Source organism: Centropristis striata, chromosome 14 (assembly GCF_030273125.1).
Source record: "Centropristis striata isolate RG_2023a ecotype Rhode Island chromosome 14, C.striata_1.0, whole genome shotgun sequence".
In the NCBI taxonomy this organism is placed as follows: Eukaryota; Metazoa; Chordata; class Actinopteri; order Perciformes; family Serranidae; genus Centropristis; species Centropristis striata.
Genome location: NC_081530.1, coordinates 36591712 through 36734900, shown reverse-complemented (window position 1 = coordinate 36734900; position 143189 = coordinate 36591712). Strand labels below are relative to the sequence as shown.

General features: G+C 40.8%; 9 protein-coding genes and 2 gene segments (V, D, J or C); 6 read left to right on the top strand and 5 right to left on the bottom strand.

Annotated features, from left to right (window-relative positions):
• The window catches only part of glmp (glycosylated lysosomal membrane protein), a 6011-nt gene extending 4446 nt beyond the window's left edge, over nt 1-1565 (top strand). Inside the window, exons 5-6 of the mRNA XM_059349270.1 lie at nt 91-359; nt 1164-1565. Of these exons, the coding sequence (XP_059205253.1) occupies nt 91-359; nt 1164-1344 (450 nt within the window). The 3' untranslated portion in view covers nt 1345-1565. The remainder of the gene's footprint in view (nt 1-90; nt 360-1163) is intronic.
• An 8094-nt stretch (nt 1566-9659) lies between these two features.
• On the bottom strand, nt 9660-11447 carry jtb (jumping translocation breakpoint). Its single transcript, XM_059349269.1, has 5 exons — nt 11415-11447; nt 10704-11229; nt 10276-10409; nt 10117-10196; nt 9660-10003 (listed from the first exon to the last, which is right to left on the bottom strand). Exons 1-5 carry the CDS (start codon nt 11445-11447, stop codon nt 9847-9849), a joined length of 930 nt encoding a protein of 309 aa, XP_059205252.1. The 3' UTR covers nt 9660-9846.
• Nucleotides 11448-25207: 13760 nt separating this feature from the next.
• Nucleotides 25208-33851, top strand: LOC131984454 (gastrula zinc finger protein xFG20-1-like). The gene is made up of 3 exons (XM_059349268.1): nt 25208-25214; nt 25322-26977; nt 31018-33851. Exons 1-3 carry the CDS (start codon nt 25208-25210, stop codon nt 32418-32420), a joined length of 3066 nt encoding a protein of 1021 aa, XP_059205251.1. The 3' UTR covers nt 32421-33851.
• A 1026-nt stretch (nt 33852-34877) lies between these two features.
• Nucleotides 34878-39911, top strand: LOC131985487 (gastrula zinc finger protein XlCGF57.1-like). Its single transcript, XM_059350622.1, has 2 exons — nt 34878-35125; nt 38062-39911. Exons 1-2 carry the CDS (start codon nt 35056-35058, stop codon nt 39777-39779), a joined length of 1788 nt encoding a protein of 595 aa, XP_059206605.1. The 5' UTR covers nt 34878-35055; the 3' UTR covers nt 39780-39911.
• A 1862-nt stretch (nt 39912-41773) lies between these two features.
• Nucleotides 41774-50993, bottom strand: LOC131985483 (zinc finger protein Xfin-like). Its single transcript, XM_059350616.1, has 2 exons — nt 50528-50993; nt 41774-45707 (listed from the first exon to the last, which is right to left on the bottom strand). Exons 1-2 carry the CDS (start codon nt 50607-50609, stop codon nt 42142-42144), a joined length of 3648 nt encoding a protein of 1215 aa, XP_059206599.1. The 5' UTR covers nt 50610-50993; the 3' UTR covers nt 41774-42141.
• A 2058-nt stretch (nt 50994-53051) lies between these two features.
• On the top strand, nt 53052-63904 carry LOC131984452 (zinc finger protein 420-like). The gene is made up of 5 exons (XM_059349267.1): nt 53052-53233; nt 59307-59642; nt 60442-61491; nt 61985-62580; nt 63062-63904. Exons 1-5 carry the CDS (start codon nt 53209-53211, stop codon nt 63533-63535), a joined length of 2481 nt encoding a protein of 826 aa, XP_059205250.1. The 5' UTR covers nt 53052-53208; the 3' UTR covers nt 63536-63904.
• Nucleotides 63905-67286: 3382 nt separating this feature from the next.
• On the top strand, nt 67287-69629 carry LOC131985496 (zinc finger protein 501-like). The gene has a single exon (XM_059350635.1). It carries the CDS (start codon nt 67759-67761, stop codon nt 68989-68991), a length of 1233 nt encoding a protein of 410 aa, XP_059206618.1. The 5' UTR covers nt 67287-67758; the 3' UTR covers nt 68992-69629.
• A 6860-nt stretch (nt 69630-76489) lies between these two features.
• Nucleotides 76490-94305, bottom strand: LOC131984451 (zinc finger protein 236-like). The gene is made up of 7 exons (XM_059349266.1): nt 93626-94305; nt 90402-90482; nt 87926-89227; nt 83933-83971; nt 80997-82415; nt 78368-79768; nt 76490-77901 (listed from the first exon to the last, which is right to left on the bottom strand). Exons 1-7 carry the CDS (start codon nt 93633-93635, stop codon nt 77315-77317), a joined length of 4839 nt encoding a protein of 1612 aa, XP_059205249.1. The 5' UTR covers nt 93636-94305; the 3' UTR covers nt 76490-77314.
• Nucleotides 94306-101001: 6696 nt separating this feature from the next.
• LOC131984450 (Ig kappa chain V region 3368-like) lies at nt 101002-104581 on the top strand. The segment is given in 4 exon segments: nt 101002-101209; nt 101289-101588; nt 103755-103790; nt 104439-104581. Coding segments are annotated over 4 exon segments (531 nt in total).
• Nucleotides 104582-107630: 3049 nt separating this feature from the next.
• Nucleotides 107631-111108, bottom strand: LOC131985502 (Ig kappa chain V region Mem5-like). The segment is given in 4 exon segments: nt 107631-108658; nt 109690-109727; nt 110527-110821; nt 110901-111108. Coding segments are annotated over 4 exon segments (714 nt in total).
• Nucleotides 111109-114774: 3666 nt separating this feature from the next.
• On the bottom strand, nt 114775-118903 carry LOC131985490 (oocyte zinc finger protein XlCOF22-like). 2 transcript variants are annotated; one of them, XM_059350625.1, is made up of 3 exons: nt 118403-118903; nt 117080-117583; nt 114775-116675 (listed from the first exon to the last, which is right to left on the bottom strand). In XM_059350625.1, the coding sequence occupies exons 1-3, from the start codon at nt 118572-118574 to the stop codon at nt 115762-115764; spliced, it is 1590 nt and encodes a 529-aa protein (XP_059206608.1). In that variant the 5' UTR covers nt 118575-118903; the 3' UTR covers nt 114775-115761. The 2 variants fall into 2 exon arrangements, with proteins under 2 accessions (XP_059206608.1, XP_059206609.1); XM_059350626.1 differs by having other exon boundaries at nt 114775-116672.
• Nucleotides 118904-143189: the final 24286 nt, after the last annotated feature.

The following is a 143189-nucleotide window of genomic DNA, read 5'->3' as shown; positions in this document are numbered from 1 at the left end:
AATCAGTCAGTCTGTCCACCTTAAATCAGCCGGTCCACCTTAAGTCGGCCCCCAGGTGTGTGGTGCTGACCTGTGACCTCTGACCCCCAGGTGTCCCGCTGGCTGTCGGTGGAGAACGGGTCCTCTGAGGTTCTGGGGTTCCTGCAGTGGAAGCCGGTGGCGTACCGGCGTGCGGCGCCGGCGCTGGAGGACGCCACGCCGTGCCGCCACTCGGAGCCGCAGCCTCGGAGCGGCGCGGCGGCGGCGGAGGCGTCCGGTCTGGTGCTGGCGTTCTACGAGGCGCCGCGGGCCTTCGGGCTCAACGTGAGCTTCGGACTCGCCGGAGAACCGTTCTACAACAGCACCAAGTTCTTCAGCTGGTCGGTACCCATGACGACGCTCGTTAGCTACAGTCACTAACGAGTTAATCAATCAATTAATGAATTAAGTCATTAACCCTTCTAATGCACAACATGACCCTCGTTCATTCCCATGTTAGCTAATGCTGCTGTGTGATTGATTGGATATTCCAAGTATCCTTTAAATATCTAACAGATCATTATTTCCATTTAGCCTCTCATACTTCATGAAGAAAAAAGGTTTTGTGTTATTATATAGCTAACTACTTAGCCAAGAAGTTAGCTAAGTAGTTAGCTTAGCAAGCTACTTAGCTAAATACTTAGCCAAAAAGTTAGCTAAGTAGTTAGATTAGCAAGCTACTTAGCTAAGTACTAAGCCAAGAAGTTAGCTAAGTAGTTAGCTTAGCAAGATACTTAGCTAAATACTTAGCCAAAAAGTTAGCTAAGTAGTTAGCTTAGCAAGCTACTTAGCTAAATACTAAGCCAAGAAGTTAGCTAAGTAGTTAGCTTAGCAAGCTACTTAGCTAAATACTAAGCCAAGAAGTTAGCTAACTACTTAAGAGTTAAGTGTTTAGCTACATGTTGTGCATTAGAAGAGTAGTGACACAAAAAGGGATTTTATTAAAAATGAATGAAAGAAAACATAAAATTATGATGTATGATGATCAAAAACAAACTAATTGAGGGAAACCTGGAATACTGAATGATGAAAATAATTTATTGCAAAGATATAGAACATAAAAACTCTGTCGGGTCACTTTAGACCATGTTGAGCATCAAAGGGTTAACGAGTTAATGAATGAAGTTCTTCTTCTGGTGTTTCAGGACGGTGCTGCTCGGCACCGGCGACCCGCCCGTGGACTCCTTCTCGCCGCTGGTGCTCGCCATGATGGCGGTGGGCCTGGGCACGCCGCTGCTGCTGCTGCTGGTGGGCGGAGTCTGCGTCTGCGTCCTGAAGAGGGCGGCGGCCTCGGCCTCAGCGGCGGCCTACGAGCCAATCAACTGACGGAATCCAGATTTGTTTTTAAAGACTCTGAGATGATGACATCACAGTCCGACCGGCCAATCAGGTCCCAGGACTCGTTTTTAAACTTTTTTTATTTTCTTTTTATGTTTTTAATGGAAACAAAATAAGACTTTAAATTATTTTAATGATTTTTATGGTGATTAAATGTCAACATCAAGTTTGCATCTGATGTTTTATCAACAATAAACAACAACACCTTATATGGACTTCCTGCTTCAGTTGGTTTGGGAATATTTTCAGTTTTCTGATGTTTACAAAGTTTCACTTATTATTATTATTATTATAATTATTATTAGGGCCACGGGGCAATCGCACCGAGCACTACTGTTATACTGTGGATTTCTTCTTCTTCCTCTTCCGGACGCAATTTCTTCCCGCTACTAGTCCTACAACTTGAAGAGTTGAATGACAAATTATACATCAAAACGTGCGGTTTGATCGGGATCGGTGTGCTATTACTTTTCTCTACAGAATACGAATTTTTCGCGACGGAAGTCGCGAAAAACTGCCCAAAATTTTGCATTGAAGTGAATGGGACAGCCGAAAAAATATGAGCGAAAAAGAACAGTAAGCTGTCAGAGTTATAGTTTGGGCGTAAGACGCAGAGATGATCCACCAACACCACCAACAGCCTCATTGGCTCCCATATTAAAAGCGCAGGAAGATTTCTGAAAAAGAGAGATGTAACAGTTTTTTTAGATCGCTCTAACAAAGCTATTTTTTCATTTTTCTCAAAAAAATCATATGTAGACGTTCAGGAAGAACTCAGGACGCTCAAAGTGAAGTCGGATCAATGATAGGTATTATGGTTTTACCAAAAATGCTTTCTGTTCGAGGACAGAAATTCCAGTCTGTCCACCTCTGGCTGCTGTCACTGTGCCGTAACAGGTGTCAGTTAATTCTGTTGATTGTTTTGATCTTTGATGTGATTACAGTTACAGATACACACACACACATGCACGTAAGCGCGCACACTCACACACATGCTTCAAACACGCGCACACACTCACACACACACACACACAGGTAACTTTATTCGATCTTCGATACACACACACACACACATTTTGAGGTTAAAGGGCATAGTTATAAATCTCTGAAGAATCTCATCATAGTGTACACACACCGGCAGTAGCCCCCGTGGCCCTTTCAGAATTTCCCCAGAGGAAATTTTCTAGTTATTAATTTAGGGTTCGACTGTAAATATGTTTGGTTTGGTTTTTCTCTGTTTCTGACAAAATAAACTGATGAGAAACAGTTTGTTGAAAAGTTTCTGAAGCAAGAAGAAAACATGAAAATGAATCAGGATATGAAGCCTCAGGGTCTTATTATTCATATGTATTCATATTATAATTTATATTATAGATATATAATGTTATATCCTTTATCACAGCATCATTTCTACGTACAAACGTACTCGTGTCTCTCTTTTATGAGACAGTTTATCAGTTTCCTCAAATTTTAAAATGCCTAAAAATGCTTCAAATAAGTCAATTATAGTCTGTTGATACATATTAGAGCATAATATGGCCAGAAATGACAGAAAACACCAAATTGTGGGATGTCCAAAAAATGACCCAATCAAAAAAAACTCGTACTATAAAATGTTGATTTTTGTCAAAAATGGCAAAATTTTAAAACGCTGAAAATGGGCCAATTATAATCTGTTGAAACATTTCAGTTAAATGTTAAATAGAGTCAGTTGCAATACAGATTTAAAAATATATCTATATTTGTATGTTTATTACATCACTGTCAACATCTGTAGAGTCTCTGGTGTTTGTAGTGAGTCACAAAGAGCTGAGAGGAAATAATACAGACAGAAAACATGGAAAATAAATCATTTGTTGCTGACATTCTCAAGATATTAAAGGCCTGTTAGAGGGTTTAATGTAAAATAATGTTCCTCCAGACTGAGACTCTTCTGTAGAAATCTTTGTAAAGAAACATATTTCATGTGTTTTATTTTTACTGTCCAGACTTCCTAAAAAAGGATTTGGGCCTAAAATGGTCTGGAACCAAACTTTTCTTTCCTCTATTAATTAATTTTAACACTATAGCATCGTCTAATTTATTGTTAAAAACAGAAAACTGTAATTAAACTCTGGCAGTTTAAATGTGAACACATGATATTTTTATGTTTTGTTTCCTATAGTTTCTATATGTTCTATGTTCATATCAACTCTTGCACAATAAATAAAGTGAAGAGTAAATCTGAGCATTGCTCTGCAGGTTCATGCTGATTTTAAACAGCAGAGGGCGTGTTGAGACATTTTCAAACCACTAAATGATGATTTTTAGGTGTTAGGTGTTTTAGGTTTTAGGAGGTGGAGGAGTCAAACGTTGAGGTGGAGGAGTCAAACGTTGAGGTGGGTGTAGTCAAACGTTGAGGTGGGTGTAGTCAAACGTTGAGGTGGGTGGAGTCAAACGTTGAGGTGGGTGGAGTCAAACGTTGAGGTGGGTGGAGTCAAACGTTGAGGTGGAGGAGTCAAACGTTGAGGTGGGTGTAGTCAAACGTTGAGGTGGAGGAGTCAAACGTTGAGGTGGGTGGAGTCAAACGTTGAGGTGGAGGAGTCAAACATTGAGGTGGAGGAGTCAAACGTTGAGGTGGAGGAGTCAAACGTTGAGGTGGGTGGAGTCAAACGTTGAGGTGGAGGAGTCAAACGTTGAGGTGGAGGAGTCAAACGTTGAGGTGGTTGGAGTCAAACGTTGAGGTGGGTGGAGTCAAACGTTGAGGTGGAGGAGTCAAACGTTGAGGTGGAGGAGTCAAACATTGAGGTGGAGGAGTCAAACGTTGAGGTGGAGGAGTCAAACGTTGAGGTGGGTGGAGTCAAACGTTGAGGTGGAGGAGTCAAACGTTGAGGTGGAGGAGTCAAACGTTGAGGTGGTTGGAGTCAAACGTTGAGGTGGGTGGAGTCAAACGTTGAGGTGGAGGAGTCAAACGTTGAGGTGGAGGAGTCAAACGTTGAGGTGGGTGGAGTCAAACGTTGAGGTGGAGGAGTCAAACGTTGAGGTGGAGGAGTCAAACGTTGAGGTGGAGGAGTCAAACGTTGAGGTGGGTGGAGTCAAACGTTGAGGTGGAGGAGTCAAACGTTGAGGTGGTTGGAGTCAAACGTTGAGGTGGGTGGAGTCAAACGTTGAGGTGGGTGGAGTCTAACGTTGAGGTGGAGGAGTCAAACGTTGAGGTGGAGGAGTCAAACGTTGAGGTGGAGGAGTCAAACGTTGAGGTGGGTGGAGTCTAACGTTGAGGTGGAGGAGTCAAACGTTGAGGTGGAGGAGTCAAACGTTGAGGTGGAGGAGTCAAACGTTGAGGTGGGTGGAGTCAAACGTTGAGGTGGGTGGAGTCAAACGTTGAGGTGGAGGAGTCAAACGTTGAGGTGGAGTAGTCAAACGTTGAGGTGGGTGGAGTCTAACGTTGAGGTGGGTGGAGTCAAACGTTGAAACTGCTTTATATATATTTATGACTTAGCGCTCCTCAGCTGGTGTCGTCCTCACACTGACGCTGTGTATTTCTGTGTGTTTGATGCATATTTAAACTGCTTTATGTCTGATAATTTAATACATCTTCAAATTAATACACAACAATGTTTATAAAATATAGTTTTGTCAGTGTGACGCAGCTGCTGAGTTCTTCATCACCAAACTTTATTAACCCGAAGTTTTCTTTCTTTGAGAAACCAGCAAAAATACAACAAATATCAGAAAGAAACCGTAAAAAGAGACATTATCGTTAGAGTTTGAACTTTCTGACGGTCCTTGAACTGATCATCAGTTACGAAGGTTTCTCTTATAAAAAGTGACCAAAACTTGTAATTAAATGTGTCTTGTTAGTCATTTTACATAGTTTTTGGTCGTTTTGTGTCTTTTTGTAGTATTTTTTCACCTTTTTGGTCATTTTACATTGTTTTTCGGTCATATTAAGTTGTTTTTTGGTCATTTTTATAGTAAATTAAAAAAAATGTCAATGTCTTTTTATAGTCATTTGTCATTATGTGTCTTTTTTTAGTCAACTTACATTGTTTTTAGGTATTTTTCCTTTTTCTTTTTTGGTCATTTGTGTTGTTGTTTTTTAAACATTTGTGACACTTGTGGGCACTTGGAAATATAAATATAAACACTTCTCTATTTTATTCACTTTTTTAAAGAAAAATTCATGTGACTACAGCTGTGTCCCTCCTCTTTCTGCTGATATATAACATGTTTTCTGCTTTCTTCCTCCTCAGCATCAGAGACCAACAACACAGGTAAGAACACGTTCAAACAGGAATGAGGAGATACTTTAAAATGTTAAGATTTGGAGGAAAAAACAGAAAATGTATTTGATGTAAAGACTGCACATTTATTTGATGTATTCATAAGGTTTGATAGAAAAACGCTGAAATGAAAGAAGCTAAAGTTAACCTGAGAAATGTTTTCTTCAATTACATTTTTACTCAAAATTCAGAGAGACAGAACATTTTATTCTCATTTTCCAGCTTTAAAGGACCCAATCTGTGCTTTTATTGATTTAGTACTTTGGCTTCAATCATCTTTCAGTTTTTAGATTTTTCAAATTATTTCCTAATTCTGTTCTTAAATGTATCACTTTAAAATATATTTACAACTGATAAATATTAAAAGAAACCTTAGTTAGGGCCACGGGGCAATCGCACCTGGGTCTCCTCCTGAAGGAGGTGTTTCTGCTAATGGGATGTACTCTTATTTAACCACCGTACATTACTATCAAATGGGATGTACTCTTATTTAACCACCGTACATTACTATCAAATGGGATGTACTCTTATTTAACCACCGTACATTACTATAAAATGGGATGTACTCTTATTTAACCATCGTACATTACTATAAAATGGGATGTACTCTTATTTAACCACCGTACATTACTATAAAATGGGATGTACTCTTATTTAACCACCGTACATTACTATCAAATGGGATGTACCCTTATTTAACCACCGTACATTACTATAAAATGGGACGTACTCTTATTTAACCACCGTACATTACTATAAATGGGATGTACTCTTATTTAACCACCGTACATTACTATCACATGGGATGTACTCTTATTTAACCACCGTACATTACTATCAAATGGGATGTACTCTTATTTAACCACAGTACATTACTACAAAATGGGATGTACTCTAATTTAACCACCGTACATTACCATAAAATGGGATGTACTCTTATTTAACCACAGTATATTACTATAAAATGGGATGTACTCTTATTTAACCACCGTACATTACTATAAAATGGGATGTACTCTTATTTAATCACTGTATATTACTATCAAATGGGATGTACTCTTATTTAACCACCATACATTACTATAAAATGGGATGTACTCTTATTTAACCACCGTACATTACTATAAAATGGGATGTACTCTTATTTAACCACCGTACATTACTATGAAATGGGATGTACTCTTATTTAACCACCGTACGTTACTATAAAATGGGATGTACTCTTATTTAACCACCGTACGTTACTATAAAATGGGATGTACTCTTATTTAACCACCGTACATTACTATCAAATGGGATGTACCCTTATTTAACCACCGTACATTACTATAAAATGGGACGTACTCTTATTTAACCACCGTACATTACTATAAATGGGATGTACTCTTATTTAACCACCGTACATTACTATCACATGGGATGTACTCTTATTTAACCACCGTACATTACTATCAAATGGGATGTACTCTTATTTAACCACCGTACATTACTATAAAATGGGATGTACTATTATTTAACCACCGTACATTACTATAAAATGGGATGTACTCTTATTTAACCACAGTACATTACTATCAAATGGGATGTACTCTTATTTAACCACAGTACATTACTACAAAATGGGATGTACTCTAATTTAACCACCGTACATTACCATAAAATGGGATGTACTCTTATTTAACCACAGTATATTACTATAAAATGGGATGTACTCTTATTTAACCACCGTACATTACTATAAAATGGGATGTACTCTTATTTAATCACTGTATATTACTATCAAATGGGATGTACTCTTATTTAACCACCATACATTACTATAAAATGGGATGTACTCTTATTTAACCACCGTACATTACTATCAAATGGGATGTACTCTTATTTAACCACCGTATATAACTATAAAATGGGATGTACTCTTATTTAACCACCGTACATTACTATAAAATGGGATGTACTCTTATTTAACCACCGTACATTACTATAAAATGGGATGTACTCTTATTTAACCACCGTACATTACCATCAAATGTCACCTGCTTGTATTTGATGTAACCACAGTATATCACTATTAAACCCTGGTGTCTTCATGTGTTTGCATGCTTGTAGTGACTAGTTGAACTATGTTGATGACCTGTTCCAGGTGGAAGGCTTTGATTCATTTCTATTGTAGCTGAATGTACTGACAGTAGATCAGAGTCAGAGGGGAGCTGCTTCCAGTCCACCTCCTGCTGTTAACACACTGATGTCTGTCTGAAGGTGAATCAATACTAATAAACTCTGTGAAATCACTTCACTGGATCATCAGCATCTTTTTCTCTCTGTTCAAGTTTCTTCTCTGAACGTCTGTTTCTCTCTGTTGGTTTATTGTGAGCAGCAAGAAGAGAAACACTCATCTTTCATTAAAGTGGTCGCTGTACAACTGGAAAGTATATCAGTGATGAATCTGCTCACATTTATCACCAAATGTATAAAAATCATCATTTAGTGGTTTGAAAATGTCTCAACACGCCCTCTGCTGTTTAAAATCAGCATGAACCTGCAGAGCAATGCTCAGATTTACTCTTCACTTTATTTATTGTGCAAGAGTTGATATGAACATAGAACATATAGAAACTATAGGAAACAAAACCATAAAAATATCATGTGTTCACATTTAAACTGCCAGAGTTTAATTACAGTTTTCTGTTTTTAACAATAAATTAGACGATGCTATAGTGTTAAAATTAATTAATAGAGGAAAGAAAAGTTTGGTTCCAGACCATTTTAGGCCCAAATCCTTTTTTAGGAAGTCTGGACAGTAAAAATAAAACACATGAAATATGTTTCTTTACAAAGATTTCTACAGAAGAGTCTCAGTCTGGAGGAACATTATTTTACATTAAACCCTCTAACAGGCCTTTAATATCTTGAGAATGTCAGCAACAAATGATTTATTTTCCATGTTTTCTGTCTGTATTATTTCCTCTCAGCTCTTTGTGACTCACTACAAACACCAGAGACTCTACAGATGTTGACAGTGATGTAATAAACATACAAATATAGATATATTTTTAAATCTGTATTACAACTGACTATTTAACTGAAATATTTCAACAGATTATAATTGGTCCATTTTCAGCGTTTTGAAATTTGACCATTTTTGACAAAAATCAACATTTCATAGTATGAGTTTTTTTTGATTGGGTCATTTTTTGGACATCCCATAATTTGGTGTTTTCTGTCATTTCTGGCCATATTATGCTCTAATATGTATCAACAGACTATAATTGACTTATTTGAAGCACTTTTAGGCATTTTAAAATTTGAGGAAACTGATAAACTGACTCATAAAAGAGAGACACGAGTACGTTTGTACGTAGAAATGATGCTGTGATAAAGGATATAACATTATATATCTATAATATAAATTATAATATGAATACATATGAACAATAAGACCCTGAGGCTTCATATCCTGATTCATTTTCATGTTTTCTTCTTGCTTCAGAAACTTTTCAACAAACTGTTTCTCATCAGTTTATTTTGTCAGAAACAGAGAAAAACCAAACCAAACATATTTACAGTCGAACCCTAAATTAATAATAAAACACTGGAGCTGCGTTCAAAGACACTCGGACGTTTGAGCGCCAGCTGCTGAAGCAACGTAACAAACTAAAGAAAATAATTAATTCTAAGACATTGTGTAATCGAGTTAGTTCGGATCTTCTGCCGACCAATCAGAGAAGGTTCAGATGATGACATCAGCAATGATTTCAAACCAACCAATCAGAGCCCAGCGACTGGTGAGCTCAACCAATCAGTTGGAGGATAAATTCAAAACAAAGTTTTTCATTTTTTTAACTTAAAGTTTTAAAGGGTTCAATTAAAAACAAAAGTGAAATTCTCATAAGTCTAAGGACTTATTAATTACTATTATCATCAAAATTAAACTGTCAGCGTGTTTAAAAACTAAATAAATTCAGATTGAAGATATTATTATCATAATTATTATTGTAGACAATTTAAGATTTCTTAATTCTGTTTAAATAAAGTTCATAAAGAAACAGAGTTCAGGTTTTTCTTTAGTCCTGATCCCTAAAGGATCTCAGAGTCCAGCTGTTAAAAACTGCTGCAGGATAAAATCCACTCGGTCCTGGTCCAGCAGCGGTCCTGGTCCTGGTCCAGCAGCAGTCCTGGTCCTGGTCCAGCAGCAGTCCTGGTCCTGGTCCAGGCCTCGTGTCTCCTCCTAGATGGACTCGATCTGGCGGCGGACCTTCTCGGAGGCGAGGCGGTCGAGCCATCGCTGACGGACGACGACCAGAACGCCGAAGACCGCCGTCAGAGCCAACATGGCCGCCTCGAACTTCCAGAAGAGATGTTCCTCCATCACGGACGAGCGACAGCTGTGGACAACAAGCAGTAAACAAACAGTAAACAAACACAGTAACCAAACAGCAAACAAAAACAGCAAACAAACAGTAAACAAACACAGTAACCAACAGGAAGTGACTCTGACCTCTTGTACTCGTCCTTGTTGGTCCGGGTGCAGTTGACTCGCTCCACGTATCCCGTGGCGCCGCAGGACGACCACGACCTCTGAAACACAACAACAACAACGTCAGCGCCATGACAACCACCGCTGCTGCTGCCGTTGTCATGGTAACGGGCGTCTCACCGTCTGGAAGGCGTTACACTGCGAACACTCGGCCGTCACCACGAAGTCCTCCAGCAGCCAGCAGGGCGCCGCCGCCGGCTTCACCGCCACCGAGGATTTCTCCTCACTCAGCAGAGCGGCGCCAAACACCCTGAAACACAAACACATTTATTGTTTTACAATAAATACCTTTTTCATTTAAATGCTGTCTATTTAATGTTGTACGCTGTGAACGAGATGTCAACCTCTTCTATGAAAAGAACTCCAAATTCCTTCAACCACTACTAAATATTAATATGGTAATTTAATTATAATTAGATTCATAATTATTATATCCTTATGGGAGGGATAGCATTTAAGATAACGCCCTTTTATTTACGTATTTGACGCCCTGCCAAGGCATCCTGAATTCCCAACACTTCTGACCTCTGACCCTTGACTGACCTGAGGGGACACGAGGCCCCAGAAGAGAGCGTGGAGGACGAGGACTCGGGGTCGACAGCAGGCCACGGGGATCCGACAGTCGCTCTCCATCAGCCTGCTCCTCCACCAGGACGCCACCGCAGCCACCCTGACCCGGGACTGGCTCCGCCCCCTGGTGACCCTGACCCGGGACTGGCTCCGCCCCAGTGACCCTGACCCGGGACTGGCTCCGCCCCCTGGTGACCCTGACCCGGGACTGGCTCCGCCCCCTGGTGACCCTGACCCGGGACTGGCTCCGCCCCCTGGTGACCCTGACCCGGGACTGGCTCCGCCCCCAGTGACCCTGACCCGGGACTGGCTCCGCCCCAGTGACCCTGACCCGGGACTGGCTCCGCCCCCTGGTGACCCTGACCCGGGACTGGCTCCGCCCCCTGGTGACCCTGACCCGGGACTGGCTCCGCCCCCTGGTGACCCTGACCCGGGGACTGGCTCCGCCCCCTGGTGACCCTGGTCTGGTCTGTGGGCGACTGGAAGGTTTCCTGCTGCTGAATCCTGAAAGATAAAAGTTTAGTGTGAGGAGTTTGGAACATGTTTTATTCCTTAAAATGTTACATTGAAGATCAGAGTGGAACATGAGAGCAGATCTGCCGTCAGACACGTTCAGGTTTAATAACACGGCAGGAATATATAATCTAATAAATGTAATTAATGACTATTTCCATCGTTACAACCTTTACAATCTCTTGGAGGTAAAAGGAAAGAACGTACATGTTACATAACATGAAGTGTTTAAACTGAAAAAAGTCAGCTCTTAAAAACAAGAAAAAAACATACAAAAATGAGGTGTATTTTGCTTAAAAATATCAAAATTATCTGCCAATGGAAGAAGAAAATGTGTCTTGTCAAGACTTTCAAAAACCAGTAAAAATATCTAATCTCAATGAACCACAAATACCTTAGAATTAGTGTATTCTGACTGATAACAAGTGACTTTTTATTGATTCTAATGAAATACACGTGACCTATTTTCTCAATATGTGTAAAACTATTCTTGAATTAATAATCAGTAAATGCTAGAGCCATCATCTGGACATAATAATATGATAGGCATTATATTTATAGAAACCAGAAAAGTCACACTAAAAACTAGTCAACTTTTCTTCAGACAGATACAAAGATTTTTATCTGGATGTAGAATATTTTTCTTAAAATTCTTGAAATAAGGAAAAAGCCGTGGAATCTTTATATCAAACAAGTGAAACAGTGTAAAATAAAAAGTGCTGACTAAGAAGAACTATCTGATCAGAGAATAAATAAGCAGATATCTCTGATGTGAGATATAAATTAACTCTGAGTTAGCGTTCAGGTGTTGCAGTGTTGTCAGTAACTGTGACCTAATGAAGCATCTCAGCGGCTCAGCGTGGCTACAGACACACATGTTGCCTGTTGATGAGGAGGACGAAGGTCCCAGCAGCTAAAGCTCAGTGTTACACCCTGAAGGACACTTTGTCTTCCAGCTGTTCATATCAAAGGTTCTCCAGGTTCCTGTCTATGAGGTTCTGTTCTGAAACCCGCTTAGAAAAAAATTAAAATTCTCAGACATACGTCGATTTAAAAAAGGTTTTTAAAAGTAACGTCCCCAACAATGAGTTTAATAAACTATGTCCTTATAATCTTCACAGACATAACTTAGACTGGACTAGACTCTCTCTCTCTCATATATATATATATATATACACATATATATATATATATATATATATGTATATATGTATATATACATATATATATATATATATATATGTGTATATATATATATATATGTATATACATATATATATGTATATATACATATATATATATATCTATATATATATATATCCACAGGCTGCTGGACTTTATGTCCTGACGTCATGAACTGTATCTTGATAACATGATTTCTGCTTAAATAATAAAAGGTAAATATATAAATAAACAGGTAAATATATAAATAAACAGGTAAATGTATAAATAAACAGGTAAATGTATAAATAAACAGTTAAAGGTATAAATAAACAGGTACATATATAAATAAACAGGTACATATATAAATAAACAGTTAAATATATAAATAAACAGGTAAATATATAAATAAACAGGTAAATATATAAATAAACAGTTAAATATATAAATAAACAGGTAAATATATAAATAAACAGGTACATATATAAATAAACAGTTAAATGTATAAATAAACAGGTAAATGTATAAATAAACAGGTAAATATATAAATAAACAGGTAAATATATAAATAAACAGGTAAATGTATAAATAAACAGGTAAATGTATAAATAAACAGGTAAATGTATAAATAAACAGGTAAATATATAAATAAACAGGTAAATATATAAATAAACAGGTAAATATATAGACAGTTAATTTGATGACTGAAAACAAACAAAGAGGAGTTAGCACCGCAGCTAGCAGGCTAACGGAGCTAGTCACGTGACTCGATGCGACACACCGAAGCTTTGACGTCAGCAGCGATTAAACGATCAATATTATCGATTAATGACCGAAAGTTGAGATGTTTAGAGACAAACGGACCGTCCGCTAAGTGCTAATAGTTAGCCTGCTAGCTCCGTGTTTACCTACGGGACATGCTAGCCTAGCCTAGCCTAGCCTAGCCTAGCCTAGCCTAGCCTAGCCTCGCTCCTCTGTGAACACTCACCGGGACTCTCGGGACCAGGATCCGTTAATATCCGTTAATATCCGTTAGTATCCGTTAAGAACCGACTCGGGACCCGTTAGTAACCGACTCCACCCGTCCGGTAAACCATCTGTCCCGTTAACGGAGCTTCTGTTACCGACTGGGACCGGATCTGTCCGAACACCCCGACCGGAAACAACCGACAAACACTTCCGCTACACCCTTTCACAATAAAACGCCACGCACACGTGATGACGTAACGGCAGAAATATATTTATGTTTATGTAATTTATAGATTAAATAAATAAGGTTTATTTATGTTCATTTATGTTTATTTATGTTTATTTAATTAAGAGATTAAATAAATAAGGTTTATTTATGTTTATAGATTAAATAAGGTTTATTTATGTTTATAGATTAAATAAATAAGGTTGATTTATGTTTATTTATATTTATTTATGTTCATATATTAAATAATAATGTTTATTTATATTTATTTAAGTTATAGATTAAATAAATAAGGTTTATTTATGTTCATTTATATTTATTTATGTTTATTTAATTAAGAGATTAAATAAATAAGGTTTATTTATGTTTATAGATTAAATGTTTATTTATGTTTATAGATTAAATAAATAAGGTTGATTTATGTTTATTTATATTTATTTATGTTCATATATTAAATAATAATGTTTATTTATATTTATTTAAGTTATAGATTAAATAAATAAGGTTTATTTATGTTCATTTATATTTATTTATGTTTATTTAATTAAGAGATTAAATAAATAAGGTTTATTTATGTTTATAGATTAAATAAGGTTTATTTATGTTTATAGATTAAATAAATAAGGTTGATTTATGTTTATTTATATTTATTTATGTTCATATATTAAATAATAATGTTTATTTATATTTATTTAAGTTATAGATTAAATAAATAAGGTTTATTTATGTTTATTCAGATTCTGAGACATTAACAAAAGAGATATTTATTGTTATATCAGCAGTAAAAAGTTGGAAGAATTAAATTCTTGATTTAAAATAAAAAATAAAAATAGTAATATTTATAACAACAGTAGTCATAGTAAAGATGTTTTATTGCATTAAAATTCAAATCAATAAGAAAACAATAGTTATAGAATAATCCTTTCACACATTAACATTTAAAACGACAAAATGATTTCACTATTTAATAAAAAAAATAATAGTACTATTAATAATAATACAAAAAAACTACTACTACTACTACTACTACTACTAATAATAATAATAAATAACCTTTACTGGGTGTCAGTGACAGAAATAATAACAACAGTTTATAATAAATATTAAATTAATCACAACAACATTACTGCGAATCATCTGTTCACTTTGTAAATAAATCTTTATTACAACTCTGCTGAATACACTTTATTGTGAAGGGTAATACGCGGCACTTCCTGCTTCCTGTGTGGTGTTGTCAAGGAGAACGTGGGACAGTCAGAGTGACGTCATCACAGCGTCTCTGCAGCTGCGCAGGTTCTTAAATAAATAAATAAATAAACACCATATGTAAATATAAACTCTATTTACTGCATTTATAATAGAGATCATATGTCTATTTCTATAAATATAAAAATATATAAATCATATTTGTAATATTTCACCTTTAAAGATGAAGAAACTTCAGAGACTGTGGACGAAAAAACGTGAACACCTGGAGCCTCGAGGACAGAGACACACCTGGACAGGTGACTTCTGACTCCGCCCCCTCCAACAGAACTTCTCCCTGTTACACTGAGAGACAGACAGGTAGAGAGAGACAGACAGGTAGAGAGACAGACAGGTAGAGAGACAGACAGACAGACAGGTAGAGAGACAGACAGGTAGAGAGAGACAGACAGGTAGAGAGACAGACAGGTAGAGAGAGACAGGCAGGTAGAGAGAGACAGACAGGTAGAGAGACAGACAGGTAAAGAGAGAGACAGGCAGGTAGAGAGACAGACAGGTAGAGAGAGAGAGACAGACAGGTAGAGAGACAGACAGGTAGAGAGAGAGACAGACAGGTAGAGAGACAGACAGGTAGAGAGAGACAGACAGGTAGAGAGAGACAGACAGACAGGTAGATAGAGACAGACAGGTAGAGAGAGACAGACAGGTAGAGAGACAGACAGGTAGAGAGAGAGACAGACAGGTAGAGAGGCAGACAGGTAGAGAGAGACAGACAGGTAGAGAGAGACAGACAGGTAGAGAGACAGACAGGTAGAGAGAGACAGACAGGTAGAGAGACAGACAGGTAGAGAGAGACAGACAGGTAGAGAGACAGACAGGTAGAGAGAGACAGACAGGTAGAGAGACAGACAGGTAGAGAGAGACAGACAGGTAGAGAGAGACAGACAGGTAGAGACAGACAGACAGGTAGAGAGACAGACAGGTAGAGAGACAGACAGGTAGAGAGACAGACAGGTAGAGAGAGACAGACAGGTAGAGAGAGACAGACAGGTAGAGACCTTATCAAACATCAGTTTATTTTTTTTGTCTCGTCGTGTTTTAAATTAGAGAGTTTTCAGATTCTCTGTTCAGTTTGAAGAGACAGAAATTAGTTCTTGTGTTATTATTGTTATTGTTGTTATTGTTGTTGTTGTGATGATGATGATGCTGTTACCATGACGGTGACACGGCGTCTCTTCAGGCGGCGGCAGAGTCCAGGAAGTCGACTCATTTCGTTCTTCTTCTGCAGAAACGAGACTTTGGAGTCTGAAGCTTCCAGCTGAAGGAGAAAATAAACAAACATCAGGAGAAAATAAACAAACATCAGGAGATAATAAACAAACATCAGGGGAAAATAAACAAACATCAGGGGAAAATAAACAAACATCAGGGGAAAATAAACAAACATCAGGAGAAAATTAACAAACATCAGGAGAAAATAAACAAACATCAGGAGAAAATAAACAAACATCAGGGGAAAATAAACAAACATCAGGGGAAAATAAACAAACATCAGGAGAAAATTAACAAACATCAGGAGAAAATAAACACCAGCAGCGTTCTGTGTTTAATCAATAATAATATTAACTAGAAAATGTCTAAATAAATGTTGAGTGTGCTTGACTCTGGCCCGTGACTCTCAGCCATTATTACATTATAATTATATAATTTTAACTGTTTTCAAAATGGAAAAGAGGAGGAAGTCATGTAAGATAAAAAAGCAGGTGTTGGTGTCTGTGTTTGTCCATCTGTCTGAAAGTAGTGTGAAACTCGTCAGTTTGTGTCTAAAACTCGTCAGTTAGTGTTTAAAACTCGTCAGTTTGAGTCTAAAACTCGTCAGTTTGAGTCTAAAACTCGTCAGTGTCTAAAACTCGTCATTTAGCGTCTAAAACTCATCATTTAGTCTAAAACTCGTCAGTTAGTGTCTAAAACTCATCAGTTAGTGTCTAAAACTAGTCAGTTAGTGTCTAAAACTAGTCAGTTAGTGTCTAAAACTCGTCAGTTAGTGTCTAAAACTCGTCAGTTAGTGTCTAAAACTCATCAGTTAGTGTCTAAAACTCGTCAGTTAGTGTCTAAAACTCGTCAGTTAGTGTCTAAAACTAGTCAGTTAGTGTCTAAAACTCATCAGTTAGTGTCTAAAACTAGTCAGTTAGTGTCTAAAACTAGTCAGTTAGTGTCTAAAACTCGTCAGTTAGTGTCTAAAACTCATCAGTTAGTGTCTAAAACTCGTCAGTTAGTGTCTAAAACTCATCAGTTAGCGTCTAAAACTCATCAGTTAGTGTCTAAAACTCGTCAGTTAGTGTCTAAAACTCGTCAGTTAGTGTCTAAAACTCATCAGTTAGTGTCTAAAACTCGTCAGTTAGTGTCTAAAACTTGTCAGTTAGTGTCTAAAACTCATCAGTTAGTGTCTAAAACTCGTCAGTTAGTGTCTAAAACTCGTCAGTTAGTGTCTAAAACTAGTCAGTTAGTGTCTAAAACTCGTCAGTTTGTGTAAACTGACAGTTTTCAGTTAGTGTGTGTGTGTTGGGGGGGGGGCTTTAGTAGCTAAGCAACCAGGGCCAGGTGGCGTCCACCAATCAGAGCAGAGCAATCAACTGAAATCAACTGCTCCTGTGACACTGACAGAGACAGAAAAACAGCTGAAACTTCCCCTGGAACAGAAAGTGTTTTAGTCCAACCCGTAGCTCCTATCATTGATCTGACTTCACTCTGAGCATCCTCAGTTCTTCCTCAACGTCTACATATGTGTTTTGTGAAGAAAAATTAAGAAATTGTCTTTTTAGAGTGATCAGAAGAAACTGGTAGCTCTGCTTTCCTCCAGAAATGTTCCCTCCTTTTTCCCATGGAGGTCAATGAGGCTGTTGGTGGTGTTGGTGGATCATCTGTGCGTCCTACGCCCAAACTAGAACTCTGACAGCTTTACCAGAGGATTGTGAGGGAGAAGACACATTTTCCTACGTTTCTATGGATAAATTATTTCTGTAGAGTGGAATTTGCGGCCTGGAGCGCAGTTTCCAAATTTATTTTTTGACACATTTTTCTCTCCCTCTGCACTCTAGTGATGATGTCATCACTCTAGCCTCTCCATAAGGTAACATTGGGGGGATTTTTTGCCGTGTTTTTGCCGAATAATTTGAAAACCGTTTCTCGAAACCCTTAGAAAAGTCACAGCACACTTGTCATGGGCGAGCTGGTTGATTTTTACCTCTGGGAGGAGTAGTCGACCAGAAGCAACACGGAAGAAACAGAAGAATAAAATCTAGTTTTAAGCCCCGTGGAGAGAATATATTGGCTATTTCAAACTATAACATTTAACAGAGAATATTGTTTATCATCATATTTATTATTATTTAATTTAAGGAAAATAATCTGGTATGAAACATAATTTATTATTGTCATTTATTTGATTATTATTATTGTAACAAGCAGTTTGTGTTATTGATCAGCTGCTCCCAGCATGCACCTGGCCTACCTGTGGCGGTGGCGGGACGTCCGGCAGGCGGCCGGCGGCGCTCTGCAGACACACGAAGACGCTCAGCAGCACGCACACACCCCTCACATCCATCTGTCAATCAAACTCTGTCTGTCAGTCAAACTCTGTCTGTCAATCAAACTCTGTCTGTCAGTCAAACTCTGTCTGTCAGTCAAACATGGACCCTCTTCTTCTTCTTCTTCTTCTTCTTCTGACTCAATAACAGCAGCGGCTCCACAGGAAGCAGTAATCCTCTTTTCTGCTTTAGGAGTCACTTGACCGGACGATGACATCACACGGATCTCGTCCAATCAGCAGACAGAGTTTAATCTGGATGATCAGCTGATCCAGCAGAGCTCTGAAGCAACTCAGTACTTTTAAAGTCGACTTTTATTTTGAAAGAAACGTTCTAAACGGTCCAAAGTGTATAAAATAAAACAAATCACGTCAAATTCTCTTTTTATATCATTACTTTATTCTGAAACAGGAAACAGGTCTGAAGAGTTTCCTGTCTGAGCGTCTTCTCCAGCAGCTTCTTACTCGGTGTCTCCCTGTTTCCTTCTTCTCTTCCTCTTCAAACTGTTCTCACGTTCTAACGTTCTAATGTTCTAATGTTCTAATGGTGACGGAGGAACACCTCTCCGGTGGTCCGGGTGCCAAAGTATAATTCCTTTTTCTGTCAAAACGAAAATACGAAAAAACGAAAACAGTGCCCCCTTTTCCTTTTTTAGTTTTAAACTAAAAACGAAAAAACAGATTTTGCTATCAGTACCAAAAAACCAAAATGAAATTCTAAATTAAAAAGACAGTTTGCAGAATCAAACCATTAAATTATAGCCATTTGAAATAACGGCCGTTATTTGGTTTTTGCAAATTCCTTTTTTCATTTCTCATTTATTGATATGACGTCAGACACACCGGAAGCGGGAAAATAAAAGTCCCGTCAAAATAAAAGTCACGTATTAATAAGTACTTATTATCAAGCATAAAAAAGAAAAAAAGTATCATCATACACTAGTATAGGCTACTGTTGTCTGAGCCATGCATGGTTCACATTTATTAACATAATTATTATTGATTATTAATTATAATCATAACTAATGCCGGCGGGTGAGCCTGATGTTTGGGAGACTATCTGACCACATGTTATACAGCCCGGTCGCCGGTGCTGCTGATCGCTTCTGAAGTACTTTTATGTTGTTTATCTCATCACCATGGCAACGCAGCAGCTGCATCATAATAAATCCCTGGAATATGGGGGAAGCTTGCTCGCGATCGCAGCTCCTTTGATGAGAACGCGCACAGAGCACAAAGCTCAGAGCCGGACAATAACCGGAAAACAACACCAGTTAACTCTAACCGGGGCTAAAGGTTTTGTTGAGCCGGAACATGAACACAGAGGCTGGTTGAGCCTCTTCAGATCTACTCTTCATGTGATAACTGCGCCACCCTGTGGCTAAACATCAGCACTGAAGCCATAACTTCACAAATTCTCATTTTCAATAATTGTTGTTTATAATGTATGTGAGGTTGTTGCTGCAGCTGCTGCCTGTTCGTCACTATGCTGACAAGTTGCTGGTGACAACGCGTTGCCATGGTGATAAGATAAACAACATAAAAGTACTTCAGAAGCGATCAGCAGCACCGGCAACCCGTTGCTCTGTATAACATGTGGTCAGATATTCTCCCAAACGTCAGGCTCACCCGCCGCCTATGGCTGTAATTAAATGATATGACAATGTTCTGAGTGTGCTTTAGCCTCTAATCAAAGGGAATCTTTTAATGTCCTACTTCATTTATATTGAAAAAAAACCCAAACTCTTTCATAGCGATAACTTTCATTTATGACGTTAGGCCTGGCATTAGTTATGATTATAATTAATGATCAATAATAATTATGTTGATAAATGTGAACCATGCATGGTTTTTATGCTTGATAATAAGTACTTATTAATACGTGACTTTTATTTTGCCGGGACTTTTATTTTCCCGCTTCTGGTGTGTCCGACGTCATATCAATAAATGAGAAACGAAAAAATGAAAAAATGAATTTGCAAAAAAACAAATAACGGCCGTTATTTCATTTGGGTTTTTGGTTATTTCGTTTTTTGATGCTGATAGCAAAATCCGTTTTTTCGTTTTTGGTTTAAAACGAAAAAAAGGAAAAGGGGGCACTGTTTTCATTTTTTCCTATTTTCGTTTGGACAGAAAAAGGAATTATACTTTGGCACCCGGACCGGAAACCGTATTAAAGTAAATATCTCTGATATACTGACATATGGAAGCGCATTGCATTCACTGGATAAAAAAAAAAATAGACACCTTTTCTCATAATTACGAGATCTTTTCTCGTAATTATGAGATCCTTATCTCGTAATTATGAGATCAGGATCTCGTAATTATGAGATCAGGATCTCGTAATTATGAGATCCTGAGAACCTGAGAAGGTAGTAGTAGCAGATTACCTGCGATAGCGCCATCATTGCCACTGAGAGAGGATTTACAGACGTTTCCTTTTTCTTTATCTTACCAGGATCTCGTGATTATGAGATCAGGATCTCGTAGTTACGAGAAAAGGTCTCTATTTTTTTTTATCCAGTGAATGCAATGCGCTTCCGTACTGACAAGAGCATTTGTATCAAAAATATTTATTTATTTATGTTCTTCTTCTTTTTAAATTTAGCTCCCATTCTATTCCACTCTGTACTGCTTTTATTATTGTTTTGTTTTTCCTGGTCCTGTCTTCTGCATGTTTGTTTATTAAAAAAATAAATAAAAATAAATTAACAAACAAATAAAAAAATATCATCAATCACAAACTTTAAATGATCAACTTATTTATCAGGTCATTTATTTGTCTGTGATTTGTTTTGAAAGACTTCCGGTGAGCGGAAGTGTGTCCGGTCCGCCCCGTCTCCCTTCCCCCCGGAACTACTAGTGGTAGTGTCCGTGTTTGTGGGCCGGAGCAGTAAAAGGCGCCAGTGTTTAGTGAGGAAAGAAAGAGAAGATCACAAACTGCTGGATGAGCTTTGAAAAGCTGAAACTAAACCACAAACAGCAGGTTGGTTCCCTTTCTGCCGCCGGAAACGCGTTTCCTGAAGCTAATGTTGCTAAGCTAGCGTTAGCCGCTAGCAGCTAGCTAATGCTAACAGGTTCTTTCTCCTCCTGCTGGTTATTGTCTAAGTCCCGCCCACCGGGGATGATTGACACATAGTGTTTATCGTCTTAGTCCCGCCCACCGGGGATGATTGACACATAGTGTTTATCGTCTTAGTCCCGCCCACTGGGATGATTGACATATCGTGTTTATCGTCTTAGTCCCGCCCACTGGGATGATTGACATATCGTGTTTATCGTCTTAGTCCCGCCCACTGGGATGATTGACATATCGTGTTTATCGTCTTAGTCCCGCCCACTGGGATGATTGACACACAGATATAAACACTAGATGTGTACGTGGAGCATCTAAAGAACCAGATTGGTTCTAAAGATCAGTTTTAGTTTTCTTCCTACATACTCAAGAATCATTTTAATCATAAACTTTATGAATAAACATTAAGCTATAGCTGTAGGCCGACACACACACACCAGGTAGTTATATTAAATCATTTATATATAAAACAATTAATCATTCCATGTACATTAGTCATATTTCTATTATAATGATTACTATAATAACACATTAACACATATGTATTTATTTCAACATAAATATCTGTCTCATGTAGCCTTAAAAAAAGACACAAAATGCCTAAAAAAGATTCAAAATGACCAAAAAAAGAGACACAGAAGAAGACCCAATTTGTATTAATTAATTAATTAATATACAAAACAATTAATCATTCCATGTACATTTCTATTATAGTGATAACTATAATAACACATAACATTTACATATATATATATATATATATTTTTTTTTTCAATATAATGTTTCCTAATGTGAATATATATATATATATATATATATATATATATTCACATATTCAACATTAATTAGTTGCTTATTAGCATGTAAATCAGTAACATATTGTCTCTTAATGAGATATTATTCAGTAGTTATTAATCCTTATTCTGCATGGCCTTATTATACAACCAGTAAGACATTAACTAAGAGTTTTCCCTCAATAACCTCAGAATTATTGCTTATTAGTAGTAAGTAAGGAAGTTGTTGTATATGAGTTATGATCTTAATATGCTTTACTTTGTATGGACTTTATAATCTCTACATAGCGGTGAAGGAAACCATGGAAACGGCAAATAGTAAACACCTTCTCCAGACCTTTGACTGACTGGTGGCTCCTTTAGATCACTTTGCACCAATGTTATTCTACCAGTGATCCATGTTGTAGAGTAATGATTGACATTATAATCTACCAATCCTCATCCAGAAGTCGCCCTATAACAGACGACCATAGAAAACTCTATCAGATGGTTGATGTCCTGCAGAGATCTCTTCATATTTCACCTGTTGTTGTTGTTGTTGTTGTTGTTGTTGTTGTTGTTGTTGTTGTTGTTAGATGTGTGGATGCTCTGAATGAACAATAACCACCTCAGGAGAATATCACAGATGAAAACAGGAGTGAAAGACTTGAAATCACAGCATCTTCAGCACATTTACTCAAAAGTCTTTTTTTCTCAAACAAAAGATTCCAACATGTCCAATCCTCCGACTCAGAGCCGCGTTACTAAGGTTTGTAATAAACAAACCGTTTGTAAATCAAGATTTCAGTATTTTTGATGATGCAGATAACTCTCCTTCCAACAGCTACCATACGCTGTGACTCCGCCTCCAGACATCTAGCCTTTCTCATAGATATCTATGGATGGAGAGACATGCACCAATAGCATTAATAATAATAGTAATGAGTGTTTTCTCTGTTTAACAAACACCTGCACATCATAAACAAACTGTGTTTTGAGAGATGAGAGAGATGGCACCCATATAAAATCTATGAGAACCAATATGTCTTCCAAGCCACTCAGAAGATCAATCTGGGTGTCAAAATCTACATTTTCTGGGTCAAAGAATCATTTAAAGCTCTTGAGAATATCACTAGATGACTATCTGATCCAATAGAAATGTTCATTTTCACCCAGACTGCTGCAGCAGAGAATCCTGAGCTGAAGATGTTTGGAGTCTGTTGACAGGAGAGTGAAGATCAGCTGCCATGTTCACAGATAAAAGCTTTGGGACGGTCGTAAAGATGGCAGACAGGAAAGAACTTCCAGCTGAAGCGAGGATAGACATGAAATAAAGGACGTGAGACTTCAAGAAGCTTGTTGAGAGTTCTGTGTTTTCTCAGATACAGAAAACCAGGAGACAAGAGAGGAGGATGGACCTCAGACAGAACCAACATCTGGACATCAGAGAGGAGGAGGAGGAGGAGGAGGAAGAGGAGGAGGAGGAGGAGGAGGAAGAGGAGGAGGAGGAGGACTGCTGCACTCACACAGGTTACAACATATATAAATATTTATATATATATATATGTATCTACAGTTGAAACCAGAAGTGTACATACACTATATAAAAAGACACATATGCTTTTTTTCTCACTGTCTGACATGAAATCAGAGAATCACTTTTCCTGTTTTAGGTCCGTTAGGATTACCAAAATTATTTCTATTTGCTAAATTCCAGAATAATGAGAGAAGGATTTTTTTAGACAATTTTTTATGACTTTCTTCAAAGTCAGAAGTTTACATACACTAACATTATTATGCCTTGAAACAGTTTGGAAAAGCCCAGATGATGCTGTCATGTCTTTGGAAGCTTCTGATAGGTTTATTGACAACATTAGAGTTAATTGGAGACACACCTGTGGATGTATTTTAAGGCACACCTGAAACACACTGCTTCTTTGTGTGACATCATGGGAAAGTCAAAAGATTACAGTTTGCAAATGCACACAGGGACAAAGACCTTAATTTTTGGAGACATGTCCTGTGGTCTGACAAAACTGTTTATGTTTCTTTTGGAGTAATGTCTTCTTCCTGGCAGAGTGGCCTTTCAGTCCATGTCTCAGGACTCGTTTCACTGGATAATGACACACTTTTACCAGCTTCAGCCAGCATCTTCACAAGGTCTTTCTTACCAGCTTCAGCCAGCATCTTCACAAGGTCTTTAGCTTTTGTTCTTGGGTTGATATGCACATTTTGGACCAAAGCACGTTCAACTCTGGGACACAGAGCCCGTCTCCTTCCTGAGCGCTATGATGGCTGGACATTCCCATGGTGTTTATACTTGGGTATGATTATATGAACAAATGAATCTGGAACCTTCAGGCATCTGGAAATATCACCCAAGGATGAACCAGACTTTTGCAAGTCCACAATTCTCTTCCTGATATCTTGGTTGATTTCTTTTGACTTTCCCATGATGTTACACAAAGAAGCAGTGTGTTTCAGGTGTGCCATAAAATACATCCACAGGTGTGTCTCTAATTAACTCTAATGTTGTCAATAAACCAATCAGAAGCTTCCAAAGACATGACATCATCATCTGGGCTTTCCCAAATTGTTTCAAGGCATTATAATGTTAGTGTATGTAAACTTCTGACTTTGAAGAAAGTCATAAAAAATTGTCTAAAAAAATCCTTCTCTCATTATTCTGGCAAAATAATTTTGGTAATCCTAACGGACCTAAAACAGGAAAAGTGATTGTCTGATTTCATGTCAGACAGTGAGAAAAAAAGCATATGTGTCTTTTTATATAGTGTATGTAAACTTCTGGTTTCAACTGTGTATATATATATATATATATATATGTATATATATATACTAGTTATAAATAGCTAACACGTTATAATTGTAGATATCATAACATTCAACTTCAATTGGTGTGAATTTTCCTGCTACATATAAGCTTTAGGTTAATAACATACGTACAACATTAAATGGACAGCATGTTTATTCTTAAAGTGTTTTTTTTATAAAAGTAAAGTTAAACAAAGCACACAATGTTTAATCTAACCAGAAAATTTACAGTGTCTGTGTTTGTGTGTGTTCAGATTCACCTTCAGATGTCCAGAGTGGAGTTGTTGTTAAAGAGGAGCAACAGGAGCAGAGCTGCAGTCTGGACCAGGACCAGGAGCAGGAGGAGCCGGAGTCACCACACATTAAAGAGGAGCAGGAGGAGGTGTGGAGCAGTCAGGAGGGGGAGCAGCTTGAAGGTCTGGAGGAGGCTGATATCACCAAGTTCTCCTTCACTCGTGTCCCTGTGAAGAGTGAAGATGAAGAAGAGAAACCTCAGTCCTCACAGCTTCATCACACACAGACTGAACACATGGAAACAGAAGCTGCTGGAGAGGACTGTGGAGGACCAGGACCTCTCAGGACCGACTGTGGAGGACCAGGACCACTCAGGACCGACTGTGGAGGACCAGGACCACTCAGGACCGACTGTGGAGGACCAGGACCAGCCAGGGCCGACTGTGGAGGACCAGGACCACTCAGGACCGACTGTGGAGGACCAGGACCACTCAGGACCGACTGTGGAGGACCAGGACCACTCAGGACCGACGGTCCAGAAGAGCAGACCGGAGACTCTTCCGAACCGGAGACTGATGACATCTTCAGCTGCAGCTCCGTGGAGCGCCGCTTCAGCTGCTCTGAATGCGGTCAGAGATTCGGACAGAAGCCGCAACTGGACTCACACATGCGGATCCACACGGGAGAGAAACCGTTTGGCTGCTCTTTCTGCGGGAAAAGGTTTTCTCAGAAGGGAAACGCGAACCATCACATGAGAATTCACACAGGAGAGAAACCCTTCAGCTGCTCTGTCTGCAACAAGAAGTTCATGTTCAGCGGAGACGTCAGCAGACACATGAAGAAACACAACCGCAGCGTCAGAGACGTTCCCACGGGACCAGAACCGCCACCGAACTCAGACCCCCAAAGTTCTTTAAAACCAGAAACTAACGAGAAACCTTCAGAGCTGAAGACTGAAGTCAGAGACGCTCAGCTGAACACCGACAGGGAGTCGTTCGGCTGCTCCGAGTGCTCCAGAACGTTCCGTCGCCGTGCCGATCTGATAAGCCACAGATGGACGCACATTAACGAAAGACGGGAAGAAAGAAAGAAAGAGAAACGCTTCAGCTGCCCCTCCTGCGACAAAAGGTTTTTGAGAAAGAGACAGATGATCCTGCACATGCCGGTGCACGAGATACGCTTCAGCTGTGACGTCTGCAACCGCCGCTTTGCTTATTACATGCAGCTCAAAAATCACAAGTGTGATTGGCAGGAAGAGTCGTTAAGCTGCAGCGAGTGCGGGAAAACATTGAGCACCAAGGGAAATCTGAAGAGACACATGAGGATTCACATGGGAGATAAACCGTTCAGCTGCTCCGTCTGCGGGGAAAGTTTCCAAGAAAAAATAATTCTGAAGGAACACATGACCATGCACACCGGAGAGAAACTTTACAAATGCAGCCTCTGCTGGAAAGGATTCGAAAACAAGTCGCTCATCAAAGAACATCAGTGTGTTCAAAGGCCCCTGGACTTGAAGAAGCTTGTTGATAGTTCCGTGTTTTCACAGATACAGGCCGGGGGACAACTGACGAGGACGGACCTCAGACAGAACCAACATCTGGACATCAAAGAGGAAGTTGTTTCAGAGGAAGAGGAGAAGGAGGAAGAGGAGGAGGAGGACTGCTGCACTCATACAGGTATAACATATATATATATAAACATATTATTATTATTATCTATATAAATATATATATAAACATATATGTATGTATGCATGTATATTATATGTATATGTATGTATACACATATATATGTATACATAGAAGTATACACATATATATGTGTATATATTTGTATACGTTGTGTTGTGCTGATGAAAACTCTTTACGCTGCTCAGCTCTCGGTAGTAGCAGGATTAATGACCTCAGAGTGACGTCATCCTGGACACCTGGCACGTTATAGTTATAGATATCTACCGTTATAGTTATAGATATCTATATCTTCTACGTTAAATGTCTTTTAACGGTAGGGTATACCGCAGCCACCACCCTTGGCAGGAGTTATGACCTGCTTCTCCTGTGCGGCGGCTAGCATAGAAGTTGCTCCCCTCTTCAACTGGGGGCAGAGCTGCATGTTACGGACCTGTAGACTTCACAGGGTGGGCTCTCAACTTCACCGGTGTTTTGTCAACAAGCCCACAACACCTCAGTGGGGATTGGCAGCAGAACCGGCGTCATAGAATTGCTCCCTCTGTCGTTCAGGACCCCACCATACAGCTCTGACCCCCCTCTCCTCTGCCTGCCTGGTTTAGCCAGCGGTTGCTCCTCTTTATCCACAGCCATCTGGATGATTGTTCTGCCTGCTTTGAGATGCTGCTCTCCAGGTTCTTGCAGGTTGCACCTCTAACCCCGAGCGTCCCCAGTGCTCTCCAAAGTGACTGAACTGGGAACCCCCCTGAACCCACCTCCACTGGTAGATCCCAGGCTCTCCACCCCCTCTGCTGGCTCTCTGCAACAAGGGGCTGATACTTCCCCAACTTGCGCTCATGTGCCTCCTCGATCCTCTCCTTCCAGGGTACCGTCAGCTCTATTCAGGCCACCTGCTTCGTTGCCTGCTGCCTGATATCTTGTCAGAAGCTGGTGAGGGCAATCTCCTCTGGAAACTTGAGTTTCCTTCCAAGGATCCCTGCACATCTGTCCTCCTTGCCTGCCTCCTCCACGGGCCTGAGAAAGCCGATGAAGCTTGGGCCTTTACCTTGGGCTGTGTTTTTTTCCCGCTTCCTCTTCTTCTCCAGTCCATCGGCCAGTGGTGCCAGGACCTGGTCATGGCGCCACCTGAATGTCCCCTCAGTCAGTCTCGCTCGACAGGATGACAGGATGTGTTCCAGGTTCACTGGTCTCCTCTGGGATCCTCTGTCAGCCTCCGTCTCTGGAGGTTTGTTGGTGTTGGCAGCACATCATAAACAGAGCTCAGGAGGAACTTCAACCGATGCCCCTCCATGTTCCAGATGTTCTTCCAACTGAGGGGTCTTCCCCGGACACTGTCCCACCGGGTCTCATAGCTACTGCCCTGGCTTGTCTGCCCTCTTCCCCCACAGCCCGAATCTCGTCTTGCACCATTCCTCTACGGTCCTTTGCCTTTGCCTTCTTCCAGCTTGCTCTTGTAATGACTCGAAGGCCCAGCCTCCCCTGGGTCACTGTACCCATGAAGTCTGCGTGTTATAGGCGCTCCTCCTCCTCCCTCAGAGCTCCGCTGGCCTTCCACTTTTGCCCTGTCTTCACTGTGATGTCTGCCTGTCGCACCACCTGATCATCACTATAGCGCAACATCATGGCCAACCAGACCTCGGCTGCCTTTAATTCCTCCACGACTGAGGTGATTGGCAGTTGTAGCTTGCTCCCAGAGCTGTTTAGCCCTGAAGAGCAAAAGCTTTTGGGGACTGACAACCACCTCCTGAGGAAATTGTTGATTTTCCTTTCTAAAGCCTCCACTATTGTCAAGAGAACCTCATACACAAGCAGTGGCCAAAGGAGCCTTGGGAGGATGCCGTGCTGGTAACCGCATACCTTGTACTTGCCGGGTAGGCCACTCCTCTCCAGGGCTTCGAACCATTCTTCTGCCTGGTTGAACATCTCCTTCACACTTGCTTTGTCACTCAGGTCGGCTCTGTACCACCTTCTTAATCTCTCGACAGGCTTCTCCGTAACCGTCAGAATGGTGTCTTCACCATCTTGAACTGGAAGTGATCCTGGACGCGGCCCAGCTTCAGGACCAAACTTCTCAATTTCGATGGTTTGAACTCCATCCTGGCTGCTGTGGTGAGCTCGACGAAGTCGTCCAAGATCCACCTGCCCTCCGGGACAGACCTCGCCGTGATTGTCAAATCGTCCATAAAGGCCCTGACTGGGACCTGTTGAACGCCACTTGACAGGACAGCTCTCCGTCTTTGCTTTTCTTCTGACTTGAACAGGAGGTTCATCGCAGCTGCAAAGAGGATCACTGAGATGGTACATCCAGTTGCGATTCCAACCTCCAGCCTCTGCCAGTTGGTAGTGAAGTCGCCAGAGGTGAAGCACATCTTGAATTGCCCAAAGTAGTTCTGGAGAAGCAGCTGTACCTTATCGGGGACGTGGTAGGCTTTGAGGGTGTAGTCAATCAACTTGTGTGGCACCGTGCCGTAAGCATTTGTGAGATCAAAGCACAGGACTGCTAGATCTCCCTGGTTCCTCTATGCGTCCTCAATGACTTTGGAGATGATGCTGTTGTGCTCAATACAACTGGGAACTCCCAGGACTCCGCCTTTTTGTACTGAGGTATCGATGTACTTGTTTTTTATCAAAAAGTGGGTCAGCCTTTTCGCCAAGACTCCGAAGAACACTTTGCCCTCCACATTCAGCAGCAACATTGTACGAAAATCTTTCAGGCTGGACGAGTCCTCCTGCTTGGGAATGAAGCATCATTCAGCAATAAGAAAACTGTCTGGCAGCTGGTTCTTCCTCTATGCTACCTTAAGTAGCCTCCAAAGTCGTCTTCTCAGTCTCTCGCAGTTCTGGTAAACTCTGTACAGAATCCCATTTGGCCCCGATGCAGATCCTCCCCTGGCCTTCCGGATGGAGTCACTGACTTCCTGCCATCTGAGCTCTCCATCACCAAACAAGATGGTTGGCTCTTCTGGACAGCTCAGCTTTCCTTCCAGGTTGAGTTCCTTCCCACGACTTGGGTCACTGTGCACCTTACGAAGGTGCTCTTCGACCTCCTCCCTTTAGGCCTTCAGCACTCCTGATCTTTTGATTCCAAGGAGCCCTGGAAGGTACTTAAAGGGGTTTTTGGTAAACTTCACCCTCTCCTTTTCACGCCTCCTTCTATTCCGGCGCAAGGTCTTTATGCACTCCCTCAAGACATCTCGCATCTCTGGAGGAGCAGGTTTCTCCTCTTCAGGAGCTTGCCAGAAAGCCTTCTTCAGTCTTCTCAAGTCACCTCTAAGTTTTGCAATCTCCCTTAAGCGCCTGTTCTCCTTGGTATTCTATGGGCCTCTGATCTGTCTCTGCTCCATCCCAAAGCGCTCTGCTCCCATGCTCCAGATGATGGTGGACATCGCCTTCATCTTCCTGCCACTGTTGCCAGCGAGAACAGACTCCAGGACTTGATCAACTTCCCTGTCGAAGGATTCCCAGTCTGTCCTGGCTGCTGCTGTTGGCCACCTTACTGGGTTTTTCCTTGTCTTCCCTCCCTTGCTGACCTGTTTCCTGGTTGGCTTGCTTTCTTTGTTGTTGTAAGTCATCTGGTACGATTTTATCAGGTGAGAGGATGCTAACGCCTTCGCTATGTGCCAGGAGATTCTGGGTGCTGTGGTTAGATACCTGACCCTTGCTCTTCTCCATCTCATCAGGTTGTCCTACGCATTGCACACAACTGTGTCGTAGACAGCCCATCCTACTCTGGTTTATCTTCAGACCCCTATCACCTTTGCAGACCTTTCCAGCATGTCATAGTTGTAGATATAGATATTTACCATGTTATGGTTCTAGATATATCTGTGCAAAGAAAACTAATATTCAATTTCAATTGGTGTGAATTTTCCTGCTACATATAAGCAATAGGTTAATAACATACGTACAACATTAAATGGACAGCATGTTTATTCTTACATTTTCTTTTATAAAAGTAAAGTTAAACAAAGCACACAATGTTAAATCTAACCAGACAATTTACAGTGTCTGTGTTTGTGTGTGTTCAGATTCACCTTCAGATGTCCAGAGTGGAGTTGTTGTTAAAGAGGAGCAACAGGAGCAGAGCTGCAGTCTGGACCAGGACCAGCACCAGGAGCAGGAGGAGCCGGAGTCACCACACATTAAAGAGGAGCAGCAGGAGGTGTGGAGCAGTCAGGAGGGGGAGCAGCTTGAAGGTCTGGAGGAGGCTGATATCACCAAGTTCTCCTTCACTCGTGTCCCTGTGAAGAGTGAAGATGAAGAAGAGAAACCTCAGTCCTCACAGCTTCATCACACACAGACTGAACACATGGAAACAGAAGCTGCTGGAGAGGACTGTGGAGGACCAGGACCACTCAGGACCGACTGTGGAGGACCAGGACCACTCGGGACCGACGGTCCAGAGGAGCAGACTGGAGACTCTTCTGAACCGGAGACTGATGACAGCGCAGACTGGGAGGACTCCAGAGAACCTCCGTCTGATGACATCATCAGCTGCAGCTCCGTGGAGCGCCGCTTCAGCTGCTCTGAATGCGGTCAGAGATTCGGACAAAAGCCGCAACTGGACTCACACATGCGGATCCACACGGGAGAGAAACCGTTTGGCTGCTCTTTCTGCGGGAAAAGGTTTTCTCAGAAGGGAAACGCGAACCATCACATGAGAATTCACACAGGAGAGAAACCCTTCAGCTGCTCTGTCTGCAACAAGAAGTTCATGTTCAGCGGAGACGTCAGCAGACACATGAAGAAACACAACCGCAGCGTCAGAGACGTTCCCACGGGACCAGAACCGCCACCGAACTCAGACCCCCAAAGTTCTTTAAAACCAGAAACTAACGAGAAACCTTCAGAGCTGAAGACTGAAGTCAGAGACGCTCAGCTGAACGCCGACAGGGAGTCGTTCGGCTGCTCCGAGTGCTCCAGAACGTTCCGTCGCCTCGCTGATCTGATGAGCCACATGAGGGCGCACATTAACGAAAGATGGAAAGAAAGAAAGAAAGAGAAACGCTTCAGCTGCCCCTTCTGTGACAAAAGGTTTCTGAAAAAGAGGCAGATGATCCTGCACATTTCGGTGCACACGGATGAGAAACGCTTCAGCTGCAGCGTCTGCGACCGCAGCTTCGCCTATTACATTCAGCTCAAAAATCACAAGTGTGATTGGCAGGAAGAGTCGTTAAGCTGCAGCGAGTGCGGGAAAACATTCAACCATAGGGGAAATCTGAAGGCACACATGAGGATTCACACGGGAGATAAACCGTTCAGCTGCTCCGTCTGCGGGAAAAGTTTCAAACAAAACGGTAATCTGAAGGTGCACATGACCAGCCACACGGGAGAGAAACTTTACAAATGCAGCGTTTGCGGGAAAGGGTTCAACAAGAAGTGGCGCGTCAAAAAACATCTGTGTGTTCAAACGCAGCAACAGGAAGTTTAAAATGTTTCCCTATGAAAATATTAAACATAAGTAAAGATAAAACAAACTTACTGTCAATTTCTGTAAATGCACCAATAAACAAAAAACTGATGATAGAGTTCATTATGTTGCAGTCATCATTAAATATTTTTATTATCAAGTTATTGTGTGTGCTTGTAGGAGCCACTATCTACTCTCCACCAAGCTTAATCTTAATATTCTTCTGTGTTTTTTTTGGTCGACTACACCTCCCAGAGTTTTGGTCTCACATACACTAAAAAGGTATCAAATCGACCGGCTCGGCCATGACAAGTGTGCTGTGACTTTTCTCAGGATTCCGGCAAACAGATTTTAAATTGTTCGGCAAAAACACGCCAAAAAAATCCCCCAAATGTTACCCCATGGAGAGGCTAGAGTGCAGAGAGAGATAAAAATGTGTCAAAAAATAAATTTGGAAACTGCAGATACCACTCTACAGAAATAATTTATACAAAGAAAGATAGGAAATGTGTCTTCTCCCTCACATTGGTGTGGTAAAGCTGTCAGAGTTCTAGTTTGGGCGTAGGACCACAGATGATCCACCAACACCACCCACAGCCTCATTGACCTCCATGGGAAAAAGGAGGGAACATTTCTGGAGGGAAGCTGAGCTACCAGTTTCTTCTGATCACTCTAAAAAGACAATTTCTTAATTTTTCTTCACAAAACACATATGGAGACGTTGAGGAAGAACTGAGGATGCTCAGAGTGAAGTCAGATCACTGATAGGAGCTACGGGTTGGACTAAAACGCTTTCTGTTCCAGGGGAAGTTTCAGCTGTTTTTCTGTCTCTCCGTGTCATGATGCAGCTCAAAGGAGATGACAACAACGGGAGAGACGCAGAGCAGATACAAAACTAGATTTGTTTAAATAAAGTAACAGAAGCACGAGGTGTAGGTCAGTGGTTCCAGTCATGAACATGAGGGTGAATTGATCATGTAACGTGCTTCAGGTGTTGAGAAATGGAAATTAATGAACGCCAAAGGAACCAACAAGGTGCGGACGCTGGCGAGCTGACAGGCAGCTGGAACACCAGACCAGGTGATCCAGGTCAGGTTGATGGCTGGAACACCAGACCAGGTGATCCAGGTCAGGTTGATGGCTGGAACACCAGACCAGGTGATCCAGGTCAGGTTGATGGCTGGAACACCAGACCAGGTGATCCAGGTCAGGTTGATGGCTGGAACACCAGACCAGGTGATCCAGGTCAGGTCGAGAATAGGCGGAGCCAACACACCGAGTAGCCTCAAATGTCACAGAGCAGTTGGTTGCTCTGCTCTGATTGGTGGACGCCATCTGGCCCTGGTTGCTTAGCTACCAACGCCAATGTCTTCAGAAATGTTCTAGTTGATCATTAATCATGTGACTTGATAACAAAGATTATTAAACTTCTGTGATTCTGAAGTCAAATTGTTTCTAAATGTGTCTGAATTTATTAAACTATTTGATGTGTTTCTAAATAAAAACTCTCTGGACAGACAGGTGGAGAGACAGACAGGTGGAGAGACAGACAGGTAGAGACAGACAGGTGGAGAGACAGACAGGTAGAGACAGACAGGTGGAGAGACAGACAGGTAGAGACAGACAGGTGGAGGGACAGACAGGTGGAGACAGACAGGTGGAGAGAGAGACAGGTGGAGAGAGAGACAGGTGGAGGGACAGACAGGTGGTGGGTCAGTATAAAATAATACAATAAAAAGATATTTTGGTTTTTAAGACTATAAAAGATTACTTTAGCTGATTTTTTTATTTATTTATATATTTATTCATTTATTTATTTATACATTTATTAATTAATTAACTAATTTATTTATTCTTCATATTACAGATATAAACATTGAAGTGAAGACAGATTTCGTTAGTTCAGAATAAAAAAATATTATTTTTCAATTTGACCAAAGTAAATGTTAATATCTTAAATGTGACGAATTAAAAAAAAAGTTTGTTTTTAATATATATATTAAAAATAAACGTCTTGTTCTGATTTTATAGTAATTTCTGTGATTTAGTCATTTTCATGAGTAAAAACATTTGAAATAATTTAATTTAAAAAGCCTCAATTATCAAAAATTTGTTTTAAAAAAGGAAACTGATTTTTCATCGTCATTATTAATATTCACAAATATAATCAATACTGAATTGTTTGATTTTTCGGCTCAGAACAAACAGGAAGTCAGACAGTTTGTTTATTAGTAGCAAATAAACACAAAGTAAACAAAGTGATTCATATCTATTAACCTTTTGGATCATAAAACAGTTAAATGTAAAATATTTATACGATAATAAAAGTCATATAAACGTCACAGTTTAACTTCAGATCAATAAAAAGTTAAATTTATATTAAAACTTATCAAATAAATAAAACAGAATGTGAATAATTTGTTGATTTTAATTTACTTTATGTTTCAATAAGTTTCAGCAGTAAATAAAATATTTAGAAAATATGATAAAAGCAAAAAAGGAGAATCCTTCGGCGGCGTTTTATTTTGGAAGCCGTCACCGGAAGTGCCGGTCGCGGTGTTTCCGGTCGGTGTCACCGGAGCGGCGCGCGGACAGCAGCCGTTTATTTAACAATAAAAACAACAACAACAACAATTAACGGCTCGATAGTTTGTTTATGGAGATGCAGCGTCACCGGAAGCAGCGGGGGGCGGGGCCTGCACCGGAAACGAAGCTGCGAGCAGAAGGTTTGTTTACATGCTAACGATGCTATGCTAACGTTAGCCTGTTAGCCTCTGAAGCTGACGGCTGTTAACTAATAATAATAACAATAATAATCATAATAATAGTTGTTGTTGTTACGGTTTCATTGTTTGTTTATAAATGAAAGAATGAATAAAAACAGCTGCCAGAACTTGATAACAACACTAAATATTGTATTTGTTTTTCTCAGTTCTGATGTTTATTATCAGGTTGTTGTTTTAATGACATGTAAATAAATAAAACTAAATAAGGCTTTTGTTTTTATTCATTCTAATAATTTCACTTTTCACTGAAATCAAAAATCTAAAACTTTTTCTGTGAAAACAAAAGTTTTATTTCTCTCACAAACCTGAAGACGTTTCTGGGACTCAGTCCTGGACCGGGGGGACCCCCCATACCAGGGGGGACCCTCCAGACCAGGAGAGAGACAGACAGGTAGAGAGACAGGACCACAGTGTGACCAGCAGGAGAGAGAGACAGGACCAGGATCAGGACCTGGTCTAGGGTCTCTGGGGTCTGAGGGTGTCTGCCTGGGAGATGATTCCACAAGAGAGGAGCTTGATGACTGAAGGCTCTGGCTCCCAATCTAGTTTTAAGGACTTTAGGAACCACAAGTAACATAGAATTGTGGGAGCGTAGTGCTCTAGAAGGGTAATATGGCATTATCAGGTCTTTAAGATATGATGGTGCCTGACCATTTACAGCTTTGGAAGTAAGAAGAAGGATTTTGAACTCAATTCTGGATTTTACAGGGAGCCAGTGCAGCGAAGCTAGAACAGGAGAAATATGATCTCTTTTCTTGGTTCTTGTTGGAGCAGCCTGACAGTCACCTGGTCTCACCTGGTCTCCATCTGTCCTCACCTGGTCTCACCTGGTCTCACCTGGTCTCCACCTGTCCTCACCTGGTCTCCACCTGTCCTCACCTGGTCTCAACCTGGTCTCCACCTGTCCTCACCTGGTCTCCACCTGTCCTCACCTGGTCTCCACCTGTCCTCACCTGGTCTCACCTGGTCTCCACCTGTCCTCACCTGGTCTCCACCTGTCCTCACCTGGTCTCACCTGGTCTCCACCTGTCCTCACCTGGTCTCCACCTGTCCTCACCTGGTCTCACCTGGTCTCCACCTGTCCTCACCTGGTCTCCACCTGTCCTCACCTGGTCTCACCTGGTCTCCACCTGTCCTCACCTGGTCTCCATCTGTCCTCACCTGGTCTCCACCTGTCCTCACCTGGTCTCAACCTGGTCTCCACCTGTCCTCACCTGGTCTCCACCTGTCCTCACCTGGTCTCCACCTGTCCTCACCTGGTCTCACCTGGTCTCCACCTGTCCTCACCTGGTCTCCACCTGTCCTCACCTGGTCTCACCTGGTCTCCATCTGTCCTCACCTGGTCTCACCTGGTCTCACCTGGTCTCCACCTGTCCTCACCTGGTCTCCACCTGTCCTCACCTGGTCTCAACCTGGTCTCCACCTGTCCTCACCTGGTCTCCACCTGTCCTCACCTGGTCTCCACCTGTCCTCACCTGGTCTCCACCTGTCCTCACCTGGTCTCAACCTGGTCTCCACCTGTCCTCACCTGGTCTCCACCTGTCCTCACCTGGTCTCACCTGGTCTCCACCTGTCCTCACCTGGTCTCCACCTGTCCTCACCTGGTCTCACCTGGTCTCCACCTGTCCTCACCTGGTCTCCACCTGTCCTCACCTGGTCTCACCTGGTCTCCACCTGTCCTCACCTGGTCTCCACCTGTCCTCACCTGGTCTCACCTGGTCTCCACCTGTCCTCACCTGGTCTCCATCTGTCCTCACCTGGTCTCCACCTGTCCTCACCTGGTCTCAACCTGGTCTCCACCTGTCCTCACCTGGTCTCCACCTGTCCTCACCTGGTCTCCACCTGTCCTCACCTGGTCTCACCTGGTCTCCACCTGTCCTCACCTGGTCTCCACCTGTCCTCACCTGGTCTCAACCTGGTCTCCACCTGTCAGTGAAGATGACGTATCGATCTGTCTGCAGCTCTGTGACTCTGGATACGACCTCCATCATCTTCACACAGACACGAGAGGAGAGGACCTCCATCATCTTCACACAGACACGAGAGGAGAGGACCTCCATCATCTTCACACAGACACGAGAGGAGAGGACCTCCATCATCTTCACACAGACACGAGAGGAGAGGACCTCCATCATCTTCACACAGACACGAGAGGAGAGGACCTCCATCATCTTCACACAGACACGAGAGGAGAGGACCTCCATCATCTTCACACAGACACGAGAGGAGAGGACCTCCATCAGCGACTTGTTTCTGAGAGAAATAAAACTAAAAAGTCTCGGATCTTTGATTTCAAACATTTAGTTCATAGTGTGTTTGTTGTGTTCAAATGTTGTAACTTTACATTCAAGAGTCAAAACGGATCAAACGGATCAGAACTACAGACTTCAACTGAAAACACAAACTAATGTTCGACTCGTCGCTCAAAGTTTTTAGTCTCTGATCCTCCAAACTGCCGACCTCCGACCCCTGACCTCCCGTTAGCTGAGGGAGAAAACGTGACATTTGTTTAGCTCCTCAGATGAAACGTCCTCTGCTCGTGTTTTCAGTTTCTCAGCTGTAGGAAATATAAAAACATAGCAGAGCAGCGAGCGTCACGTCTGTATCAGCTCGTCGTCAGCTGCAGAGTTTTAGCTCACGAAGCTCTAAAACTCAGACTTTGTGCCGTGGGGGCGGGACCGCGGTCCGGTACCTGTAAACTCCTGGTGGTCTAAAGCTCACGGTGTAAACACCTGTTAGCTGTTAGCTTAACCTGTTAGCTGCTGCTGCTGTCCCAGACCCCCAAACCCACCAGAGAAACAGAAACCAGGACCCAGAGCGGGACAGACAGGAAGTCAAAATGATCATTAACAGCTGTTTTTCTGTCTGTGTTTCAGTTTTACCTCCAGATGTTCGAAAAGTGGTCGTCGGTGAGGACGAGCAGCAGGAGTGGAGCTGCAGTCTGGAGCAGGAGCAGCAACATGACCAGGACCAGGAGGAGCCAGAGCCCCCACACATTAAAGAGGAGCAGGAGGAGGTGTGGAGCAGTCAGGAGGGGGAGCAGCTTGAAGGTCTGGAGGAGGCTGATATCACCAAGTTCTCCTTCACTCGTGTCCCTGTGAAGAGTGAAGATGAAGAAGAGAAACCTCAGTCCTCACAGCTTCATCACACACAGACTGAACACATGGAAACAGAAGCTGCTGGAGAGGACTGTGGAGGACCAGGACCACTCAGGACCGACTGTGGAGGACCAGGACCTCTCAGGACCGACTGTGGAGGACCAGGACCTCTCAGGACCGACTGTGGAGGACCAGGACCACTCGGGACCGACTGTGGAGGACCAGGACCACTCGGGACCGACTGTGGAGGACCAGGACCACTCGGGACCGATGATCCGTACCTAGGGCCCGTCAGCGAGGACTCCGAGGAGACGGAGGTCAGCGACGGTGACTGGGAGGAGCCCAGAGAGCCTCCGTCTCAGCCTGATGACGTCATCAGCTGCAGCTCCGTGGAGCGCTCCTTCAGCTGCTCTGAATGCGGTCAGAGATTCGGACGGAAGCCGCACCTGGACGCACACATGCGGATCCACACGGGAGAGAAACCATTTGGCTGCTCTTTCTGCGGGAAAAGGTTTTCGCAGAAGGGAAACTCGATTAGTCACATGAGACTTCACACTGGAGAGAAACCCTTCAGCTGCTCCGTCTGCAACAAGACGTTCAGGTACAGCGGAGACGTCAGCAGACACATGAGGATCCACACAGGAAAGAAGAAACACAACCGCAGCGTCAGAGACGTTCCTACAGGACCAGAACCGCCAACAAACTCAGACCCCCAAAGTTCATTAAAACCAGAAACTAACGAGAAACCTTCAGAGCTGAAGACTGAAGTCAGAGACGCTCAGCTGAACGGCGACAGGGAGTCGTTCGGCTGCTCCGAGTGCTCCAGAACGTTCTGTCGCCGGGACCATCTGATGAGCCACATGAGGACGCACACGGGAGAGAAACCGTTCAGCTGCTCCGTGTGTCAGAAGCGCTTCAGCTGCAGCGGGAACATTCTGGCTCACATGAGGATTCACACTGGAGAGAAACCGTTCAAATGCTCGTTTTGTGCCAAAAGTTTTAGCCAGAAAGGAACTCTGCAGCTGCACATGAGGATCCACACGGGAGAGAAACCGTTCAGCTGCCCCTTCTGCGAAAAAAGGTTTGCACACAAGAGACGCATGACGCTGCACATGTCGGTGCACACGGAGGAGAAACGCTTCAGCTGCGGCGCCTGCGACCGCCGCTTCACCTGGTACACACAGCTGAAAACACACAAGTGTGTCGGTGAGTCGTCGCAGCGCCGCCCGGCGGAGAAAAAGGTTCCTGCCAAAGAGTCGTACAGCTGCAGCGAGTGCAGTAAAACATTCAGCCTGAAGGGAAATCTGAAGACACACATGAGGATTCACACGGGAGAGAAACCGTTCAGCTGCTCCGTCTGCGGGAAAAGTTTCAAACAAAACGTTCATCTAACGGAGCACATGACCATCCACACCGGAGAGAAACTCTATAAATGCAGCGTCTGCGGGAAAGGGTTCAACAAGAAGTCACTCATCAAAAACCATCCGTGTGTTTAAACACAGTGGCTGGAAGTTTAAATATTTTACTGTGGAAACTGTTTGAACATTTGTCAAGAAAATATTAAATGTGAATAAAGATAAAACAATCTCTGTAAATTAATCAATAAACTAAAAACTGATAATAAAGTTCATGATGTAGCAGTCGTCAATTTATTGATCAGTAAATCATGTGAATTTTTAATGAAGATCAATAAACTTCTGTGAATCTGATGTCAAAGTGTTGCCACTCCACTGGCACTGTCCCAGACCTCCACGCAGACACTGAAGAGGCGTGTCAGCCATGACAGCCCAACAGTGTCCAGAGCCTTCAGCATCTCAGGGAGAATCTCATCCAACCCTGGCGCCTTGCCGCTGGGCAGCTTTTTAACTACCTCGGCGACTTCTACCAGGGACTCTGATGAGTTTTTGCTTCAGCGACAGCAGCAGCTGCAGCCCTTCTGGCTGAACGGTACCTGTCTGCTGCCTCCAGAGACCCCTCAGCCAGCCAAGACCGAAAGGCCTCCTTCTTCAGCCTGACGGCTTCCCTCACCACCCAGAGACTCCAAGAAGGACGGGTACTCCGACTGCTGTTGGTGCATAAGAACAGACAACAGACAGAGACCTGCTCCTCCTCTGGTTCCTCTGGTTCCTCTGGTTCCTCGGGGAGAACTCCAACACAGCGGTGCTCAGCCGGGGGCTGGTGAGTATCCCCCCCCCCCGCCCACAGCCTCTCACCCTGGGCAACAACAGGAGAGAGTCCAGCCTCTCCAGGAGTTTGGTTCCAGAGCCAGGCTATGTGTGGAGGTGAGCCCAACTATTTCTAGCCACGTCCCCAGAGCGGCTGGAGCCGGGGATCCCCTCCCGGGTCTGGCTCCAGGAGGAGGCCCCGGTTTACTCGTGCCGGGTGAGGTACACTTGTTTGCATGTTTCTGCTTCATAAGGGTCTTTGAATCACTTAGTCTGGCCCCTCCCCTGGGACCACTTTGCCCTGGGAGACCCAACCAGGAGCTTTTGCTCCACCGCGGAAAGGCGGTGAAACAAAAGTTTGTTTAATTATAATTAAGAAAGATAAAACTCTCAAGACGTCTTTATAATAACTGTAATTATAAAGCTTTTTCTGCTTTTGGCACATAACTATGTATTTTGTGTTAAAGAAAAGAAAAAGATGCAACATTTTATAATAATAATTCTGTTTATTGTATAATAATAATTCTGTTTATTGTGTTTATCTTTTATTTTTATTTTCTGCAGATTTTATTTGTCTGAAAAGTTTTAATTCAGATTTAAAACTAAACATCGCGAGTCGACTCGAGTCCTGAACAATCAGCTGATTTCACGTTGAATTAAACTGATATTTCATATTAGCGTTAAGCGTCCTGTTGTTAGCATTAAACTAACGCTAGCTGGATTCTTCTTCAGTGGTGTTTGATGTAAATACTGCAGCTGCTTGTCTCTGTCCCGACTCGTCCTGCTGTCTCGTCTCCTTCAGATGTCTCCAATATTAAAACTTCTTTGTCTTCTTCAACTTTATTTTTTTCATCTCAGTTTTATAGTTATTTTAAAATACAAAAAATAAAATAATAATAAAATTGTTTAAGTTTCCTCTTTCAGCATCTCGTCCTTCTCACTTCCTGTTTGAATTAATAATTAATATTTCAGAAAACACACGTTTTATATTAACCAACGGACTCTGACCTTTGACCCCAACAGAGGAAGTGAAGCTTCCTGCTCGGCGTCTCCAGAAGCCTGAAACACAAAACTGATCCTGAACCAGAAGAACATCGATGGCCTGATCAGACCAGAAATAGTCTTCCAACAAACAGCTCAAACTGGATGAAAGTAAACATAATCTAAAAAGTTAAAGTCAGAATATATACAGTTGACTGTTCGTGTAATAAATAAATGTTCATGAAATAATCTGCACGAGAAATGAAGAAAAACAGAAAATCAGTTTTAATAATCTTCAGAGAAAATACATGTTAAACTGTTGAAAATAAAATATTCAGCTGCTGTTTAATGTTCCTGAACGTTCATTAGATTAAAAATAGTCAGTTTCTTCTTCTGGTTTGAGATTTCTGAGCTGCTGAATGAATCACATGAGCAACCAGATGGTTTCTCTCCATCTGAGCTATAAAATTTTTATAAAGTCCAACAAGTCTTTTCAGCCTCGTGTGTCGATTGTTCTGTTCTTTTCAGGCTCCACAATGATAGAAAACATCCTAACAGGAAGTTTAAGAAGTCAAATAAATATTAGACGTTCAGTTCTGAACTGAACACGTGAAGCTCTGAAGTTCAATTATATTTCTTCAGAAAACATCGACGACTTCAGACCGTTTCCTCTCGTCCTCATTCACTCAGAGTTCCTCGTCTCGTAAAGTCTTCATGCGTTTGGGTTTGAACCTGACTGAGCTTCAGCGCTGGAATCGGTCTCAGGTCCAGAAGAGTCTCCAGTCTGGTCTTCAGGATCTGGGTGTAAATTTGGATCTGGACCAGAGTTCCTGTCTGGAAGCTGTGAGGTCTGAAGACAAACCAGATGGTGGTTTTTCAGCTGATAACGTCGAGTGAATCTCTGGTCACAAACTCTGCAGCTGAACGGTTTCTCTCCCGTGTGAACGCTCATATGTTGAACCAGGTTTTCTTTACGCAAGAATCTTTTCTTGCAGACGGAGCAGCGGAACGGTTTCCTCTCCGTGTGGATGGTCGTGTGTCGGACTAAACCGTCCCGCTGAGAGAATCGTTTCCAGCAGACTGGGCAGCTGAACGGTCTCTCTCCCGTGTGGGTCCTCATGTGTTTCTGTAAGTTTCCCGCCTGTGAAAAACGTTTCTGACAGACCGAGCAGCTGTGCGGTTTCTCCCCCGTGTGCGTCTTCAGATGTTGCTTCAGAATTCCTTTCTTGCCAAACCTTTTCCCACACTGAGAGCAGCGGAACGGTTTCTCAGCAGCACTGACAGGGTTTGAGGCTGACGGAGGTTCAGGTTCAGCGCTGTCGTCAGTCTCAGATTCTGAGGAGTCTCCAGTCTGCTCCTCTGGATCAGAGGTCCTGTCTGGTCCTCCACGGTCCTCCTCAGCAGCTGCTGGAGGCTCCGCCTCTCCGTCCTCCGTCTGACTCTGATAAATCTGTAAGAACTGACGGGAACACTTGTGTCTCTTGAGTTGATACAGTCGGATGAACTTTTGGTCACAGACGCTGCAGCTGTAGAGTTTGTCGTTGTCGTGGACCTCCATGTGTTTGTCCAGATATCTTCTCCACGCGAACTCTTTCCCGCACACCGAGCAGCTGAACTGAGTCTGTCTGGTGTGGATCCTCATGTGCTGGACTAAAGCTTCGCTGTCACTGAAGCCTGCGTCGCACACGGAGCAGTGGAACGGTTTCTCCTCGGTGTGGCAGTGAGAGTTGAGGCTGTTGCTGAGCGTTCTCTTTCCTGCAGGAGGACTCAGCAGAGTGTGACTGTCCTCAGAGGAGCCCAGACCTCCTGTCACGCCGACGGACACGTCCTCAGTTTTCACGTGGTTCGGTCCCGTCCCGTAGACGCCGTCCTCGGCCTTGGGTTCGAGTTCGGCCTCGTCGTCGGAGCAGCTGAAAGTAAATGTGGGATAAACCTGCAACAACCCGGAAACATTCCTGTTCCTCTGGTACGTGAGCCCTGACTGATGCTTCCTGGTCTCTCTCCAGAACTCCATGACAACGCCGTCTTCAGCTTCAGAGGACGGTTCAGTCTTTATATCAGCGACGGGTATCAGATGTGGATCTGGATCAGAGCTCCTATCTCGTCCTGGTTCTTGTTCGGTCTCCCTGGACCGACAGCCAACGCGGTGGTGATTCTTCAGCTGGATCAGCAAAGTGAATCTCTCGTTGCAGACGGAGCAGTTGAACGGTTTCTCTCCCGTGTGGATGCTCATGTGTTGGACTAAACCGTCCCGCTGAGAGAATCGTTTCCTGCAGAATGGGCAGCTGAACGGTCTCTCTCCCGTGTGGGTCCTCATGTGTTTCTGTAAGTTTCCCGCCTGTGAGAAACGTTTCTGACAGACCGAGCAGCTGTGCGGTTTCTCCCCCGTGTGCGTCTTCAGATGTTCCTTTAGAATTCCTTTCTTGCCAAACCTTTTCCCGCACTGAGAGCAGGGGAACGGTTTCTTAGCAGCACTCACAGAGTTTGAAGCTGACGGAGGATCAGGTTCAGCGCTGTCGTCAGTCTCAGATTCTGAGGAGTCTCCAGTCTGCTCCTCTGGATCAGAGGTCCTGTCTGGTCCTCCACGGTCCTCCTCAGCAGCTGCTGGAGGCTCCGCCTCTCCGTCCTCCGTCTGACTCTGATAAATCTGTAATAACTGACGGAAACACTTGTGTCTCTTGAGCTGACAGAGTTGGATGAACTTTTGGTCACAGACGCTGCAGCTGTAGAGTTTGTCGTTGTCGTGGACCTCCATGTGTTTGTCCAGATATCTTCTCCACGCGAACTCTTTCCCGCACACCGAGCAGCTGAACTGAGTCTGTCTGGTGTGGATCCTCATGTGCTGGACTAAAGCTTCGCTGTCACTGAAGCCTGCGTCGCACATGGAGCAGTGGAACAGTTTCTCCTCGGTGTGGCAGTGAGAGTTGAGGCTGTTGCTGAGCGGTCTCTCTCCTGCAGGAGGACTCAGCAGAGTGTGACTGTCCTCAGAGGAGCCCGGACCTCCTGTCACGCTGACGGACACGTCCTCAGTTTTCACGTGGTTCGGTCCCGTCCCGTAGACGCCGTCCTCGGCCTTGGGTTCGAGTTCGGCCTCGTCATCGGAGCAGCTGAATGTAAATGTGGGATAAACCTGCAACAACCCAGAGACCTTCCTGTTCATCTTCGGTTCAGTCTTTATATCAGTGGCAGGCATCAGACGCGAGTCTGGATCAGAGCTCCTGTCTGGTCCTGGTTCTGGTTCGGTCTCTCTGGACTGACAGCCGAAGCGGTGGTGATACTTCAGCTGGAACAGGAGAGTGAATCTCTCGTTGCAGACGCTGCAGCTGAACGGTTTCTCTCCCGTGTGGATGCTCATGTGTTGGACGAAGTTTTCTTTCCGAGGGAACCTTTTACCGCACACAGGACAGCCAAATGGTTTCTCTCCTGTGTGAACACTGCTGTGCCGAACTAGGTTTTCCTTGTGAGTGAATCTTTTACTGCAAACTGAGCAACTGAACGGTTTGTCTCCCGTGTGAATGCTCATGTGTCTCTGTAGATTTCCACTTTGTTTAAAAGATTTCTTACAAACGGAGCAGCTGAACGGTTTCTCTCCCGTGTGAGTTCTCATGTGAATCTTCAGATGCGTCTTTCGGCCGAATCGTTTCCCGCATTCGGAGCAGCTGAACGGTTTCTCAACAGTTGAACCTGATGGAGGTTCTCTGGAGTCCTCCCAGTCAGCGCTGTCATCGGTCTCCGGTTCAGAAGAGTCTCCGGTCTGCTCCTCTGGACCCTCGGTCCTGAGTGGTCCTGGTCCTCCACAGTCGGTCCTGAGTGGTCCTGGTCCTCCACAGTCGGTCCTGAGTGGTCCTGGTCCTCCACAGTCGGTCCTGGCTGGTCCTGGTCCTCCACAGTCCTCTCCAGCAGCTTCTGTTTCCATGTGTTCAGTCTGTGTGTGATGAAGCTGTGAGGACTGAGGTTTCTCTTCTTCATCTTCACTCTTCACAGGGACACGAGTGAAGGAGAACTTGGTGATATCAGCCTCCTCCAGACCTTCAAGCTGCTCCCCCTCCTGACTGCTCCACACCTCCTCCTGCTCCTCTTTAATGTGTGGGGACCCTGGGTCCTCCTGGTCCTGGTCCTGGTCCTGGTCCTGGTCCAGGCTGCAGCTCCAGTCCTGCTGCTCCTCTTTAATGGTTGGGGGCTCTGGCTGCTCCTGGTACTGGTGCTGGTCCAGACTGCAGCTCCACTCGTGCTGCTCCTCTTTCACATCAATCAGTTTTGGGCCATTTGGGCTTTGAGCTGAAAGACAGGAGGAAAAAAAATTAACGTTTATCTGGAAATGTAACAACAACAACATATTCAATAATCAATAACTTTTGATTCTGCTGTTCTGGATCTCGGTGGATCCTGATGATGATCTGATGAATGAACCTGCAGCTCTGTCTAAAGTGACCTGATCTGATTCAGGACCACATAAGAAAAAGGTCCAGGTCTGATTCAATCATCACCCGACTCCAGAGCTGGACCTGGTCTCAGAGCTGGACCTGGTTTCAGAGCTGGACCTGACCTACACCATCATCCCCACCCGGACCAGGTCTGGGAGACGGAGCCTTCACTGAAGCCGCTGAAAGGGGCCTCCAGGATATTAGTATTTAGTTCAGACAGGTTGATGGTATTTAGTTCAGACAGGTTCTACAATTCTACAATGTAATTTATCAGACACTTTTTTCCAAAGTGACGTACAAATGAGAGTAATACAACACAAACAAGGATGAAGTCAAGAAACATAGCAGAGTAAGTGCTGTTGGTTCAGTTTGAGTCCATTAGGACACAAGAGCTCTACAGGTCTCTGAGCGGTCAGTGAGATACTTGTGGTAGTCGTCAGTGTAGATCCAGAGTGAAGGTGTTCAGTAAAGAGTTGGTCTTCAGTCTCTTCTTAAAGATTGAGAAGGACTCAGCAGAACGGATGGAGTTTGGAAGTTGGTTCCACCACCTATAGGGTTCTACAGAGGAGAAGAGTCTGGTCTGAGACGTAGAGGCCTTCAGCCAGACGTCCTTCACTGGAGGAGCGTAGTGGACCGGAGGGTTTGTGGACCTGAACAAAGGAGTTCAGATCAGAAGGAGCTGTTGATCTGGCTATTGAGGACACATGAACCTTGAAGATCAGTTGGTCGTCAGTCATGACACCCAAGTTTGGTGCAGAGCTGGTGGGACCAGTTGATGGATCCAAGCTGGAGATTGATAGGCTGGTATAAGGTTGGACGGGGTGGGATGAGGAGGAGCTCCGTCTTTGAGAGGTTGAGCTGAAGGTGGTGTTCTGTCATCAGGTGGAGATATCAGCAAGACCAGCAGAGATGTGAGCCCAGACTGTGGGGTCGTTTGGTGGGAAGGAAAAGAAGAGCTGGGTATCATCGGCATAACAACGGTATGAGAAGCCATGATGGAGGATGACTGTGCCAAGTGAGGTGGTGTGAATTAAGAAGAGAAGGGGGCCAAGCACTGATCCTTGAGGCACCCCAGTGGAAAGGTTTTGTAGTTAGGACACTTCTCCCTTCTAAGATACTTTAAAAGATCTCCCTGATAGGTAGGACTCCAACCATCGGAGGGCAGAACCTGAGAGTGAAGAGAAGAGGATCTGGTGGTTAACGGTGTCGAAAGCTGCAGAGAGGTCCAGCAACAAAAGAGCTGATGATTGACCAGCTGCTGGAGCAGGAGCAGACAGGATCAGTCTCAGTAGAGGGACCCTGTCTGAAGCCAGACTGATTTGGGTCGTACAGGTTGTTCTCAGAAAGGAACCTGGAGACTTGGTTCAAGACTGTGCGCTCCAGATTTTGTGAAAGGAATGGTAGGAGTGAGACAGGTCTGTAGTTTCCCACCTGTGTCGGGTCCAGTGAGGGTTTTCTGAGCAGTGGAGTCACCTGGGCCTGTTTGAAGGTGGTGGGAACCACGCCAGCTGTAAGTGAGGAGGTGATGATGTGTGTGATTGAGGAGTTTACTGCCGAGGAGATGGTTTGAAGGAGATTGGATGGTATCAGATCCAGAGGGCAGGTGGTTGGTCGAGAATCCATCAGAAGTTTCAAGACCTCCTCCTGGGTCAGAGGATGTAGAGAGGTGAGAGAAGTTAGGAGATGTTGATAGTTGCTGAGGTCAGAGGTGTTCCTGGATTTGAGATGAGGCAACAGAGGAACAAAGAGTGTCTGTGGCCTCATTAACACCAAGTGATGAAAATTCCTTGGGAGGAGGCAGGCTGGTCAAGACCTCGTTTGAGAGCTGGGTTGACGTAAGGGTCCAAAGGTTTTGACGAGAAGAGACCCAGTTTGAAGGAACTAGAGTGTCCTCCAGCAGAGAGACTGTGAACTGAGTAAAGACGTGGTCAGAAAGATGAAGGGGTGTGACCATCAAGTTTGCCGTGGAGCATTTGCGAGTCAAGATCAAGTCAAGTGTGCTGCTGGTGAGGTTGTGTTTTCTGGGAGGATCCAGGTTTCAGTCAGAGCAAGCACTTGTAAGTCCGATAGATTAACCAGCGCTTGGATAAATTCAGTCTTGTTTCCAGCTGATTGGCAGTTCCATAAGCTGAAGGTGGAAGAAGAGTGAGAGGTTGAGGCTTTCCTGAATGTGGAAAGATTCTCAGGGTTGAGTAGGAAAGGAGTGGAAAGTGATTTACAGTCCGTGTCCTTGCTCGGTCTCCACACCACTAATAATCATTCAGATCCATCATTCAAGTTGATAAGAGTCTCAAGTTTGGTGATTAGTAACCAACACCTCTTTTATACATACATTCATGTTTATGTTCAGAGGGACAATTTCTGTTATTTCTTCATGTGACGTAGCCCGGGCCATTCTGTTCAGGAGGGATTTACCTGTGAAGATTAACAGGACTAGTACCCAAGTTTATTATAGTTAACGAAAACTAACTAAATAACGAAAACTAGAATTGAAAAAAACATTTTGAGAGTTTAAAAAAACAAAACGATAACTAACCGAAACGGTACTTTGTGGTTATAAAACGAACTAAAATTATAGTGAAAATTAGGGCTGCACCGATTGCAATTTTCTGGCCGATCACCGATTTTAAAAAAGTCTGACCTGCCGATTCCGACAGCTGAACCTTCAATGTTTGAATCTTATTTTATTGGAAAACAATAACACAGCAGTATTTTTCTTTAACAAATAAAGGAAATCACAATGTCTGGGGTAGTTAATAAAATATTGAACTTAAAATAAATAGCAACAATTTACAGGACAAACTAACAGAAGAGCTGCAACCATAAATAAAGTGTCCTGAGTTTTTGGTTTCGTTAAAGTACAACATACAGACAACTAGGGAGGGCATCGATTTTAGAATATTACAATAGTCATTAAATCATAAAAAATCGAATAGTTCATATCTGGAAGAAAAAAAAAGTTGTATTACTGGAGCCTTCCACGCGGGGGCAGCGTAGCATCTGATGCTACAGTGTGGCGGCTAGATGCCAAACTGTAGAAGAAGAAACAAACTGTAGAAGAAGAAACAAACTGTAGAAGAAGAAACAAACTGTAGAAGAAGAAACAAACTGTAGAAGAAGAAAAAAGAAGTGACGTATGGTTTTCACCGTCGTTAACTGTGCATAACATCAGCAGCTGAAAGCAGCATGGCTAATTATGAGTGTCTGGTGCTTGTTGTAAACATACAGAGATCGCTAAGTGAACACCTCCTGCAGCAGCAGCACATACACACTGTACTGCTACAGAGCTAACTGTTAGCCTGTTAGCACATACACACTGTACTGCTACAGAGCTAACTGTTAGCCTGTTAGCACATACACACTGTACTGCTACAGAGCTAACTGTTAGCCTGTTAGCACATACACACTGTACTGCTACAGAGCTAACTGTTAGCCTGTTAGCACATACACACTGTACTGCTACAGAGCTAACTGTTAGCCTGTTAGCACATAAACACTGTACTGCTACAGAGCTAACTGTAGCTAACTGTCGCTAACAGCGGCTCTTCTTCAAGAGTAAGAAGGAGTCGCTGGATTTGTCTCCAGTCGCTTTCTTGAAAAATAGTTGCTAAGGGGGTCTGAAAAGTTGCTGAATTTAGCAACAAAGTTGGGAGCACTGCTTCGCTGGTGGGGGTTATTATCAGGTAGATAAGATCGGTTTGACGTAAAGGAATCGGCCGATCGCCGATCCCGCAAAATTAAGGAAATTGGCCGGCCGATCGATCGGCGCACCCCTAGTGAAAATGTCCTTCGTTTTCATCTTTGTCAACTATTAGTATTAGTTCAGTTTTTATTAGTTTTAGTTTTTATTAGTTTTAGTTTAGTTTTTATTAGTTTTAGTTTAGTTTTTATTAGTTTTAGTTAGTTTTTACAAAATTACGAAATTACCAAAAAAAGACCCAAAATTACCAAAAAAGACCAAAAATGACCAAAAAACCCCCACAAAATTAATAAGAAAAGACACAAAATGATCAAAAAAGAAAACAAAATTACTAAAAGAAGACACAAAATGACAAAAAAGACACAAAATGACAGAAAAAAACGAAATGACTTAAAAAAGAAACAAAATGACACAAAAAAGACACAAAATGACCAAAAAAGACACAAAATGACACAAAAAAGACACAAAATGACACAAAAAAGACACAAAATGACCAAAAAAGACACAAAAAAGACACAAAATGACCAAAAAAGACACAAAATGACACAAAAAAGACACAAAATGACACAAAAAAGACACAAAATGACCAAAAAAGACACAAAATGACCAAAAAAGACACAAAATGACACAAAAAAGACACAAAATGACACAAAAAAGACACAAAATGACCAAAAAAGACACAAAATCCAGACTGATTTAGAGTTTGTGCCTTTCACCAAAACACCAGCGTAGCGTTAATCTCACTGTGCAAGAAAAAAGTGACAAAAAACAATAATTATAGTAATAAAGTGTTCTGATAAGCGACTGTTTGTATAATAATCATTTGTTTGTTGAAGAGTTAAATATTGAAACTATGAAACTTTATGTTTCTAGTGTTTATAAATATAAATATTATATGATGAGCGCACCTGTCTGACTCTAATGTTTATAATACATAGATCATATATTTATAGGTGTATATTGTAAGTAGTGACCTGTGTGGGTGCAGCAGTCATCCTCCTCCTCTGAAACAACTTCCTGTTTGATGTCCAGATGTTGGTTCCGTCTGAGGTCCATCCTCCTCTCTTGTCCCCCGGCCGGAACTATCAACAAGCTTCTTAAAGTCCAGCAGGAGGAGAAAGAAACTGTTAGCAGGAGCTAGCTGCTAGCGGCTAACGCTAGCTTAGCAACATTAGCTTCAGGAAACGCGTTTCCGGCGGCAGAAAGGAAACCAAGCTGCTGTTTGTGGTTTAGTTTCAGCTTTTCAAAGCTCATCCAGCAGTTTGTGATCTTCTCTTTCTTTCCTCACTAAACACTGGCGCCTTTTACTGCTCCGGCCCACAAACACGGACACTACCACTAGTAGTTCCGGGGGGAAGGGAGACGGGGCGGACCGGACACACTTCCGCTCACCGGAAGTCTTTCAAAATAAATCACTGACACGCAAATGACCAGATAAATAAGTTGATCATATAGAGATGATGTCACTTTCGGTTTGCTTTTGCAAAACAAAAACGATGAACTATGTTGCAACATTATTCTTTGTTTAGCAACATTTTTCATCCACAAGAAGAAAAAAAAGACACAAAATGACAGAAAAAAACCAAATTACTTAAAAAAGAAACAAAATGACACAAAAAAGACACAAAATGACACAAACAAAGACACAAAATCCAGGCTGATTGAGAGTTAATCTCACTGTTAGTGAAGAAAGGTAAGGACCTGACAAATTTACCAGATAAAAACAACAAATTTACGAGAAAAATAAGTGACAAATTAACCTGAAATTCTTTTTTAAAAGTCACAAGAAAAATGAAATAAAATATTTTAATTTTTCATCCACAAGAATCGAGTTATGAAATCATCCCCCAAATCTATTGTCTTCATGAATGAATTCAAATTATACTAAATCTTTAAAAAAAAATTAACAATAACAAAGGCACAAAAATTATGATGTCTTGAAAAATGTTGCCACTGAAAAGTTCAAACTAATTTGAATCCCCATTATTGAAAACAACATTTAGACTGTTTTAATTGTTTTTTATTTTTGTCTATTTATTTTTGTATTTAACTTTATTTTATTTCAGCTGCTCTGAATGTACAATATTAATGTTATTATTATAAGTTTTACTGTTGATTGATGTTCAAACGTGCAAGAAATGTTTTTTTTGTAATTTTCAATAAGGCATTGGAAAAAATAAAATAAAAATAAGTGAATCATATAACTTTAACAAAAATAATAAATATAATAATGTATTTATTTTTTATTTAATTAAATTTAAATAACGATTAAACAATAACTAAGTCAATGATTAATTATGTTTTTTAAGGTTTATTATTTTATTTTATTATGTTTATCAGTTTTTCAAAATAAATCACAAAAAAACAAAACAATGTAAATAAATTATTACGTCTTTAAATTTACCAAAAATAATATTACTGTCTGTCGTTGTCAATCAGCCAGAAAATAAATATTTTAGATTTTAGATATATAATTATATATTTATGAATAAATCAGTCAGATCATTTCGGTCTCATCAGATTTACTCTGTGAGGGATTTTTTGCAGTTTTTCATATAAAAACCTTTATCTGTTTTTTTTTTTTGCGGTTTGTTTCTCACAGGATAGCGAATATATTTATGTATTTCATTAATTCACTTTTTTATTTATTCATTTAAAGGTTCTTAGCGTTTTATTTAATTTTTAACTGTTTTAAACAGATTTTCAGATGATTATGTAGTTTCGGTATTTAAAATAACTTTTAGAATTTTAGATTTGTTTTAATTTGCACCTGTTTATTTATACATTTAATCAATTAATCGTTCTTTGCAGGTATTTATTTTTTTAATTTATCTATTTTAAAACATTTTGGAGCATTATAATTTTATGTATTTATTGTTTAAATATTTATTGTTTATAAGATTTTTAGATAGCACATTTATTTACATATTGGTAAACGGCTGTAGATTAAAATATAAAACTAGCAACATTAAATAAAGAATATTACATAAACACTGAACAATAAGGAGATGGCCAAAATAACATATAATAATAATAATAATGATAAATGGTAGACATGCTTTTATGATTTTTTTGTTTTTGAGGTAAATGGATATCAATAAAAGAAATACATTCTTATAATAAATTATATCATATTTTTTATATTTTATATTAATATATTTCTTTGATATCTTATAAATATAAAAATAATTGATCACAATCAATGATTTATTATTAATAATAATTATATAAATATGTATTTATATTTATTCATAAATTATATTTAAACATTGTATTTTTATATTTTATAAATCTACAAAAAATAATTTGGAAGGAACATTTATATTTTTATCATAGTTTTTATATTTCATAAAAAGAATCATTTATATATTAAATATTTATTAAATTATTTATTAAATCATTTATAATAATAAATAATAATTTGTAATAAAACAAGTCAACATTTAAACATGAAATTTTAAATTTAAAACAGCTGGGAGTCTTACTTTGAAATCCGTCCCCGGAAGTGACGGTGATAGCTCTCCGTTAGCAGGTTAGCACGTTAGCTCGGATAGTTTTCCGTGATTATCGGCAGAAACCGAACCGGACCGGAGAGTCCGGAGAGTCCGGGACCCGGAAGGAGCCGGACCGGCACCGGAAACAGCTGCTGCACGAAATGAAGCCGCGAAGAAGAAGAACAGGTGTGTTTCTACCTGCAGCTGCTGTGCTGACGATGCTAAGCTAACGCTAGCTGCTCTCAGCTGTTTCCGGAAACTTCAAACGAGTTTTTTCATTTTTAATGTTTAAACGTTTTGTTTTCAGCTCGCAGCTAACGCTAGCCTAGCCTGTTAGCATGGAGCTAGCTGACCTTTGACCCCGGTTGTCACCATGGTAACCTGCGCTGCCGTGAATATAACTTATAGATATTGATTAATAGTTAATAATAACATGTGAGCTGCTCCATCAATCTGAGTCACATTGACCCAGAAATATAAATATAAATATATATATATAAATATATATATATATATATATATATATATATATATATATATATTTACAGGGCTGCCAAGTTTCAGAAAATGACAAGAGTGAGACTCTAGCACCATGATGCCTTTAGCCTTTTAACGTCGATTTATTCCTTAAGACTGATGTCCTCACCTACATGCCAGCGGCCAGGGGCGAGTCGAGGGTCAGAGCTTTAGGGCTGCTGAGCCCCACTGAGCCCCGCTGCCACCACCCACCCTCAATCAACAGTCATTAGAATTGATTAGATTGAACTTTATTGTCACTGAACAAAGTAACAGCTACTTGGACAACAAAATGCAAAATATAGGCCATCTTTCTCTCTTTCCCTTGGCACTTTTTTGGTCATTTTGTGTCTTTTTTTAGTTATTTTCTGTCTTTTTTCTGTCATTTTGTGTCTTTTTTAAGTAATTTAGGTTTTTTTCTGTCATTTTGTGTGATTTTTTCGTTATTTTATGTCTTTTTGGTCATGTTGTGTCCTTTTTAGTTATTTTGGTCTTTTTTTGGTCATTTTGTGTCTTTTTTCTGTCACTTTGTGTCTTTTTTAAGTAATTTAGGTTTTTTGTCATTTTGTGTCCTTTTTAGTTATTTTGTGTCTTTTTTGGTCATTTTGTTTCTTTTTTTTTAAAAGTAATTTAGGTTTTTTTCTGTCATTTTGTGTGATTTTTTGGGTCATTTTGTGTCCTTTTTAGTTATTTTGTGTCTTTTTTTGGTCATTTTGTGTCTTTTTTTCTGTCATTTTGTTTCTTTTTTCAAAAGTAATTTAGTTTTTTTTCTGTCATTTTGTGTGATTTTTTTTAGTTATTTTGTGTCTTTTTTTTTGGATTTCGGACATCTGGTCACTTATAACACACTACATATTACAACATATTTACATTTTACATATTACATTTGGAATAACAGGGACATACTATACAAACACAAATCACTTTTTATAGAGAACTGGTTCAATCATAACATAAATTTAGTCAGTCAGCTCTTTAGTCCGAACGGCACACTGTTATCCTACACAGAACTTTTAAATAAATATACATTTCCTATTCCTCCAAAAGAATATGCAATAGTATTTGATGCAATACCCTCGGGTGTAAGTATGTTGTTCAAAAGTGTCATAGTGTGACTTAACACTTATCCCTAAACCCAATAAGGACCCACTCTGCATTGATAACTGGAGACCAATCTGTCTCCTAAATAATGATTATAAAATCTTAGCTGGAATCTTTGCCAAAAGACTTAAAGTAGTTCTGGACAACATTATTGATGAAACACAAACAGGTTTTATGAAGGGCAGACATATATCTAATAACATAAGACTTGTTCTGGACCTCATTGATTATGCTGAATACTGCCCTGATGACAGCTTTATTTTATTTTTGGATTTTCGCAAAGCGTTCGATACCATTGAACACAAATTTATGTTCCAGGCCTTACAGAAATTCGGTTTTGGTGAGTACTTTTGTTCTGCAATTGAAACTATATATATGAAAGCGAATTGCTCAATTAAACTGCATACAGGTACCTCTCCACGTTTTAATTTAAATCGTGGAATTAGACAGGGCTGCCCTGTGTCACCATATTTATTTTTGTTATGTGCCCAACTGCTCTCTGACTTTATCAAGCAGAGCCCCATCAAAGGGATATCTATAGCAGACAGGGAAATTGTCATCAGCCAACTGGCAGATGACACCTGCTTATTCCTAAAAAGTACCTCACAAATTTCAAGTGCTGTTAACCAAATTTCAGTTTTTGCCAGAGCATCCGGCCTTCACCTGAATCTCAGTAAGTGTGAACTTCTCCCACTCAAAAACTGCAATAGTACATCCATCTCCAACATACCTGTAAAGGAATCTGTCACATATTTGGGAATCATCATCAACAAAAACACAAGCAACAGGTGCTCCTTGAACTTTAACCACATCATAGAAAAAACACAAAAAAAATTCAACTCCTGGCTCCAGAGAGATCTGTCCCTTCAGGGCAGAATCCTGTTATCTAAAGCAGAGGGCTTATCCCCACTCACGTATACAGCAATATCTCTGGATGTCAACAAACAAACCACTGTGGCTATTGACAAAATTCTATATAACTTTGTGTGGAAAAATAAAATTCATTATATAAAAAAATCAACGTTAATGAACTCCTATGAAAACGGAGGTTTTAATTTTCTTGATTTTTCCACCCTGTACAATACATTTAGAATCAACTGGATCAGGCAATTTATTAATAACCCAACATCAATCTGGAACTTCATTCCCAACTATATATTTTCCAAAATCGGTGGCCTTAAATTTTTGTTGCTCTGCTCCTACAACATTGAAAAACTCCCCACAAAACTAGCCAACTTTCATAAACAGATACTTCTTTCCTGGTCTTTGGTTTATAAACATAACTTCACCCCACATAGATATTACATTTGGAATAACAGGGACATACTATACAAACACAAATCACTTTTTATAGAGAACTGGTTCAATCATAACATAAATTTAGTCAGTCAGCTCTTTAGTCCGAACGGCACACTGTTATCCTACACAGAACTTTTAAATAAATATACATTTCCTATTCCTCCAAAAGAATATGCAATAGTATTTGATGCAATACCCTCGGGTGTAAGTATGTTGTTCAAAAGTGTCATAGTATCTGAAATTGAGCTGTTACCTCTGGAGCCTGTGCTGACAGAAGTCGGTCGAATCTGCTTTTCAGTGAAAAAGAACAATAACCGTAATATACGTGCACTATACCAAAAAGAAATCATCAGTACCCCAAATGCGGTATCATACTGGAACAATACATTCACGAATCTGGTCTGGAAAAACATATGGTCTCTACCTGCCAAATACTTCATCACAAATAAAATCAAAGAAATTTCCCTCAAACTCATCCACCGAATCTATCCCTCCAATCTATTTATGCAAAGATATAAAAAAGACATCAGCGAACTCTGCTCCTTCTGCAAACAGGCTCCAGAAGATCTTCACCACCTCTTCTGGTCATGTCCCCACCTGCAGACATTTTGGAAAAATGTTACCACATTCATCCGTCAATATATTGACAAAAACTTTCTTTTGGAATATCAAAATGTATTGTTTGGTTTCTTTTCAGTCCCATTCCCCCAAGTAGACCAATATTATATAATTAATTTAATATTATTTCTAGCCAAAGCTCATATCCATAACCGGAAATTCACCAATCAAATACCATGTACTTACCGCCTTGAAAGGGAAATCAAACAGTACATTAAGACAATTACTCAATCCGAAAACAAGAAAGCCATAAAGACTCTAGAATTGTTTTGCCTGTTTCCGTGTTTTTGAAGTGACTTTGTGTTGTGCTGGCCTACCAGAAACGTACCTTGTCCTCCTGCACTCTATGATTTCACACAAATATTAATTGTAATTGTGTTACTCCCCCATGTAACCCCCCTCACTCTTTACTTTGCTGTATGTTATTGCAAAACATATCAATAAAAAAAAAAAAAAAAAAGTATATGTCTATAGGCGTGTCTGCTCCGCCTTCCGCCATGTTTGCCAAAAGAGAGAGAGAGCCAGAGCGCGAAAGAGAGAGATTTAATATGAAATATATTTAATGTAAAATATTTAATATATTTGTATTAATATTTAATGTATTGTATTAATTGTATTGTAATTGAATTGCATGTCTGTATGTATGTTCTGCTTTTGGCAACAAAGGTTGATACCATTCATGCCAATAAAGCTAATTTGGTTCCATTTGTACACTGTCAGAGTTAAGGATAGACCTTGAAATTTAGAATTTTGAGAAACACTGCTTTAGAGGGGTCTAAATTGATATTCACAAGTCTGTAACTCTGACACACACACACACACACACATTGAGACTAACGTTAGAGTCTCTTTTTCAAGTGTGAACTGGTCAAGAGAAGAGGCAAATAAATGTTACACAGCTCTGCAACAAATACAGGACAGTGATAGACTTATAGCAGCCTTAAAACAGTACATATTAACTAGGAAACTCAAGGAGAAACAGTGAATCAACTGTCAACTAAATTGAGTAGTTAATTACCATCTGTCTTCAAGCAACGTCGAGTGGGTTTTAAATGTCGGCGCTGTTGTGTGCGAAAGAAAGTTAGAGACGCCAAGACCCGCCTTACGTTGCTTCTGATTGGTTTATATTGCGTGGTGCCTTCCGCGGTTGGTTAGATTTAGGCACAAAGGACTGATGGATTGGTCTGGGATTGGTTATCTCGGTCAGTCAATCAGAGGTACTCGAGATACGGCAAGCCGCGAGGACGAAAGTTTATTATCATGAAAAAAATAAATACAGAGTATTGAATGGGGAAATATAAGCGTGAGAAATGTCAAGTGTGGCGTGTGGTGTGAGAATGGGTTAAATTGCGTGACTGTCACACTCAAAGCGTGACACTTGGCAGCTCTGTATATTTATATATACGCTTCATGTCAACATATATTATAATGTTTCACATTGTGTGTTTTGAAAGTTAAAAAAAAAGACAAAATGACAAAAAAAACACACAAAATGACTAAAAATTGACACAAAATGACCCAAATTGTTCCTCTAAACACAGCAGATGAAATCAAACAGAGTCCCACTAGAATAAAACCAGAGTTGATGACAGGATCACACACAATCACAAGATCACATTTATGTTGGTTTGTCTTTGTTTCTTTTTGGTTCTAAATGTTGATCCAGTAAGTCAGAATAAAGAATCAGTTATTATTATTATTATCAGGTCATATAGGTGATAAATATCCCAACATGGTATTTAAAGATGTTTGAAGGTGAATCCAGGCAGGATGAAGGAGTCAGACATGGAGGAAACAGAACTAAACTACAGAGTTAATAAGAAACTGCTACTGTACTTTAGACCAGGGGGGTCAACCTGAGGCTCCGGGGCCTCATGTGGCCGTCTGCAGCATTTTAAATGAACTGAAACGGTTATTTGTTTACATTGTAACCTGTAATAAACATTGGTGTTAGCATTCTTTGATTGTAAACATTTACAATCAAAGAAAGAAAAGCTTATAAAGACATTGAAAGCTTTTTTCAACTTAAATGTTGATCATACTAAGGAAAGTCTACGGGACCTGAACCCTCTGAGGTCCAGCAGGTTTGGTTCTAATGTGTCCTGCATTAGTTTCTGTCTGTTTATCATCTCAGTCTGTCCTACATCTCACCATGGATCCTTTTAATACACACAAACTAGCTATCAGTCACATTTATCATTTTATTTTCATTAACAAGTATAAAGCTGCCAGGAACCCAAAATACTAAGAAAAGACACATGTTTCTATGGAAATGTTCCTTTTAAAACCATTTATACACACAAAAACAGCAGAAATAATAAATAAAATAAAACTACAAAACAGTCTATTTGGACGTTCTCTTGGATGCTTTTTAGGTCATTTATTTCAACATAATTCATTAATAATCTGATCTGAAGCTTTAAACTTAAAACAGGATTTAAAGGAGTGAAAATGTTAATCTAATGTAAATGTTAATGTTAAACGTTCTGCCTGTTTGGGGCGTTTATGGTCATTGAAGACATTCTCCAGGTTCTCCAGGTTCTCCAGGTTCTCCAGGTTCTCCAGGTGGTTCTTCTTTCATCTCAGCGGTTTCATCAGGACTCACAACAGAAAAATAACCTTTAAATTCTTGTTTCCTGCAGACTTTTTTTTTTAATTTGTCACTTTTTTCTTGTAAATTTGTCACTGTCACAAGCAAACTGTTTGTTTTTATTATTATCTGCAGACGTCCAGCAGCTGGAAGAGGTTCCTCCTGAGCTCCAGGACCAGGACCAGGACCAGGACCAGGACCAGAACCAGGACCAGGACCAGGACCAGAACCAGGACCAGGACCTGGACCAGGACCAGAACCAGGACCAGGACCAGGACCAGGACCAGGACCAGGACCAGGACCAGGAGGAGCCAGAGCCCCCACACATCAAAGAGGAGCAGCAGGAGGTGTGGAGCAGTCAGGAGGGGGAGCAGCTTGAAGGTCTGGAGGAGGCTGATATCACCAAGTTCTCCTTCACTCGTGTCCCTGTGAAGAGTGAAGATGAAGAAGACCACTGTCACTTTTCTACTGGTACATTTGACACGTTTTTCCAGTAAATTTTTCATTCTTTCATGTAGTTTTGTCACTTGAATTTTTTTAAATTTTTTTTCCATAGATTTGAAGTTTTTTTTTCTCGTAAATTTGTCACTTTTTTCTCAAATAATTTAATTTTTTCATGTATTTGTGTCACTTTTTCCTGGTTAATTGGTCACTTTTTTTCCTCGTAAATTTGTCCAAATTTTTCTCATAGATTTGTCAATTTTTTTCTTGTAAATTTGTCACTTTTTTTCCTCATACATTTGTAATTTTTTTTTCCTCATACATTTGTCACATTTTTTGTCACAAATTTGTCAATTTTTTTCTTGTAAATTTGTGACTTTCTCATAGATTTGTCAATTTTTTTTCTCATAAATTTCTCACTTTTTTCTCGTAAATTTGTCAACTTTTTTCTCGTAAAATTTGTCATTTTTTTCCCCATAAAATTGTCACTTTTTCTCAAAAATTTGTCACTTTTTTTCTGGTAAATTTCTCACTTTTTTCTCTCGTAAGTTTGTCAATTTTTTTCTCGTAAAATTTGTGACTTTTTCCCATAAAGGTGTCACTTTTTTCTCGTAAATTTGTCACTTTTTCCTCATAAATGTGTCACTTTTTTTCTCATAAATTTGTCACTTTTTCTCATAAATTTGTCACTTTTTTTCTTGTAATTTTTTTTACTTTTTCCCATAAATTTGTCACTTTTTTCTTGCAAATTTATTTATTTTTTTCTTTAAATTTGTCACTTTTTTTCTTGTAAATTTGTCACTTTTTCCCATAAAAATGTTTCCTGCAGACGTCCCACAGCTGCCAGGGGGTAAAAAAGAGGCTCCACCTGAGCACCAGGACCAAGACCAGGACCAGGACCAGCACCAGGACCAGGACCAGGACCAGGACCAGGACCAGGACCAGCGCCAGGAGGAGCCAGAGCTCCCACACATTAAGGAGGAGCACGAGGAACTCTGGAGCTCCGAGCTGAAGACTGAAGTCAGCGATGAGAACGTAGAACATCAGTCGGTTCTGAACTCTCTGAGGATCATCGAAGTCCCTGACGGTGAGCCCAGATCCAGGACTGGCAGGAAGACCTACAGCTGCTCCCACTGTGGGAAAACTTTCGGTCGCAGTCCACACCTGAAGATCCACATGAGGACTCACACGGGAGAGAAACCGTTCAGCTGCTCGTTCTGTGGGAAACGTTTCACCCAGAAGGTGAACCTGACGTACCACCTGTCGGTTCACACGGGGGAGAAACGCTTCAGCTGCCGCTCCTGTCAGCAGAGATTCACCTGGTACTCTCAGCTCAAGAGCCACCGGAGCGTCTGCCGGGCGTCTCTTCGTCCCGCCGAGGACAGCAGAGACACGGACAGCGGGGACAAGTCCTTCAGCTGCCCCGAGTGCGGGAAAGTCTTCAGCCGCAAGGACAACCTGAACATCCACATGAGGATCCACACCGGAGAGAGACCGTTCAGCTGCTCCGTCTGCTCCAAGAGCTTCAAACATGGAGGACACCTGACGCAGCACATGTCCGTCCACTCCAAGGAGAACCGCTTCAGCTGCCACGGCTGCAACACGAGGTTCACCTGGCTCTACCAGCTCAAGAGACACACGTGTGGCGCCGAGTCGTCTGAGCGCCGCGACGAGGGAGACCAGAAACCTGCTGGAGAGGACTGTGGAGGACCAGGACCACTCGGGACCGACTGTGGAGGACCAGGACCAGTCAGGACCGACTGTGGAGGACCAGGACCACTCGGGACCGACGGTCCACATCGTCTCTTGCGGCCCGTCGGCGAGGACGAGGACGGAGACTCGTCCGTCCCTGTGAAGACTGAAGAGGACGAAGCTTCAGGTAGGAACAGAGACACAGAAGAAGTCTCAGTGTGTCTCTGGTTTGGTTTCTTTATGTCAACAAATCATCTGCTGGACACAATCTGGGACACACAGCGCACACTTTTTAGCAGGTTTTTTCCCATAAATTTGTCACTTTTTTTTGTAAATGTCAATTTTTTTCTGGTAAATTTGTCAATTTTTTTCTTGTGAATTTTTTCCATTTTTTTCTCATGAATTTGTCAATTTTTTCTAGTAAATTTGTCAATTTTTTCTTGTAAATTTGTCAATTTTCTTCTCGTTAATTTGTCACTTTTTTTCTTGTGAATTTGTCACTACTTTTTGTAATTTTGTCACTTTTTTCTCTTAAATTTGTCACTTTTTTCTTGTAAATTTTTCGATTTTCTCTTTTAAATTTTTCACTTTTTTTCTTGTACATTTGTCACTTTTTTCTGTAAATTTGTCACTTTTCTCTGTAAATTTGTCACTTTTCTCTCATAAACACATGGAAACAGAAGCTGCTGGAGAGGACTGTGGAGGACCAGGACCTCTCAGGACCGACTGTGGAGGACCAGGACCACTCAGGACCGATGATCCAGAGGAGCAGACCGGAGACTCTTCTGAGCTTCAGGTTTTGCCCGGGGACGACGATCGGATGGAGACCAGAGAACCTCCGTCAGGATGTAACAGGAAGTTGTTCAGCTGCTCTGATTGCGGGAAAATATTTGGGCGTAAAGAACATCTGCAGACTCACAAGAGGATCCATACAGGAGAGAGACCATTCGGCTGCTCTGAATGCGGGAAAACGTTCGGCTGCAAGAGGTCGCTGCTGGGTCACATGACGAGTCACACGGGGGAGAAACCGTTCAGCTGCTCTCAGTGCGGGAAGAGATTTGGCCGGATGGTGAATCTGAAGACTCACGAGAGGCTCCACACAGGAGAGAGACCGTTCAGCTGCCCTTTCTGCGGGAAAGGCTTCACTCAGAAGGTCCACATGACGCAGCACATGGCCGTGCACACGGGAGAGAAACAGTTCAGCTGCAGCGTCTGTGACAAAAAGTTCACGTGGCTCTCAGGGTTCAGACGACACAAGTGTGGCAACGAGCTCAGCGTAAATTTGTCACTTTTTTCTTCTAAATTTGTCTTTTTTTCTTCTAAATTTGTCAACTTTTCCTCGTAAATGTATCACTTTTTTGTCATAAGTGTGTCGATTTTTTTGTCATAAATTTGTCAATTTTTTTTGCATGAATTTGTCTTTTTCTTGAAAATTTCACATTTTTTCTTGTAAATTTGATAGTTTTCTCTCATAAATTTGTCTTTTTTTCCAAATTTGCCTTTTTTTCTCATAAATGTATCACTTTTTTCTTGTAACTTTGTCATTTATTCTCGTAAATCTGTCAATTTGTTTTGTAAATTTGTCTTTTTTTTCTCGTAAATTTGCCAATTTTTTTCCATAAATTTGTCACTTTTTTCTTGTAACTTTGTCATTTCTTCTGTAAATTAGTCAATTTGTTTTGTAAATCTGTCATTTTTTTTCTCGGAAAATGTCACTATTTTTTTCCGTAAATTTGTCACTTTTTTCTTTTCTCTAGTGTGGCAGCGAGCTCAGCGAGAACCGGACGGAGCAGGACTGGGACGTGGAACCGGGAGAGAAACCATTCCGCTGCCGTCAGTGCGGGAACGGATTCAACCACAAGCACAACCTGAAGGCTCACCTGAGGATCCACAGCGGGGAGAAACCGTTCAGCTGCTCTGTCTGCGAGAAAGGCTTCGCGGCGAGCGGCGCGCTGAAGAAACACCTGAGGACGCATTCAGGAGAGAAACCCTTCAGCTGCTCCGTCTGCAGCATCAGGTTCACGCAGGGTGGGAACCTGAAGCGCCACATGGCCCAGCACGCCACAGAGACCCGGGAGAAACCCTTCAGCTGCCCCATCTGTGAGAAAAGCTTCACGCAGGTGTCCAACATGAAGCGCCACATGACGCAGCACGCCGCCGCGCAGACAGGAAGTCAGACAGGAAGTCAGACAGGAAGTGAGCAGGACGACGAGTTCAGACCTCCGGACTGAAGATATTTAATGAGTTTTATTTTATCAACTTCACAGACGCTGTTTCAACATAAACACAACTTTAATTTAATCATTAAATGACTGAAATGATCAACAAACATCAATCAGACTTCATGAACTGAACATTAATCATCAGATTCAGAATAATAATCTGTAAATATTATTAATAATAATAATAATAATAATAATCTGTAAATATTATTATTAATGATAATATTCTGTAAATATTAATGTAAATGAAAATAGACCTCTGAACTCTGAATGTAAACTTTTTTATTTCAAAGTATTTTATTTGAACTGAAAGTTAAAAAGATCATAGAAATATTTAATCAACTATTAATAAATAGATTCACATGATAAACTGAACAAGTTTAAAATGTTTTCAAGTGAATATTAGAAAGAAACTGTGTGTGTGTGTGTGTGTGTGTGTTACTAAAAGCAATTATTGTTTCATAATCAATAAATGTCTGGGTGTTTGTTCAGCTGCTGATTAAGTTTATTCAGATTCATAATGAGGAAACACATTTTTTAAAAAGCATAAAACATCTGGAGATTTGATTCCAGTGAAAAATTAACTGGATTTTTTTCAGTTAGCTTAAAAACTATTGTAATAAATCAAACTGCAGAAAATAAAAAGTAAACAACACAAAGACTGATAATAAAAATATAAGATTTATTAAACGATGCTTAGTATTAATATTAATATATTAATACTAATAATATATTAATATTATATAGTAATATATTAATATTAATATATTAATACTAATATATAAATATACCCGTCATCTTTATGAACTTTATCTGAACTTTAAAATGTTTGTGATTCTGGAAATCTGAAACATTTATTTAACTTTTTCATCAGGTGAAAGTTTCTTTGATGTTTTAAATTTAAAACTGTCAGCTTTTAATTTTTATATTTTAAAAAAAAGAGAGAAAGGAGAGGAGACAAGGAGATGAGGAGAGGAGACAAGAGAGAGGAGACTAGGAGATGAGAGGATAATGATAAAAATATTGTCATGTTTCCAGCCTCTCCTGTCCTCTCCTCTCTGCTCTGTGTAAACAGGATCTGGTTTATTTTAAATGACACATGTAGAATAAAGAGATTCTGACACTAATATCAACATTTAACACAAGTAACGGTCACTTTTTATAACTTGTGATGCGTTCATGGACCATCGGAAAGTTCAAACTGGCCATAATGTCTGTTTTTACAGTTTCTCTCTATGATAAACGAATGATTTTTGGTGATTTTTAAAAAGAAACAAACGTGCAGTTCAGAGAGTTCAGAATATAAAAGTGGTCCCAGAATTGAACCCTGAGGAACTCCAGAATAAAACTGACACAGAGCGAAAGCACCAACACTGATACATTTAACACAAGCTTTGGTCACTTTTTATAACTGAACCTTTTCGTAATCTATCATCCGTTCAAGGGCCGTCGGAAAGTTCAAATTCTGCAGATAATGCCAGTTTTTACTAAAAATAAATGGTGTATTTTTGGTGATATGTTAAAGAAAACATTTGGTTCAACACTTTATTTTTGGATATGTTTTAAACATATAATAAAGTGATTCTGACAGAAAAATCACAATTTTAAGCTTTGTTTTGGTCACTTTTTCTCATGGAAACGTTCATAACATATGAGGCATTCAAGGACCATCGGAAAGCTAAAACCAAGATAAAAATGGTTTGTTTTTACAGTTTCCTTCTATGATAAACTGTGAATGACACATGAAGAATAAAGAGATTCTGACACAAATATCGACGTTTAACACAAGTAACAGGCACTTTTTAGGACTAATGATACGTTCAAGGACCGTAGGAAAGTTCAAACTAACGATAACGTCAGTTTTTACAGTTTATTTCTACTACAAACCGATTTTTTGGTGATTTATTTAAAGAGAAACTTTTGGTTTGAGGGTTAAACTTGTTTTATTGTTATTAAATTCTCTTGTTGCAGCTTAAACTGACTCTAAATATTACTAGTGTTTTTATTATCTGGTTGTTCGTTACAATAAAATAATTTATGTTAATAAAATAAACAGCTGACATGAAATAAATAAAAACCATTCAAACTGAATACAGACAGGAAATAAATAAACCTAATAAATAAAACCAGTAAGGAGGTGTTTTATTTGTTTGTTTGAAGAAGCGTTTCCGGTCCGCCCCGAATTCCTTCCGCCGCGGAACATTACATATTTATCTTAAATAACTTAATTTAAGCTCCGAAAAAAAGAGCTCAACGGTTATAAAATAATTTATTTTATCATCAGAAGAGAAGAAATAATTTAATTTGACGAACAATCCGCCGGAAGTGTGTCCGGTCCGCCCCGTCTCCCTTCCCCCCGGAACTACTAGTGGTAGTGTCCGTGTTTGTGGGCCGGAGCAGTAAAAGGCGCCAGTGTTTAGTGAGGAAAGAAAGAGAAGATCACAAACTGCTGGATGAGCTTTGAAAAGCTGAAACTAAACCACAAACAGCAGCTTGGTTTCCTTTCTGCCGCCGGAAACGCGTTTCCTGAAGCTAATGTTGCTAAGCTAGCGTTAGCCGCTAGCAGCTAGCTCCTGCTAACAGTTTCTTTCTCCTCCTGCTGGACTTTAAGAAGCTTGTTGATAGTTCCGGCCGGGGGACAAGAGAGGAGGATGGACCTCAGACGGAACCAACATCTGGACATCAGAGAGGAGGAGGAGGAGGAGGAGGAGGAGGAGGAGGAGGAGGAGGAGGAGGAAGAAGAGGAGGAGGAGGAGGAGGAGGAGGAGGAGGAGGAAGAAGAGGAGGAGGAGGAGGAGGAAGAAGAGGAGGAGGAAGAAGAGGAGGAGGAAGAAGAGGAGGAGGAGGACTGCTGCAACCACACAGGTCAGACTACACACTACATACACATAAATATATTATCTATATATTCTATACATTAGACTCATACAGGTGATACAACAGATATACATACATATATATATACATACTGCTGGACACAGTAAATTTGTCAATTTTTTCTCGTAAATTTGTCGATTTTTTTATTGTCAATTTGTGACTTTTTTCTCAGAAATTTGTAGTTTTTGTCTTGTAAATTTGTCATTTCTTTCTCATTAATTTGTCATTTTTTTCTTGTAAATTTGTAATTTTTTTTCTCGTAAATGTGTCATTTTTTTTCTTGTAAATTTTTTTTGTAAATTATTATCTATATATTATATACATTAGACTCATACAAGACATATACATACGTGTATATATACACACTACTTTTACTGCAGTAAAGTAATCAGATTACTCCGAGTTAAAGACAGATTCTTTAGTTTGATTCTCAGATCTTTTCTTCTTTAATCTTTATTTTTTGAGCTGAAACTGTCAGACGTTCGCTGACGACATGAAGATTTATTAATAAAATCTAGATCAGTTTCACTAAACTTGGAAAAATTGAAGAAAAAACTTTAAAGTTGAATCTCCAGATTTAATTTAACTGATTCTGCAGCAGAACCATTTTCACAAACATGAAGATGTGAAACTGAATGGTCTCGTCGTCCAGATGAAGCTCAGATCACGTTTCATTTCTATCGTCATATTTCTGTAAATAAAGCAGAAACTCGACTTCACGGCGTTTTCCAACAACAAGAACCTGAAAATGTTTACGTTTAGTGAAACTGATCTAGATTTTATTAATAAATCTTCATGTCGTCAGCAAACGTCTGACAGTTTCAGCTCAAAAAATAAAGATTAAAGAAAAAAAGAGTAATCTGATTACTTTACTGCAGTAAAAGTACCAAAGTATCAAAATAAACGGAAAAGTACTCGTTATGCAGATTGTTTTATATATTCTAAGTATATTATTTATTATTGTTGATGCATTTATGAAGCTGCTTTTAATTTTCTCGAGGTTCATTTGAACTTTTTAATATTCTGTTATGATGTTTAATGGAAAATAAACAGTCTAATCACTTGAAACTGATCCTGTTTTTATGTTTCAGGATCTGAAGCTGTCAGATAAATGTAAAAATATAAAGTTCATAATATGGAAATACTCAAATAAAGTACAAGAACCTCAGTTACATTCCTCCATAAAGAATATTCTGGACTTATTCAGCTGTCAGTCAAACCAGTCATCTCCCCGTTGAACCCTATGAGGAACAAAGAGGTAAAACCAGAGACTTCTTTAAAAGAACCTGAAAACCTGCTGACGAGGTTTCTGGATCCTGGAACCAACCAGCTGTTCAAAGTCCACATTTATATTAATGATGATTCTGTTTTATGTTTCAGATTTACCTCCAGACGTCCAGAAAGTGGTTGTTGTTAAAGAGGAGCAGCAGGACTGGAGCTGCAGCCTGGACCAGGACCAGAACCAGGACCAAGACCAAGACCTGAACCAGAACCAGAACCAAGACCAGAACCAGGACCTAGACCAGGAGCCCCGACACATTAAAGAGGAGCAGGAGGAGGTGTGGAGCAGTCAGGAGGGGGAGCAGCTTGAAGGTCTGGAGGAGGCTGATATCACCAAGTTCTCCTTCACTCGTGTCCCTGTGAAGAGTGAAGATGAAGAAGAGAAACCTCAGTCCTCACAGCTTCATCACACACAGACTGAACACATGGAAACAGAAGCTGCTGGAGAGGACTGTGGAGGACCAGGACCTCTCAGGACCGACTGTGGAGGACCAGGACCACTCAGGACCGGCGGTCCAGAGGAGCAGACTGGAGACTCTTCTGAACCGGAGACTGATGACAGCGCAGACTGGGAGGACTCCACAGAACCTCCTTCAGGTTCAACCGCTGAGAAACCGTTCAGCTGCTCCGAGTGTGGGAAATGTTTTGGAACCGGAGGATATCTGAGGAGACACACAAGGTCTCACACCAGAAGGAAACCGTTCAGCTGCTCCGTTTGTGAGAAGTCTTTCACGTCCAGTGGACATCTACTGGCACACACCAGAACCCACACGGGAGAGAAACCGTTCAGCTGCTCTGAGTGCGGGAAAACCTTCGGAACCAACCAACATCTAAAGAAACACGTGAGAACTCACACGGGGGAGAAACCGTTCAGCTGCTCCTTCTGTGAGAAATCTTTCTCCCAGAGCGGACACCTTCAGACGCACCTGAGCGTTCACACGGGAGAGAAACCCTTCAGCTGCTCAGTGTGCCACAAAGCTTTCACACAGAGTGGAAGTTTACAGAAACACATGAGAACTCACACGGGAGAGAAACCGTTCAGCTGCCCCATCTGTAAGAAGTCTTTCACCCAGAGCGGACACCTACCTGCTCACCTGAGCGTCCACACGGGGGAGAAAACCTTCAGCTGCTCCGTCTGTCTCAAGTCCTTCACAGAGAGCAGAAACTTGAAGCGACACATGAGAACCCACACGGGAGAGAAACCATTCGGCTGCTCCCAGTGCGGGAAAACATTCACAACCAACCAACATCTGAAGAAACACGAGAGGACTCACACGGGAGAGAAACCGTCCATCTGCAGCGTGTAGAGCTGTATTGTATTGTAAATATTCTGACCTGAGTTACAGGAAACCAGCAGGAGTCCAAAGAGGGACGCTCCGGACCAGGTGGACATGTTGGACACACAGAGACTGAAGGGTCCTTTATTGTTGTGCTGAGTTGTGCTTTAAGGTAACTCGGGATGGGAATAGTTGATCAATGATGGAGTTTTATCTGTTGCTTGTCTGTCCGTCCTGGGAGAGGATCCCTCCTCTGTCTCTCCAAGAGCTTTCTTCTTCTTTTTCCCTCTTAAAATGGTCTTTAGAGGAGTTTTTCCCTGTTAACCCTGCCTCATGGGACTTTTCCAGAACTTATAAATCATGGTGAAGATGACTATAGCGGAGGGAGCTCAGATATAACAGCTATAAGCTCTCAGATACTTTTTGAATTTCATTTCTATCTGCTACAGAGGCTGAAAAATCTATTATTTAGTAGGAAGAGTTGACACTTCTGTTGAATTTACAGAAAAACTTCAGGTTTTAGGGGCTTATTTCAAAATCGCCCAGAGGTTTTACAGGCAGTTTTTACAGCCGTTTTAGCACTAAATGGGTTAAAGGGGTCTTTAGAGCAGTTTTCACCCTGTTGTTAAAAGGGTTTTGATGAGTTTTTCCCTGTTCCTCTAAAAACCCTTTGAACAGGGAAAACTCCATGTTTAAAGGGTTTTTGAGGAGTTTTTCATGCAACATTGAGTCTCTCCTTCAGCTTCCCTCTAAAGTTCTGGCTTGAAACTCTATGCCAGATTGTTTTTTGGGATTATATTTGTCCAAGTAAAACCGGAGATAATGTCAAATAAATTTGGTACAAAAATATAGAACTAGATATTATCCTCATTTTACCTGTTATTTGTTATATTTGCAACCTGTATTCATATTTGCAACATTTAAAATTCTGTGTATTAAAATATAATTTTCAAGATCAGATTTTATGTTTTCCTTTGACTTACTTGATAAAAATGTTCAACCCAAAAGAAACAAAGTTAAAAATTAATTATCAGGACATATAGGTGAGGTAACGCTGAAGGAACTGATACACTGCAAATGATTTGTTTCTTACCAAGATTAAAAAAACTTTAGATTTAGAAGTGTTAAGTGAATGAGTACCTTGTTAAAAGCGCTCTAAAATCAAATCTGTTATTATTATTATTATTATTATTATTATTATTATTATTATTATATTATTAGTATGTACAGCCTGAGACCTTGATTAACAGAAGCTGTGAAACATTTCACTTTAGTTGATACTAAGTTAGAACTGATAATAAACTCCTTGATAACTTTTTCATCTTGTGACAAAGTTTTAGATTCAACTTTGCATTATTTCAGAGAAATAATGATATTAAAATATCAGAAAATACAAAATCCAACCAGAGAGCTTCAGAGGCTCCCTGCAGTCTGCACTCTGGGAAACTATATATATATACACACATACATATATATATATATATATATATATATATATATACCACTAAATATTGTTTTATAATCTGATATTCTAACTGAAACGTTATGTTTTATTTTGTTTCAATAGAAGTTCCTGACAAAGTCAAACAGCTTTAACACAATAAACTAAAGTTGTTGGTACTTGATGCATTTAAAAGCTAAAAGGTGTCGGTGGAGACTATAGAAATCTAAAGATGAATTAACAACAACAACAACAAACTGTCTCTCCAGCTGAACATTAAACCCGTTTGTTTGTTTGTTTGTTTGTTTGTTTGTTTGTGTGATCAGATAAAAACTGAGGAACTAAAAGAAAAGAAGCTCAGAAACACAAAGAACAGAAGAACTCACCGAGACAACGAGACGCAGCTGAGACTCATCACAGACAGGAAGTCAACTCTGCTACTACAAAATAAAACAGGAAGTCAACATGAGCTGCTTACTTCTACAAAATAAAACAAGAAGTGGAATCAGGAGGCAGAGTGTCTTCAAGAGTAGAAGAAGCTCAGAACAAAAACTTTAGAGAAGAGGAGCTGCAGCAATAATAACGATAACAATAATTACTGCTGCTTGAATGTTTCTGTTAATATCAACAAATTCAGAAGGATTAACTGATTTTACATATTTTATAAATAAAGTAATGTTTCCATTTTAATAATATATATATATATATATATATATATATATATTGTCGTGGCAATTTTGTGGATTTTATTTTATGATTTTTTGTTTTTATTGTATTCATGCATATTTTATTTTGTGCGGGCAGTACATTTTATATTTCATTTTATTTATTTTTATCCCATTTTTAATTTATTGCATCTTACTGATCTATTGTTTACTACATCTCTTTGTATTGTGTTATGTATTTATTGTTTGTGCAGCACTTTGGAAACCTTGTATTTGCTAAAATTGTGCTATATAAATAAAGGGGATTGGATTGGATTGCACTAAGTTAATGGGTGATCTGGCCAAACACAAAGCACTCAATACTCTGTTCAGCAAGTTTTATTAGCACATTCGTATTCCATACACCACACAATCCCAAATGGCTCTTTTACAGTACAACAAAGCCCCGAACACTGCTATCACCATGCAGGAAACACCCAATTTCCTTCACACTTCCCCCCTTTTGACTAACATGTGTAGTCAACTACAAGCTAGAAATTTGGTTGCAGGCCGATGGAGAACTGTATCACTGGTCGCTAACCTCGTCACACCATGATTGAGTGAGAACAGGACAACAATGCAACAGTAATTTTAATAGGTGCATGTGAGATAAACAAAATTCAGAAACTGTGAGAAAAAGCACGGTGACGTTTCAAAATAGGCAATGTAAACAATAGAAAGTTAAAAATGGTGTACAGGTAAACAACATTTACTAAAAAAAAGTAAATAAAACATTCTAAAAAGTAAATAAAATGTTCTAAATAGTCAATAAATCATTCTAAAAAAAGTCAACAAAACATTCTAAAAAAGTCAATGTAAGCTTAAAACTCAAAACAACAATATATACAGCATGTCCGCCCAGTACAATGTTTTATTTAACTTGTATTACTGAGTGGTATAAGGTGTCTAGGGGTGTTACCATATCATCGTTTTTGGTATCTTATTGTGACCCCGGCATTGACGGCTGGTGGCAGGGGCAGTGGTAGTGGTAGTGGTAGGGGCAGGGGCAGTGGTAGTGGTAGTGGTAGTGGCAGTGGTAGTGGTAGTGGTAGTGGCAGTGGTAGTGGCAGTGGTAGTGGCAGTGGTAGTGGTAGTGGTAGGGACAGTGGTAGTGGTAGTGGTAGTGGTAGGGGCAGTGGTAGTGGTAGGGACAGTGGTAGTGGTAGTGGTAGTGGTAGGGGCAGTGGAAGTGGTAGTGGTAGGGGCAGTGGTAGTGGTAATGGTAAGGACAGTGGTAGTGGTAGTGGCAGTGGTAGTGGTAGTGGCAGTGGTAGTGGTAGGGGCAGTGGTAGTGGTAGTGGTAGGGACAGTGGTAGTGGTAGTGGTAGGGGTAGTGGTAGTGGTAGGGGCAGTGGTAGTGGTAATGGTAAGGGTAGTGGTAGTGGTAGGGACAGTGGTAGTGGTAGGGACAGTGGTAGTGGTAGTGGTAGGGGCAGTGGTAGTGGTAGTGGTAGGGGACAGTGGTAGTGGTAGTGGTAGGGGCAGTGGTAGTGGTAGTGGTAGGGGCAGTGGTAGTAGTAGGGACAGTGGTAGTGGTAGTGGTAGGGGCAGTGGCAGGGACAGTGGTAGTGGTAGGGACAGTGGTAGTGGTAGGGGCAGTGGTAGTGGTAGTGGTAGGGACAGTGGTAGTGGTTGGGACAGTGGGAGTGGTAGGGGCAGTGGTAGTGGTAGTGGTAGGGACAGTGGTAGTGGTAGTGGTAGGGGCAGTGGTAGTGGTAGTGGTAGGGGCAGTGGCAGTGGTAGTGGTAGGGACAGTGGTAGTGGTAGTGGTAGTGGTAGGGACCGTGGTAGTGGTAGGGGCAGTGGTAGTGGTAGTGGTAGGGACAGTGGTAGTGGTAGGGGCAGTGGTAGTGGTAGGGACAGTGGTAGTGGTAGGGACAGTGGTAGTGGTAGTGGTAGTGGTAGTGGTAGGGGCAGTGGTAGTGGTAGGGACAGTGGTAGTGGTAGTGGTAGTGGTAGGGGCAGTGGAAGTGGTAGTGGTAGGGGTAGTGGTAGTGGTAGGGGCAGTGGTAGTGGTAATGGTAAGGGTAGTGGTAGTGGTAGGGACAGTGGTAGTGGTAGTGGTAGGGGCAGTGGTAGTGGTAGTGGTAGGGACAGTGGTAGTGGTAGGGGTAGTGGTAGGGACAGTGGTAGTGGTAGGGACAGTGGTAGTGGTAGTGGTAGTGGTAGTGGTAGGGGCAGTGGTAGTGGTAGTGGTAGGGGCAGTGGTAGTGATAGTGTTAGGGACAGTGGTAGTGGTAGGGACAGTGGTAGTGATAGTGATAGGGACAGTGGTAGTGGTAGTGGTAGGGACAGTGGTAGTGGTAGTGGTAGGGGCAGTGGTAGTGGTAGTGGTAGGGGCAGTGGTAGTGGTAGTGGTAGGGGCAGTGGTAGTGATAGGGACAGTGGTAGGGGCAGTGGTAGTGGTAGTGGTAGGGGGAGTGGTAGTGGTAGGGGCAGTGGTAGTGGTAGGGGCAGTGGTAGTGGTAGTGGTAGGGACAGTGGTAGTGGTAGGGACAGTGGTAGTGGTAGTGGTAGGGACAGTGGTAGTGGTAGGGGCAGTGGTAGTGGTAGGGACAGTGGTAGTGGTAGTGGTAGGGGTAGTGGTAGTGGTAGGGACAGTGGTAGTGGTAGGGGCAGTGGTAGTGGTAGGGACAGTGGTAGTGGCAGGGACAGTGGTAGTGGTAGGGGCAGTGGTAGGGGTAGTGGTAGGGGCAGTGGTAGTGGTAGTGGTAGGGGCAGTGGTAGTGATAGGGACAGTGGTAGTGGTAGGGACAGTGGTAGTGGTAGGGACAGTGGTAGTGGTAGTGGTAGGGACAGTGGTAGTGGTAGTGGTAGTGGTAGTGGTAGGGGCAGTGGCAGGGACAGTGGTAGTGGTAGTGGTAGTGGTAGGGACAATGGTAGTGGTAGTGGTAGGGACAGTGGTAGTGGTAGTGGTAGGGACAGTGGTAGTGGTAGGGGCAGTGGTAGTGGTAGTGGTAGTGGTAGTGGTAGGGATAGTGGTAGTGGTAGTGGTTGGGACAGTGGGAGTGGTAGGGGCAGTGGTAGTGGTAGTGGTAGGGGCAGTGGTAGTGGTAGTGGTAGGGACAGTGGTAGTGGTAGGGGCAGTGGTAGTGGTAGGGGCAGTGGTAGTGGTAGTGGTAGGGACAGTGGTAGTGGTAGTGGTAGGGACAGTGGTAGTGGTAGGGGCAGTGGTAGTGGTAGGGGCAGTGGTAGTGGTAGTGGTAGGGACAGTGGTAGTGGTAGGGACAGTGGTAGTGGTAGTGGTAGTGGTAGGGGCAGTGGCAGTGGTAGTGGTAGTGGTAGGGACAGTGGTAGTGGTAGGGACAGTTGTAGTGGTAGTGGTAGTGGTAGGGACAGTGGTAGTGGTAGTGGTAGGGACAGTGGTAGTGGTAGGGACAGTGGTAGTGGTAGTGGTAGGGACAGTGGTAGTGGTAGTGGTAGGGACAGTGGTAGTGGTAGGGGCAGTGGTAGTGGTAGGGGCAGTGGTAGTGGTAGGGACAGTGGTAGTGGTAGTGGTAGGGGCAGTGGTAGTGGTAGGGACAGTGGTAGTGGTAGTGGTAGGGGCAGTGGTAGTGGTAATGGTAGGGGCAGTGGTAGTGGTAGGGACAGTGGTAGGGGCAGTGGTAGTGGTAGTGGTAGGGGCAGTGGCAGTGGTAGTGGTAGTGGTAGTGGTAGGGACAGTGGTAGTGGTAGTGGTAGGGACAGTGGTAGTGGTAGTGGTAGGGACAGTGGTAGTGGTAGTGGTAGTGGTAGTGGTAGGGGCAGTGGTAGTGGTAGTGGTAGGGACAGTGGTAGTGGTAGTGGTAGTGGTAGGGGCAGTGGCAGTGGTAGGGACAGTGGTAGTGGTAGTGGTAGTAGTAGTGGTAGGGGCAGTGGTAGTGGTAGGGACAGTGGTAGTGGTAGTGGTAGTAGTAGTGGTAGGGGCAGTGGTAGTGGTAGGGGCAGTGGTAGTGGTAGGGACAGTGGTAGTGGTAGGGACAGTAGTAGGGGCAGTGGTAGTGGTAGTGGTAGGGGCAGTGGTAGTGGTAGGGACAGTGGTAGTGGTAGTGGTAGTAGTAGTGGTAGGGGCAGTGGTAGTGGTAGGGGCAGTGGTAGTGGTAGTGGTAGGGGCAGTGGTAGAGGCAGTGGTAGTGGTAGTGGTAGGGACAGTGGTAGTGGTAGGGGCAGTGGTAGTGGTAGTGGTAGGGGCAGTGGTAGGGGCAGTGGTAGTGGTAGTGGTAGGGGCAGTGGTAGTGATAGGGACAGTGGTAGGGGCAGTGGTAGTGGTAGTTGTAGGGGCAGTGGCAGTGGTAGTGGTAGGGGTAGTGGTAGTGGTAGGGGCAGTGGTAGTGGTAGTGGTAGGGGCAGTGGTAGAGGCAGTGGTAGTGGTAGTGGTAGGGACAGTGGTAGTGGTAGGGGCAGTGGTAGTGGTAGTGGTAGGGGCAGTGGTAGGGGCAGTGGTAGTGGTAGGGGCAGTGGTAGGGGCAGTGGTAGTGGTAGTGGTAGGGACAGTGGTAGTGGTAGGGGCAGTGGTAGTGGTAGTGGTAGTGGTAGGGGCAGTGGTAGGGGCAGTGGTAGTGGTAGTGGTAGGGGCAGTGGTAGTGATAGGGACAGTGGTAGGGGCAGTGGCAGTGGTAGTGGTAGTGGTAGGGACAGTGGTAGTGGTAGTGGTAGGGACAGTGGTAGTGGTAGTGGTAGTGGTAGGGACAGTGGTAGTGGTAGGGGCAGTGGTAGTGGTAGTGGTAGGGACAGTGGTAGTGGTAGTGGTAGGGACAGTGGTAGTGGTAGGGGCAGTAGTAGTGGTAGTGGTAGGGGCAGTGGTAGTGGTAGTGGTAGGGGCAGTGGTAGTGGTAGTGGTAGGGGCAGTGGTAGTGGTAGGGATAGTGGTAGGGGCAGTGGTAGTGGTAGGGATAGTGGTAGGGGCAGTGGTTGTGGTAGGGGCAGTGGTAGTGGTAGGGGCAGTGGTAGTGGTAGGGGCAGTGGTAGTGGTAGGGGTAGTGGTAGGGGCAGTGGTAGGGGCAGTGATAGTGGTAGGGGCAGTGGTAGTGGTAGTGGTTCCTCGGGGAGAACTCCAACACAGCGGTGCTCAGCCGGGGGCTCGTCACTTTGCACCCGACCCCTATGCCCCTATCGCCTGCGTGTCCCCCTCCCGGGTCTGGCTCCAGCAGGGGCTCCGGTTTACCCGTGCCGGGCGAGGTACTCTGATTGTTCCAGATCGGCTTCATAAGGGTCTTTGAACCGCTCTTCGTCTGGCCCCTCCCCTGGGACCACTTTGCCACGGGAGACCAGGAGCTGTTGCTCCCGACAACACAGCTCCCAGAATCACTGGAGCACACAAACCCTCCACCGTGTTAAGGTGGCGATTCTTGGAGATTTTACATATATATAAAATTCATATCTATATGTAAAAATTCATATATATATATATATATATATATATATATATGTAAAATTCATATCTATGAAGACATAGAAAAGACAACATGAAGACACAGAAAAGGACGATCAGTTAGTGTTTATAGATATTGTTAGTCTGTTATTTATGTTTATTCTTTATATTTATTGTTTATAATTACTGTTTATGGTTATTGTTTATATTTATTCTTATATTTATTATGGTTATCATTTATGTTCATAGTTATTGTTTATGTTTTATAGTTATAGTTTATAGTTATTGTTCATAGTTGTTTATATGGCCTGGGGAGAGTTCAATATTTTAATCGTCAAAAAAACTCACATTTCAGATCAGTCAAATGCTTAATAAATTCATTTTACGTTAATTAAACTGCTGAATGATTTCAATAATTCACTGTCAGTGAAGGCAGAAACGTGTTTTATTTATATTTTTTGTTTTGCTTACACTTCTGTAATTTGAAGCATTCTGACTCCTTAAAACCTCAAATAAACTTTTATATATGTGTAGAAAGTCACACAAACATAAACAGTCTGTAGCATTTAATATTAGTAGAATAACATTTAAACCGCAGTATATATTAAATGTATATTTACACACTGACAGACAACATGGAAATAAAACAAAAGGTCAACAGAAGTCTTTGGTGTGCAGTAAAATACAGTTACATGTTACAAAACATGAAAAAAGAATGATTTAATAAAAAAAATGTCTAATTAAACAGAATCTATATGTGGCCACATTGTTACCAATGAATGTTTTTCACAGGATCTTTCTTTGGGGGTAAAATATTAAATGTCACATCCAGAATAAAGTGATTTAAATGTGAAGATTCTATTTGATGACCGTGGGTTGACGTGGTTTCTCTCCTGTGTGAGTTCTCAGATGTTTCTTCATCCGTCGACTGTCAATGAAGTCTCGAGCGCAGACGGAGCAGCTGAACGGTCTCTCTCCAGTGTGACTCCTCATGTGCACCTTCAGGTATCCGCTGGAGCCGAACACCCTCCCGCAGACGGAGCAGCTGAAGCGCTCCTCCCCCGTGTGGAGGCTCATGTGTTTCTTTAAACAGCCACTCCGGGTGAAGGATCTCTCGCAGAGTGAGCAGCTGAACGGTTTCTCTCCCGTATGCGTTATCATGTGCATCTTCAGATGCGTCTTCCGGCCAAAGTGTTTCCCGCACTCGGAGCACCTGAAGGGTTTTTCTCCACTGTGGATGCTCATGTGTCTCTGTAAACATTCACTCCGTGGAAAAGATTTTCCACAGACAGAGCAGCTGAACGGTTTCTCTCCAGAATGAGTCGTCATGTGTCTCTTCAGATGGGTCTTACGGGTGAATCTTTTCCCACACTCAGAGCAGCTAAATGGTTTCTCAGCAGAGGTCCTGAGTGGTCCTGGTCCTCCACGGTCCTCTCCAGCAGCTTCTGTTTTCATGTGTTTATGAGAAAAAAAGTGACAAATTGACATGAAAAAAGTGAGAAATTTATGGGAAAAAGTGACAAGATGACAGAAAAAGTGACAAACTTACAAGAAAAAAGTGACAAATTTACAGGAAAAAAATGACATTTTTTGTAAAAAAGTGACAAATTTATGGAAAGTGACAAATTCACCCAAAAAAAGTTTATGTGGAAAATAACAATTTTATGGGAAAAAAGTGACAAATTTATGGGGAAAAAGTGACAAATTTACTAGAAAAAAGTGACAAGCTTACAAAAAAAGTGACAAAATTACAACAAAGTGACAAATTTACAAGTAGATATTGACAAATTTGCGGGAAAAAACCTGCTAAAAAGTGTGCGCTGTGTGTCCCAGATTGTGTCTAGCAGATGATTTGTTGACATAAAGAAACCAAACCAGAGACACACTGAGACTTCTTCTCTCTGTTCCTACCTGAAGCTTCGTCCTCTTCAGTCTTCACAGGGACGGACGAGTCTCCGTCCTCGTCTTCGCCAACGAGCCGTAAGAGACGATGTGGACCGTCGGTCTCGAGTGATCCTGGTCCTCCACGGTCCTCTTTATAAGCTCTGGTTTCCCTGTGCAGAGCTGAGCTTCTGGCTGGAGGCTCCTCTTCTCTGTGGTGAAAACGAACTCCGACACATTTATGTCTCTTGAGCTGATGAGGCCAGCTGAACGTTGTGTCACAAACGCTGCAGCTGAACGGTTTCTCTCCTGTGTGGAGGAGCTTCTGTTTTGCCAGATGTCCACCTTGAATAAATGCTGCATGAGTTTTCATGTGTCTCTTCATTTGTCTGCTGTCAATAAAAGCTCTACCGCACACGGAGCAGCTGAAGGGTTTCTCTCCTGTGTGAGTTCTCATGTGTCTCTTCAGATCTCTGCTTTCAATAAAACCTTTTCCACAGATGGTGCAGCCGTGAGGTTTCTCTCCTGCATGGATCCTCTTGTGTCTCTTCAGATGTTCACTCGTAACAAATATTTTCCCACACTCGGAGCATGTGAATGGTTTTTCTCTTGTGTGGACCACCATGTGTTGTGTCACTTTCACCTTCTGTCTGAATCTTTTGCCGCAGATGGAGCAGCTGAAGGGTTTCTCTCCTGTGTGGATGCTCCTGTGTCTTTTCAGATTTCCCTTACGGCCAAATTTGTTTCCACACTCAGAGCAGCTGAACGGTTTCACTCCTGAGTGGCTCGTCATGTGTCTCTTAAGATTTCCAATGTTGCCGAAATGTTTACCGCACTCGGAGCAGCTGAACGGTTTTTCAGCAGTTAAACCTGACGGAGGTTCTCTGGAGTCCTCCCAGTCAGCGCTGTCATCAGTCTCCGGTTCAGAAGAGTCTCCGGTCTGCTCCTCTGGACCGTCGGTCCTGAGTGGTCCTGGTCCTCCACAGTCGGTCCTGAGAGGTCCTGGTCCTCCACAGTCGGTCCTGAGTGGTCCTGGTCCTCCACAGTCGGTCCTGAGTGGTCCTGGTCCTCCACAGTCGGTCCTGGCTGGTCCTGGTCCTCCACAGTCCTCTCCAGCAGCTTCTGTTTCCATGTGTTCAGTCTGTGTGTGATGAAGCTGTGAGGACTGAGGTTTCTCTTCTTCATCTTCACTCTTCACAGGGACACGAGTGAAGGAGAACTTGGTGATATCAGCCTCCTCCAGACCTTCAAGCTGCTCCCCCTCCTGACTGCTCCACACCTCCTCCTGCTCCTCTTTGATGTGTCGGGGCTCTGGCTCCTCCTGGTCCTGGTCCTGGTCCTGGTCCTGGTTCTGGTCCTGGTCCAGGCTGCAGGTCCAGTCCTGCTGCTCCTCTTTAACAACAACCACTTTCTGGACGTCTGGAGGTAAATCTGAAACATAAAAAAGAATCATCATTAATATAAATGTGGACTTTGAACAGCTGGTTGGTTCCAGGATCCAGAAACCTCGTCAGCAGGTTTTCCCAGAGACTCTGAGAGTTGTAGCTCCCGTCTGGAGCCAGACCTGGAGGGGGGCGTGTTGGCGAGTGTCTGGTGAATCAGCACCAGCTGTTTGTGAGGAGGGTCTGGTGTGATCCCTGGCTCTGGGGAGCTCACCTTTCAGGTGGAACCAGAGCCGGTGTGGGAGGTGGAGCGTCGGGCTCACCTCCACACAGCGCCGGCAACAGACCCAGAACCAGACCCAGACCCAGAACCAGAACCAGACCTACGGAGAGGCCCGCGGTGAGCGGAGGCGCCGCGTTGGAGTTCAAATTTCAAATTTACAGTAAAAAAGTGACAAAATTACAAAAAAGTGACAAATTTACAGGAAAAAAATGTCAAATGTATGAGAAAAATTGACAAATTCACAAAAAAAATGACAATTTTATGGGTAAAAAAGTGACAAATTTATGGGTAAAAAAGGACAAAATTACAAACGGCAGCCATCCTCTGCACACTGTCATCAACAACAGAAGAGATAGTTCAGCGACAGGATGCTCCTCCACAACACAAACAGACTGAAAAACTCCTTTGTCCCGCGTGCCATTAAACTGTATAACAGCACACTTGGAGGCAGGCGGCAGCAAAGGAGGTCAGAGGTCAGGGAGGAGCACCAGGTCTGACCCTCTACACACCAACACCAACATGGCCGCTGTAAACTCTAACTCAGTACTGTTGTTATAGTTATAGTATATATTTCCTGGTATCTATAATATAATTTATAATATCTCCTTGTTTTTATATTTCATATTGTATTTTATTATGTCTTGAACTCTCTTATTTTACACATTATGACTAGTTACTAACTTTATTCTATTTTATTGTATTGGTGCTGTACTGCTGCTGCTGGAATTGCCAATTTCCTGAGGGAACCTTCCCATGGGATTAATAAAGTTCCTATCTATCTATCTATCTATCTATCTGTCTGTCTGTCTGTCTGTCTATCAAATTTACAACAAAAAAGTGACAAATTTACAAGTAGATATTGACAAATTTGCGGGAAAAAACCTGCTAAAAAGTGTGCGCTGTGTGTCCCAGATTGTGTCCAGCAGATGATTTGTTGACATAAAGAAACCAAACCAGAGACACACTGAGACTTCTTCTGTGTCTCTGTTCCTACCTGAAGCTTCGTCCTCTTCAGTCTTCACAGGGACGGACGAGTCTCCGTCCTCGTCCTCGCCAACGAGCCGTAAGAGACGATGTGGACCGTCGGTCTCGAGTGATCCTGGTCCTCCACGGTCCTCTTTATAAGCTCTGGTTTCCCTGTGCAGAGCTGAGCTTCTGGCTGGAGGCTCCTCTTCTCTGTGGTGAAAATGAACTCCGACACATTTATGTCTCTTGAGCTGATGAGGCCAGCTGAACGTTGTGTCACAAACGCTGCAGCTGAACGGTTTCTCTCCTGTGTGGAGGAGCTTCTGTTTTGCCAGATGTCCACCTTGAATAAATGCTGCATGAGCTTTCATGTGTCTCTTCATGTGTCTGCTGTCAATAAAAGCTCTACCGCACACGGAGCAGCTGAAGGGTTTCTCTCCTGTGTGAGTTCTCATGTGTCTCTTCAGATCTCTGCTTTCAATAAAACCTTTTCCACAGATGGTGCAGCCGTGAGGTTTCTCTCCCGCATGGATCCTCGTGTGTCTCTTCAGATGTTCACTCGTAACAAATATTTTCCCACACTCGGAGCATGTGAATGGTTTCTCTCTTGTGTGGACCACCATGTGTTGTGTCACTTTCACCTTCTGTCTGAATCTTTTGCCGCAGATGGAGCAACTGAAGGATTTCTCTCCTGTGTGGATGCTCCTGTGTCTCTGTAAACATCCACGCTGTGTAAAACATTTCTTACAAACCGAGCAGCTGAACGGTTTCTCTCCCGTGTGAGATCTCAGGTGTCTTTTCAGATTTCCCTTACGGCCAAATTTTTTTCCACACTCAGAGCAGCTGAATAGTTTCACTCCTGAGTGGCTCGTCATGTGTCTCTTAAGATTTCCAATGATGCCGAAATGTTTACCGCACTCGGAGCAGCTGAACGGTTTCTCAGCAGTTAAACCTGACGGAGGTTCTCTGGAGTCCTCCCAGTCAGCGCTGTCATCAGTCTCCGGTTCAGAAGAGTCTCCGGTCTGCTCCTCTGGACCGTCGGTCCTCAGTGGTCCTGGTCCTCCACAGTCGGTCCTGGCTGGTCCTGGTCCTCCACAGTCGGTCCTGAGTGGTCCTGGTCCTCCACAGTCCTCTCCAGCAGCTTCTGTTTCCATGTGTTCAGTCTGTGTGTGATGAAGCTGTGAGGACTGAGGTTTCTCTTCTTCATCTTCACTCTTCACAGGGACACGAGTGAAGGAGAACTTGGTGATATCAGCCTCCTCCAGACCTTCAAGCTGCTCCCCCTCCTGACTGCTCCACACCTCCTCCTGCTCCTCTTTGATGTGTCGGGGCTCTGGCTCCTCCTGGTCCTGGTCCTGGTCCTGGTTCTGGTCCTGGTCCAGGCTGCAGCTCCAGTCCTGCTGCTCCTCTTTAACAACAACCACTTTCTGGACGTCTGGAGGTAAATCTGAAACATAAAAAAGAATCATCATTAATATAAATGTGGACTTTGAACAGCTGGTTGGTTCCAGGATCCAGAAACCTCGTCAGCAGGTTTTCCCAGAGACTCTGAGAGTTGTAGTTCGGGTTATGGTTCGGGTTAGGGTTCGGGTTAGGGTTATGGTTATGGTTATGGTTAGGGTTCGGGTTATGGCTGGACAAACTGCTGGTTATTCTGGACAACGGCAGCCATCCTCTGCACACTGTCATCAACAACAGAAGAGATAGTTCAGCGACAGGATGCTCCTCCACAACACAAACAGACTGAAAAACTCCTTCGTCCCGCGTGCCATTAAACTGTATAACAGCACACTTGGAGGCAGGCGGCAGCAAAGGAGGTCAGAGGTCAGGGAGGAGCACCAGGTCTGACCCTCTACACACCAACACCAACATGGCCGCTGTAAACTCTAACTCAGTACTGTTGTTATAGTTATAGTATATATTTCCTGGTATCTATAATATAATTTATAATATCTCCTTGTTTTTATATTTCATATTGTATTTTATTATGTCTTGAACTCTCTTATTTTACACATTATGACTAGTTACTAACTTTATTCTATTTTATTGTATTGGTGTTGTACTGCTGCTGTCTATCAAACTTACAAGAAAAAGTGACAAATTTACAAGAATCATCATAGGTTTGACAATACGCCGTCACTCGCCCCGTCAAGGAGCCGTTTGGTGCCGGGACATTTACGGCTCTGTAACGTCTCTCCTCCACTACCAGCAGGATGCTTGGATCAAGTGATCCCACCAATTTTCTGCCTCCAGAGTCACAGAGACTCCTTTTCCCCATGGAGGTCTATGAGGCTGTGGGTGGTGTTGGTGGATCATCTCTACACCCAAACTACAACTCTGACAGCTTTACCACACCAAGACACATTTTACTACGTTTATATCTATAAATTATTTCTGTACAGTGGTATCTGAGGCCTCGAGAGCAGTTTACAAATTTATTTTTTGACAATTTTTCTCTCCCTCTGCACTCTAGCCTCTCCATAGGGGAACATTGGGGGGATTTTTTGGCGTGTTTTTGCAGAATAATTTGAAATCCGTTTGCAGAAACCATTAGTAAAGTCACAGCACACGTGTCATGGCCGAGCCGGTCCATTTGACACCTTTTTAGTGTTTGTGCCAAACAAAAAAAGTTATGTAAAATGACAAAAATAAGACACTAAATTACCAAAAAAGACAAAAAAATTACCCAAAAATTATGTAAAATGACCAAAATAGGCACTACATTTCTAAAACAAAGTCATAAAAGCTTTGCAATATAATTATTTGTTTACTAATTTATTTTTGGACACAATTTTCTCTCCCTCTGCACTCTAGCGATGATGTCATCCACTCAGAACCAGGATCAGAACCAGGATCAGAACCAGGACCAGGATCAGGATCAGAACCAGGACCAGCAGCTCACCTGGATGAGTCTAATGTCTATAATATATAGATAATATTTATATGTATATTGTATGTTCTGACCTGTGTGGTTGCAGCAGTCCTCCTCTTCTTCCTCCTCCTCCTCCTCCTCTTCTTCCTCCTCCTCCTCCTCCTCCTCCTCTTCTTCCTCTTCCTCCTCCTCCTCCTCCTCTTCCTCCTCCTCCTCCTCCTCCTCCTCCTCCTCCTCCTCCTCCTCCTCCTCCTCCTCCTCCTCCTCTCTGATGTCCAGATGTTGGTTCCGTCTGAGGTCCATCCTCCTCTCTTGTCCCCCGGCCGGAACTATCAACAAGCTTCTTAAAGTCCAGCAGGAGGAGAAAGAAACTGTTAGCAGGAGCTAGCTGCTAGCGGCTAACGCTAGCTTAGCAACATTAGCTTCAGGAAACGCGTTTCCGGCGGCAGAAAGGAAACCAAGCTGCTGTTTGTGGTTTAGTTTCAGCTTTTCAAAGCTCATCCAGCAGTTTGTGATCTTCTCTTTCTTTCCTCACTAAACACTGGCGCCTTTTACTGCTCCGGCCCACAAACACGGACACTACCACTAGTAGTTCCGGGGGGAAGGGAGACGGGGCGCACCGGACACACTTCCGGCGGATTGTTCGTCAAATTAAATTATTTCTTCTCTTCTGATGATAAAATAAATCATTTTATAACCGTTGAGCTCTTTTTTTCGGAGCTTAAATTAAGTTAATTAAGATAAATATGTAATGTTCCGCGGCGGAAGGAATTCGGAGCGGACCGGAAACGCTTCTTCAAACAAACAAAAATAAATAAATAAAACACCTCCTCACACTTTACTGCAGAATTATTTATTGTTTATTTCTGTACATGTTGTTTTGTTTGTTTATTTATTTACTGCGCTGTATTTTGTTTTTATTTATATTTACTGAATAAAAGTTAATAAAATTCTGTTCAGAAACACAATAAACTATTTTACTTTTTTAAGTGAAATTGTTAAATAGGTTTTAATGATTATTAAAATAATAATAATACATATTACTTTATTTATATGTTTATTTATTTGTTTATATAATTTAATGTTTCGTCGCTTCTTGTTTTTATTGAATTGTGATTTTATGATCACGACATTATGAAGTTGTTTGTTGCCTTATTTGTGTTGTTTTTGTTGACGTTTAATTCACATTTGTGTATTCAATTTTTTCCAAGAATAAAGTTATTAAAGCTCCAGAGCTCAAACAAAAAAAATGAATAAAATAGTTATTATTGTTTGATGTAATTTTAAAAGTTTTTATGGATTTATTTTATTTTTGTTTGGCTGTTTTATCTTTTTATTTGAAATATTTAGTTTATAATGTGACATCGTGTTTTTTTTTTCATCTTTTGGTGTAAATATGTAAGAAAAATATTTGATCATATATTATTTATTTAAAATTTTATGTTGTATTAATTAACATATTCTACATTATGTTTTATTATAACATAAAATAATGTTGTTTTGCTGTAAATATAAAAGAGTTGCAGGATAAATATGTTTATTCATTTATATCTTGTAAGATAAATATGAGTAATTAATGAATACATTAAAACACGATCAAATAAATTAGTTATTGTGTAGGATATAATATAAAGGAAGCTAAATAATTAAATATTAATAAAAATGCAGAAAGGATTATATTAATTGTTCTGCTTTTCAAATATGAAAACTAAATATTTTGGGTTTTTTTGCTTGAATATTTTTGTATTTTCCCTCTGCAGCTTTACGATCATTTTTCTTATTTATTTACATATTTTAATAAACATTTCAATCAATCAAATCAAATCAAGATATTAAAATGATTATTATTATTATCATGAACTCCAGAAGCTGATAAATAACCAGCGACTCAGCTGTTTGTTGGACGTGACATCATCATGACATCATCAGAAGTGACCAACAAGAAATGAGGAGAAACATCGAGTTAACCTTTAACTTTCTTCTTCTTCTGTGGTTTTGAGCTGCTGGAAAACAACTTTAAACAGGAAACGACAGAATCAAAGCTCTGTCCTGTTCTCCTGTTCCTCCATCCAATCTGATAAAATGAGTCGTTTGGTCCTTCATATATATTATATTATTATTATTTTATTTTAATTTTTTTCAGCACATTTTCATGAGTCGCTGAGAGGAAATTAGATTTCAGCCGACGACACAGCGAGTTATTAAAGAGAACGAAAACTGACGAAATAACCAAAACTAGAATTAAAAAACATTTTCATTAACTGAAATAAAAATTTAAAACTCGAGATTTAAAAGAAATGATAACTGAAACGAAAAAAAGTGACAAATTTACAGAAAAAAGTGACAAATTTATGGGAAAAATTGATACATTTACGAGAAAAAAAGTGACAAATTTACTAGAAATAATTGACCAATTTATAATTTTAAAATTTTAAAAAGAAAATAGTGACAAACTTACAAGAAAAAAATTGACATTTACGAGAAAAAGTGACACATTTACAAAAAAAAAAAGTGACACATTTTTGAGACAAAAATGACAAATTTACGAGAAAAATGTGAAAAAATTTAAAAGAAAAAAGTAACAAATTTACGAGAAAAAGTGACAAATTGTCATTTTTGTCTTTGTCAACTTTTTTCTTGAATAATCCTTTTGGGTTGATATGAAATCTGTTTATTTATCTTCGACCAGAAAGCTGCTGGTCAGTGAACATGAATCTGTTTATCTCAGTAAGATTCAGAACACTCAGAGCTGCGAGGGTTAAAAACTTATTGGGGCTTAAATGGAGAATAAAAGGAAATAAAGGAAACATTTATTGTCACCTTTCTGAATCTCACACCAACAAAAACCCCGTTACAAAAAAATTAAAACTAATAAAAACTAAACTATGTAATTTAAGATATTTAGGTTTATATTACATGATGTATGAATTAATGTCCGATGAGTTCATGTGATACCTCGTTATGGGACACAAATTAAAATGTACACATGGCTGAAGGAGAAGAATGAAATGTATTATAAACGACTGTATGGACCTGGAAACTGTAATACGAAAAGGATTAAAAACTAAACTAAAACTAAGCATTTGCAAAAATATAAAAACTAATTAAAACTAGCAAACTCACTCAAAAAACTAATAAAAACAAACTGAATTTGAGAACAAAAATTCACAACCAAATTACAACTGAAACTAAATCAAGAACGGTTCTAACCTCGAGGGTCAAAATTTCAACTTATTTAGCCCAAATTATGAGATTTCTAAGTCATAAATCTGACAAAATATTGGACTTTATAACTCAATCTAAATCTTTTTATGAGATATTTAGTCAGAAATGTGGAATAGTCTGTCATATTTATTTTATTTTGGGGCAAAGTTACAAGATATTTGACCAATGACACATTTACTAGAAAAAAATGACAAATTTATGAGAAAATGGGACAAATTTACAGGAAAAAAATGACAAATTTACAAGAGAAAAACGACAAATTTATGGGGGGAAAAAATGACACATTTTTGGGAAAAAAATAACAAATTTACAAGAAAAAAGTGACAAATTCATGAGAAAAGAGTGAAAAAATTATGAGAAAAAAGTGACAAATTTGCGGGAACATTTTTTCAAGTTTACGAGAAAATAGTGACAAATTTATTAGAAAGTGACGAATTTAAGAGAAAAGAGTGAAAAATCTACAAGAAAAACTTGAAAAACCTTTTACTTAAAAATGTGAATAAATATAAGATAAGACTACGAGTCACTATCTGATCATTTTGATTCAATAAGTAAAAAACTTTGACTTGGACAAAATTAAAGATGAAACAAACTGGAGTTCTAAACAGAAACACGACGACATCAAACCTTTAATAGTGTGTCAGTGTTTAATGTGTCAAAACAAACATGATTTATCTGATTAGAGCAAAATAATCTGAGCAAATGTTTTGTTCTTGATGTTCAATTCTTTGGACGCAACGTCCTCATCTTTTATAGAAACAGTGTGATGAGAGAGCTGGAACAGCTGCACGTTTAAACCTCCCCGGCACCAGTCTCCAGCATACTGATCTGGATCAGAGTCCCTGCTGGTCTGGATCAGAGTCCCTGCTGGTCTGGATCAGAGTCTCTCTGTCCGTCAGCTCTGACTCTGTGGAGCTGAGCGTTCTGACGCCCCCCACACTGGTGGATCTTGAGGCTGGTGCACCAGGTGAAGCGCCGGTCGCAGACGTTGCAGCTGAACGGTTTCTCTCCCGTGTGGAGGCTCATGTGTTGAGCCAAGTTTCCTCCCTGTGAGAAACTTTTCCCGCACACGGAGCAGCTGAAGGGTTTCTCCCCCGTGTGACTCCTCATGTGACGCACTAAGTTCGACTTGCTCAGGAATCCTTTGGCGCAGAGAGAGCAGCTGAACGGTTTCTCTCCCGTGTGAGTTTTAATGTGTAACTTCAACATGATCTTCCTACTGAACCCTTTCCCGCAGAGGGAGCAGCTGAACGGTTTCTCCCCCGTGTGGTGGGTCATGTGTTGTGTCAGCTGGACTTTCTGATTGAACGTCTTACCACAGACGGAGCAGAGGAACGGTGTCTCCCCCGTGTGAGTTCTCATGTGGACCTTCAGGTACGCGTTGCGGAGAAACCTCTTCTCGCAGACGGAGCAGCTGAACGGTTTCTCTCCTGTGTGGATCTTCTTGTGTTTCTGTAAACTTCCGTTCTCGGCGAAGGCTTTCCCGCAGACGGTGCAGCTGAACGGTCTCTCCCCTGTGTGAGTGATCATGTGTCTCTTCAGACTCCCCTTGATGCTGAATCTTTTCCCGCACTGAGAGCAGCTGAACGGTTTCTCACCGGCACCGACAGAAGCGTCCCTGTTCACAGAGTTTAGACCTGATCGAGTCCGTCCGGGCTCCTCCCAGTCCCCGTCGCTGACCTCCGTCTCAGACGAGTCCAGAGAGTCGTCTTCACTCACGGGCTGCAGATACCCGTCTGGACCGTCTGGACCATCGGTCCTGAGTGGTCCTGGTCCTCCACAGTCGGTCCTGAGTGGTCCTGGTCCTCCACAGTCGGTCCTGGCTGGTCCTGGTCCTCCACAGTCCTCTCCAGCAGCTTCTGTTTCCATGTGTTCAGTCTGTGTGTGATGAAGCTGTGAGGACTGAGGTTTCTCTTCTTCATCTTCACTCTTCACAGGGACACGAGTGAAGGAGAACTTGGTGATATCAGCCTCCTCCAGACCTTCAAGCTGCTCCCCCTCCTGACTGCTCCACACCTCCTCCTGCTCCTCTTTAATGTGTGGTGACTCTGGGTCCTCCTGGTCCTGGTCCTGGTCCTGGTTCTGGTCCTGGTCCAGGCTGCAGCTCCAGTCCTGTGGCTCCTCTTTAACAACAATCACTCTCAGGACATCTGGAGGTAAATCTGGAACACAGAAACACAGTGTTAGAGGAAACGTTTAGATCAGGTCTAGAGTTTAGATCAGGTCTAGAGTTTAGATCAGGTCTAGAGTTTAGATCAGGTCTAGAGCTCATCCAGAGCTGAACTGGGCTCCTCCTGGTCCTGAAGAACACTACAGAAGGTCCGTGTGTCTCCTGAGAACCTGGTGAACTTTTACAGATGCATCAGAAACAACTGCACCACCAGACGTTTCCATCAGCTGGTACATAAAGCTGCAGTAGAGTCCTCTGGTCAGCAGGAGGCGGCGTGCTGCTGGAGGCTGACCCTCAGCAAACAGGAGAAGAAGAAGAAGAAGAAGAAGAAGAAGAAGAAGAAGAAGAAGAAGAAACAACGACAGAAAGAGAAACGGGAGAGAAGACTTCAGAGGAAAACAGCTGATCAGTCATGTGACTAATGTTTCACAATTTATTCAGCAGTAATATTTAGATACTTAATGTTTATATTTAAATATATAATGTGTATATTTATATATATAGTATGTGTATATTTATATATCTAATGTTTATAATTATTTATTTAATATGTTTATATTTACATATTCAATATGTTTATATTTATATATTTAATATGATTATATTTATATATTTAATGTTTATATTTAATGTCTTTAGCATGTTTATATTTATCTATTTAATATGTTTATATTTATCTATTTAATGTTTATATTTACATATTTAATATGTTTATATTTACATATTTAATGTTTATATTTAATGTTTATATCTATTTAGTATGTTTATATTTATCTATTTAATGTTTATATTTAATGTTTATATCTATTTAATATGTTTATATTTATCTATTTAGTATGTTTATATTTATCTATTTAGTATGCTTATATTTATCTATTTAATGTTCATATTTACATATTTAATGTTTATATTTACATATTTAATATGTTTATATTTAATGTTTATATCTATTTAGTATGTTTATATTTATCTGTTTAATATGTTTATATCTATTTAATGTTTATATTTATATATGTAATGTTTATATTTATATATTTAGTATGTTTATATTTATCTATTTAGTATGTTTATATTTATCTATTTAATATGTTTATATTTATGTATTTAACATGTTTATATTTATATATTTAATATGGTGACATCAGAGCTGAGAGTGTTGATCTCACCTGGAACAAACATGTGGTTTCCCTTCAACAGCTGAACGTCCTCAGAGGACCGAGGGTCCCTCTCAGAGTCCATGGTGGGTCCTACACACACACACACACACACACACACACACACACACACACACACACACACACACAGTTACAGTATATGACCAGACATCAGAAACATGAAAAGCTTCTTTGGGTTTTTTAAAACACAGAATATAAATTCAGGGTTTCCCTGCCGCTAGGCGCGGCGCCCAAGCATTTTTGCCTCCCGCCTAAGAGAAAAAGTAGAGCAGGTGTGCAAAAATAAATAAGAGCCGCATTGCGTCCCATCGATCTTTACACGTTGCCGGGTATTTCCAAAAACGGACATTTCACCTTCCCTGTTTAAAAAACCCCAGCTTACACCTATCTGCCTTCAGAAAAGCTTTCACTCACCCGGCGTGTGTGTCTGGGTGTGTGTGTGTGTGTGTCTGTGTGTGTGTGTGTGTGGCGGTGTGTGTGTGTGTGTGTGTGTGTGTGTGGCGGTGTGTGTGTGTGTGTGTGTGTGTGTGTGGCGGTGTGTGTGTGTGTGTGTGTGTGTGTGTGTGTGTGGCGGTGTGTGTGTGTGTGTGTGTGTGTGTGTCGGTGTGTGTGCGTGTGTGTGTGCGTGGCGGTGTGTGAGTGTGTGTGTGTGTGTGTGTGTGTGTGTGTGTGGCGGTGTGTGTGTGTGTGTGTGTGTGTGTGTGGCGGTGTGTGTGAGTGTGTGTGTGTGTGTGTGTGTGTGTGTGGTGATGTGATGTGTGTGTGTGTGTGCAACAACATTTGACCGCAGCGCACATTAGCAGGTAGGCTACGTTAGCTCCGCTAGCCAGCGTGAAACACAAAATGGACGTTTTTTAATTTTTTTTTTAAAAAAGGGACCGAAACGAGCTCAAAAAGCAGACGGACAGTAACACAGTGTTGTAACGATGGATAAATGGATAAATATAAACATATTAAATATATAAATATAAACACAGTAAATGGATAAATATAAACATATTAAATATATAAATATAAACAGTAAATGGATAAATATAAACATATTAAATATATAAATATAAACATATTAAATGGATAAATATAAACATATTAAATATATAAATATAAACACAGTAAATGGATAAATATAAACATATTAAATTTATTGTGTGTGTGTGTGTGTGTGTGTGTGTGTGTGTGTGTGTGTGTGTGTGGCGGTGTGTGTGTGTATGTGGCGGTGTGTGTGTGTGTGTGTGTGTGTGTGTGTGTGTGTGTGGCGGTGTGTGAGTGTGTTGCGGTGTGTGTGTGAGTGTGTGGCGGTGTGTGTGTGTGTGTGTGTGTGTGTGTGTGTGTGTGTGTGTGTGTGTGGGCGGGGCGGAGGGAGGCCACGGAGTGAGAATCATTGAACCAGTACCAGGAAGCGTCTGTCATCAGAACAGCAGCAGGAAGTCCTGGTGAGGAACACTAGCCAAGCTTCCACTGAAGGCAAATATACCCATCGGTAACCATCGGTTACAGCACAGTTCCTCATTGTCCGGCTGGCGAGCCACATGCGGCTCCTCAAGCTATAATTGATGGCTCATGGTAGCTTCCTGTGTGCTAACACAGCCAATACATTTTTTCAAATGTGCTACATAAACATAAACACTGCAAAAACATCTGAATTATACTTCTCCCTTTATTCACCCAAATAATGAAGCCTTAATGGTGCTTCCTAAAGGGGGCATTGTCAAACCTGGCAACGCAGCCTGCATGCCATGTGGCATTGTTTACAACACTTGACCGCAGCGCACGTTAGCAGGTAGGCTACGTTAGCTCCGCTAGCCAGCATGAAACACAAATGGACCGTTTTCTAATTTTTTTTTAAAAAAAGGGACCGAAACGAGCTCAAAAAGCAGACGGACAGACAGTGTTGTAAGGAATAGTGGAGTGGATGAGGTGGGTGACTTAGTATGTTGTCGTAAAAGTGGCTCTGCTTCTGATCTTGCACTGCCAATGTGGCTCTTGTGAGAAAAAATAGTGAGGATCACTGTGTTATGGTTATTACTACGAGTCTCCAGCGCTGAGCAGAGGAACAGGATGCTAACGTCAGCTACTGCTTGGTCCGGTCCATGGGGCTCTACTGTAGCTTTATTCTGCTTTACTGTCAGTTATAAAACATGTTAATGCAATGTGACATGTTAGAATATAAGAAGGCGTTGCTGTGTTAGTAAGTTTCTATAGTATGCTGCTACTTTAGCTAGCATAGCTGTGGTCGAGTGAGGTCGGGAGCTAATGAAGTGAGGGAGCGTGACAGAAACACCTCCACCCAACTCTAGACTCTAGACTCTAGACTCTATGCTCTAGACTCTATGCTCTAGGCTCTAGGCTCTAGGCTCTAGACTCTAGACTCTAGACTCTAGACTCTAGACTCTATGCTCTAGGCTCTAGGCTCTATGCTCTAGGCTCTAGACTCTAGACTCTAGACTCTATGCTCTAGACTCTATGCTCTAGGCTCTAGGCTCTAGGCTCTAGACTCTAGACTCTAGACTCTAGACTCTATGCTCTATGCTCTATGCTCTAGGCTCTAGACTCTAGACTCTATACTATTAGACCTGTCAGTGTGAAACAGTGTGTTTAAAGCACAGCAGCAGTATTATGGTCTCTTCTCTCAGAGCAGCAGGTAGAACTGGAGGTGACCTGGCTGCTACACCTGTTATGTTACTGTAAAGGCCAATACAAATATAATCTACCAAAGAATTCATGATTATTGAATTGGATTAATAATTTAATTTAAATACAAACTTTTTTTCATTTTCCTGGTCAAAAGGAATTAGCAGTTTAAAAATGGTTTATTTACTTTTCATATTCAAAATAATAAAATATAAAATCTCTGACAAATAGAAGAGTCAATATATTGTTTCTATTGTTCACATGGCAATATTTACAAGAGATGAAGGTTATTTTGTATTTTTTGGGTAACCTGGGTAACTAAAGATAAAATATGACCTGCAAGATGTTTTCATTTCAAGCTTTTGATTTCATTGTTGCAAATGGCCATAAATATTTATTCTGTGTGTCCTTAAATGGAGAGGCTCTTCTCAGCCCTCAAGCTAGTAAGAGATTTTATATGAAAATATTATTCAAAGAAGGACATTTCACAAATGAAGATGCTGATTCTTAAGGTTAATCTCATTTTCAGGTGAGGACTCCTCTGTGAAACAGGCTGACAGACGTTAATGTTCCCTCAGCAGGACCTTCTGCCATGGAGGAGGTTGTCCAGCGGTTCTCCAGGAACAATTCAGCCAGGAGGATGAAATGTTGAAGAGGAGGCTGTGAATTATGCAAATAAAGTGTAAATTACAACTAAAGCTAATTGAGTCTGTTTTTTAGTTACCTATAGTAATGATAGTGCTCAACATTATGTGAAATTGCACCGTTTTTGGTTTAAAAAAGAAAAGAAAAGCTTTTAAAAAAAACGTAAGGCAGAGGAGCGCTAACCCCGCTGCTACAGCTAACCGCCCCCTAAGACCGCTAAAAACCCAGGGGAGTTATTATTATATAGATTTAATATATTATCTATCTGCACTCTGATGGATTTTCAGAGTCGATCTCTTGACCCCAAAAAAGAAATCAACCTGTAAATGACGGCTGACTTTGACCTGCACACAGTAAAAACACAACATGCTAAAGGAACTGTTAACACAGAGCTTCACACACATTCTGTCATTCAAGTTAAAGATGTTCTGATTCCCTCCTGATACTGCTTCAGATACCAGTCTGTTCATAGAAATACATCATATTCAGCTGCATGACTGTGATTCTCACTGTGGTCATTAAGCAGCGCTGAGAGCTGAGCTGAGCTGAGCTGCTATCAGAATGTGTGAGGCACCAGATTTAGGCTCTTAGGGCAGAAACGTTGCCCCCTAGAGGCCCCGGGGCAACACTGTTGCCCCCTAGAGGCCCCGAGGCAACACTGTTGCCCCCTAGAGGCCCCGGGGCAACACTGTTGCCCCCTAGAGGCCCCGGGGCAACACTGTTGCCCCCTAGAGGCCCCGAGGCAACACTGTTGCCCCCTAGAGGCCCCGAGGCAACACTGTTGCCCCCTAGAGGCCCCGAGGCAACACTGTTGCCCCCTAGAGGCCCCGGGGCAACACTGTTGCCCCCTAGAGGCCCCGAGGCAACACTGTTGCCCCCTAGAGGCCCCGGGGCAACACTGTTGCCCCCTAGAGGCCCCGGGGCAACACTGTTGCCCCCTAGAGGCCCCGAGGCAACACTGTTGCCCCCTAGAGGCCCCAGGGCAACACTGTTGCCCCCTAGAGGCCCCGAGGCAACACTGTTGCCCCCTAGAGGCCCCAGGGCAACACTGTTGCCCCCTAGAGGCCCCGGGGCAACACTGTTGCCCCCTAGAGGCCCCGGGGCAACACTGTTGCTCATTTTAACACAAACTGTTAAATGACAGTTTTCTAAAACAAAAAGGGAAAAGAGACGCATGTTTTAGTAAACATACTAAATACATAAATATAAAGATATTAAATATATAAATATAAACATACTAAATACATAAATATAAAGATATTAAATATATAAATATAAACAGTAAATGGACAAATACAAACATATTAAATATATAAATATAAACACAGTAAATGGATAAATATAAACATATTAAATATATAAATATAAACATATTAAATATAAACACAGTAAATGGATAAATATAAACATATTAAATATATAAACATAGTAAATGGATAAATATAAACATAGTAAATGGATAAATATAAACATAGTAAATGGATAAATATAAACATAGTAAATGGATAAATATAAATATAGTAAATGGATAAATATAAACATATTAAATATATAAATATAAACATACTAAATACATAAATATAAACATATTAAAAAGATAAATATAAACATAGTAAATGGATAAATATAAACATATTAAATATATAAATATAAACATACTAAATACATAAATATAAACATATTAAAAGATAAATATAAACATAGTTAATGGATAAATATAAACATATTAAATATATAAATATAAACATACTAAATACATAAATATAAACATATTAAAAAGATAAATATAAACATAGTAAATACATAAATATAAACACAGTAAATGGATAAAAATAAACATATTAAATATATAAATAGAAACATATTAAGTAAACAGCAGCAGTAAACTGGAAGCTTTTCACCTTCCAGCGAGGAGAAAAACTCCCAGAGAGAAAATAAAAGAACAAAGATATAAAAGACTAAAAGTTTATTCTGCTGAGGACCAACAACTGTCTGATGGCAAAAATGTGGGTTTTCACCACTAAATGACCACAAAAACCACAATGAGAACCATATCAGTCATGCAGCTGTACATGATATATTTATATTAACAGACTGGTGATGGAGGACAAACTGCTTATTTTAGATGTTGTTGTGTCGACATTAGAGCTGCAAATAACGATTATTATCATTATTAATTCATCTGTCGATCATTCAAACGATTAATCGATTAGTTGTTTGGTGAATAAAATGTATAAAAATATCAATCAGTGTTTCACGTCATCAAATCTCTTGTTTTGTCCACAAACCAAAGAGATATTCAGTTTATTGTCATAAAGGAACAAAGAAACCAGAAATATTCACATTGAAGAAGCTGAAATCAGAGAATTTGGACTTATTGTCTTTAAAAAACTGATCAAACCAATTATTGATTATCAGAATAGTTGAGGATTAATTTAATAATCGATTATTGTTCCATTAATAGAATAATTGTTGCATAAAACTCAGAATTTATATGAACCTGACACATTTCCCCCAAAATGTAATTATAATTATTATTATTTTAAAGCAACACAGTGTCGGCGTGGTGAGGATTGTGTGTGGGCAGAAATATTGTTTATTAATTATTAAATGATGATTTTAGTTTTAAAAATGATAATAAAAAGTATTCAGATCACTTTAGTAGATGAGTCTCACGTTTGTTTATCTGATGAGAAACTTCACAGATTATATTTACGGCCAGTAATCAGTAAACATATAAACAATAACAACATGAGCGCCATCATCCATGTTGTTGTTGTTGTTGTTGTTGTTGATATAATAACTTCATGTTCCAGCTGCTTTCATCAGTTTCTTTCAAGTCAAAAAGACAAATGACGTCATTTTATCCGTCTGGATCCATTAAAGCTCCGCAGCGCTTTGACTTCTTCACGACGCTGCTCAACTCTACGGTTTCTACAGTTTGATGCTTCGACTCTTTCAGGTTCAAACACCAGCAGCACAAACATGGTGCCACTGGAGGCTTTGCATTCAGCATTTTTAATGCAATCTTTTGTGTTCAAAGTTTTTTTCTGAGTGCTTTTTGTAATTTTTTTCTATTTTTTTCTGGGGTTTTTTTTAAATTTGTTTTTTAATTTTGTGTTTTTTTTGGTAATTTGTGTATTTTTTGTGTTTATGTTTTTGTGTTTTTTCTTTTATGTGTGTTTTTCTGTTTTTTGTCATTTTTGTGTATTTTTTTGTTTTTATGTGTGCTTTTTGTATTTTTTCTGTGTTTTGTGTTTTTTTTTCTGATTTTCTTTGTTATTTTTTTGTGTTTTCTTCTGGGGATTTTGTGGTTTTCTGTTTTTTTTGTCATTTTTTTGTGCTTTTTGTGTTTTATGTGTTTCTTATATTTTGTGTGTTTAGTTATTTTGTCATTTTTGTGTATGTTTTGTGTTTTCATGTGTTTATTGAGTCTTTATGTGGGTTTTCTTTGCAATTTTTTGTGTTTTTTTGTTTTTGTAATTTTTTGTGTCTTTTTTATTTTTTGTGTTTGTGCTTTTGGTAACTTTTTGTGTGTATGTGATGAATGTATTTTTTGTGTTTTTCAGTTTTATGTAATTTGTTGTTGTTGTTATTTTTTGTGTGTTTTATGTTTTTTTTTTGTTCGAAATGTTGATCCAGTAACTTAAAATGACAAAATAATAATCAGGTGAATTTGTGCTGAAAAAAATGATATCAGCATGGAAGTATTTTATAGAGGCAGAATGAAAAATAGTTAAAAACCTTTAAAACAGCCCGAACTCCAAAGGGTTAATGTTTGTTTAGGAAAGTTATGACGGTCTCTTGTTTTGATTTTTGTTTATTTATTTATTCATTTATTAATTTTTTTAATGTATCTATCTGTTTGTTAGTTTGTGTTTCATGAGCCTGGCTGCGTGTTTCTCTCGGCGGACCTGGCAACCCGCGGCTGTGTCGCCGGAAGTGCAGGCCTCTGAGCCGAGCTAGCCTCCATTAGCATCTGTTAGCATCAGCTAGCATCCACCGCTCCGTCCGGACAAAGAACCGTAGACATAAACATACATCCTGTACCTGTCCAGCTGCGGCAGCTCCAGCTCCGGGTCCGGGTCCAGGTCCAGGTCCAGGTTCGGGTCGAGTCCCCCTGCAGCCCTCCGGTCTCTGTGGAGCCCGGACCGACGTGGACTCTGGTCTCAGAGACCAGCAGACTCTTTTCTTCTTCTGTGGAGGCGGCGAGCTCCCCACCGCTCCCTGCTGCTCACTGCTGCCCCCCAGGCCGCCTGTGGCCGCCTCTGGTACTGCAGCTGCTGCTTGGTTTTTCTCCACCAACACACAGTCAGAAAAAAGAACTGAACCACCTCGTTTTCTTCAGTTTCTTGTTCATTTTAACGTCTGCTACAACTAACGATGCAACACCGATGTGAAAATTGACCAAAAATATATGCAAACATTTTTTAAAAGACACAAAATGACAAAAAATAGATGCAAAAAATGATCAAAAAAGACACAAAATGACAAATGACAAAATAAAAAAAACCCTGGTATTATTGGATATTTTTTTCTTGTTTTTATTGAAGACTTTTCTGGTTTCACTGGAGACTTTTTCTTGTTTTATTGGATACTTTTTCTGGTTTTATTGTAGACTTTTCCGGTGTTATTGGAGACTTTTTCTGGTGTTATTGGAGACTTTTTCTGGTGTTACTGGAGACTTTTTCTGGTGTTACTGGAGACTTTTTCTGGTGTTACTGGAGACTTTTTCTGGTGTTATTGGAGACTTTTCTGGTGTTATTGGAGACTTTTTCTGGTGTTGTTGGAGACTTTTTCTGGTGTTGTTGGAGACTTTTTCCTGGTGTTATTGGAGACTTTTTCTGGTGTTACTGGAGACTTTTTCTGGTGTTACTGGAGACTTTTTCTGGTGTTATTGGAGACTTTTCTGGTGTTATTGGAGACTTTTTCTGGTGTTATTGGAGACTTTTTCTGGTGTTGTTGGAGACTTTTTCCGGTGTTGTTGGAGACTTTTTTCTGATGTTGTTGGATACTTTTTTCTGATGTTGTTGTAGACTTTTTCTGGTGTTACTGCAGACTTTTTTCTGGTGTTAGTGGAGATTTTTACTGGACTCACAGTGTCTGTCTCCGTTGACTTTTTATCGTTAAATGAGTGCAATTATTCAGATGATTTTCAAACAGTTAGAAATTCAGCTTTCTACTTCACAAAAACTATTGACAACTTTTATTTGGTTGCATTTTCTGTGACTTTAAAGTATTTATCATAAAAGCATTTCTGTGAAATAGATCTGAGAGAAAACCCAAAATAAAATCATCTCGGCACAAAAACACGTCGAGGTCAGAGGTCAGAGGTCAGAGTCAGGATCCAGTCAGCCCATAGATCACAATGGGCTGAAATATGTGCCACTAGATACTGAAGTTGAATTATTTATATTTGAATTTGAATTGCTTAACTTGAATAATTGCATAAAAAAAAATGAATTTGAATCACATAATTTGAATTTGTATTTTTACATGAAATAGTAAAAAAAAGTATTTCATTGATTATTTACTGTAAGAAAACAAAACATTAAATATTTTTATTAATAAATCAACAATTTAATACATTTCAAATTATATTTGATGTTTGATAAAAACATGATTATAAACGTGCTATTTAATAAATTAGAAATTATAAACAGTTACACATTTAATGGTAATGAAATACATTACATGACATACAGTAATAATAGACGTTAATAAATTAGTTTTATTTAATTTATATTTTTTATTTATTTTATTTATATTTATTTAAAAAAACAGGTATTTACTGTTTGTTTTCTATATTATTAGAGAAATTATCTGTAAAAAATAACTTTTTTTAAAGATTTTTATTTTTTATTTTATGAAAAGAATGAGCCAGCAGGTGGCAGCGCAGCACAATGAACAACACTTTCAGCTTTAACTCTGTGGAGTCTTATAGGGACATTCTGTCCATTTTTGAATCCTTTCATGTCTTTTCGTGTCTTTTTTAAGTCATTTTGTGTCTTTCTTTAGTTATTTTTGTGTCTTTTCTTGGTCATTTTGTGTCTTCTGAGTTTATTTTTGTCATTTTGTCTTTTTTTGTCATTTTGTGTCTTTTTGTGTCTTTCTTTAGTCATTTTGTGTCTTTTTGGGTCATTTTGTGTCTTTTTCAGTCCTTTAGTCCAACATAAAATGTGATTTGGAATCTTTTTTTACTTTCAAAACACTATCATGCTCAATAAAGAATTCTAAATGTTTCAACAAAGGTGTCAAATCTACCATATAAGAGGGTTCCATCCAGTTCTATCATTTGATACTAAATCTATTTGAGCTTGTCTCCAGTTTTACTTGGTATATCATCATCAAACTGAAACTGGCATGCGCTGCAGACGCTGCAGACGCTCAGATGCTACAAACGCTGCAGACACGCAGACGCTGCAGACACATTTAGTGATGGAAGTTTCTCTGCAGCTGCAGCGAGCGTCGTTTCACTTCCTCCTTTGAGCTTCGAGAGCGAAACAGCAGAGACGCTTCACTGAACCGTGGAAACAGACACGTGGTTTCTCTCACTTCACTTCTGACTAAAGTCAAACTCTATTAATATTCAAATGAATAAATAAATGAATAGGCCTAAAGTATAATTAATAATATAAGAGCATATAAATAAAATTAATGTGGATTCTCTTATCATTTTCAGTGTTTGAACAGAGGAAATAAAATCAATCAAAATTAAAAAGAAGAAATGAAATTAAAAACAAAAATAAAATAGGCTACGTGTTAATAAAATAAATTAAATGAATATAATTCATTAAAAAGAATTAAATAAAAAGACACATTTAATGTGGTTATGCACAGAAGATAAAAATACATAAATTAAAGTTAAGAAATTAAATTAAAAATCAAAATAAAGTAGGACACATGTTAATAAAAAATAAAATAATTAAATAAATGTAAAAATGAAGGAGAATAAATGAATAATAGATTAATGTGGATTCTCTTGCATCACTTCTGACAGAAGCTTCCAGTGGTTCAGCAGAGGAAATCAAATTATAATGTAGTAAATAAATAAAATGAAAAAAATAATAATACAATGAAATAGGCCACATGCTAATAAAAATGAAAAATGTATTTTAAAAAAAAAAATACAATAAACTAAGAAAAAAATAATAGAATAATTAAATGTAAATTCTCTTGAATTTTTTGGTTGTTAAAAAAAGGAAAATAAATATAAGTAAAATTTAAAAAAATCAAACAAATTCCACCAGTTAATACAAATTAAATGAATATAATGAATAAAAAAGAATAAGGGTAATAATTGTCCTGATGTTTTCTGATGTCTTGTGGTCTCAGCGTGGAGCTGCAGCAGTGAGCAGGAAACAGCTGCAGCTCTCTGACTCTGTGTGTTTGCATACATGTGTCCTCCTCTCTGCTTCCAGCCATAAGAGGCTGCTGTCCATCAGTGGCTGTCCAGGCCTTTCACACACACATGATGATGTCACTGACTCTGCTGCTGGCCACCCTGGGGCTCCTTGTTCAGGGTGAGACTCTCTGCAGCATTTACCTTCTTCCATCTCTTCTCCACCTTAAACATCTTTCTCCTCTTTCTCTTCTTTTCAGCCTCATCAGGAGAAATCCTCCTGACTCAGTCTCCTGGATCTCAGTCTGCTGTTCCAGGACAGACTGTCTCCATGATATGTAAAGCTAGTTCAGCTGTTGATGATGACCTCCACTGGTACCTTCAGAAACCTGGAGAAGCTCCTAAACTCCTGATTTATGCTGACTCAACCCGTCAGTCTGGAGTTTCAGCTCGTTTCAGTGGAAGTGGATTTGGTTATGACTTCACTCTGACCATCAGTGGAGTTCAGGCTGAAGATTCAGGAGTTTACTACTGTCAGCAGGATGAGGAGTTCCCGCTCACACAGTGAAAAAGCGTCGTACAAAAACCTCCCTCAGCTGCAGAGGAACTGATCTGAATCAACAGCTGCACACAAACTAAAAGTGTTTCTAAAGACACAAATGTAGTCACTAATAATTCACTTTGAACATCTTACTGATCAATAAGTTGCATTTAACTCAAAAAGTTCAACATTTTAGTCTTTTATTGGATTTGAAACAATCAGCTTCACGTCAGAAACAAACCTGTGAAGAATGATTTCAATTCTTCATTTATGAAAACACATGAACACTAAAACTGTAAATATTGTTTATTCACAGAGTTTGTGAGTCAGTGATGTTTTAATTATAAACTAGTTTCATTAGTTTCAGTCTGAAGCAGTTTGTAAACAGTTTGTGGTTTAAATCATTTTATTTCACTCTATGCTGACGATATTCTGATTATTATTCCAGATGTGTGAAATACTTTTCAGACGTCAGAAGTTTTATTGATATGATGATGTTTGTTCATGTCTTTAATGACAACAAAGACATTTATTGTTGTTTCTGTCAGCTCAGTTTATCTGTGATGTCATACGTTCACTGACACCAAAACATAAAGTTCACATACATTTATAATAATAAATATGATTATTTATTCTCTCCAGCTCCCTGGACCAACTGGGGATTTAGATTTCATATTGATTTCCTTTAATATTGTAGGGGTATCTGGTTCAGATACACATTGCCTCCATTAGGGGTACCAAAATATTTAGAGGTAAAAGCTAATTTAGGTCAATTTTGCTATCGGAAATTGACTAAATTTATATTTAATACTTTAAATGAATTAAAGTTACTCAAGGGGCACCACCTATTCACTTAGGAATAGGAAAAGATAGCAAATCATAGTTAATCAGTCTCATAAAGTTAACAAATTATCAATTTGGAACATTGATTATTAATTATGAATATAATTATAATCGAATTACCTTATTAATATTTAGTAACGGTTGAAGGAATTTTGAGTTCTTTTCCATAGCAGAGGTTAGCAAATCATTCATTCATGTGCAACATTAAAGGGAGAAGCATATTAATCCAAAAACATATTTATTCTAAATAAAGCAAAGCAAACAGAACACACAATAACTAATCTAAAAGACTATTTACAGTGGAAATGTGAGTGAGAAAAAAATGTGTAACAAAATGGCTGCCGAAAGGCGGTCATTTAAATAAATCAAAATGGCGGAAGCCCTTTTGTTCTTGAAGAACAATAGACCATGCGGTCTTGAAGGTCTATGTGTTGTAGGAAGCCAAATTAAAGTATATTTCATGTGGATTAGTGTGTGAGCAAATCAAATGAGTTATAGTTAAATTACATGTACAACTTGAGATATGTAGAGCAACATTAATCATACAACTTCAAATGATCTAACTACACAAAATATCCCAACAAATATACTTAAACACACAACAGATCACACCATTGATTAAAGCTTAACACACTTGTTCTTGCTTACTAACTGCCCAGTACTATACCACAGAGTCCAGAGTTGAAAGGGGAAAGCAGCACTCCTTTTGAGGAAGAATCTGGTTCCTGGTTGGGTTTTGGTGGTTGTAGCGTTGGTTGCTGTTGGCTCCAGAAGCTTGGTGAGGGTCTCTGTGATTATGTCCAGTATAGATCACAGGCAGGAAACTTAGAAGCGTCGTGGTGGGCCCACTTGCTTTGGGTCCTCACCGGCCTTCTCTTAGAGCTGGAGACAGAGGGAAGTCTGATCTTCCTCCTGGAAGATCAGACCAGGACAGCAGGCATGCTGTTCCTCAGGGAGTTGAGAAGGGAAGAGAGATAGAAGGGGTGGCTGCAGGACACTTTTGTGTCTCAACCTGGAAGTTGTATTTCCTGTTGGTATCAGCCAATGAGACGCCTTTAGGTATCTCCAGATACCTGTGGGGGTGGGGGTCGTTTGTCTTTGTTTGGAGGGGGACAAAGAACGACCTCCATCTTGAAGCATGGAGAGAATTTGTTGACAATAATAATCACTGCATTCAGTCTTTAATCCAAATGAACCTTCTGGAGTAGCTGTGAGCCCTACAATATTGACATGATGTGAAGAGTGTTTGTGTAGAGTTTGTTGTGTTCAGAGTCAGAGAGCCGTGTCTCTCTACAGTGAGAGGTTTTTGTACGGCGACTCAATGAGTTTGTATCACTGTGGTGGACTTTTGGTGGAGGATCCAGACTGGATGTTGGAAGTAGGTCAAACGTTTCTTTAAAAAATGTTTCTGCACAAATGATTGTCATAATATTATATAATTCATTGCAATTATGTTTTTTGATGTTTAGTTTTCCACCAAAATAATAACTGCCGTTACGGTGAATTAACTTCATGAAGTAACATTGAACAAAGTGGAGATAAAGATTGGAGAAACATTTTGTTGTAATCTTTATATTGTGTCATGTGTTGTTGCAGCTTTTTCAGTCATTAAATCATTTGAACAGTTTACTAAATAATGACTGAAATCCACACGAGGAACATTTAGGTCTTGTCAGTTTATTTTCTGTCTTTATTTATGTTAAATTTAATAACTTAAATTATATGTAGTTCAGGTTTTGCATGCTGTTGACGAGTGTTTAAAAATGTTTCCTGCTTGTTTTATTTCCAGTGTAGTTTGATGTATTTCAGCTCTTTCTGTACGATGATTCTCTCTGTGCTGATATGCATGAGAGGCTTCTTAAAGGGAAGTGAAACAATGTGTGAGTGAGTGAAGCAGAGAAACCATCTGACAGAAACTCCTTAAAGGAGAAGATCAACTCTCACACAGGAAAGGTGTCCAAGTGTCTGCTGCTTGATTGACAGCTGTGTGGTCCCGCCCTCCTCTAATCTGATTGGTGTCTCCTAGGTGATGCCCCTCCCACCCTGACGGTGCTGCCCCCCTCCAGGGAGCAGCTGCAGCAGGGGACGGCCACGCTCATGTGCCTGGCCAACAAGGGCTTCCCCTCAGACTGGAGTCTGTCTGATCTTATCAGAGATAAGGAAATATGATGAATGTTTCAAAGCTCAGCTTGGTGTAATGAGAAATCTTTTAGAGAAGCCAGATGGTCTGCACTGATTTCTGATCTGACTGAGAGAAAGACTGAACGAGCATTTTGTTGCATATATTAGAACGTCATCGGCATAGAGACTGTCAAGAGTGTGTGTGTGTGTGTGTGTGTGTGTGTTATTACTGTGGCCTCAGATATTATGACCGAAAATATAAACCGTGCAGTTGAAAAAAGAAGTTAAATCAAAGCTGTAAGCAGTTTTTGCATATTCCTATCAGAGCCCTGAGCTGCCATCAGGTGGCGCTGTGGAGCCAAAACCACACACACCAACCCTCTGACTGGTTATTTATTTCATGATAACTGCCTTCGGTGTGGGCGCCAAGTTTCATGAGTTTTCTAGTGGGGGTCAAAAATGTTTGTTTGTAACAATAGTTAGGGCTGATTTTACCTCTTTTCTAGTAATTTTGTGTCAGTTTTTTTGTCTTTTCCAGTAATTTTACCTCTTTTTGTTAATTATGTGTCTTTTTTAAGTACTTTTGTGTCTTTTCTAGTAATTGTATGTCTCTTTTGGTAATTTTGTGTGTGTTTTTTGTAATTATGTCTGTTGTTTGTTAATTTTGGGTCTTTTCTAGTAATTTTGGGTCTGTTTTGGTAATGTTTTGTCTTTTTTTAGTAATTGTATGTCTTTTTTTTAGTAATTTTGAGTCTTTTCTTGTAATTGTGTGTCTGTTTTGGTAATTTTGTGTCTTTTCTAGTAATTTTGTGTCTGTTTTAGTAATTTTGTGTCTTTTGTAGTAATTTTGTGTCTGTTTTGGTAATTTTGTGTCTTTTGTAGTAATTTTGGGTCTGTTTTGGTAATTTTGTGTCTTTTTTTTTTAGTAATTTTGTGTCTTTTCTAGTAATTTTGTGTCCGTTTTGGTAATTTTGTGTATTTTTTAAAGTAATTTTATGTCTGTTTTTTGGTAATTTTGTATTTTGTATATATATTTTTTAATTTTTTGTCCTTTTTTGCATTTTTGTGTCTTTTTTAGTAATGTTATGTCTTTTTTCAGTATTTTTTTGTCTTTTTTGATAATTTGAGGTTAGTTAGTTAGTCCCATAGTTCTTCTTAGTCAGCAGTTTTTATTTTAGACTGTTTGACTTGTTTTAAGTGTTTTGGTCCTTAATGATCTAAATCAGATATTACAGCTTGTTACTGAGATTTTATCACCTATACTGAGTAAATACATGCTGGAAACTAGAATATCAACAGTTACAAAGCTGCTTCACCAACACTTACAAGGCTTACAAGACACAAAATGACACAAAATGACTAAAAAAATACACAAAATGACCAAAAAAGACACAAAATGACTAAAAAGACACAAAATTACACAAAAAAGACACAAAATGACCCCAAAAAGATACAAAATTACCAAAAAAAGACACAAAATGACCAAAAAAGACACAAAATGACTAAAAAATACACAAAATGACTAAAAAACACACAAAATGACCAAAAAAAGACACAAAATGACAAAAAAAAGACACAAAATGACTAAAAAAGAGACACAAAATGACCAAAAAAGACACAAAATGACAAAAAAAAGACACAAAATGACCAAAAAAGACACAACATGTTCGACTGTTTCACTTGTTTTAAGTGTTTTGGTCCTTAATTATCTAAATCAGATATTACAGCTTGTTACTTATGATTTTGAGAAATCATAACTTTGACATAATTTGACCTCTTCACATATTAAAACAAGCAGCCAGATGAATCAATAGTTTTATGATCAATGAACCAACAGAAGTGTGTATTGTTGTGTAGTGTGTATGTCATTAACTACATTAAACTGACACTTGATATTTAAACATTTAACATGAAACATTTAACAACAACAATAAATAAATGTTGTTATTAGTTAGAATACACTAATTCTAAGGTATTTGTGGTTCATTGAGATTAGATATTTTTACATGTTTTGGAAAGTCTTGACAAGACAAATTTACTTGTTCCATTGGCAGATAATTAGCAAAAAATAGCAACATTTTAAACTCTCATCAACAGCATGCAAAACCTGAACTACACATCATTTAAGTTGTTACATTTAACATGAATAAAGACAGAAAATAAACTGACAAGACCTAAATGTTCTTCGTGTGGATTTCAGTCATTATTTAGTAAACTGTTCAAATGATTTAAAGAATAAAAAAAGCTGCAACAACACATGACACAATATAAAGATTACAAAAAAATGTATCTCCAATCTTTATCTCCACTTTGTTCAATGTTACCTCATGAAGTTAATTCACCATAACGTTATTATCTTGGTGGAAAACTAAACATCAAAAAACATCATTGCAGTGAATTATACAATATTATAACAATCATTTGTGCAGAAACTTTTCTTAAAGAATCATTTTACATTTTACTACTGTCAGAGTGCACATAACATCAACAGTCAGTGAACAGTCAGTGAACGTTCACACAGTCAAAAAGAGTCGTACAGAAACCTCCCTCAGTCAGACTGAACACACACTGAAGTGACTGACACACACACACACACACACACACCCAGCATGGAGCCATGTGGTACCCCAAATATTATATTGATAGTAGCTGATGATTTTTATTTTTATTTTTATTTATATGATGATGTTTGTTCATGTCTTTCATGACAACAAAGACATTTATTGTTGTTTCTGTCAGCTCAGTTTATCTGTGATTTCATAAGCTCAGTGACACCAAAACATAAAGTTCACATACATTTATATTAATAAATACTAAACAGTAACTGGGTATTTAGATTTCATATTGATTTACTTTAATATTCATATTATGCTGATGATATACTGCTATTTATTTCAGATTTAGTAATCTTTTGTACTTTTGGATTGTTTTTTTTTTTATAATAATGGATGTTCTTTAGTTCTACTTGAGGCAGTTCATTTCTGAGATTTTCTTCAGTGGTTTTAAAACACAGTCATCACCAGGAGAAAGAGCATGAAGGCACCTGACCAGTGATGACGTGACAACAGTTTGATTTGATGAAGCGATCTTTATTCTGAGCAGACACTGAAATGGTGAAACATTACAATAAGCTGGTAAATGTTGTGAACTAAAGCCAGAGACAGAGACAGAGTCCCAGTGAGTCAGATCAGGACTGGGAACACTGGTCTCTCCTCAGAGTCTCTGAGAGCGGAGACTGAGAAAGAGAGAGTTACAGAGTGAAGAACGATTGCCAACTGTACATTGCCTCACACGGGGCACCAATATGTTGGGATTTTAGGATTTCCCAAAATATTTGTATGGATACCTCTAAACGGGGCACCATTTATATTGGGAACATAGGATTACAAATGAATGATTAATTATCTTGGGTAAAAATACAAATTTAATGACAAATTAACTTATATTCTTCAAACGTTTAAATTAGTTAAATCTGATAGCTTTGTGATTTACCATTGAAATGGCTGCACCATGTCTGAAGTCTTAAAACTATTAAAAATGGATCTGGAAAACATGTACTTCTTATCATTGTCACTTTGGCACATTAATCTGATTCATGCTCTTATTATATAACACATGTGAAAGAAAGGAATTCATAAGACCGGTCACTTTTATAATATATGATGGAATTCTTTATTGTTTGAAAATGTTAAAACTATCAACACAAGCAAGAACAAGTTAATGTTGAAAAATCATGAGAGAACCAGAGAAAGAGAGCAGACTGAGAGCAGTAGCAGAGTAAAAGCAGTGAGTCAGATCAGGACTGGGAACACTGGTCTCTCCTCAGAGTCTCTGAGAGCGGAGTCTGGGAGCCCTGGGTGGCCTCACAGGTCACAGAGCCCACCTTCCTCCACTGGTCTGCAGAGAGCCTCAGGGTGCTGCTCCAGCTGTAGTGGCCGTCCTTCTCCAGCACCCCGGGGCTGCTGCTCTGCTCCCAGCTGCTGCTGCTGCTGCTGCCGTCCACCTTCCAGGACAGACTCCAGTCTGAGGGGAAGCCCTTGTTGGCCAGGCACATGAGCGTGGCCGTCCCCTGCTGCAGCTGCTCCCTGGAGGGGGGCAGCACCGTCAGGGTGGGACGGGCATCACCTAGGAGACACCAATCAGATTAGAGGACGGCGGGACCACACAGCTGTCAATCAACCAGCAGACACTTGGACACCTTTCCTGTGTGAGAGTTGATCTTCTCCTTTAAGGAGTTTCTGTCAGATGGTTTTTCTGCTTCACTCACTCACACATTGTTTCACTTCCCTTTAAGAAGCCTCTCATGCATATCAGCACAGAGAGAATCATCGTACAGAAAGAGCTGAAATACATCAAACTACACTGGAAATAAAACAAGCAGCCAACATTTTAAACTATCACCAACAGCATGCAAAACCTGAACTACATATAATATAAGTTCTTACATTTAACGGAAATAAATACAGAAAATAAACTGGCAACACCTAAATGTTCCTCGTGTGGATTTCAGTCATTATTTAGTAAACTGTTTAAATGATTTAAAGAATAAAAAAGCTGCAACAACACATGACACAATATGAATATTACAACAAAATGTATCTCCAATCTTTATCTCCACTTTGTTCAATGTTGTCAATGAAGTTAACTCACCGTAACGGCAGTTATTATTTTGGTGGAAAACTAAACATCAAAAAACATAATTGCAATGAATTATATAATATTATGACAATCATTTGTGCAGAAACTTTTTTTAAAGAAACATTTGACCTACTTCCAACATCCAGTCTGGATCCTCCACCAAAAGTCCACCACAGTGATACAAACTCATTGAGTCGCCGTACAAAAACCTCTCACTGTAGAGAGACACGGCTCTCTGACTCTGACTGACTGAACTAAAAATAAAAACCCTAAAGATCCAACTTCACCACTGAAGTTTGATATATTGATTTATCCTGTGATTTAAAATGTTATTTTCATTACAATGAGTTTTTGAAGTTATGTTGCTGAAGTCAAATTTGTCTCTGAGTGCAAAATCTTTGTCAAAAACTCATCAATGAAAATGGTAAAGCAACAATTTTTTCCTGAACCGTGTAATATAGAAAAACAGAATGAAAGATGGATCATAACATATTACAAATGTAAGATATTTGACTTACTTCCAACATCCAGTCTGCTTCCTCCACCGAACGTGTACCACAGTGATACAAACTCATTGAGCCGCCGTACAAAAACCTCTCACTGTAGAGAGACACGGCTCTCTGACTCTGAACACAACAAACTCTACACAAACACTCTTCACATCATGTCAATATTAAAGGAAATCAATATGAAATATAAATCCCCAGCTGGCCCAGGGAGCTGGAGAGAATAAATAATCATATTTATTATTATAAATGTATGTGAACTTTATGTTTTGTTGTCAGTGAACGTATGAAATCACAGATAAACTGAGCTGACAGAAACAACAATAAATGTCTTTGTTGTCACTAAAGACATGCACAAACATCATCATATCAATAAAACTTCTGACGTCTGAAAAGTATTTCAGACATCTGGAATAATAATCAGAATATCGTCAGCATAGAGTGAAATAAAATGATGTTCAGATTTAAACCTACAAACTGTTTACAAACTGCTTCAGACTGAAACTAATGAAACTAGTTTACATTTAAAACTTCACTGACTCACAAACTGTGAATAAACAATATTTACAGTTTTAGTGTTCATGTGTTTTCATAAATGAAGAATTGAAATCATTCTTCACAGGTTTGTTTCTGACGTGAAGCAGATTGTTTCAAATCCAATAAAAGACTTAAATGTTGAACTTTTTGAGTTAAATGCAACTTATTGATCAGTAAGATGTTCAAAGTGAATTATTAGTGACTACATTTGTGTCTTTAGAAACACTTTTAGTTTCTGTGCAGCTGTTGATTCAGATCAGTTCCTCTGCAGCTGAGGGAGGTTTTTGTACGACGCTTTTTCACTGTGTGAGCGGGAACTCCTCATCCTGCTGACAGTAGTAAACTCCTGAATCTTCAGCCTGAACTCCACTGATGGTCAGAGTGAAGTCAGTATTAGATCCACTTCCACTGAAACGATCTGAAACTCCAGATTGACGGGTTGAATCATCATAAATCAGGAGTTTAGGAGCTTCTCCAGGTTTCTGAAGGTACCACTGGAGGTCTTTATAGACACGTGAACTGGCTTTACATGTCATGGAGACAGTCTGTCCTGGAACAGCAGACTGAGATCCAGGAGACTGAGTCAGGAGGATTTCTCCTGATGAGGCTGAAAAGATGAGAAAGAGGAGAAAGATGTTTAAGGTGGAGAAGAGATGGAAGAAGGTAAATGCTGCAGAGAGTCTCACCCTGAACAAGGAGCCCCAGGGTGGCCAGCAGCAGAGTCAGTGACATCATCATGTGTGTGTGAAAGGCCTGGACAGCCACTGATGGACAGCAGCCTCTTATGGCTGGAAGCAGAGAGGAGGACACATGTATGCAAACACACAGAGTCAGAGAGCTGCAGCTGTTTCCTGCTCACTGCTGCAGCTCCACGCTGAGACCACAAGACATCAGAAAACATCAGGACAATTATTACCCTTATTCTTTTTTATTCATTATATTCATTTAATTTGTATTAACTTGTGGAATTTGTTTGATTTTTAAAATTGTACTTATATTTATTTTCCTTTTTTAACAACCAAAAAATTCAAGAGAATTTACATTTAATTATTCTATTATTTTTTTCTTAGTTTATTGTATTTTTTTTTTTTTAAAATACATTTTTCATTTTTATTAGCATGTGGCCTATTTCATTGTATTATTATTTTTTCATTTTATTTATTTATTACATTATAATTTGATTTCCTCTGCTGAACCACTGGAAGCTTCTGTCAGAAGTGATGCAAGAGAATCCACATTAATCTATTATTTATTTATTCTCCTTCATTTTTTATTAAGATGTGGCCTTCTTTATTTCTTAATTTTAATTGATTCATTTTTATCTTCTATGCATAACCACATTAAATGTGTCTGTTTTTTAAATTAATTCTTTTAAAGAAATAATATTTATTTTATTAACACGTAGCCTACTTTACCACTGAAAATGTAAAGAGAATCCACATTAATTGTATTTAAATGCTCTTATATTATTAATTATACTTTAGGCCTATTAATTCATTTATTCATTTGAATATTAATAGAGTTTGACTTTAGTCAGAAGTGAAGTGAGAGAAACCACGTGTCTGTTTCATGCTGAAACTGTTTCCACGGTTCAGTGAAGCATCTCTGCTGTTTCGCTCTCGAAGCTCAAAGGAGGAAGTGAAACGACGCTCGCTGCAGCTGCAGAGAAACTTCCATCACTAAATGTGTCTGCAGCGTCTGCGTGTCTGCAGCGTCTGTGTGTCTGCAGCGTCTGCGTATCTGCAGCGTCTGCATCATCTGCAGCGTCTGCATCATCTGCGTGTCTGCAGTGTCTGCAGCATCTGCGTGTCTGCAGTGTCTGCAGCATCTGCGTGTCTGCATCATCTGCGTGTCTGCAGCGTCTGCGTGTCTGCAGCATCTGCGTGTCTGCATCATCTGTGTGTCTGCAGCGTCTGCGTGTCTGCAGCGTCTGCGTGTCTGCAGCGTCTGCAGCGTCTGCGTGTCTGCAGCGTCTGCATCATCTGCGTGTCTGCAGCATCTGCATGTCTGCAGCGTCTGCAGCATCTGCGTGTCTGCATCATCTGCGTGTCTGCATCATCTGCATGTCTGCACGTCTGCAGCATCTGTAGTGTCTGCAGCATCTGCGTGTCTGCAGCGTCTGCAGCATCTGCGTGTCTTCAGCGTCTGCAGTATCTGCGTGTCTGCAGCATCTGCCTGTCTGCATCATCTGCGTGTCTGCAGCGTCTGCATCATCTGCGTGTCTGCAGCGTCTGCATCATCTGCGTGTCTGCACGTCCGCAGCGTCTGCGTGTCTGCAGCATCTGTCGTGTCTGCAGCATCTGTAGTGTCTGCAGCGTCTGCATTATCTGCGTGTCTGCAGCATCTGTCGTGTCTGCATCATCTGCGTGTCTGTGTGTCTGCATCATCTGCGTGTCTGCACGTCCGCAGCGTCTGCAGCATCTGTAGTGTCTGCAGCATCTGCGTGTCTGCATCATCTGCGTGTCTGCACGTCTGCAGCATCTGTAGTGTCTGCAGCATCTGTAGTGTCTGCAGCATCTGCGTGTCTGCAGCATCTGCGTGTCTGCAGCATCTGTCGTGTCTGCAGCATCTGTAGTGTCTGCAGCATCTGCGTGTCTGCAGCATCTGCGTGTCTGCAGCATCTGTCGTGTCTGCAGCGTCTGCATCATCTGCGTGTCTGAAGCGTCTGCGTGTCTGCAGCATCTGTCGTGTCTGCAGCGTCTGCATCATCTGCGTGTCTGCAGCGTCTGCAGCATCTGCGTGTCTGCAGCGCCTGCGTCTGCAGCGTCTGCGTGTCTGCAGCATCTGTAGTGTCTGCAGCATCTGCGTGTCTGCAGCGTCTGCATCATCTGCGTGTCTGCAGCGTCTGCAGCATCTGCGTGTCTGCAGCATCTGCATGTCTGCGGCATCTGTCGTGTCTGCAGCGTCTGCATCATCTGTCGTGTCTGCAGCGTCTGCATCATCTGCGTGTCTGCAGCGTCTGCGTGTCTGCAGCATCTGCGTGTCTGCATCATCTGCGTGTCTGCAGCGTCTGCGTGTCTGCAGCATCTGCGTGTCTGCATCATCTGCGTGTCTGCAGTGTCTGCGTGTCTGCATCATCTGCGTGTCTGCAGCATCTGCGTGTCTGCAGCATCTGCAGCGTCTGCAGCATCTGTAGTGTCTGCAGCATCTGCGTGTCTGCAGCGTGAACTAAGTGAACTTACTGCCCTCTGCTTTGGATTTGAGTTGGATGTTTTTAGTTATTACAATTTCTTTATTCCTCTGAAATAAAGTAAAATTGTAATCTAAAACTTTGTCACAAGATAAAACAGACATCAAGAAGTTCATTTTTAGTTATAACTCAATTTCAACCAACAATGTAGTTACTGCAGTTAGACTCTGTTGGGCAGTAAAAGAGGAAAATATAGATTGATGGATGCAGAGAAAAATCAGAAAACATGAGTTCAGGATTTGTACAAACAGCAGGAAGAGAAGAAGAAAACCTTCAACCTCAGAGATCAACCTGTATGAGAACATGAGAAATAAAAGGAGGCAGAGAGCTGAGAACAGATCACAGCTGAACTGGAACATTTAGAGAAAACTCAGACAAGCTTTCACTTCTGAGGACATTTAATTCAAAAACAAACAAACAAACAAACAAACACATTGACACATAATTCATGTGTGAGAAAATCTTCCCTCCTGGTTCCTCAGCAGCAACATTTTCTCTGTTGTTGAAGTTCGTCGTCACCAAAATTCACGTGATGGTGAAAGTTTGAATGACACATTTTACAAGTTATATTTATTATTATTATTATTATGGTAATATGTAGGTCCCGAGCTCTAACTGTGGAAGACGCTGTTGGAATTGGTCCGTTTATTATTATAACGGCAAATGAGTTTTGTGTTTTTGAGGCTTTATCATTTTCCAAAACTCATCAAACTTGGAACAAAATGTAAAGTTCCAGAAATGGGCGTGGCTAAATGACCTACTAGCGCCCCCTAGAATTGAGCCCCAAAAACAGGTTTCACGAAATTTGGTCCATACATGTATCATGGGAAGACGCACCAAAAAGTCTCAAGAAGCCATACCCAAAATCGAACAGGAAGTCGGCCATCTTGGATCGAAAATGCCGTTTTAGATTTAGATTTAGATTTTTCACCATTTCCACGCCGCATACTTTAACAAACTCCTCCTACAGATTTAATCTGATCGACTTCGGACTTGGTCAGTACCATCACAAGGCGTTTGGGATCAACAGTTATTAAAAGTGTTACAGACTGTCACACTATGTGGGCGTGGCATGGCAGCAAAATATGGCGTTTTTACATAAAACAGGAGACTGTATAACTTGACCATACATTGTCCAATCTGCCTCAAACTTGTCATGTGTGATGATGGTCCATCACTGAACAGTTCTACATAACAATATTTAATAAAATCCCGCCCTTTTTGATTAGCCACACCCCCTTCCCCAACTAATGAGCCGTTTGCCATAGCCGGGCTCGTTCATCGCTGGTTGCAGCTTTAATTTCTATATTGTGTTTTAATGAAACAATTTTTATTCCACATGATGAAAATTAATCTCATATTTATCACACTTCTCATCAAAATAGATTTATTAATAAAAGAAACACACTCATTATAAATGACAGACGTTGCATTGTTCTGTGGTTGATTATCATTAAAGATGTTTCCTCTCCAGACCTGATCAGATCACATCAAACTGGAAGAAACATCTGAACAGATCGATACTTGATAGATTCTAAAAATGGCAAAAATGGCTGAAAAATAAAATTTTAATCAAAAATGTAATCAAGTGGTGTCCTTAGAATAAAGTCTGGAGAATCGTGACACTCCTACTTAACGTAGTTTCCTATATTTGGATTTTTAAAAATATTTTTACGAAAAAAGCCCAAATTTTGGTGCCTCTCACCAGGGCTGGGCAATATGGCCCTAAAAGATTATCACCATATTTCAGGGTATTTTTGCAATAACGGTAATACAAAATACTGAAAAATATATAGAAAATATGATTTTTAAAATAATTTTTACATCCATTTTGGTCATCTCTACATCTATTTATGGTCATTTTGTGCCTTTTTTGATCAATTTAACATCTATTTTGGTCATTTTATTACTTTTTTAGTCATTTTTACATCTAGTCATGGAAACATTCTTGATAATAACCAAAATCATTATGAATAAAACCATGTTAAATGTCTAGATATCAGCTCTAAAATTAAACTCTTATCATATGTTTTTGTTGTTATCATTATATTTGTCCAAACAAATGAACCTTTAGTTGAACCAGACATTAAAATGAACAAGAAACTGAAGAAAACAAGGAGGTCTAATCATTTTTTCATGACTGCATTTAGTTATTTTGTAATGTTCGTTATTCTTTACTCATATAAATATATTTATTTCTGAAAAAGATTGGCCTATTTATATATATCAGATTAGAGTCTGATGGGACAGATCAGAGTCTGGGGGGACAGATTAGAGTCTGATGGGGCAGATTAGAGTCTGACGGGACAGTTTAGACTCTGACGGGACAGATGAGAGTCTGGCGGGCCTGTGTGTCTTCAGGTTTTCCCTCGATTTAAAGCTTTACCACTGACGGAGCAGCTGGAGGGTTTCTCTGCTCCGTGGATCCTCATGTGTTTCCGTAGATGTCCCGTCTGTGAGAAAGCTTTCTTACAGATGGAGCAGCTGAACGGTTTCTCTCCCGTGTGAGTCCTCATGTGAGTCAGCAGAGACGCTTTCAGTCTGAAGGCTTTGCTGCACTCAGAGCAGCCGAACGGTTTCTCTCCAGTGTGGCTCGATGCGTGAGTCTTTAAATGAGAACTCGTTCTGAAAGATTTCTGACACAGGGAGCAGCTGTAGGGTTTCTCTCCGGTGTGGAGTCTCATGTGGATCTTTAACGTCCCGCTCAGGGTGAAAGACTTCTTGCAGACGGAGCAGCTGAAGGGTTTCTCTCCTCCGTGTCCCGTCAGGCTCTCCCCTCCCTGTGGAGCGTCACCACAGCAAGACGGTTTCTCTGCTGCGTGGAGCTTCATGTGTGTCAGTAAATGTCCACTAGTTCTGAAAGGTTTCCCGCAGACGGAGCAGCTGAACGGTTTCTCTCCTGTGTGGATCCTTATGTGAGTCTTTAAATGTCCACTGGTTCTGAAAGGTTTCTCACAGAACCTGCAGATGAACGGTTTCTCTCCTGTGTGACATCTCATGTGAGTGTTCAGAGATTCTCTCCGGGAAAATATTTTCCCACATTCAGAGCAGCTGAAAGCTTTCTTCCCAGCTCTGACCGGCTTTTTTTGATTTCCCAGAGAGTTCGAACATGTCGGAGGTTCTCTGGTGTCCGTCCAGTCAGCGCTGTCGTCAGTCTCCGCTTCAGAAGAGTCTCCACTGGCCGGATCTGGGGGGTCAATCCTGAGTGGTTCTGGTCCTCCACAGTCAGTCCTGAGTGGTTCTGGTCCTCCAGAGTCCTCTCCATCAGCTTCTGTTTCCATGAGTTTATGAGAAAAAAAGTGACAAATTTACACGAAAAAGTGCTACATTTACAAGAAAAAAAAAAACAAATTTATGGGGGGAAAAATGACAAATTTACGAGAAAAAAGTGATGAATTTACAAAAAAAAAAAAGACAAATTTACGAGAAAAAAAGTGACAATTTTTTTTAGAAAAAAGTGACAAATTTACACGAATAAAGTGATGAATTTACAAAAAAGAGACAAATTTACGAGAAAAAAGTGACAAATTTATGAGAAAAAAAGTGACAGTAACAGAAAAAACCTGCTAAAAAGTGTGCGCTGTGTGTCCCAGATTGTGTCCAGCAGATGATTTGTTGACATAAAGAAACCAAACCAGAGACACACTGAGACTTCTTCTGTGTCTCTGTTCCTACCTGAAGCTTTGTCCTCTTCAGTCCTCACAGGGACGGACGAGTCCTCGTCCTCGCCGACGGGCCGCAAGAGACGATGTGGACCGTCGGTCTTGAGAGGTCCTGGTCCTCCACAGTCGGTCCTGAGTGGTCCTGGTCCTCCACAGTCGGTCCTGGCTGGTCCTGGTCCTCCACAGTCGGTCCTGAGTGGTCCTGGTCCTCCACAGTCGGTCCTGGCTGGTCCTGGTCCTCCACAGTCGGTCCTGGCTGGTCCTGGTCCTCCACAGTCCTCTCCAGCAGCTTCTGTTTCCATGTGTTCAGTCTGTGTGTGATGAAGCTGTGAGGACTGAGGTTTCTCTTCTTCATCTTCACTCTTCACAGGGACACGAGTGCTCCACACCTCCTCCTGCTCCTCTTTAATGTCTCGGGGCTCCGGGTTCTGGTTCTGGTCCTGGTCCAGGCTGCAGCTCCAGTCCTGCTGCTCCCGTTTAACAAAAACACCCCCTTTCTGCTCCTCTGGAGGTAAATCTGAAACACAGATGGATAATAAAGAGGTTGAGTTAATATCAGATTTTAGTCTTTCTAATAATAAAATCTTATCTGTCCCGTATTGTGAAAAACATGTTTTCTGGCCTATAAATATATTCATTATTTATATATATCTTGTGTGTTATCAGCAGCACAACCACTGACAGTCAAGCTGACTTTGACTGTTATACAGTTTCTGTCCACTAGATATCGAATATTATCTGATGGTAACTAACTGAAGTAAAGTAACTAACCTGCTCTGTGTAACTTAAGTAAAGTAACTAACCTGCCCTGTGTAACTGAAGTAAAGTAACTAACCTGCACTGTGTAACTCAAGTAAAGTAACTAACCTGCTCTGTGTAACTTAAATAAAGTAACTTACCTGCTCTGTGTGAGTGAAGTAAAGTAACTAGCCTGCTCTGTAACTGAAGTAAAGTAACTAACCTGCTCTGTGTAACTGAAGTAAAGTAACTAACCTGCTCTGTGTAACTCAAGTAAAGTAAATAACCTGCTCTGTGTAACTTAAATAAAGTAACTTACCTGCTCTGTGTGAGTGAAGTAAAGTAACTAGCCTGCTCTGCTCTCTGTAACTGAAGTAAAGTAACTAACCTGCTCTGTGTAACTGAAGTAAAGTAACTAACCTGCACTGCGTAACTTACCTGCTCTGTGTAAGTGAAGTAAAGTAACTAACCTGCTCTGTGTAACTGAAGTAAAGTAACTAACCTGACCTGTGTAACTGAAGTAAAGTAACTAACCTGCTCTGTGTAACTGAAGTAAAGTAACTAACCTGCTCTGTGTAACTGAAGTAAAGTAGCTAACCTGCTCTGTGTAAGTGAAGCTGAGGGTTGTAAACAGCCTCCAGTAGTTTCTGTTGTCTCTCGTTCTTCTCCTCGTGCTCTGCTATGATTCTCTCAAACAGACCAAAGATCTCTTCAGCAGCTTCACTCAGTCTCTGGCTGACAAAAACTCTCAGCATTTCATTTTTAGACATTTTTCTCACAACTTTTTGTCCACTCAAACTCCGTTAGAAACTCAGTTTGTTGGACTAGCCGCGATGCTAACCAGCTAGCATGCTAAGCTAACTAGCTGCTTGTGGTCCGATGAATAAAGTTATAAATATATAAATATTGAGTCAGCGGGAAATGTTCCGTGTTGGCCCGTTCAGACAGACTGATCCGGAGCCCAGAAACACGCTGTCACTGGTGGACAAGAGGCTCGTCCACGTCATGTTATTAACAGCTAACGGCTAACGGCAACACCGATTACATCACATCCGGGTCATACAGCCCTTCAAAATAAAACCGCCAGAAGCGTTTCAATTATATTCCTTCTAATCTGTAAAATAGTGCAATGTCGACTGTTGAGGCTGGTTATTTTGTTCCTCATTTTTATATTTCTTCTGTTTAAATTGATATTTTGATATTTGTTGTTCATTTTGATACACATACACACGTGTGTGTGTGTGTGTGTGTGTGTGTATATTTATATATATATATATATCTATATATATATAGATATATATATAAAACATAAAAACACGTAAAATTACCAAAAACTATGTAAAAATAGAAATACCAAAACAATACATAAAGAAATACTATTGTTTTAGAATACCAAAAAAAAGGGGTAAAATATGCCAAAAACATTATGCACAAATACCTAAATAATATACCACATATAGATTGGAAAGAGTCATAAGAGATCCAGGTATTAATATAAGACATATACAAACAATCTATACAGACATTTCTGCTATTCTAATATATATATATATATATATATATATATATATCACTGAACAGAAACAGCATTCAGAATATTCACATTAATAAACAAATACAGAATAACACTGTTCACCCTCCGTCTGATAATCATCTTTTTATTTTACTACAAAATATCACAATAATTCATGTTCCAGTATATAAAAAAAAAAGTTTATTTACAAACAAAAAAAGCTCAAAAGTCGTTCAGGGTCAGTTTGTTTTTAAACTTTGCGTCACGTCAGAAACTTTAACTGAAGAGTGACTTCATGATTGTTTCACAAAATAAAAGCCTCAAAACATCAACATCAGGTTCAGTGTACGTTACATTTCTAGTATTTCTCCTCTTCACCTCGTTCTGTTTATTTACGCACCAACACTTTCACCTCGATTCTGAAATAGTTTCAGGCGTCTTTAATCTGTTTTTGTTTCAGTTTAAACGTCAGAAGAAGAATCACTCCGGTTCACTTTCACCGTCAAACACCCGACGGAGAGCCGAGCCGTCCTCCTGCTGCTCCTCCTCCATCACCAGCAGCAGCTCCATCTGGGGCTCTGGTTCTGGTTCTGGTTCTGGTCCTGGTCCTGGTTCTGGGGGTTCGGGGGTCTCTGGAGTCTGGATCAGAGCCTCGGTCAGAGCTGCGATCATCCTGGCGGCATCGCCTCGATCCTCCACCTGCTGCAGGTTACACACCGACGCAAACGACCTGACGGAGATCAGGAGAAATGTTTTACACAACGTCCCAACTGTTCTGGAATAATGTTTATCAACTTAATATGAAATATAGATATAAAAAAGTGAGAAATGTATGGGAAAAAGTGACAAATTTACAAGAAAAAAGTGACAAAATTACAGGAAAAAGTGAAAAATTTAAGGGAAAAAGTGAAAAATGTATGTATATATAATACATAATCTGTATATAATCAGTAAATGTATGACTGTTGTCTGACCGGCGGAGGATGTGTTTCTCTGAGTTTAACGTGGAGGAAACTTCACTGAACCAGCAGGCCAGAGTCAGAGCCAGCTGGTCCAGACCCAGACCGTCCAGACCCCCATCACACACCAGCTGGGTCCACCGGGCCTAGACAGGGAGACAGGTTCAGACAGGTTCAGACAGGTTCAGGCAGGTTCAGACAGGTGAGACAGGTTCAGACAAGTGAGACAGGTTCAGACAGGTGAGACAGGTTCAGACAGGTTCAGACAGGTTCAGGCAGGTTCAGACAGGTTCAGGCAGGTGAGACATATTCAGGCAGGTTCAGGCAGGTGGGCCAGGTTCAGACAGGTGAGACAGGTTCAGGCAGGTTCAGGCAGGTGAGCCAGGTACCTGCAGGAAGTCCCTGAGGACAGGTATGACGCAGGTGTCTAGCGGCTGCAGGCGGCAGCAGCATCCTGGAGGGATGAAGGCGACTCCGGTCGACTCGGAGGTCAAACTTCTCCTGAAGTCGTCGGTCAGGTGACCGCGGTAAACATCAACCATCAGCACCGACTCACTGGGCCCCCGAGAGGACACACCTGGACGCCACACCTGCACCAAGACGGACAGGTTCAGACAGGTGAGACAGAACAGGTGAGACAGATTCAGACAAGTGAGACAGGTTCTGACAAGTGAGACAGGTTCAGACAGGTGAGACAGAACAGGTAAGACAGGTTCAGACAGGTGAGACAGGTACAGGTTCAGACAGGACAGGTACAGGTGAGACAGGTTCTGACAGGTGAGACAGGGTGAGACAGGTTCAGAGAGGTGAGACAGGTTCAGACAGGTGAGACAGGGTCAGACAGGTTAGACAGGTTCAGACAGGGTGAGACAGGTTCAGACAGGTGAGACAGGTTCAGACAGGTGAGACAGGGTCAGACAGGTTAGACAGGGTCAGACAGGTGAGACAGGTTCAGACAGGTGAGACAGGGTGAGACAGGTGAGACAGGTTCAGACAGGTGAGACAGGTTCAGACAGGTGAGACAGGTTCAGAGAGGTGAGACAGGTTCAGACAGGTTAGACAGGTTCAGACAGGCGAGACAGGTTCAGACAGGCGAGACAGGTTCAGACAGGTTAGACAGGTTCAGAGAGGTGAGACAGGTTCAGACAGGTGAGACAGGTGTACCTTGTTGATCCAGGTCTGGAGGCGCTCCTGGTCCGTGAAGCCGTCCTGTCCCACCTCCAGCAGGACGTTCTGGGGGAACCCGTCAGGAACGTGGCTCATGGTTCCTCTGAAGAACAGCAGCGGCGGCAGGAACGTTCCGTCGAACAGCGCCGACAGAACCACGTCGAACACCGGCTCCTCCTCCGGGGAGCCGAACAGCTGCAGCGCCGAAGGGTTCTGGGCCGAGAACCGGTCCGGGTCGATGAAGATGGAGAACTCGTCCATGGAACCGACACACTGAGGAGGAACCCGTCGGCTCTGGATCTGGAGAACCAACCAGAGAACATCACTCAGAACTAGAACGCTTCTAAAGACATTCTGATTGTGTGCTTGCCTCTGGACCGTGGTTCTCGAAGGATCAAAGCCTTTGGTCGCCTAGCAACCACGGCCCAGGTGAAGATCAGTCAACTGAAGCTAACTGCTGCTGTGGAGACACTTATAGGGCGGCAAAAACAGAAAAACTTCCCCTCGAACAGAAAGTGTTCTAGTCCAAACCGTAGCTCCGATCAGTGATCCGACTTCACTTTGAGCGTCCTGAGTTCTTCCTGAACGTCTACACACGTTTTATGAGAAGAAAAATGAAGAAATATTGTTGTTATAGCGATCTGAAAAACTGTTAAATCTGCTTTTCTTCAGAAATCTTCCTGCGTTTATAACATGGCAGTCTATGAGGCTGTTGGTGGTGTTGGTGGATCATCTGTGCGTCCTACGCCCAAACTATAACTCTGACAGCTTTACCAGAGGATTGTGAGGGAGAAGACTAATTTTCCTACGTTTCTATGTATAAATTATTTCTGTAGAGTGGAATTTGCGGCCATCACTCTAGCCTCTACATGGGGTTACATTGGGGGGATTTTTTGACGTGTTTTTGCCGAATAATTTCAAAACCGTATGTCGAAACACTTAGAAAAGTCACAGCACACTTGTCATGGGCGAGCCGGTCGATTTGATCCCTTTACTGACCTGCGTGGTGAGAGAGTGGATGAAGGCCCGGCTGTGGTCCCTGACGCTGCGGGGCAGTCTTCCTCGGTGGTGCTGGTGTCCCGGCTGCAGACTGAGTCCGTGTCTCAGGATGAAGTCCAGCGTCCAGCTGTAGCAGGCCGTCAGCGCGGCGTCCTCCCCCAGCGCCGTCCTGGCCGTCTTCAGCAGCACCGCCTCGCTCAGACTCAGCTGCTGCTCCCGCTGGGTCAGAACCCACTCCGCCAGCCGGTCCGTCCGCCAGCACCACCTCCTCCGGTCCGCCAGGCGCCGCTCCTGCTGCCACATCCACGCCAGGATCAGAGCCGGGGAGGTGGCGAAGCGCCGCGACGCCTGAGGGAGGCCGTGCCACAAGGAGAAGAGCACCACGGGGAGCTGGGAGGCAGACAGGGGGGAGGACAGGACCTGAGGAGGAGGAGGAGGGGGAGGAGGAGAGGGGGAGGAGAGGAGGAGGAGGAGGAGAAAAAAAAGACACAAAATGACCAAAAGAGACACAAATTAACAAAAAAAGCACATTACCAAAACAAACGTATAAAGGACCAAAAAATAAAAAAAGAGGTAAAGAGACACAAATTTACCCAAAAAATTACCAAAAAGACGTAAAAATTACCAAAATAGAAACAAGTAAATTACCAACAAAAGACACATAAAAATGACCAAAAAAAGACACAAATTTACCAAAAAAAAAATTAAAATGACCAAAAAAAGACAAATTTACAAAAAAAGCACATTACCAAAACAAACGTAAAAATGACCAAAAAACCCCGTAAAAATTACCAAAAAAACGTAAAAATTACCAAAAAAGAAACACGTAAATTACTAAAAAAATACGTAAAAATTACCAAAAGAGACACAAATTTAACAAAACAAACTTTACCAAAAATTACCAAAAAAAGGTGACTGACTGACTGACAGGCTGGAGAGGAATTTTGAATATTCTAAATAAATACCAAAATATTCTAAACACATAAAAACGCTGTCATTTACAACTGAAATGAGAGTTTTTGTTATTTCAGAGATTCTACTTTATTAGAATCTCTGAAATAACAAAAACTCTCATAAAGTAAAAAGGTGTCAGCTCACCTGGTCGTTTTGTGGGCGGGGCCCCAGGAACTTGATGGTCATGGCGGGGCGGGAGGAGAGGGGGGAGGGGGAGGTGAGGGCTTTGACGGACAGCTGACTGGACGGGACCAGGTGGATCGGGACGAAGGCCCCGCCCACTGATGATGTCACACTGGAGGGGGAGGGGGGTGGAGATAAATAATAATAATAATAATAATAATAAATAATTAAAACGGAAACAAACTGATTTATGATCACATTTACACGACAGGAAGTGATGTCAGAACAGAGGAGGAGAGAAGAAGAAGAAGATGTTTTTTAATTACTGACACATGAGATACTCGTACTATAATAATAATAATAATAATAATAATAATAATAAGATGAGCATTTAGAACAAACTCAAGCTGCCCCTTCACATTAAAAGCACACAAGTTCTGCTTCATTACATGTTGCAGGAGGAGGAGGAGGAAGAGGAGAAGGAGGAGGAAGAGGAGGAAGGAGGAAGAGGAGGAGGAAGAGTAGAGAGGGGAGGAGGAAGAGGAGGAAAGATGAGGAGGAGGAGGATTAGGAGGAAGAGTAGAGAGGGGGAGGAGGAGGATGAAGAAGAGGAAGAGGAGGAAGAAGAGGAAGGAGGAGGAGGAAGAGGAGAAAGGGGGAAGAAAAGGAGGACGAGGAACAGCAGAGGAAGAGGAGGAGCAGGATGAGGAGGAAGAAGTGGAGGAAGAAGAGGAGGAGGAGGAAGAAGAGGAGAGAGGAGGAGGAGGAGGAGGAAGAAAAGGAGGAAGAGTAGAGAGGATACATGTTGCAGCTTCAGACTCCTGAGAGTCTTTTATTGTGAAGGAGTGTCTCAGGTGAGTGTTTACCTGCTGAGAGTCTTCTGAGCTGCTGTTGTCAGTCCGTCAACATGAAACAACAAACAACAAACAACAAACACAGATCGATGAGTCAGGACGGAGGTGGTGGGAGGAGTAATCAGATTACTGCAGTAATCAGATTACTGCAGTAATCGGATAAAGTAATAAAGTAATAAAGTAGTAGTGTGAGGTGTTTACCGTCAGGGCTGGGAGGTAGGAGGGCGGAGCAGTGGTCTGGTCTCTCTGTCAGGTGATTGGCCATCACGTCTCCTCTGGACGACGTAAACACACACGACACACACCGCAACTCCTCACACAACCTGACACACACACACACACACACACACACACACACACACACACAAATAAATATATAAATAATTTTACATAATTATATATATATATAATTATGTAAAATAAATGCATATAAAACAGGATGGAAGTTTCTGTGGATTCTAAGTTAATGTTAACATTAAACCTATTGAATCTATTCAACGAGGTGAAAAGTGATAAATAATAAAAAGAGTTGTTTGGATGTTGTTTTTACCGAGGGTTCGTCTGGAAGATGCTCAAGTACGGCGGCTTCTTCCTGCTGGTCGCGTGGTTACTATGGAAACAAAACATAAACAAACAACACAGAAGTTGAGTCAGGGAAAGGTCAAAGGTCATACAATTAAATAAATAAATAAAACACTAACAAAACAAAATAAACATCAGGACATTAATATATATATAAATATAAAAAAAAACAATGTCTATATATATATATATATATATATATATATATTATAAATATGTTTTTATTTACATTTCTATTTGTTATTACATTATGTGTGATTATTCTTTTCATTTTTAGATTTTTTTTTATTTTTACAGTAGTCAGGAAAAGGTCAAAGGTCACACACAGGAAAAAAATATATATAAATCAGTAAAAATTACCAAAGAAAGACACAAATTTACCAAAAAAAGATAAATTTACAAAAAAAAGCACAAAATTACAAAAAAATGACTAAAAATGACCAAAGACACCAAAGGACCAAAAGAGACACAAATTTACCCAAAAGACACAAAATTACCAAATAGATGTAAAAAACTACCAAAAAATTGCCAAAAATGACACAAAATTAGCGAAAAAATGACACAAAATTACCGAAAAAGACGTAAAAATTAACAAAATAAATGACACAAAATTACCCAAAAAAGACACAAATTACCCAAAAAAGACGTAAAAATTACTAAAAAGACACAAATTTACCACAAAATGACAAAAAGAAGTAAAAATGACCAAAGACAGACACAATTTTAACACAAAATGACCAAAAACTGACAAAAGAAAAGACACAAATGACCAAAACTCTGCCTTTCCGTCCATCATAATGAATACGGACTGATAAAATGATGATTATTATGATATGGACGTACTTGATCATGTGGTTGGCGTAGGAGGTGGAGCAGCAGGTGATGAAGCTGCAGAGGGAGCAGTGGACCCGAGACGGGAAGTGGTTCCTGAAGTCCTGAACCGGAGAAAGACACTCCACACAGCTCTGAGACGCCCCGGAGACACTGGGACACACAGACAGATGACATTAACACACACACACACACACACACACATATATATATATATATATATCTTTACTGTTGTTGGTTAAAGACTGTGAACTGACTGAATGAGTGTCAGGTCTGTTTCTATGGTAACTGCTCAGAGTCTGACCCCTGGTGGTGACTGTCGGACATCACACATGAATAAAAACTCATTTTCAGTTTCACTGTAATAAATAAATCTTATAATGTTTCTAAGTCCTGCAGCTCTGTGGAATCAGCACCATCCTGAAGAGGGGACAACTCAAACAGTCGTCGGGCAGAATAACAGTTAGAATGACAGAAATTAGGCGAAAAACTGAGAAAACGCAAGTTAAAAATTGGAATTAAATCTAATTTATATATAAACACTTTTCCATGTGCCCACAGAGGTCTCGCATGTTGTAAAACAACAATACAAAATTACAAAGAAATTTTAAAAAAATCACCAAAAAAAGACAAAATGATCAAAAAAAGATTAAAAATGATCAAAAAAGACACAAAATTACCAAAGACACATTAAAAATTGCCAAAAAGACAAAACAATATTAAAAAAAAAGACACAAAATTACAGAACAAGTTGTAAAATTACCAAAATAAGACACAAAATTACTAAAAAGAGATTAAAAGTACAGAAAAGACAAATAAATATATAAAAAAAAGACACAAAATTACCAAAAAAGACACAAAATTGAGAAAATTGAGGGAGTGGAGGTGTTGTAGTAAAGGGAGTGGAGGTGTTGTAATAAAGAGAGTGGAGGTGTTGTAATAAAGAGAGTGGAGGTGTTGTAATAAAGAGAGTGGAGGTGTTGTAATAAAGAGAGTGGAGGTGTTGTAATAAAGAGAGTGGAGGTGTTGTAATAAAGAGAGTGGAGGTGTTGTAATAAAGAGAGTGGAGGTGTTGTAATAAAGAGAGTGGAGGTGTTGTAATAAAGGGAGTGGAGGTGTTGTAATAAAGGGAGTGGAGGTGTTGTAATAAAGAGAGTGGAGGTGTTGTAATAAAGAGAGTGGAGGTGTTGTAATAAAGAGAGTGGAGGTGTTGTAATAAAGGGAGTGGAGGTGTTGTAATAAAGAGAGTGGAGGTGTTGTAATAAAGGGAGTGGAGGTGTTGTAGTAAAGGGAGTGGAGGTGTTGTAATAAAGGGAGTGGAGGTGTTGTAATAAAGAGAGTGGAGGTGTTGTAATAAAGAGAGTGGAGGTGTTGTAATAAAGGGAGTGGAGGTGTTGTAATAAAGGGAGTGGAGGTGTTGTAATAAAGAGAGTGGAGGTGTTGTAATAAAGAGAGTGGAGGTGTTGTAATAAAGAGAGTGGAGGTGTTGTAATAAAGGGAGTGGAGGTGTTGTAATAAAGAGAGTGGAGGTGTTGTAATAAAGGGAGTGGAGGTGTTGTAATAAAGGGAGTGGAGGTGTTGTAATAAAGAGAGTGGAGGTGTTGTAATAAAGAGAGTGGAGGTGTTGTAATAAAGAGAGTGGAGGTGTTGTAATAAAGAGAGTGGAGGTGTTGTAATAAAGAGAGTGGAGGTGTTGTAATAAAGGGAGTGGAGGTGTTGTAATAAAGAGAGTGGAGGTGTTGTAATAAAGGGAGTGGAGGTGTTGTAATAAAGAGAGTGGAGGTGTTGTAATAAAGAGAGTGGAGGTGTTGTAATAAAGGGAGTGGAGGTGTTGTAATAAAGAGAGTGGAGGTGTTGTAATAAAGAGAGTGGAGGTGTTGTAATAAAGAGAGTGGAGGTGTTGTAATAAAGAGAGTGGAGGTGTTGTAATAAAGAGAGTGGAGGTGTTGTAATAAAGAGAGTGGAGGTGTTGTAATAAAGAGAGTGGAGGTGTTGTAATAAAGAGAGTGGAGGTGTTGTAATAAAGAGAGTGGAGGTGTTGTAATAAAGGGAGTGGAGGTGTTGTAATAAAGGGAGTGGAGGTGTTGTAATAAAGAGAGTGGAGGTGTTGTAATAAAGAGAGTGGAGGTGTTGTAATAAAGAGAGTGGAGGTGTTGTAATAAAGAGAGTGGAGGTGTTGTAATAAAGGGAGTGGAGGTGTTGTAATAAAGGGAGTGGAGGTGTTGTAATAAAGGGGGTGGAGGTGTTGTAATAAAGGGAGTGGAGGTGTTGTAATAAAGAGAGTGGAGGTGTTGTAATAAAGGGAGTGGAGGTGTTGTAATAAAGGGAGTGGAGGTGTTGTAATAAAGGGAGTGGAGGTGTTGTAATAAAGAGAGTGGAGGTGTTGTAATAAAGGGAGTGGAGGTGTTGTAATAAAGGGAGTGGAGGTGTTGTAATAAAGAGAGTGGAGGTGTTGTAATAAAGGGAGTGGAGGTGTTGTAATAAAGGGAGTGGAGGTGTTGTAATAAAGGGAGTGGAGGTGTTGTAATAAAGGGAGTGGAGGTGTTGTAATAAAGAGAGTGGAGGTGTTGTAATAAAGGGAGTGGAGGTGTTGTAATAAAGAGAGTGGAGGTGTTGTAATAAAGGGAGTGGAGGTGTTGTAATAAAGGGAGTGGAGGTGTTGTAATAAAGGGAGTGGAGGTGTTGTAATAAAGGGAGTGGAGGTGTTGTAATAAAGGGAGTGGAGGTGTTGTAATAAAGGGAGTGGAGGTGTTGTAATAAAGGGAGTGGAGGTGTTGTAATAAAGGGAGTGGAGGTGTTGTAATAAAGGGAGTGGAGGTGTTGTAATAAAGAGAGTGGAGGTGTTGTAATAAAGAGAGTGGAGGTGTTGTAATAAAGGGAGTGGAGGTGTTGTAATAAAGGGAGTGGAGGTGTTGTAATAAAGAGAGTGGAGGTGTTGTAATAAAGGGAGTGGAGGTGTTGTAATAAAGGGAGTGGAGGTGTTGTAATAAAGAGAGTGGAGGTGTTGTAATAAAGGGAGTGGAGGTGTTGTAATAAAGGGAGTGGAGGTGTTGTAATAAAGGGAGTGGAGGTGTTGTAATAAAGGGAGTGGAGGTGTTGTAATAAAGAGAGTGGAGGTGTTGTAATAAGAGAGTGGAGGTGTTGTAATAAAGGGAGTGGAGGTGTTGTAATAAAGAGAGTGGAGGTGTTGTAATAAAGAGAGTGGAGGTGTTGTAATAAAGAGAGTGGAGGTGTTGTAATAAGAGAGTGGAGGTGTTGTAATAAAGAGAGTGGAGGTGTTGTAATAAAGGGAGTGGAGGTGTTGTAATAAAGGGAGTGGAGGTGTTGTAATAAAGGGAGTGGAGGTGTTGTAATAAAGGGAGTGGAGGTGTTGTACCTCTCCTGGCTGATGGCGTCCAGCAGCGCTCCCAGACTCTCCACTGGTTTCCTCTTCACAGCTTCCTGTTTGGGAGGCGGCTCCACATCCACCACCTGGACCACAGAAGAAGAAGAAGACATGAGTGCAACCAAACAGAACATGTTGAACATCTGACCGGACCTTGACCGGACCGGACCTGGACCGGACCGCTAAGACTCAGCTGGGTTCAGACTGACCTTGAACGGAGCGAGAGGTTTCTTCAGTCTGCTCTCAGACCCTCGGACCTCAGAATACGTCCTGACAGTCACCTGCAGACAGACAGACAGACAGACAGACAGACAGACAGACAGACAGACAGACAGACAGACAGACAGACCATTAAGTCATTTTAATTGGGTATTTCTGACCAGAACAACATGGCACAGTGCTGAGCTTCATCTCTTCTATGACATTTATTGTTGACCTTCTATCTCCCCCTAAACATCCACCGCCCACAACCACCAGAAAGCTCTTTGAACAGTAAGAGGTTAAATTAACAAGAAACTGAAGAAAACAAGGTGGTTTAATCATTTTTTCCATGACTGTATATTTACATAATTGTATTTATTCTACCTTTCGTCCTCATTATTGACTAAATAACCATCAAAAAGCTTAATAATAAAGCGACCTTGGTTCCAGGTTTGAGTCCGATGAGCTGAGGAGGTCTGATGTGGGTTTTATGAGCCACTTTGTGTTCAGCACATTCTCTGGAGTACAGGAAGTGGAGACGACACTTCTCACAGCCCAACACGTGCTTCTTCTGCTCAGAGGGAGGAACACAGGGTCAACACAGGAGTACTGATAGCATTAGTAGTACTAGTACCTAGTAGTAGTAGTGCTAGTACTAGTAGTACTAGTAGTAGTAGTACTAGTAGTAGTACTAGTAGTAGTAGTACCTGGTGCCTGGTGAAGTGCTCCTGGTAGCAGGAGCTCTTGCTCATCACTCTCAGACAGAACTGACACAGCAGGTGTTTGGTGTCAGAGTGATTCTGGTGGAAGTGAAACCAGACGTCTGAGTAGAAGGACGACCTGAAGCCACACACCTGCAACACACACACACACACACACACACACACACACACACACACAGATATATGATCCAGTATCTCTCTCTCTCTCTCTCTCTCTATATATATATATATGTATATATGTATATGTCAGCAGTAGGACAGGTGCGGAGGCTCACCTGGCAGCCGTACGGCATCTCTCCTGGTTTGTGGGTGTTCTTCATGTGCCACAGGAACTCAGACTCACTGCTGAAGTCCAGCTCACAGATCTTACACTGGGCTGCACAAACAACACAAACATCACAAACATCACAAACAACACACGTTTACAGGAAAATAATACACTGCTCAAAAAATAAAGGGAACACTAAAAATAACACGTCCTAGATCTGAATGAATTAAATATTCTTATTAAATACTATACTTAAATACTATCACACAAAAATGATCAATGGAAATCTAACTTATTAACTCGTGGAGGTCTGGATCTGGAGTCACACTCTAAATGAAAGTGGAAAAACACACTACAGGCTGATCCAACTGTGATGTAATGTTCTTAAAACAAGTCAGAATGAGGCTCAGTAGTGTGTCAGGCCTCCCTACGACGCCTAGGCTGCTCCTGATGAGGAGGTGATGGTCTCCTGAGGGATCTCCTCCCAGACCTGGACTAAAGCATCCGCCAACCTGGACAGTCTGTGGTGCAATGTGGCATTGGTGGGTGGAGCCAGACATGATGTCCCAGATAGATTCAGGTCTGGGGGACGGGCGGGCCGGTCCACAGCATCACTGCCTTCGTTTTCAGGAACTGCTGACACACTGCAGCCACATGAGGTCTGGCATTGTCCTGCATTAGGAACCCAGGAGGAACCAGGGACCAGCACCAGCATCTGGTCTCACAACGGGTCTGAGGGTCTCATCTGGTACCTAATGCCAGTCAGGCTACCTCTGGTAGCACATGGAGGCTGTGCGGCCCCCCAAAGAAATGCCACCCCACCCCATTACTGATCCACTGCCAAACTGGTCATACTGGAGGTTGTTGCAGGCAGCAGAACGTTCTCCACGGCGTCTCCAGACTCTGTCACGTCTGTCACATCTGCTCAGTGTGAACCTGCTTCCATCTGTGAGGAGCACAGGGCGCCACTGGACAATTAGCCAATCTTTTTGTTCAAATGCCCAACGTCCTGCACGGCGTTGGGCTGTGAGCACAACCTCCACCTGTGGACGTCCTCATACCACCTCATGGAGTCTGTTTCTGACCCTTTGAGCGGACACATCTGTGGCCTGCTGGAGGTCATGTTGCAGGGCTCTGGCAGTGCTCCTCCTGCTCCTCCTTGTAGAAAGGAGGAGGTAGCGGTCCTGCTGCTTGGTTGTTGCCCTCCTACGGCCTCCTCCACGTCTCCTGGTGTACTGGTCTGTCTCCTGGTGTACTGGCCTGTCTCCTGGTGTACTGGTCTGTCTCCTGGTGTACTGGCCTGTCTCCTGGTGTACTGGTCTGTCTCCTGGTGTACTGGTCTGTCTCCTGGTGTACTGGCCTGTCTCCTGGTGTACTGGTCTGTCTCCTGGTGTACTGGTCTGTCTCCTGGTGTACTGGTCTGTCTCCTGGTGTACTGGCCTGTCTCCTGGTGTACTGGCCTGTCTCCTGGTGTACTGGTCTGTCTCCTGGTGTACTGGTCTGTCTCCTGGTGTACTGGTCTGTCTCCTGGTAGCTCCTCCATGCTCTGGACACTGACAGACAGCAAACCTTCTGGCCACAGCTCTTATTGATCCTGGATGAGCTGCTCTAGCTGAGCCTTGTTGGGTTGTAGACTCGTCTCATGCTGCCACTAGAGTGAAAGCACCGCCAGCATTCAGAAGTGACCAAAACATCAGGCAGAAAGCTCTCAGAGGACCTGAGGAGTGGTCTGTGGTCACCACCTGCACAACCACTCCTTTACTGGAGGGGGGTCTTGCTCGTTGCCTATAATTTCCACCTGTTGTCTTTTCCATTTGCACAACAGCATGTGACATTGATTGTCAATCAGTGTTGCTTCTTAAGTGACTGAGTGTGATTGACTTGGAGTTACATTGTGTTGTTTAAGTGTTCCCTTTATTTTTTGGAGCAGTGTATAATAACTAATATCTACGTTATCTGTGTGTGTGTGTGTGTGTGTGTGTGTGTGTGTGTGTGTGTGTGTGTGTGTGTGAGAGTGAGTGTGTGTGTGTGTGTGTGTGTGTGTGTGTGTGTGTGTGTGTGAGTGAGTGAGTGTGTGTGTACCTGTGGACTGGTTCTGGCTGTGGACAGCCTCAACGTGGCGCTGCAGTTTGAACGGCGAGCGGAAGTGACGGAAACAGTGAGGACACATTGTCTCCATGTCCCCACACTGCTGGGACCGAGTGTAGACATGCTGCTTCATGTGAGACATCAACCTGAGAGACAGACAGGCAGAGAGAGACAGACAGTTTTTATTCTGTTATACTTTGTTATATTTACATGTGTAATTTTAGTAACTTTACAAATAAAAACATGCAGATTTTTATAAAATCTGGTGTTTTGTTAAAACGTCCTCCACCCCTCAGTAGTAATACATTTATACACATAATATAATATAATATATAATCTAATAATTTAAACGTATATAATAATAATAAATGAGTGTTTATGTGTCTGACTTGATGTTGTTGCTCAGCAGCTTGTGGCAGTGGATGCAGCGGTACGGTCCTCTGAACCTCTGGTCGCTCTGACCGGAGACCTTCTGACCCGAGCTGGAGCCGTAGTAGAAGTCATCCACCATGATCACCAGTTTACCCTGAGACCCCGAGTCACCAGGAGGCGCAGCCCGGACCTGATGGGAGGTCCTAGAGGAGGAGGAGGTGGGGGGAGGAGGGCTGGTGACCCGGTCCGACAGGACGCCATCAGACGGTCTGGAGCTCCTCTGGACCGGAGAAACCACTTTAGGCTGAAGGAGAAACCACAAACAGTCACTGTTTATTCATTCGGTCACATTAGACGGTCACACATTAGACGGTCACATTAGACGGTCACATTATACGGTCACACATTAGACGGTCACACATTAGACGGTCACATTAGACGGTCACATTATACGGTCACACATTAGACGGTCACATTAGACGGTCACATTATACGGTCACACATTAGACGGTCACACATTAGACGGTCACATTAGACGGTCACATTATACGGTCACACATTAGACGGTCACATTAGACGGTCACATTAGACGGTCACATTATACGGTCACACATTAGACGGTCACACATCAGACGGTCACACATTAGACGGTCACATTAGACGGTCACACATCAGACGGTCACATTATACGGTCACACATTAGACGGTCACACATTAGACGGTCACATTAGACGGTCACATTAGACGGTCACACATTATACGGTCACACATTAGACGGTCACACATTAGACGGTCACATTAGACGGTCACATTAGACGGTCACATTATACGGTCACACATTAGACGGTCACACATTAGACGGTCACACATTAGACGGTCACATTAGACGGTCACACATTATACGGTCACACATTAGACGGTCACACATTAGACGGTCACATTAGACGGTCACACATTATACGGTCACACATTAGACGGTCACACATTAGACGGTCACATTAGACGGTCACATTAGACGGTCACATTATACGGTCACACATTAGACGGTCACACATTAGACGGTCACACATCAGACGGTCACACATTAGACGGTCACATTAGACGGTCACACATCAGACGGTCACATTAGACGGTCACATTAGACGGTCACACATTAGCCGGTCGCATTAGACGGTCACATTAGACGGTCACATTAGACGGTCACACATGAGACGGTCACACATGAGACGGTCACATTAGACAGTCACACATTAGACCAGGGGTGTCAAACTCTGGCCCGCGGGCCAAATTTCGCCCGCAGTGTAATTTTATTTGGCCCGCGAGGCAATACCAAAGTATTATATTATTATTGTAAATTAATGACATTGATGTGTTTTTTATTTGAAATTTGATTTTGCATGTCTGCACTATTTAGTTATATATTGTATGTTTATAAGCGTTGCTGGTTCCATATTTAATGTTCAAGCAAAACATGTTTGGTATATATCAAAAGGTTTATTCGTTCAATGTTGGCCCGCGATTTTATTCAAGTTTAAAATTTTGGCCCATTGTGTATTTGAGTTTGACACCCCTGCATTAGACGGTCACATTAGCCGGTCGCACATTAGACTAGATTATATTAAGACTAGATCAGGCAGACTAGAATAGATTAAGGACTCCTCTCGTTTAGTGATATCAGTAGAGAATAGATTAAGGACTCCTCTCGTTTAGTGATATGAGTAGAGAATAGATTATTGACCCCTCTCGTTTAGTGATATGAGTAGAGAATAGATTATTGACTCCTCTCGTTTAGTGATATGAGTAGAGAATAGATTATTGACTCCTCTCGTTTAGTGATATGAGTAGAGAATAGATTATTGACCCCTCTCGTTTAGTGATATGAGTAGAGAATAGATTAAGGACTCCTCTCTTTTAGTGATATGAGTAGAGAATAGATTATTGACCCCTCTCGTTTAGTGAAATGAGTAGAGAATAGATTATTGACTCCTCTCGTTTAGTGATATGAGTAGAGAATAGATTGACTCCTCTCGTTTAGTGATATGAGTAGAGAATAGATTGACCCCTCTCGTTTAGTGATATGAGTAGAGAATAGATTATTGACTCCTCTCTTTAGTGATATGAGTAGAGAATAGATTATTGACTCCTCTCGTTTAGTTATATGAGTAAGGAGAACCAACTCACAGCAGAGGGACCCGGTCTAGTCTTGGACACTCTGCTGGAGGTCTTGGTCTTGTCCCTGCTCCTCCTCCTGACGGGGCTCTTCTTCCTCTTCAGGTTCTTCAGACTCTGAGCGATGGCAGGGCTGCACAGCTGGACGAGGAGGAGGAGGACACATGTTAGAGGTGGAGGGGGGGTCAGGATGTGTGATGTCACAGCTGAAAGGGGGCGTGGCTACAGGACTCACACACATGAATCCTCTGAGCTCCGTGATCAGTTTGTACTGAGACATGCAGACGGGACAGTTGGGAGGTGAGACGGGTCCCAGCTGACCTGAGGACAGACAGACAGACAGACAGAACACGGTTTTATTTAGATTATTTATCTCAATACATCAGAATATGATGAAAAGTCCATTTCAGTAGTTTAAGTCAACCAAGTATTGAGTCATATAGATGGACACGATAACAGAAAGAGAGAAAATGGAATTCTGCGGGTTTTTTTGGTCATTTCATGTAATTTTTTTGGTTAATTTGTGTATTTTTTTGGTCAATTTATGTTAATTTGGGCTATTTTGCGTCTTTTTTCTCATTTTGTGTCTTTTTGTCATTTTGCATCTTTTTTGTCATTTTGCTTCTTTTGGTTGTGTGTCTTTTTTTGCAATTTAGCATCTTTTTTTGCCATTTTGCGTCATTTTTTGACAATTTGTGTCCTTTTTTTCCTTTTGTGTATTTTTTTGGTCATCTTGTCTTTTTTTGCCATTTTGCGTCTTTTTTTTTGTCATTTTGATATAAAATGACAAAAAAAGATGTGAAATTACCCAAAAAACACGTAAAATGACCAAAAGAGATGACCAACTAGAAGTAACTATTAGTCAATTAATCCTTACACTTAATACTGCGATTAATCGTGAAAACGGGTAATCGTGACATTTCTACTGCGGTGTGGAGATTTTGAGGAGTTTCAACAAACCTTTGTGTTTCAGAGGAGCTGCAGGTTTGATGCTGCTGGAGGACGGCCGGGGCTTCTGGGGTCCCGGCGTGGTCGTTAGCGGAGCCGGCGTGGTCGTTAGCAGAACCGGCGTGGTCATTAGAGGAGATGGCGTGGTCGCCATCGGGGTCGGGGTGGGCGCCTGTGATGGTGGAGTGGGCGTGGCTGGGGTCGTCAGTGGTCCTGGTGGGGGTGTGTGGGATGCTGGAGTGGTCTTTGGTGGCGGGGGGGCCCCTGGTGAGCACGGCGTGGGCGCCTGCGATGCCGGCGGGGTCGGTGTTTGTGCTCCCGGGGCGGAGGTCAGCGATGGTTGGGACGCCGTGGTGGAGGTCAGTGAAGCCGGGGGGGCGGTCTGCTGGGGGACGAGGGTCCATGGGGAGGTGATGCTGAAGACCCACGGGATGGCCAGGTTCACAGGTGGGGCTAGAGCGAGGGGGGCTCCAGGAGGGGCGAGGGCGGGGCCAGAGGCTCCAGGAGGGGCAAGGGCGGGGCCAGAGGACGGGGTCAGGAGCGGGCTGGGTATGAGGTTCAAACTGTGGACGCTCAAAACCTTCTGAGCTGCTTCACCTGAGACCACACCTGGACGACAGATACACAGAGAGAGAGAGTTCTAGGGGGGTCAGACTGTTTACCTGTGATGATGGGGGCGGGGTCAGACTGTTTACCTGTGATGATGGGGGCGGGGCCAGACTGTTTACCTGTGATGATGGGGGCGGGGTCAGAGTGTTTACCTGTGATGATGGGGGCGGGGCCAGAGTGTTTACCTGTGATGATGGGGGCGGGGTCAGAGTGTTTACCTGTGATGATGGGGGCGGGGTCAGAGTGTTTACCTGTGATGATGGGGCGGGGTCAGAGTGTTTACCTGTGATGATGGGGCGGGGTCAGACTGTTTACCTGTGATGATGGGGGCGGGGCCAGAGTGTTTACCTGTGATGATGGGGGCGGGGCCAGAGTGTTTACCTGTGATGATGGGGGCGGGGTCAGAGTGTTTACCTGTGATGATGGGGGCGGGGCCAGAGTGTTTACCTGTGATGATGGGGGCGGGGTCAGAGTGTTTACCTGTGATGATGGGGGCGGGGCCAGCACCAGGTGTGGGCGTCAGGGAGCTGACGTGTGGAGCAGGACTGTGGACCTGGACTGTGGTGAAGCCGCTGGCTGAACCTTCAGGATGAGAGAGCAGCTTCAGCTCTGCAGCGCCACCTGCAGGTCAAACAAGGAAACAGTTTACAGGAAGATCAAAGAGCGTCAGAGAGTCTGAAGACTGAGACACTGGTTGGATGCCACTCTCATGTTCACTTGTTAGCTTAGCTTAGCATGAAGTACTGACCTCCAGGCAGCAGGCGGACCAGCCGACCGTTCACCTTGAAGCCCAGAGGAACTCCTGAACACTGAACACACAAACACATTTGATAAAGTCAAATTAAATAAAGTTTAACGTCACTCACATGTAGAGATATTAATTCAATAACACTTTCTGATGGCAAACATTACGATTAATTCTTACGCTTATCTCAATCTGCAACTATTTCGCAAATTAACACTTCAACTTCTCAAATGTGAAAAAGATCTAAGAAGTCCGTGTAGGATCTGAGATAACGTGACTGAACAACAACTTGATTCACTGCTGTCGTTTCTAGATTAATAATATGATCTGGAGGTGTTGCACACAGCTCAGTGAGTTTCATCAGCTGTGTCTGGATGACTGCTCGTACAGCATTAATACATCAGTCTGAAGCCAAAATAAAGTGATTTTTCTGTGATTTAGTGTCAATAAACAGATCAGAAGTCTTCTGAAATGATGTGGTGAAAGTCTGAATTGATGCTTTGTCAGGTCTAAATGTGTGATTCTCATGAACATGATACAGCTCGTAGGAAACATCCAAGAGCATTGAATACATATTTTCTTTGACCCTTTATAACATATACAATCTAAAGCCACTGTTTAATATGAATTTATAATCTATTTAAAAAATGTTAAGGTATTTTCTGACATTTTTAGAGACACTGTGAGCAACAAAATTCATTACCATAACGCATTTTTAAATAAAAAAAAACAACAAAAGTTGTTTTTTTTCTTTGGCAAGCACTTAAATATGCTCAAGGGTAGCAGGTATCACCAACATGCATTTTATTAAAATATACACATATTTTAATTCAAACAATTCTATCATTACTGTAACATTTAACCATTTTTTCTCATCAATTTTCATTCAGATTTTGTTCTTTATACATTGTTAAAAACCATTATGTTTGATTATATTCTGTTAAATTATACATTTTTAAACAAATGTATATTTATAAAGTTTATTAAATATTTATTGTGTATAAGTGTTGGGAAACCATGACATTTTTATCATTATGGTAATGAATTTGTGAATCAAAAATATGTTTAAAAATATAGAAAATATTATTTTAACACAAAACAATGAATTGCGCCTCATTATGGCTATATTGTTCATTTATATAAAAGTGAAATATATTTAGTTTAATAGAGTATGTCCTTATAATCTACACAGACAGAACTCAGACTGGCCTCATGACAATCAACCAGCTGACAGATTAAATTTTTCCAGTGAAATAATCAGAAGATGAGTGAGTTAATGGGACACAGTCAGAGTGGTGTGGTTACCTTGGTTACCGTGGTTACGGTGGGTGTGTGGTGGTGTGTGTGGGGGCTGCAGCTGCTGACTGGTTCCACTGGGATGGGGACGACCTGGACTGCTGGGAGGTTTGGTTCCTCTTCCATGGGACTGACGGACGCCGTGGTCTCTTCTGCAGAGACACCAGACGAACTGACTCTGATTTCATCCTTCTGTTCATTTTATTTCTTTTGTGTCCAGAGAAAAGAAGTTCATGTTGAAAGTTTAAAAGTTAACACATTCAGGCCTCAAACGGCTGTAAAAACTGCCTGTAAACCTCTGATTGGTGATTTTAAAATCAGCCCCTAAAACCTGAAGTTTTTCTGTTAATTCAACACAAGTGTCAACTCTTCTACTAAATAATAGATTTTTATAGAAATGAAATTCAACAAGTATCTGAGAGCTTATAGCTGTTATATCTGAGCTCCTCCACTATAGTCGTCTTCACCATGATTTATAAGTTCTGGAAAAGTCCCATGATGCATTGGGACACTCCCACATGGATTCTCATTTTGGCTTTTTGGGTCTTTTTTTAGTCTTTTTGGGTCTTTTTTTAGTCATTTAGTGTCTTTTTTAGTCATTTTGTGTCTTTTTTTAAGTAATTTTGTATCTTTTGTGTCTTTTTTTAGTCATTTTGTGTCTTTTTAGTCCTTTAGTCCAACATAAAATGTGATTTTTAATCTTTTTTTTACTTTGAAGTAAAGAAAATAGGAGTTAAAAGAAGTTTTGTTTCATTTTGTTTTGATGTTTTGGTTATTATATTTCATATAAAAGACCCTGAGGGAGCCTCATGTGACACCAACCTTCATCTTCCTCCTCCTCCTCCTCCTCCTCCTCCTCCTCCTCCTCCTCCTCCTCGTCCCTGTCAGGTGAGTGAGGCCAGACCTCCTCCTGCTCCTCCTCTTCATCCATCAGCAGCTGAGCAGCTCCTCCTGCTGCACTCTGCACCTCCGTCATCCCTCCACCCGTCACTCAAAGCTCCACTTCATAAAACCAGGACAAACTGGAACAGGAAGCTGCAGAGGATATCAAAATAATGCACAGGAAGATCATTACACAATTTCAAAATAAAATGCAAAAGAACTTTAATTTGCTGGTTTGTTCCTCAAATATCTCAACAACTTCTATTTAGTTTACATTTATATTTTTAACTCTAATGATCCTAACTAACCCAACACTTTTCATACATTTACTGGAATATTTATTATTATTATTATTATTATTATTAAAAAAAAAAATTATGTATCGATTATTAAGACACAAAATAACCAAAAAAATACACAAAATGACAGAAAAAGACTAAATTACTTTAAACGGATACAAAATGATCAAAAAAAGACACAAAATTACAAAAAAAGACACAAAATAACCACAAAAAAACCTATCTTGCATACATTTTTAGTTCATATTTTTTTAATTATTTGTGCCATTATCAACTTGTTTTGATTGCTTATATTTCATTTCATTTGATTGATTTTATTGTTATTATTCTGTGTTTAATCTGTTTATAAAGCCCCTTTTATCGTATTTATTTCCAATGTAAAGCACTTTGAGCTGCATTTAGTGTTATGAAGGGGGCTTTATGAATGATGATTATTATTTTTTAAATAAAGGTTAAAAAAAAGAATAAAATAGTGCAGAAATTAAAATAAAGGGATAAAAATCACTTGTAAAATGAAATAATTTGTGGTAAACAGCCATTGCACAATGTATTAACAGTAATATTAAGAGAAATGCATTAAATATATATGTTTTAATATAAAACAACAATAATTAAAATATCTTTATAAACTGACAATATATTAAATGAATGTTAGTCATAATTATGACATGCTAAAGAGAAAAGTGATTTCTTGTTTAAATGACAATGAAAGCGTTTATAAATTAAGATGTTAAATAATAATCATGTTTTCAACCACATGCAGCCCAGAAATGTTGGTTTAAAACTTCTGTGATGGATTTATTTTTTCACCTTCAAACTACTGAAACATCATTTAGCCACCTAGCTAATATAGCACAGCTAACTTATTACGTTATTTTATTGTGAAATTAAAAACATTGTAGAGAGGCTTGATAATAAAAACATCCTCAAAGTAACTTGAAATAATGAGCTAAAAAGTCATAATTATGAGCTAAAAAGTCAAAATGATGAGATAAAAGTCATAATAATGACCTAAAAAGTCATAACTATGAGCTAAAAAGTCATAATTATGAGATAAAAGTCATAATAATGAGTTCAAAAGTCATAATTATGAGATTGAAATTCGTAATTATGAGATAAAAAGTCGTAATTATGAGATAGTCATAATTATGAGCTAAAAATTCAAAATTATGAGCTAAAAGTCATAATTATGAGCTAAAAAGTCGTAATTATGAGATAAAAAATAAAAATCTACTTTTTAAAGTCTAAATGATCATTTTAACCCTAACAAGAGACCTTTAACATGACTTTATTAATACATTTTCCATTAATGTTTGTATTATTATTCCGTATAAAGATGCTGCTAGCTCAAAGCTAGCTCTGTTCTTTTGAGTTTAATGGGAATCCAGCTTGACCTTTTACATAAATATTACTTAAATAACACAGTAGATATTAATTAACGTGGTTTAAAGTGATTCTGGCTGAGTTATTAATGTTTAAACAGAACAAGAAGCAGGTTTAGCTCTGGCAGGTTGCTAACAAGCTACAAGCTAATTGATGAAGCAGCTCTGCAGTGGGAGCTTCCTGCTAAAGATGGCGGACTTCTTTCTGACGCTCTGCGTGCTTTTCTGCTACTTGAGGTGTTGTGAACAAACTGGTCACCGTGTGTTTTCTGTCCCCCCCAACAAGCTAACAGCTAGCCTAGCAGCTACTCTCTGACTTCTCTAACTCTAATAACGGTTAAATAGAGCGGAGCGGACGTCTGCTTACCTTATACGGAGCTTTTATATGACAAATTAATATTTATTCTGCAGAAAAGCAACTTTTAAACGGTGTTTTCCTCTAAAAATAACAGTGAATCTTCACCAGCTGTGGAAGCTGTTGGAGCACACACCGTTTGGGGTCTATTTGCGCTGCCGACCGTATCCCTCCGCCACTATCTCCCCTCCTCCTGTTGTTACTGTGGACGGAGGCGGAGGGATATCTGCCACACTGACATTTACATTAGTAAACAACACCAAAATGTTAAATCTAAATAATAATAATTTAATTATCGATTATTACCTGGCTCATCTTTTATCAGTAACTTAACGGAGAATGTAAAAACACGACTCCGTCTCCATAGAAACGACACAAAACAAAGTGCAGTTGGCGGTGATTCGGCCCATGCTAACTGTGATTAGCATTGTGCTAACGTTGCACAACATTAAACTTTACATATTTACCGGATTAAACACGGTTGATAAACACTAAACCTGGTTCAGACTTTTGCATGGCAGCCTAAACAACATGGCTGCTCAGTTAAAGAGGAAGTCAACTCACATATTTAGGTGTTTTTTATGTTTATAAGCAGCTAAAGTGATCATTTAGCTGCCTGTTAGCATCGGCTAACGTTAGCAGCTTTGGCGGACACATTAAAGCTGCATCACTTCATTAAAGTTGATCTTAAAGTATTGATATTAACTATATTAACGTCTATATTAAAATGTACCTAAATAGTCTGTTTATTTACTAAAATATACATAAATAATCCGTTTATTTACTAAATATACATAAATAATACTTTATTTACTAAAATATACATAAATAATCCGTTCATTTACTAAATATACATAAATAATCTGTTTATTTACTAAATATACATAAATAATACTTTATTTACTAAAATATACATAAATAATCCGTTTATTTACTAAATATACATAAATAATCTGTTTATTTACTAAAGTATACCTAAATGATCTGTTTATTTACTAATAAATACATGAATAATAATAATAATCTACTAATATACTGAGGTTAGAGGTTATAGAAGACGGTCAGAAACATGTTTATTTACTAATAAACACATAAATAAACACATAAATAATAATAATCTACTAATATACTGAGGTTAGAGGTTATAGAAGACGGTCAGAAACATGTTGATTCATCTAAATAATCTGCTTATTTACTAATACACACATAAATAAATACATAAATAATATTAACGTCAACACTCCTTCATAATGATAACAACATAGACAATAATTCGACTTATTCACTAGTGATGTTTTTCACAAGTTAATCAGTTAATTAACTGTTAACCCTTTAATGAAAAACACAGGTCTAAAATGAGCCCCATTCATTTCCTTTATGTTATTTAATATAATGTTGTTATTTAATATAATATTGTTATTTAATATACTATTGTTATTGAATATAATATTGTTATTTAATGCTGCTATGTGTTTCTGTGCTCTATCTTTTGATATCAACTATTTTATGATTGAATATTCCAAGTATTCTTTAAATATCTTGTTATTCAACGATCATTATTTCCATTTTTCCTCTCATACTTTACGAAGAAAAAAAGGTTTTGTGTTATTACAAAGCTAACTCCTTATCTAACTTCTTGGCTAAGTTGCTTGCTAAACTAATTACTTAGCCAAGAAGTTAGC

Excerpts from the sequence above, each read along its gene's own strand:
- jtb (XM_059349269.1), bottom strand. The coding sequence starts at position 11,447 with ATGTACGTTCTTTCCTTTTACCTCCAAGAGATT. Across the intron at positions 10,410-10,703 it reads CTTCTGGGGCCTCGTGTCCC|TCAGGGTGTTTGGCGCCGCT; the intron begins CTCAGGTCAGTC and ends TGTGTTTGTGTT. Across the intron at positions 10,004-10,116 it reads AACAAGGACGAGTACAAGAG|CTGTCGCTCGTCCGTGATGG; the intron begins GTCAGAGTCACT and ends TGTTGTCCACAG.
- LOC131984454 (XM_059349268.1), top strand. Across the intron at positions 26,978-31,017 it reads GGACTGCTGCACTCATACAG|ATTCACCTTCAGATGTCCAG; the intron begins GTATAACATATA and ends GTGTGTGTTCAG.
- LOC131985487 (XM_059350622.1), top strand. The coding sequence starts at position 35,056 with ATGGAGATGCAGCGTCACCGGAAGCAGCGGGGGGCGGGGCCTGCACCG. Across the intron at positions 35,126-38,061 it reads AACGAAGCTGCGAGCAGAAG|TTTTACCTCCAGATGTTCGA; the intron begins GTTTGTTTACAT and ends TCTGTGTTTCAG.
- LOC131985483 (XM_059350616.1), bottom strand. The coding sequence starts at position 50,609 with ATGGACCTCAGACGGAACCAACATCTGGACATCAAACAGGAAGTTGTT. Across the intron at positions 45,708-50,527 it reads TGACTGCTGCACCCACACAG|CTCAAAGCCCAAATGGCCCA; the intron begins GTCACTACTTAC and ends CCTGTCTTTCAG.
- LOC131984452 (XM_059349267.1), top strand. The coding sequence starts at position 53,209 with ATGAAGCCGCGAAGAAGAAGAACAG. Across the intron at positions 53,234-59,306 it reads GCCGCGAAGAAGAAGAACAG|ACGTCCAGCAGCTGGAAGAG; the intron begins GTGTGTTTCTAC and ends TATTATCTGCAG. Across the intron at positions 59,643-60,441 it reads CCACTGTCACTTTTCTACTG|ACGTCCCACAGCTGCCAGGG; the intron begins GTACATTTGACA and ends TGTTTCCTGCAG.
- LOC131985496 (XM_059350635.1), top strand. The coding sequence starts at position 67,759 with ATGATGATTCTGTTTTATGTTTCAGATTTACCTCCAGACGTCCAGAAA.
- LOC131984451 (XM_059349266.1), bottom strand. Across the intron at positions 89,228-90,401 it reads AAACCACATGTTTGTTCCAG|ATTTACCTCCAGATGTCCTG; the intron begins GTGAGATCAACA and ends TCTGTGTTCCAG. Across the intron at positions 77,902-78,367 it reads TGAAGAGGACGAAGCTTCAG|AAGCTGCTGGAGAGGACCGT; the intron begins GTAGGAACAGAG and ends ACATGAAAACAG.
- LOC131985490 (XM_059350625.1), bottom strand. The coding sequence starts at position 118,574 with ATGTCTAAAAATGAAATGCTGAGAGTTTTTGTCAGCCAGAGACTGAGT. Across the intron at positions 117,584-118,402 it reads GCTTCACTTACACAGAGCAG|ATTTACCTCCAGAGGAGCAG; the intron begins GTTAGCTACTTT and ends TCTGTGTTTCAG. Across the intron at positions 116,676-117,079 it reads TGAAGAGGACAAAGCTTCAG|AAGCTGATGGAGAGGACTCT; the intron begins GTAGGAACAGAG and ends TCATGGAAACAG.